The sequence below is a fragment of the Triticum aestivum genome, chromosome 1D, assembly GCF_018294505.1.
Source record: "Triticum aestivum cultivar Chinese Spring chromosome 1D, IWGSC CS RefSeq v2.1, whole genome shotgun sequence".
In the NCBI taxonomy this organism is placed as follows: Eukaryota; Viridiplantae; Streptophyta; class Magnoliopsida; order Poales; family Poaceae; genus Triticum; species Triticum aestivum.
This window is the reverse complement of record NC_057796.1, coordinates 246,722,280-246,866,458: the sequence shown is the minus strand read 5'-3', so window position 1 is coordinate 246,866,458 and position 144,179 is coordinate 246,722,280. Positions and strand designations below refer to the sequence as shown.

Genomic DNA, 144,179 nt, shown 5'->3' with positions numbered 1-144,179 from the left:
AATGTTTTTTAATATATACTTGTGTACAATGTATATTCAAATGTACCCCATCCATTCGAAAAGAATCGTAGTTTTACGATTTTCAAGAGTAAAGATTTGTGAAGTTTGACAAATCCTAAAAGTTTAATTCAAGAGAACCCAAAACGTTAATGCTTCTGCTCCCAAATATTGAACGAAGCGCCAAATAAGCCTCTTGGTCACCTGAAACCGCGTGAGACTAATGTTTGGTGGTAGGAAATTACTGTCCTGACTCTGGCACGTGTAGCCTATCGGCCCGATGTCCAAAGGTCTAAACCGGGGTAGGTTCGTAACTTCACCAAGACGCCAGTCTCAACCGCCTCCTAGAAGCTTTCATACACCGTGGGCACCTAAACACCCATGCACTCGGCCAAAATCTATCCCGCCCACCATTTGGGACACCTGAGATTACTGTCCTACCCCCAACCCGCAATATGTCCGAAATTTTAGATGGGGGCAAAGTTTGTAACTTTCCCCAAATTTCAAACAAGCGCGTCCCAAACTGAAACATTGTTCACCCTTAGTTCACCCCTCCCTCCATTTCCCCATTCATACTCCGTGGGCGCCAAAACGCCCTCTCCACCAGCCGCGAAACCCCAGCCTCCTCCGTCCGCCACCTCATCGCGCCCAATCCACCGCCGCCCTCCTCCATCACGCCGGAGCCAGTACCCCGACGTCGTCGTCGAACGCAACCGCAACCACAACGCCCTCAAGGACTTAGCAGTTGAAGCTGAGGCGGAGCTGCCTCCATGACGCCCACGCCGACGTGCGCCGTACCAGAACCACTTCGACCACGCCTTCCTGCACCTCACCGCTGCCACTCCACTGTTGCAACCGTCCACCGCACCGGAGCTGTTCCCGCTACGCCATTGTTCGCCGCCTCGGATCTGGTTCCCCGCCGCTGACAGACGGCCATGGCACCACACTCAACAACTTGGCCATGGGTTCGTCCAAGGTTCCACCGTCCTTCACAACTTCTCATTTCCAGCGAACCACAAGAAGATCGTTGGAAAAACAGAAGGAGGACACAACACTGCCAGCAGAAAGAGGTACTCCTCTAAGCTTATTCGTGCAAATCTTATGTCTCTGCTCACACCGTATTCATCCCATGAAAGAAACTAGTTGAGCGCTTCGTACTGCATCTTCTTCATGATACTAAATGCACAAGGTTTCCTCCCATTTACTATTTCACCTTTTCTAGAGGTCAGTAGCCCGCCTGGATTTTAATTCAGGGTCAGTCGAATCGCAATTAAAAGAAGCAGCACCCGCTTAGGCGTGCGGAGCACCAAGTCCGCCTGTTTGCCAGGGAAGTGGTGCATCAGTGTCTATCATAGGGGTGTGGGGCGCAGGAGCTACTTGTGCCCGATCTGGAGGTCGGCGGGGCTTGAAGGGATGGCCGGGGCAGTGCCAAGCACGACGGTGCGGTGAGGTCGAGGGGAGAGCGGACGCAGGGGACTGGGCCGGTGGTCGCTGGCGTTTCGAGGAAGATAGTAACACTGACAGGCTGGAGGTAGATGAAGGCGATCTGCTCATTCTTTGTACATCGGACGGTGCAGAAAAAATGGACTGACCTATTTGTTTTCAGTCGACTGTTATTTTCATAGGACCACACCTTGTGGTGTGCTGGAGGAGCATCTGCATTTCCCAGCCATCCCTGTGCTCATATTTCAAAATCCTAGAATCTAGTACTCCCTCCGTTTCTTTTTACTCCGCATATAAGATTTGATCAAAGTCAAACTACACAAAGTTTGACAAAATTTATATATAAAAATATGAACATCCACAATATTAAAACTATATAGTATGAAAATACATTTCGTGATGCATCTGATGATGTTGATTTAATATTGTCAATGTTTATATTTTTTAATATAAAGTTAGTCAAACTTTACAAAGCTTGACTCTGACCAAACCTTATATGCAGACCAAAAAGAAACGGAGGGAGTAATTTCGTGTGCCATGCATGTTGTAGAGCTATCATATGTCTCCCGTCATTTATTTCTCACTGACCTGCTATCTGCTACCTTTACACTGTACTACTTGTGCACACACTTCACCCATACTCACACTATTGTTTTTTTATGCATGGGTATTTCAGACTCTGACGCAGTGTTGATGAATACAAAAAAGAAAAGACAGAAGTCGCTCGAGTGTAATTCGAAGATAAGCACTAAGCGTCCCAACGCTCGAAAGGGTGTAGTGCCAGCAAATGGAGAGAGTAAACGTAGCTCTATTGTTGATGATCTCAATTGCCACACACAACCATCCCAGGTGCTTGCTTTAACTTCGCGCTGTCAAATTTGGTTGCATGTTGTATATGGTGTCTATCTTGTATTGCTTCCAATTTGGTTAAATTGCATCAGCTTACTTTACACATTATACCTTTGATAATGACATGCCCTCCTGTTTTTGATACATACTACATATGTCTATTAGCCATGTTCTTACATCAAACTAATGCTCTTTTGTATCCCTCATCAATCACTTATGATGAGACAGTCACCCGAGTGGATTACTGTGAGACGCGCTACTCGTTTAAAGAGTGCAGTGTGATCCTCCCCACATGATTCTCAAGAAACTGCAAGGCTAAATGAAGATAGTCAACGCAGCTCTCTAGTTGATGACCGCAATTCCCCCACACCACCATCGCAGGTGCTTGCTCTTACTTGACAGTGTGATATGTCGTTGCATGTTGCATATGGTGTCTACCTTGCAATGCTTCTAAGGGTAAATTGCATCTGCTTAGTTAACACATTATACCTGTGAATATGACATGTGTTCCTGTTTTTGGTACATATTACGTCTTTGTATTAACCATGTTCTTAATCAAACTACTTTTCTTTTGTATCCCTCATCAATCACTTCTGATGAGACACCGTCAAGTTGACAATGTAATATTGGTTGCATCTTGCATATCATTTCAAACAAGTATTGCCTCTAATTTGTTGAAGTGCCACTTATAATGAGACACATCTAACTTGGTAGAGTGATTTTGGTTGGATCTTTCATATGGTGTCTAGATTTGTTGAAATGCCTTCTGCTTAGCGTTCTTCGTACATATTCCATCCTCCTACAATGTGGTTGCCATACATAAAAGTTGTGTTCATCAGTATCATGCATCAACGAATATGGAAGTGCGAATTTCATTCCTTTTTCTTGTGTGTTTACTTGACAAGGCAAAATCTAAAAGGACGAAGGCACGGAATGATGGTGGTCCTCTGGAGCAACTGAAACAGATGATCTCTGCAGATTCTCCTGCTACTCCTACTGCAGTGCAAGTTCCAAATCTCATATCCCCTACCCCACAACCCCATGTGCTTGCTCTAACATGGCAGTGTGATATCTGGTTGCATGTTGCATATGGTGCCTAGCTTGTATTGCTCCAAATTTGTTAAATTGCATCTCCTTAGCTTACACATTATACATGTGAATATGACACGCCTTCCTGTTTTTGGTACATACTACATTTGCCTATTACACCATGTTCTTACATCAAAACACTGTTCTTGTGTATGCTGCATCTATCGCTTATGATGAGACAGTCACGCCCGTGGGTTAGTATGAGACGCGCTACTCTTATAAAGAGTGCAATTTCATCCTCTCCACATGATTCTCAAGAAACAGCAAGCCTAATTGAAGATATTGAATGTAGCTCTGTACTTGAAGACCGCACTTCCCCTACACCACCATCGCAGGTGCTTTCTCTAACTTCGCAGTGTGATATGTGGTTGCATGTTGCATACGGTGTCTAGCTTGTAATGCTTCTAATTAGGGTAAATTGCATCTGCTTAGTTTACACATTATACCTGTGAATATGACATGCCTTCCTATTTTTGGTACACACTACATCTATGTGTTAACCATGTTCTTACATGAAACTACCTCTCTTCTGTATCCTGCATCAATCAATTACGATGAGACACCTTTATTCATTGCATATTGCATATTATTTCTAGCCTATTGCAATGTATTGCTTCTAATTTGGTCAAATACATTTGTTAGGCCACCCTTTTAATTTGGCAGAGTGATATTGGTTTCATCTTTCATATGGTTTATAGCTTGCATTGCTTCTAACTAGTTCAAACACCTTGTGCTTAGTTTACACTTTATACATCATAAATGTCAATATGTCATGCCGTCCTGTTTTTCATACATATTCCATCCTCTCATCATGCGGCTGTCTTACATGAAAGTAGTGCTCGTCAGTATCATGCATCAATGAGTTCTGAAGAAAAAATTTTATTCCTTTTTCTTGTGGGTTTGACTTGACAAGGAAAAATCAAAAAAAGAGGAAGGAAAAGAGTAAGAAAGGCGATGATGGTGGTCCTCTGCAGCAACGTAAACTGAGCATCTGTATGGATTCTCCTTGTACTGCTAGTGCATTACAAGTTCCAAGTCTCCTCTTCCCTACTACACCATCCAAGGTGCTTGCTCTAACTTGGCAGTGTGATATCTGGTTGCATGTTGCATATGGTGTCTAGCTTGTATTGCTCCTCATTAGTGTAAACTGCATCTGCTTAGCTTACACATGATGCGTGTGAATATGACACGCTTTCCTGTTTTTGGTACATACTATATCTGTGTATCACACCATGTTCTTACATGAAACTACTCTTCGTGTGTATCCTGCGTCAGTCACATATGATGGGACACCATTAAGTTGGCACTGTGATATTGGTTTGCATCTTCAATATGATTTATAGCATGTAGTGCTTCTAGTTTGATGAACGCCACCTATGACAAGGCAGTTTTAACTTGGCAGAGTGATATTGATTGCACCTTCCATATGGTGTCTAGCTTGCAGTGCTTCTAATTTGTTGAAGTGCCTTCTGCTTAGTTACCACATCATAGGTGTGAATATGTCAAGCCGTCCAGTTTTTCGTACATATTCCATCCTCATATCATGACTTTGCCTTTCATCAAAGTAGTGTTCGTCAGTATCATGCATGAATGAGTTCTGAAGAGCGAATTTTATTCCTTTTTCTTGTCGGTTTGACCTCACAATGCAAAATCAATAAAGCGGAAGGAAATTGGTAAGGCATTGGATGATGGTGGTCCTTCCGAGCAACTGAAATGGAGGGTCTCTACAGATTCTACTCTGCCATCCTCCCAACAAGATTCGCAAGACAACGCAAGGCTAGACAGTCAACGTAGCTGTGTAGATGATGAGCACATCCCCCTACTCCACCATCACAGGTGCTTGCTCTAACTTGGCACTATTATATGTGGTTGCATGTTGCGTATGATTTCTAGCTTGTATTGCTTCTAACTTTGTTGAATTGCATCTTCTTACTTTACACATAATGCTTGTGAATATGACACGTGTTCCTGTTTCTAGAACATACGTGTAGATGATGAGCACATCTCCCCTACTCCACCATCACGGGTGCTTGCTCTAACTTGGAGCTGTTATATGTGGTTGCGTGTTCCATATGATGTCTAGTTTGTACTGCTTCTGATTTTGTTGAATTGCATCTACGTAGCTTAGAACTTATACCTGCAACGATCACTTACCCATAAGACACATTTAACTTGGGAGTGTGATGTAGGTTGCATCTTGCATTGTCTTCTAGCTTGTACTGCTTCTAATTTCTTGAAATGGCACTTACGACGAGACACTTTTTACCTTATAGAGTGATATTGGTTGCATGTTCATATGGTGCCTAGCTTTCATTTCTTCTAATTTTGTTCAAATGCCTTCTGCTTAATGTTTTTCATACATATTCCATCCTCCTATCGTACGTCTGAATATGCAATGTTGTCTTCTTTTTGTATATATTCCATCCTCCTATCCTGCGCTTGCCTTCCATCAAAGTAGTGTTCGTCTGTATCATGCATCAACCAGTTATGCAGAGATAATTTTATTCATCTTGTTTTGGTTTTGATTTCATAAGGCAATATCAGAAAATAGGAAGGAAAAGAGTAAGTTAAGGGATGTTGGTAGTCCTCCGGACCGACGCAAACAGAGACTCTCTAGATTTGCCACTGCTACTGCTAATGAAGTTGAAGTCCCAAGTCTACATGATGAGTTCATCTCCCGTAATCTACCATCGCAGGTGCTTGCTCTAAGTTGACAGTGTGATAATTGGTTTCATGTTTCATATGTTGTCTAGCCTGTATTTCTTCTATTTTGATTAAATTGCACCTGCTGAGTTTATATGTTATACATGTGCATATGACATGCCTTTCTATGTCTAGAATACACGGCATATATCAATCATACCATGTTCTTACATCAAAGTACTGTTGTTGTGTATCCCGCATCAGTCACTCATGATTGGACGCTTTTAACATGGCAGTTTGATAGTGGTTGCATCTTGCATTGATTTCTACATTGTACTGCTTCTAATTTTTCGAAATGCCACTTATGACAAGACACTTTTAACTAGGCAGAGTGATATTGGTTGCATCTTTCATATGGTGTCTAGCTCTCATTACTTCTATTTTTTTGAAAATCCTTATGCTTAGTTTACACATCGTAGCTGTGAATATGTCATGCCGTCCTGTTTTTCTTACATATTCCATCCGCATACGATTGTCTTACATCAAACTATTTCTTGTCTGTATCATGCATCAATGAGTTCTGAAGAGCGATTTTATTCTTTTGTGTTGTGGGTATGCCTTGACATGGCAAAGTCAAAAAAGAGCAAGGAAAAGAATATAGTAGGAATGGTGTTACTCGTCAGGTGAAACGGAAAAGGATCTGCCCTCGAGATTCTGCTGGTACTTATAGTGCTGTAGAAGGTCCAAGTCCACCGGCTAAATCTACAAATATAGTATCACCTGCTCCACCAGTTGCAGCATCCGCTTCAACTGTACCAGCATCTCAACGAATTACTCGTTCGTTTGCTCCGGAACTGGCCAGTTCCCAAGCTGCTTTCACACCTAACACTACTTACGAAGCACTGCTAACACAACATGACTTGGCAAGATCAGATGAACCCCATGAGCATCAACACCAAGACGGTACCTGACCGAGTCAAGTTGCAGTTGCATGCTCCTTTATATGTACTCTCATAGTTTGATGTGCACTAACACTTTCCATATTTGTTGTTGAACTAGCACCACGGCGCAAGCGGAAACAGACATCAGGTATAATGCTTGACAGATTAACAAAATCTAAAGGAGGAAGAATGGAGATCCATTTTGAGGCAGGTTTAAAAAGGCCACGTGGTGCTACAGAGTCAGGCAAGTTAGTATCAGAGGCAGCCATTGCCGTTAGGTGTCATGCATGTATCCTCCCAACGTGGATCCAGTACATGAATGAGAAAGACAATACCCAGTTTAACACCTTCCTTGACCATTTATCCGCAAGTAATGTTATTCATTGTAATTTGTAATATTATCTTGCTCTGTGCCATACTTTCTAGCTTCCTCCTAATAAGACTCACATTCTTTTTTTAACAGATGAGGTTCAAGTTGGATCCGAAAGATGATGCAACTAAACAAGCATGCACTCATGTTTCCAGTCTGCTCTGCGACAGTATCGGTACCACCTTAGAAAATCTTACTTTGAAGGCAAGACTAACAATGAAATCGCCCAAACATCTCTAGTGGAATAATTACAGATGAAGACTGGACAGCCCTTGTTAAACACTGAACTGATCCAAAGTATCAGGTAGGGTATATGTATTTGATCAGACCACATATTGAACTTGTATTTATGTATGTGCCTTACAAGTGTATCTTCTTCTAGGCTAACTGTTTGAAGAACAAGACCAACCGTTCTAAAGTGAAATTCCAACAGACAATAGGATCTCGTAGCTATATTGCACACTGCGAGGCTCTTGTAAATAGCTGCTACTTCCTTCTTTTTTCTGTGTCGTATTATCGTATATATATTGACTTGTTCCAAATACAGAGGAAAACCCGTGCGGACCAAAACGAACCTGAACCGAATGTAGTGCAAATCTTCATGGATTGCCACACTAGCAAGATGAAGGGCATGAGCACACCAGTTCAGGCCATTGTTGTAAGTCCTTACTCCTCCTGCCTTTGAACTGATTGGTACTGTGGTGTGTTCATTTAACTGCTTGGTTTGCAGCCAATGTCAGTTACTCTGTTCACTTTTATACATAGTTGTCTTAACGTATCATTTCACCTTACATGGTTTAAAAGAGATGAAGGATATTCTTTTGGTCTTGATCTGTAATCTAGTTGTGATTTTCACATGCGCACGCAATGATAGAATAGCATGTTTGTTTTATATCTATTTGCCCATGATATGAATGATGTCATACTATGTTCATCCTACTTTAAACCATGTCTCTTTATCCTTAGGTGTCAACGAATGTGAGGAAATAGACAATACAGTAGGCATGCTACATGGACATATGTTTCAAAAGTGATTTTATTATGTAGTTGGCACTACAATACATGCTAATGTATTACAGTAGTTCACCAAAATAAGTTATGTATAAACGTGAAACCTACTTTGTTTGTTTTTGTCTCGTTAGTAACTTATCTGGTACACTAATCTACAAGTTCAAACTTTCAGCAAGCTACCACAACCACAACCACCTGAAGGTGACGAGGCTAGCACATGCACAATGTCACCTCTTGCTGCAGTGCGTCAGTATCTCTCCACTAATAGTGCAAAAAGCACCTTCCTGCTTAATTCTGGGTTGGTTGTCAAGGTAACCTCGTCCAAATCGCCTACTGAACAAAATCTTCCAGCTACACAGAGTGATATATCAGTGCTCCAGACACAAGTCCAATCCCTAATGGACATTGTGTCGGAAACAAAAATAGTGGTTGACAAATGTCGTGAAGATATGAATGGTTTTGAGACCAGACTATCAAACATTTGCTTCGTTGTTCAATACCGATGGCGGAAAAATGGGAAGATCATACTGATCCATCAGATTCTATAGCCTGAAGCATAAGCACTCAGGTCAAATGATCTGTGCTTCTATACATCTGATGGTGCTTTTATCTGCAAGGACTGTAAATTTTATGCCAACATGCCTTTTGTTGTATGGTTAGAATTTATTTTGTTGTGATACAACATTTATGTCACGACCGGTTTTCCAATAAAGATATTTATTGAAAGACCGATCCCTTTTACGGACCAGTAGAGAAGAATTCCTTCTCACTGGTAGACATAATCTTGATCACAGGAGAAAAATACCAGGAGTACTGAATATAATACAAGGTTGAGCGGAGACTGCTCAACAATTTATTACAAGCGCGCTGATAAAACATAACGGCGGATAGGGTGGCATAACTACTAACTCACGATAGAAGTGGTGGTGGAAATATCACAGCGAAGTGGGTGATATGACTCCAGAAAAACTAACAGCTCTTCGAGCGTCGGAGTGAGGCTCAAGGAGACTTATTGTGGGTGGCGGAAGCGTATGTGATACAAGTGACCAATATCCAGGATCGCACGGGACTGACTGGGATTCCTCTAGGCGTCGGACTCACTATCAAACTCTTCATCCATGAGATCGCCTTCGTCAACATCTAGCCAAATCAACAAGCCAGGTGAGTACTATGAAAGTACTCGCAAGACAGTTCGGACATAAGATATAACAAATGTAAACATGATGCATATGAACAGATTAACAAGTGCACTCAGACATAGGGATAATAATGCGTGGGAAATAAAAGAGAAGTCGGGCGGTAGTCCTCCCGAAATCCCAAAATAATACTGAGGGCCAAACGAGTGTCTGATTGACTCCTCGAGAGGAAACAAAAAAAATAACAATGCCGCAGTCGGGCGTCAAGGCGACGCCACATAAAGGGCTTATCATAGAATATAAATAACAGTGCATGCCACAGTCGGACGTCTGAGCGACATCACATAAAGGGCTTATATCAAAAGTAAATAACATGAGTGCCACAGTAGGACGTCTAAGCGACATCACATAAAGGGCTTATATCAAAAGTAAATAACATGAGTGCCACAGTCGGACGTCTAGGCGACATCACATAAAGGGCTTATATTCTAAGTAAATAACAAGAGTGCCACAGTCGGACGTCTAAGCGACACCACATAAAGGGCTCATATTGAAAGTAAATGACAGACATGCCACAGTCGGACGTCTGAGCGACATCACATAAAGGGATTATATTCACAACTTAATAATTTAGTGGCTCATGAATTTAATATCACAACAAGGGAATATTCAGATATGAGATAAACGACAGGGTTAGTCCATCCACAGGAATAACGTTCAACCAAGTTTACTACTCAAGCTTGCTCACCGGGGATTTACCACGAGTACTGACATAGATATGGATATACTGGCCATGGTCCTTGACCATAGACACGATGACTCGGAAGGATTTGACTCTGCAGAGTTTTGTACTTTAACCACAGCCAACGGATTTCAGTAGTCACGGGGACTAGTTCCGTTTACGGTGTTTTAGGAGAAACACATCTAACCAGTACACACCCATTCAACATTCCGAAGCCAGGAATCACCCTCGGCAACGTTCAAGAAAAACCTTGTGACGGGGAGGCTACAACCTCGCGTAGCATGGGATCAAATTTATATAGGCGCGCTCTAAGGGGTGCCCCCCTCTCGGTCCCAACCGGAAACACCCATGCCCCCTGACCGGATGACTGGCTTTCATCCAGGGCCATGGAACCCTCATCCCGGCCCCTCTATTTGGTGTGTACACGGAAAGAGGTTAACAACTTACTAAACCATATTCTTGGCAGAAAACATGTGGCAGCACGGAAGGGGGAAGAACGATAACGTGACTCCGCCCACGTTAACATCGGAATTGATCGGATGACATAAGGCTGGCATAAAAGTTGATCCAAAAAATTTCCAAATAAATACTATAAAAAACTAGACAAAAATACAAGACTGACAGAAAAAGAATCACTCAAAATTCATCTTTTATTAAAAATTATAAGGGTTTTAGTCCAGGGACTAATCTGTGATGAAACAGAAAAGATCCAGGGACTTAACTGAGAAAACAGAAAACGGTTCGGAGTAAAAGACGTCAGCCCAAAGAGAAAACGTATTTGCCTGAAGGCGCCAAAAGAAAACGGTTCGAGAGAGAGAAACAGAAGAGAGGCTGACGGGGGTGGTCCACATGTCAGGTTTAAAAACCTCGCCGGCGCCCGAAGTCTGCGGCGGTCGCCGGCGTTGAACCACGGCGAGACAGGGAGATCGGAGGGTACCAAGAGGTTCAGCGTGTCCTTCCGTGTCGGTGGGTGGTGGACTTGGTCGACGGAGAGCACCACGTCGACGGCGACACTTTCTCCAGCGGACGGCGGCTCGGGCGATGGTGGAGAACTCCGGTGGGTGCTGGAGACTCCGAATTGAAGCGCGGGTCAGGAGAGTGGATGCAAAAGGAAGCTACTGGCAAGAGCTGAGAGGTAGAGGTGCACACACGGGAGCGAATCGAGCTGGATCCCGTGGCGGGTCACGGCGGCCGGAGTTGGGGAAGAAAGCTCCCTCGGGGCTCTTCCAGTGGCTAGGCGTGGTGTTGGAGGTGTGTAGAGGTGGTGTGGGTTCGAGTTTGAGCTCGGGGCCTCTATTTATAGGCGATCCGAGGGGGTGGCCGTGAACGGGAAATATCCGGCGAGCGATTACGGCGAGGCAGTGGTTGGGCAGGGGGTTTAGGTGGCCAGGCAGCATCAGTGAGAGTTACTGGTCCCGTTCCACTGCTAAACTTGGTCGGGCTTGGCGTAATGGCGCCGGTCCTCGACGGGGCGGCCGTACGGGCACGGCGGCGGCAGAGAGCGCGCTCCGCGCCTAGCGGTTCACGACGAGGGTGGCAGCGCGCACGGGGGAGTGGATGGCCACGCGGCGGCCTCCGGTGGCTTGGCCAGCGCTGGACGGCGCCGTCTACGCTGCGCCCCTCTCTGGCGGCCACAAAGCCGCCGCTGCCGTCGCTCACGGGGTGGCGCACCTCCTCCTGCTCATCGCCGACTCCCGCAACCTTCCAGGCGCTCGTGCGGCGCAGGGACAAGAGGGAGGGGACGGGGAGCAAGGCACCACCGCGGCACTGGCGACATCGACGTCGGGTTCTGAAGAAAACGACAGTGGATACTGAAACTGTTTATATGAATTTCTGAACATGACATTGACAGTGCTCTGTAGGTGTTCGACGAAATGATTTGGCAAGGAGAAAAAATTTCCTGGAGCTGGGACTTGGTGAGGTGACCTCTCAATGCACCCAGAGGCTGCCTGATTTTTCTCAGATTTTTAGGAGAAGAATTCAAATGAATTTCATCAAATTTGGCAAATCTGGTCCAAACTTGCAGCAAGTATAGTTTGAAATATTTGAACTGGAGACCAGTGGATCTTCATGGATCCTGGTTGAGGGCTCAAGGGACTAGCTAGGGAAATTGGTTTGGAGGCAAAACTCAAAGCAGAAAGAGTAGCTCCTTTGTAAACCTCCAAGGATCAAGATAGAAGGCAGAAATTGTTTTTGATGAGAATTAAATGGAAAAGAAATTATGGGGAGGTTCAAACTTCTGGATTTGAAGAGTAACTTGACACAAAGATGGGGAAAGGCTTATGGGGGTGGATTTCCACTTAGGTCATGGCAAGAGGGATTTTTGGAAAGGGAAAAAGGATCACTCAAATACCATAGGGCCATTTAAAAGGTTTTCAAAAGAAATTTTTCCAAGTGAAAAGCATTTTGGTTTTGAGTCCAAATAAAAAGGGAAAACCTCCAAGACCAAGAACCAAGTCTTGGGTGAATCCAAAACAAAACACTTGCCATAAAAAAAATTGAGAGGGAGAGTTCTTCAGAAGAAAAATTTAAATAACCTCCCTCAATTTAAATAAAAGTTTGAAAAAGCCAAATAAAATTTTGGGTGTCACAACACCTACCCCCTTAGGAAAATCTCGTCCTCGAGATTTCAGCTGATCCTCAAATAGATATGGATACTCTGCCTGATGAAAATCTTCTCTTTCCCAGGTAGCTTCATCCTCTGTGTGATTGCTCCACTGGACCTTGAAGAATTTAGTTGTTTTCTGACGGGTCCTCCGTTCAGACTCTTCCAATATCTTTACTGGCCATTCTCTGTAGGTGAGGTCTGGTTGCACATCAATGATTTCGTGAGATATATGCTTTTCCGGGTTGTTCACACATTTCCTCAACTGTGAGACGTGAAACGCGTCGTGGACATCTGACAACTCTTTGGGTAGGTCTAGTTGGTAGGCTACCGTGCCTCTTCGTGCAACTATACAGAATGGTCCAATGAATCTCGGGGCTAGCTTCCCCTTAAGTTTGAACCGTTGCAGGCCCCTCATAGGAGACACTCGTAGGTATACGAAATCACCGGGTTCAAAGCTAACCTCACGATGTTTTTGATCGTACTAGCTTTTCTGTCGGCTTTGGGCTGTCTTGAGTCTGTCCCTGATCTGTTTAACTTTCTCCTCGGCCTCCTTGAGCATGTCTGGGCCGAAGATACGACTGTCACCTGTCTCTGACCAATTTAGTCGGGTACGACACCTCCGTCCGTACAATGCTTCAAATGGTGCCATTTGTAAGCTGGCTTGGTAACTGTTGTTCTAAGCAAACTTGGCATACGGCAAACTTTCTTCCCAACTGGATCCGTAGGTGAGCACACAGGCTCTCAGCATGTCCTCTAGGATTTGGTTCACGCGTTCCGTTTGTCCATCAGTCTGAGGGTGGTACGCTGTACTGAAAGCTAGTTGCGTGCCCAGAGCTTGTTGTAAGTGATCCTAGAATTTAGAGACAAATTGAGTTCCTCGGTCAGATATTATAGTCTTTGGGACTCCATGCAAACAAACTATACGGGGGGAGATAAAGCTTGGCAAGTTTTTGAGTGGAGTAGGTCGTCTTCACGGGAATGAAATGTGCTACCTTGGTTAGCCTATCTGTGATGACCCATATGGCGTCATTTCCGCGTTGTGATCGAGGTAGTCCGACGATGAAGTCCATTCCCATTTCATCCCATTTCCACTCCGGTATCCTGTTTGGCTGGAGTAGCCCTGCTGGCTTTTGATGCTCGGCTTTTATGCGATGGCAAGAATCGCAACAAGCAATGAATGCGGCTATATCCCATTTCATACCGTGCCACCAAAATCTTTCCTGAATGTCTTTGTACATTTTGGTTCCTCCAGGGTGGATCGAGTATGGAGCGGTGTGGCTTTCGGTTAGGATTTGTTGCTTGAGTTCCTCAATGTTAGGTACGCAAAGTCTGTCCCCGTACCATAATATTCCTTCACTATCTGTGACAAACTCTGAAGCCTTGCCAAGGTTCATTTTCCTCTTTATACCCTCGATGCTGGGGTGCTCTTGCTGAGCCTTCTTAATTTGTTCCACTAGGGTGGGATGTATCTCCAGATTCGATAGGGTGCCCTCAGAGACTAACACCATGTTGAGTCTAGCGAACTCCTGATGAAACTCAGGCCTCAAGTTTTGTGGACTGTCGTTGTCCGGGTTGGGGTTCCGACTAAGAGCATCTACCACTACATTTGCTTTCCCTGGATGGTAGTGAATGCCGACATCATAGTCCTTGACCAATTCCAACCAGCGTCGTTGGCGTAAATTTAGCTCTGGCTGTGTGAAAATATATTTAAGGCTCTTATGGTCCATATATATTTCACAACGATTACCCAACAGAAAGTGCCTCCACTCCATGAGTGCATGGATGACCGCTGCTAGCTCCAAGTCATGAGTTGGATAATTTTCCTCATGTTTCCGCAGTTGCCTGGGGGCATACGCGACCACTTTGCCATCTTGCATCAGTACACATCCGAGGCCCTTCCGGGATGCGTCACAATACACTTCAAAACTCTTGTGTATGTCTGGCACAGTTAAGACCGGTGCGGTTGTTAGTTTCTTCTTGAGTTCCTGGAAGCTTTTCTCGCATGCTTCCGTCCATACAAATTTCTTGTCTTTCTTGAGCAACTGTGTCATTGGTTTTGCCATAGTGGAGAATCCTTCAATAAATCTTCTGTAATATCCGGCCATTCCTAGGAAACTCCGCACATCTGTCACGTTGGCTGGTGGTTTCCAGTCAAGTATGGCTTTGACTTTTTCTGGGTCTACGGCCACGCCTTCTTGGGTTAATATGTGGCCTAGGAAACCAAATTGCCTTAGCCAAAATTCACACTTGCTAAATTTGGCGTACAATTTATGTTTTCTTAATTCACCCAAAACAATTCTGAGATGCTCAGCATGCTCTTCTGGTGTCCTTGAATATACCAGAATATCGTCAATGAACACCACAACAAATTTGTCCATAAATTTCATAAACACTTTGTTCATGAGGTGGACGAAATATGCGGGGGCGTTTGTTAATCCAAACGGCATTACTGTGAAATCATATAATCCGTATCTGGAGGTAAATGTTGTCTTAGGGATATCTTCTGTCCGTACTTTCAATTGATGATATCCCGATCTCAAATCAATTTTTGAGAACACCTTGGCTTGTGCGAGCTGGTCAAACAAATCATTTATCCGTGGCATCTGATATTTGTTTTTGATGGTGACCATATTGAGAGCTCGATAGTCTATACACAGTCTCAGTGTCCCATCCTTTTTCTTGGTGAATAATACTGGCGAACCCCAAGGTGAGGAGCTGGCTCAAATAAAACCTTTGTCCAGTAATTCCTTTATCTGCTTCTTCAATTCTACCAATTCTGAGGGTGCCATTCTATAAGGTTTCTTATAGATGGGAGCGGTGCCAGGTGCTAGTTCAATGCTGAACTCTATCTCTCGGTCTGGTGGCATGCCTGGTAGTTCTTCAGGGAATACGTCGGGAAATTCGCACACCACTGGAACTTTTCTCAATTCTGAAATGTCCACTTTGTTCAGCTTTGGTTGCCGTGACCGTGGTCTTTCTTGAGCTGTAACCTTTATTGTCTTGCCGTGATGATGAGTGAGGATCATAATCTGATTGAAACAGTCAATAAATCCTTTGTTGGTGGTCAACCAGTCCATCCCTAGGATGACATCTAGTCCTTTATTTTCCAACACGATGAGATTAGCTTGGAACTTTAGTCCTTCGAACTCAATGATCACTCCTTGGCAGTAGCTCTAAGCGATCTTCTTATTTCCGGGGGACTTGATGATCATAGATTTTTCCAAGGGAAGTATCGGAAAACCATGTAGCAAAACAAAATTCTTCAAAATGAACGAATGGGAAGCTCCAGAATCAAACAAAAACGTGGCAGGTACTGTGTTGACAGGGAACGTACCGAGCACGATGTCTGGGGCATTCTGCGCTTCTTCCCTGGTTACATGGTTCAGGTGACCCTTCCTGTGATTGTTGTTGGGGTTGAAATTGTTGCGCTTGGGGGCTGGATTATTCCCACCATTGTTCGGCTTGGGGGCTGAGTTCCTTGGTTTTGGGCACTGTTTGGCATAGTGCCCTTCTTCACCACAAGCATAGCAAGTGACCCCTGGACGGTACGTGAAGTCCTTGTCCCTGGAATGAAACTGTCTGGTTGGCCTTAGGTCAGTAGTCGTGGATTTTCTTACTTCAGTCCTCTGAACCTCAGTCTTGCTTCGGTTGTTGCGAGCAAGAGTCGTCTTATCCCTCTTTCGCTTGCGGATATCCTCCAGACTACGGTGCTCATTCTCCAAGGTAATGGCCTTGTTAACCAGAGTTTTAAAATCCGGGAAAGTGTGTACGACCAGTTGGCATCTTAATGCTGGCGCCAGGCCGTCCAAAAACTTTTCCATCCTTTTGTTCTCAGTCATATGCTCATCGTAGGCATAACGAGATAGCGGGGTAAACTGACCGTTGTATTCTGTCACTGACATGCCTCTCTGCTTGAGGTCATCAAATTCTCTTTTCTTGATTTTTATGATGCTCCTGGGGATGTGTGCCCCACGAAAGCCTTCCTTGAACTCCTCCTAGGTGATGTTGTGTTCACTGGGATGCATGTGTAGGAAGTTTTCCCACCATGCTGCAGCTGCTCCAGTAAGGTAGTGGGGTGCATAAAGCACCTTCTCATGATCTGAACACTGAGCAATAATCAGCTTCCTTTCGATGTCACGAAGCCCATCATCGGCTTCAAGTGGCCTATCGGTGTGAGCAAATGTTGAAGGGCGTGTCTTCTGCAGTTCAGACAACTTGGAGTGCGGTTGATATGGCTCACGGTGATTCCCCATATTGATGACGTGATTCATCATTTCTTGGTGTTGTTGTTGGCTTTGTTCGAAGAGGCGGCATACTTGAGATAAGGCTGCTTCGCTGTCCTGTTGACTAGACTGTCCCTGAGTGAAGTTGTTGCTGGTCTGTGTTCCATAAACTTCTTCTGGTTGATTGGGCATGGAACGAGTCCACGGACGAGACATTTTCCACTCTGGGGTATTATTTTGCAAAACTCATGAGAAGAACTGTGCGGCACAAGGAAAAATCTAGCAAAAGCAAAAATTTAAAAGACCTCAAGATTTTTTTCAAGATAACATAAACGATTTCGCACGGAGGAGAACTGCTTAGCACATATCTTTCACGCAAAATGCAAACATACGATACAGCACTCAGGATGTGCGTACACATTCCTGACATGTTATTTAGACTAGCACACTCCTCCGGAATGCAACGCATACAACTACTACAAACTTAAGTACAAGAAACATAACAAACATGCAGACACAACGCGCGGCTACTCGGCACACTCAGTCGGAGATGGTGACGATGTCCTTCCCCTTGCCGAGGGTAAGACCCAGCGGTGCAGGGGACTCAACCTCCACCTCCTCCCTAGTAGGCTCCAGGCGCGTAGCACTGCGCTGAGGGGATGGCGCGGGTGCGACAGGCGGCAGTGCGGGTGCGGCAGGCGGTGTGGCTCTGACTGGAGTAGGAGCGATGACTCGGTCGAACTCCTCAGTGGTAGGCAGACGGCGATCAGTGGCCAGAATGGCAGGTGCATAAGATGCTGAGGACGAGACGAAAGTCAGAGGCGGTGCCATGTGAAGAAGCTCCTTCCAGCAGGCAGGACCGCCCCGAACTAAGTCCATCCGGGCAGTCACCAGATCGTCCACGAGGTTGTCGAAAGATTCCTCCAGAGCTTTGAGATACTCCACAACCATCTCGATGGCTTCATCTCGCTCTCCCCTATGGCAGGCGAATGCATAGTGACAAGTATATGGCACATGGCATGGGAGGTAGCGGTAGCGACGAGTCTTCATCATAGGAAGAATGTCCCGAAGGCGAGCTATCGCCTCACGGGCAGCCATCTGCATGGCATGCCTCTCCGTAGCCATGGCCCTTCCCGCAAAACGGAAGTGGCGAGACGCAGAACGTCCTCCCTTGAATTGCACCACGGCCTGGTGCATAGACACGTCGCCGCTGAGCTTGTGCTCGTAAAGCGTGAACTCCGGACGGGTCGCTGGCCCGATCGCGAGTTTGGTGATGGAGACGAGCAGTTTGACAAACCCCTTGGGCACGTTAGTGAACACTCGAGTCTCGCAGTTGCTGCCAGCCATCTACAAAAGTAGGCAAAAATTCGGAGTAGTCATGTCATAAATTTATGATAACCAACAGAAAATAGCTACATTTGCAAAATGTTGAAAAAGCACAAAAGACGCTAATAACCGATTAGCGATCGCACCTAGTGGCTTCCTACAGTCAGCCTGGCTCTGATACCAAGCTTGTCACGACCGGTTTTCCAATAAAGATATTTATTAAAAGACCGATCCCTTTTACGGACCAGTAGAGAAGAATTCCTTCTCACTGGTAGACATAATATTGATCACAGGAGAAAAATACCAGGAGTACTGAATATAATACAAGGTTGAGCGGAGACTGCTCAACAATTTATTACAAGCGCGCCGATAAAACATAACGGCAGATAGGGTGGCATAACTACTAACTCACGATAGAAGTCGTGGTGGAAATATCACAGCGAAGTGGGTGATATGACTCCAGAAAAACTAACAGCTCTTCGAGCGTCGGAGTGAGGCTCGAGGAGACTTATTGTGGGTGGCGGAAGCGTATGTGATACAAGTGACCAATATCCAGGATCGCACGGGACTGACTGGGATTCCTCTAGGCGTCGGACTCACTATCAAACTCTTCATCCATGAGATCGCCTTCGTCAACATCTGGCCAAATCAACAAGCCAGGTGAGTACTATGAAAGTACTCGCAAGACAGTTCGGACATAAGATATAACAAATGTAAACATGATGCATATGAATAGATTAACAAGTGCACTCAGACATAGGGATAATAATGCATGGGAAATAAAAGAGAAGTCGGGCGGTAGACCTCCCGAAATCCCAAAATAATACTGAGGGGCAAACGAGTGTCTTATTGACTCCTCGAGAGGAAACAAAAAAAATAACAATGCCGCAGTCGGGCGTCAAGGCGACGCCACATAAACGGCTTATCATAGAATATAAATAACAGTGCATGCCACAGTCGGACGTCTGAGAGACATCACATAAAGGGCTTATATCAAAAGTAAATAACATGAGTGCCACAGTCGGACGTCTAAGCAACATCACATAAAGGGCTTATATCAAAAGTACATAACATGAGTGCCACAGTCGGACGTCTAAGCGACATCACATAACGTTCAACCAAGTTTACTACTCAAGCTTGCTCACCGGGGATTTACCACGAGTACTGACATAGATATGGATATACTGGCCATGGTCCTTGACCATAGACACGATGACTCGGAAGGATTTGACTTTGTAGAGTTTTGTACTTTAACCACAGCCAACGGATTTCAGTAGGCACGGGGACTAGTTCCGTTTACGGTGTTTTAGGAGAAACACATCTAACCAGTACACACCCATTCAACATTCCGAAGCCAGGAATCACCCTCGGCAACGTTCAAGAAAAACCTTGAGACGGGGAGGCTACAACCTCGCGTAGCATGGGATCAAATTTATATACGCGCGCTCTAAGAGGTGCCCCCCTCTCGGTCCCAACCGGAAACACCCATGCCCCCTGACCGGATGACTGGCTTTAATCCAGGGCCATGGAACCCTCATCCCAGCCCCTCTATTTTGTGTGTACACGGAAAGAGGTTAACAACTTACTAAACCGTATTCTTGGCAGAAAACATGTGGCAGCACGGAAGGGGGAAGAACGATAACGTGACTCCGTCCACGTTAACGTCGGAATTTATCGGATGATGTAAGGCTGGCATGCTACAATAGTACCACCTTACTGCCCTTCATGTCACCACATGACTAGGCCATCTCTCATCAGAGATCACAGTAACTTCGGAACACACGGGTAGTTGCCTTACATGCAACGAGATACTCACCGATGCTCATATGCCATGCACAACCATTCAAGCAAACATGCAAAACACCTATCATATCAAAGGTTCAAACATGCTTGCCTGGTTCGGAGAAGTCGGAGTCTAGCTCGGCGAGGTTCGCGGCTCCGTCACCTCTTCCGGAACCTACGGTATAGCGAAAACGTATACTAAAGTGAAAATCAACGCGTGCATAAAAGTTGATCCAAATTTTTTCCAAATAAATACTATAAAAAACTAGACAAAAATACAAGACTGACAGAAAAAGAATCACTCAAAAATCATCTTTTATTAAAAAGTTATAAGGGTTTTAGTCCAGGGACAAATCTGTGATGAAACAGAAAAGATCCAGGGACTTAACTGAGAAAACAGAAAACGGTTCGGAGTAAAAGACGTCAGCCCAAAGAGAAAACGTACTTGCCCGAAGGCGCCAACAGAAAACGGTTCGAGAGAGAAACAGAAGAGAGGCTGACGGGGGTGGTCCACATGTCAGGTTTAAAAACCTCGCCGGCGCCCGAAGGCTGCGGTGGTCGCCGGCATTGAACCACGGCAAGACAGGGAGATCGGAGGGTACCAAGAGGTTCAGCATGTCCTTCCGTGTCGGTGGGTGGTGGACTTGGTCGTCGGAGAGCACCACGGTGACGGTGACACTTTCTCCGGCGGTCGGTGGCTCGGGCGATGGTGGAGAACTCCGGTGGGTGCTGCAGACTCCGAATTGAAGCGCGGGTCAGGAGAGTGGATGCATAAGGAAGCTACTGGCAAGAGCTGAGAGGTAGAGGTGCACGCACGGGAGCGAATCGAGCTGGATCCCATGGCGGGTCGCGGCGGCCGGAGTTGGGGAAGAAGGCTCCCTCGGGGCTCTTCCAGTGGCTAGGCGTGGTGTTGGAGGTGTGTAGAGGTGGTGTGGGTTCGAGTTTGAGCTCGGGGCCTCTATTTATAGGCGATACGAGGGGGTGGCCGTGAACGGGAAATCTCCGGCGAGCGATTACGGCGAGGCAGTGGTTGGGCAGGGGGTTTAGGTGGCCAGCCAGCATCAGTGAGAGTTACTGGTCCCGTTCCACTGCTAAACTTGGTCGGGCTTGGCGTAATGGCGCCGGTCCTCGACGGGGCGGCCGTACGGGCACGGCGGCGGCAGAGAGCGTGCTCCGCGCCTAGCGGTTCTCGACGAGGGTGGCAGCGTGCACGGGGGAGTGGATGGCCACGCGGCGGCCTCCGGTGGCTTGGGTGGCGCTGGACGGCACCGTCTATGCTGCGCCCCTCTCTGGCGGCCGCAAAGCCGCCGCTGCCGTCGCTCACGGGGTGGCGCACCTCCTCCTGCTCGTCGCCGACGCCCGCAACCTTCCAGGCGCTCGTGCGGCGCAGGGACAAGAGGGAGGGGACGGGGAGCAAGGCGCCACCGCGGCACTAGCGAGATCGACGTCGGGTTCTGAAGAAAATGACAGTGGATACTGAAACTGTTTATCTGAATTTCTGAGCATGACATTGACAGTGCTCTGCAGGTGTTCGACGAAATGATTTGGCCAGGAGAAAAAATTTCCTGGAGCTGGGACTTGGTGAGGTGACTTCTCAATGCACCCAGAGGCTGCCTGATTTTTCGCAGATTTTTAGGAGAAGAATTCAAATGAATTTCATCAAATTTGGCAAATCTGGTCCATACTTGCAGCAAGTATAGTTTGAAATATTTGAACTGGAGACCAGTGGATCTTCATGGATCCTGGTTGAGGGCTCAAGGGACTAGCTAGGGAAATTGGTTTGGAGGCAAAACTCAAAGCAGAAAGAGTAGCTCCTTTGTAAACCTCCAAGGATCAAGATAGAAGGCAGAAATTGTTTTTGATGAGAATTAAATGGAAAAGAAATTATGGGGAGGTTCAAACTGCTGGATTTGAAGAGTAACTTGACACAAAGATGGGGAAAGGCTTATGGGGGTGGATTTCCACTTAGGTCATGGCAAGAGGGATTTTTGGAAAGGGAAAAAGGATCACTCAAATACCATAGGGCCATTTAAAAGGTTTTCAAAAGAAATTTTTCCAAGTGAAAAGCATTTTGGTTTTGAGTCCAAATAAAAAGGGAAAACCTCCAAGACCAAGAACCAAGTCTTGGGTGAATCCAAAACAAAACACTTGCCATAAAAAATATTTTGAGAGGGAGAGTTCTTCAGAAGAAAAATTTAAATAACCTCCCTCAATTTAAATAAAATTTTGAAAAAGCCAAATAAAATTTTGGGTGTCACAATTTATGATGCTGCCAAAGGCTATAATAATTACGATGGTATTTTTGTATAGTGTAGGTTTATCTTAGTAATGTATTCGGCTGAAAGCTTCGTAGGAGCCCAACATGCCAACATTCGTCGGGCCCATTCCAATTGGGCTAAAAACGATTTTGGGCCAAAATTTGCATGTAGCCCACTAAAAATATCTGGGCCTAAATGAGCATAAGCTTTCAAAAAAATTTGGTAGGCCTGTGCCCATAGTGGGCCTTTAACAGGCCAAAATATAATTTGGGCCCTCAGTAATAATAGGCCGTTTACATGTGTAAATATCTCGAGCCCATAAAAAACATGGGCCTTTAATAGGCCGAAAGTAAGATTGGGCCCTGATTGTGCCAAATAACCCACTGGTCGGCCCATTTACAATGCAGATCGTCCACAGGCCGAAACTCAGATGGGTCATAAATGCGCCGACCTACTACACGGGCCTTTCACAGGCCGGAAGTTCGGTCGGGCTTGATTAGTGTCATTTTTACATAGGCCGTTAGCGGGCCCGATGTGGCGTTGGGCCACATATGGCCATGGATTTCGTCCAACGTTAACAAGCCGAACGTTACAACAGGCTGAAAGTGGCCCAAATCTGTAGTGGGCCTCTAACAGGCCGAAAGTTACAACAGGCCGAGAGTGGTCCAAATCTGTAGGGGCCTCTAACAGGCCGAATGTTAGACATGGCCGAATATGACCCATATCCTTCACGGTCGTTTATGGGCCGAAAGTTTCAATGGCCTATAAATGGGCCCAAATGAAGCAGGACCTTTAACAGGCCGGAAACACACCGGGCCGTAATTCGGCCCAAATTCTTAGCGGATTGTTAACGGGCCAGAAGTGACAATGGGCCACGATGATGACAAGTTTAGGACGGGCCGTTGACGGGTCAATTTGACACTAGCCGTACGGGCCTTAATTGAGAATGTTGGGCCTTTAGCTGGGCCGGCCCATTATGGTCTGCAATATCTTGTGGGCCTTTAGCTGGGCCGGCCCATTATGGCCCACTAAATCTTGTGGGCCTTTAGTTGGGACGGCCCATTATGGCCCGCTAAATCTTGTGGGCCTTTAGTTGGGCCGGCCCATTTAATCTTTATGGGCCACTTTTGGGCATGTCCATGTGTCAACGTATCATAGGCGCATCTCGTCCATTGGATGAGTGACACCTGTCCCAACGGTGAGCAAACACGTGTTTCCTCCAGCTAATTTGTATTTTACACATGGAAAATCCCCATTGGTCAGGGCTGTTAACGGGTTATCGGATCCAAAACCGGACCCGATAGCTTAACGGTGTTCCGTTACGGTGGATGCCACGTGTCGGTCACCCTTGACGAAAGCGCTTCTATGACGCGCGATTTATTGTCATGGAAGTGGACACTTCCGTGATAATAATTTTGGTAATGTCATGGAACACTTCTACGACAGCACATGTATGACTATCTTGATGTACATGCATGACAGAAAACGTGACCTACTGTGACAAACACGTAACATACAGAAATGTCTTTTTTTTGTAGTGATCTCTGTGCTTAAGTGACATCCCCGGATCGGTATGCTGACACACACAGTACTCGGGGATTTATAACAGAGTTCAATCACATGTAAAAAGAAACGTAAATACTATTACCTCAGTCCGTATAGCGGAAGTAACAACAAAGTTGTGGAGTCCCAACAACACCAACGACAAAGTTGAGTGTAGACATCGTAACCCTAACGTATCACTTACTCATTGTATGATTCCTGCAACATGTGACGTTGCAGCCATGTAGGTCAGTACATTGAATGTTCTGGCAATTTCACACCATAGAATAATAATGAGAAATGTCTATCTCTATATGCATATTTGGTTGGTGGTGGCTCTAGGTTTAATTTTGCATAAAGCTAATTTTTTCCTACAGCAAAGGAATAAATTTTATTTTACTACCAAGTTTATGCCATTATTGAGCAGGTTCCTCCAACTCAATCCAAAAATTACCAAATCATTAATAACCCAACAATTTCATTAAATAGAGTGATGAGATCAACCAATAATTCACTTCTAGATACTCAAGTTGTCCATAACTGGGGACACGGCTAATCATGATTAGTTTGTACACTCTGCAGAGGTTTGCGCACTTTTCCCCACAAGACTTGATATCCTCCATTGAATTCCTCGCACTGCCTGATGTTTGAGAACCGGATGATCGAGTCATAGTCTTTCCGAAGAGGTCCCCTTAACCGATAGATAGGCCAGTACACCTACAATTCCCCTACATCTGCTAGCCTATCATGGAAAGGTTTCCCACAACTTACTCAACTACGCTAGAGCCCATAATGGCTTGTGACTGCACATGGAAGTTTCTAGGCATGAAATATCGTATGATCCCTTTGAGCCTAGGTGGCATTCCATAGGATAATCACACGGGTACTCCGAGATTCCCTTGGCAAGCACTGGTTTCTCCAGGTGCCCGGGCAAGCCACTAGTTTCTCCAGGGTGCCCCAACCATTCCACACAGATGTGTGTTGATGTTGCCACCTTAAGTTACCCTTAATTATTATCTCTCGCAACTTGCATGAATCTCACATACCAATCCCCGTCTACGAGCATGGCTAAGCAATATATGACATCACGAAATAATCTCGGGGTGTTTCAAGGATCTTAGGTTCCTACCTCACGAACTACATAGCAAAGTGATAACCCACAAGTATAGGGGATCGCAGTAGTTTTCGAGGGTAGAGTATTCAACCCAAATTTATTGATTCGACACAAGGGGAGCCAGAGAATATTCTCAAGTATTAGTAGTTGAGTTGTCAATTCAAGCACACCTGGATAACTTAGTATCTGCAGCAAAGTATTTAGTATCAAAGTAATATGGAAGTAATGGTAACGATAGCAAAAGTAATATTTTTGGGTTTTGTAGTGATTGTAATAGTAGAAACAGAAAAGTAAATAAGCGGAGAACAATATGTGAAAAGCTCGTAGGCATTGGATCGGTGATGGAGAATTATGCCAGATGCGGTTCATCATGTAACAATCATAACATAGGGTGACACAGAACTAGCTCCAATTCATCAATGTAATGTAGGCATGTATTCCGAATATAGTCATACGTGCTTATGGAAAAGAACTTGCATGACATCTTTTGTCCTACCCTCCCGTGGCAGCGGGGTCCTAATGGAAACTAAGGGATATTAAGGCCTCCTTTTAATAGAGTACCGGACCAAAGCATTAACACATAGTGAATACATGAACTCCTCAAACTAAGGTCATCACCGGGAGTGGTACCGATTATTGTCACTTCGGGGTTGCCGGATCATAACACATAGTAGGTGACTATAGACTTGCAAGATAGGATCAAGAACTCACATATATTCATGAAAACATAATAGGTTCAGATCTGAAATCATGGCACTCGGGCCCTAGTGACAAGCATTAAGCATAGCAAAGTCATAGCAACATCAATCTCAGAACATAGTGGATACTAGGGATCAAACCCTAACAAAACTAACTCGATTACATGATAAATCTCATCCAACCCATCACCGTCCAGCAAGCCTATGATGGAATTACTCACGCACGGCGGTGAGCATCATGAAATTGGTGATGGAGGATGGTTGATGATGACGAGGGCAACGAATCCCCCTCTCCGGAGCCCCGAACGGACTCCAGATCAGCCCTCCCGAGAGGTTTTAGGGCTTGGCGGCGGCTCTGTAACGTAAAACACAATGAATCCTTCTCTCTTATTTTTTTCTCCCCGAAAGTGAATATATGGAGTTGGAGTTGAGGTCGGTGGAGCGTCAGGGGCCCGACGAGGCAGGGGGCGCGCCCAGGGGGGCAGGCGCGCCCCCACCCTCATGGACAAGGTGTGGGCCCCCTGACGTGGATTCTTCTTCCAGTATTTTAATATTTTCCAAAAATATGTTCTGTGGAGTTTCAGGTCATTCCGAGAACTTTTGTTTCTGCACATAAATAACACCATGGCAATTCTGCTGAAAACAGCGTCAGTCCGGGTTAGTTCCATTCAAATCATGCAAGTTAGAGTCCAAAACAAGGGCAAAAGTGTTTGGAAAAGTAGATACGACGGAGACGTATCAACTCCCCCAAGCTTAAACTTTGCTTGTCCTCAGACAATTCAGTTGATAAACTGAAAGTGATAAAGAAAAACTTTTACAAACTATGTTTGCTCTTGTTGTTGTAAATATGTAAAGCCAGCATTCAAGTTTTCAGCAAAGATTATAACTAACCATATTCGCAATAACTCTTAGGTCTCATGTTTACTCATATCAATGGCATAATCAACTAGCGAGCAATAATAATAAATCTCGGATGACAACACTTTCTACATAACAATCATGATATAATATAACAAGATGGTATCTCGCTAGCCCTTTCTAAGACCGCAAAACATAAATGCAGAGCACCTTAAAAGATCAAGGACTGACTAGAGATTGTAATTCATGGTAAAAGAGATCCAATCATAGTCATACCCAATATAAATTAATAGTGATGGATGCAAATGACAGCTGCGCTCTCCAGCTAGTGCTTTTTAATAAGAGGGTGATGACTCAACATGAAAGTAAATAGATAGGCCCTTCGCAGAGGGAAGCAGGGATTTGGAGGTGCCAGAGCTCGGTTTTGAAATAGAGATAAATAATATTTTGAGGGGCATACTTTCATTGTCAACATAACAACCAAGAGATGGCGATATCTTCCATGCTACACACATTATAGGCGGTTCCCAAACAGAATGGTAAAGTTTATACTCCCCCTCCACCAACAAGCATCAATCCATGGCTTGCTCGAAACAACGAGTGCCCCCAACTAGCAACAGTCCCAGGGGGAGTTTTGTTTGCAATTATTTTGACTTAGTTTGCATAAAGCATGGGACTGAGCATCTCGGTGACCAGCCATTTTCTCGTGAGTGAAGAGCGGAGTCCACTCCTCTTGAGAATAACCCGCCTAGCATGGAAGATACGGACAACCCTAGTTGATACATGAGCTATTCGAGCATCCAAAACAGAATTTCATTTGAAGGTTTGCAGTTTGGCACATATAAATTTACTTGGAACGGCAGGTAGATACCGCATATAGGAAGGTATAGTGGACTCATATGGTATAACTTTGGGGTTTAAGAGGTTGGTTGCACCAGCAGTATTCCCGCTTAGTACAAGTGAAGGCTAGCAAAAGACTGGGAAGCGACCAACTAGAGAGCGACAATAGTCATGAACATGCATTAAAATTAATAAACATTGAGTACAAGCATGAGTAGGATATAATCCACCATGAACATAAATATCGTGAAGGCTATGTTGATTTGTTTCAACTACATGCGTGAACATGTGACAAGTCGAGTCACTTAAATCATTCAAAGGAGCATACCACCCCACTATACCACATCACAACCATTTTAATAGCATGTTGGCACGCAAGGTAAACCATTATAACTCATAGCTAATCATGCATGGAACAAGCAACTATAATCTCTAGTTGTCATTGCAAACATGTTTATTCATAATAGGCTGAATCAGGAACGATGAACTAATCATATTTACAAAAACAAGAGAGGTCAAGTTCATACCAGCTTCTCTCATCTCAGCCAGTCCATCATAAATCGTCATAATTGCCTTTCACTTGCATGACCGAACGAAGTGAATAATAATAAGAGTGCACGTGCATTGGACTAAGCTGGAATCAACATTTAATTATGGTCGTCTCCTATCGACCCCCAAAGAAAAGAAAAGAAATAAAAACTATTTACACGGGAAAGCTCCCAACATGCAAAAGAAGAACGGGAAATCTTTTTGGGTTTTTCTTTTTGATTATAACTACTACAGCAAGAAAAGTAAACTAGATAAAAGCTACACTAATTTTTTTTGTTTTGCTTAAGGTTTATCAAACACACAAGAATAAAGCAAGAAAAAGGAAAATAAACTAGCATGGATATTACAGTGAAAGAGTATGAGCACCGACATATAGCAATGAGTGTGTGAACATAAATATAATGTCGGTGAGAAATACGTACTCCCCGAAGCTTAGGCTTTTGGCCTAAGTTGGTTTATTGCCATGGATGGCCTAGCGGATATCCATAGTTGTAGCTGGGGTCGTACTACGATGCAGCGGCTATCGCCTCCTGAGCTGCAGCGTGGCGGCGAGCTGCCTCCGCCCTCCTCTCGTACTCATCTGCCTCCTCTTTGGTAATAAAATGTCTTCCTTTTGCCTGATAATCAAAGAAGCTGGAGCAGGGAGAGTAATACGGACAGCACGACGTCTGTCAAAGATTAAGCGATACCGGAGAGGTGATTTATTCCTCTCGACAAACTGGTGGTGAACCATAGCATTAAAGTCTAAATAAGTAGGAGGCAATTCAATATCATCATTGCGCATGGTTACACCAAGAAAATCAGCTAAGTGGGTTGCATAAATTCCACCAAAGAAATCTCCATTAAATCTATTATGATGCAACCTATGTGCAACAATGGCTCCCAAATTATAAGATTTGTCTCCTAGCACAGCACTCCTAAGAATGCTGAGGTCGGGGACACACATATGACATGCTTCATCTTTACCATTTATGCACCTACCTATGAAGAGAGCAAAATAATGTATAGCAAGAAAATGAATGCTCCCAATGGTAGCTTGTGCTATATCTCTAGATTCCCCCGCAGTTATACTAGCAAGAAAATTTCTAAATTCAGATTTGCGAGGTTCACTAGCAATTCCCCTTTGTGGAAGTTTGCAAGCAGTGGTAAAATCCTCTAAGTCCATCGTATAAGATTTCTCATAAAGATCAAACAGGACTGTTGGAGAATTGCGTGAAGATGAAAATTCAAACCTTCTCACAAAGGAACTAGTGAGATAGTGGTACTGGCGGCATTTTTCCTCCTCGAAGCTCACAAGATCAGCGTTACGCAAATATGCATTAAATTCTTCCATGATTCCCGCTTGGTCCATAAAGTTTTCTGAATGCCATTCACAAGGCCGCACTGGAGTGTTCCTTGGTGGCTCATCGTCTGCATCACGCATTGCAAGCCTGGGTCCTTGCTTCCTTGAAGAACCACCTTGGTACATTTTCCTAAGCATATTTCTTCCTCTGAAAAATTTCTGAAATTTTTAGTAACTTCAAATAAAAGTGGACCAAGCTCAACAAAATTAATAGCAACTACTCCTACAAGTGCCTAGAGACTGTATCATGCATTAGAACTACTTGGAACCATATAAATTTGACATTTAAGCTCAAGAACATGGTTACCTAGGCAGCACAAATTTGCAATGAATAAAGCACCAGAACAAAATCTAATTGGACTAATGGAGGAGTCACATACCAAGGAACAATCCCCCCAAGCAGTTTCGTGAGAGGTGCTTTGAGCAAGGAGATCGAAAATCGCAGCAAAATGAGCTGGAAATTGTGCTTGAGCTGGATGGTGATTTTTTTGGGAGGAAGAAGAAGTGTGTGGGTGCAGGAATAAGTGGAGGGGAGCCACCATGGGCCCACGAGGCAGGGGGCGCGCCCTGTAGGGGCAGGCGCGCCCTGGACCCTCGTGGCCAGGTGCTTGCTCCCCCTGCTTTGTTCTCAGTGCCAGATATTCTCAAATATTCTACAAAAAACATATTCCATTTTCAGGGCATTTGGAGAACTTTTATTTTCGTGGTATTTTTATATTGCACGGATAAATCAGAAAACAGACAGAAAAATACTATTTTTACTTTATTTCAACTAAATAACAGAAAGTAGAGAGAGGGTACAGAAGGTTGTGCTTTCTAATTTCATCCATCTCATGCTCATCAAAAGGAATCCACTAACAAGGTTGATCAGGTCTTGTTAACAAACTCATTCCGAATAACATGGAACCGGAGAAATTTCGAATAACACTATGTTACCTCAACGGGGATATGCACATCCCCTATAATAAGAATATCATATTTCTTCCTGACAGTAGGAAGAGGAAATTCAAAACCTCCAAAAATAATCGATGGAATTTTTCCAAATGAGTTGATACTATGAACCTGAGGTTGTTTCATCGGAAAGTGTACCATATGCTCATTGCCATTAACATGAAAAGTGACATTGCCTTTATTGCAATCTATAACAGCCCCTGCAGTATTCAAAAAGGGTCTTCCAAGAATAATAGACATACTATCGTCCTCGGGAATATCAAGAATAACAAAGTCTGTTAAAATAGTAACGTTTGCAACCACAACAGGCACATCCTCACAAATACCGACAGGTATAGCGGTTGACTTATCATCCATTTGCAAAGATATTTCAGTAGGTGTCAACGTATTCAAATCAAGTCAACGATATAAAGAGAGAGGCATAACACTAACACCGGCTCCAAGATCACATAAAGCAGTTTTAACATAGTTTCTTTTAATGGAGCATGGTATAGTGGGTATTCCTGGATCTCCAAGTTTCTTTGGTATTCCACCCTTAAAAGTATAATTAGCAAGCATGGTGGAAATTTCAGCTTCTGGTATCTTTCTTTTATTAGTAACAATATCTTTCATATACTTAGCATAAGGATTCATTTTGAGCATATCAGTTAATCGCATACGCAAAAAGATAGGTCTAATCATCTCAGCAAAGCGCTCAAAATCCTCATCATCATTTTTCTTGGATGGTTTGGGAGGAAAAGGCATGGGTTTCTGAACCCAAGGTTCTCTTTCTTTACCGTGTTTCCTAGCAACAAAATCTCTCTTATCATAACGTTGATTCTTTGATTGTGGGTTATCAAGATCAACAACAGGTTCAATTTCTACTTCATTATCATTACTAGGTTGAGCATCATCATGAACATCATCATTAACATTATCATTAGGTTCATGTTCATTACCAGATTGTGTTTCAGTATCAGAAGTAGAAATGTCATTTGGATTCTCAGGTGGTTCAGCAATAGGTTCACTAGGAGCATGCAAAGTCCTATCATTTTTCTTTTTCTTCTTTTTAGAAGGACTAGGTGCATCAACATTATTTCTCTAAGAATCTTGCTCAATTCTCTTAGGATGGCCTTCAGGATACAAAGGTTCCTGAGTCATTTTACATGTTCTAGTAGCCACTCTAACAGCATAGTCATTATTCTTACTATTCAATTCATTGAGCAAATCATTTTGAGCTTTAAGTACTTGTTCTACTTGAGTGGTAACCATAGAAGCATGTTTAGTAATGAGTTTAAGTTCACCTTTAACTTTAGACATATAATCACCTAAGTGTTCAATCATATAAGCATTTTGTTTTAATTGTCTACCAAAATAAGCATTGAAATCTTCTTGCTTAACCATAAAGTTATCAAACTCATCCAAGCATTGGCTAGCAATTTTAGTAGGAGGGATTTCAGCTTTATCATATCTATAGAGAGAATTTACCTTTACTACCTGTGTCAGGTTATCAAGACCATGAGTTTCTTCAATAGGTGATGATTAAGATCATATGTTTCTTCAACATGCGGTAACATAAGACCATGTATTTCTTCAATAGGAGGTAAATTCTTAACATCTTCAGCTTTAATACCCTTTTCTTTCATAGATTTCTTTGCCTCTTGCATATCTTCAGGACGGAGAAATAGAACACCTCTCTTCTTCGGAGTTGGTTTAGGAAAAGGCTCAGGAAGTGTCCAATTATTTTCACTTGTCAACATATTATTCAATAGAATTTCATCTTCATCCGGTGTTCTTTCCCTGAAAACAGAACCAGCACAACTATCCAGGTAATCTCTGGAAGCATCGGTTAGTCCATTATAAAAGATATCAAGTATTTCATTTTTCTTAAGCGGATGATCAGGTAAAGCATTAAGTAATTGGAGAAGCCTCCCCCAAGCTTGTGGGAGACTCTCTTCTTCAATTTGCACAAAATTTTATATATCCCTTAAAGCAGCTTGTTTCTTATGAGCAGGGAAATATTTAGCAGAGAAGTAATAAATCATATCCTGTGGACTACACACACAACCAGGATCAAGAGAATTAAACCATATCTTAGCATCACCCTTCAATGAGAACGGAAATATTTTAAGGATATAAAGGTAGCGAGATTTCTCATCATTAGTGAACAGGGTGGCTATATCATTTAATTTAGTAAGATATGCCACAACAGTTTCAGATTCATAGCCATGAAAAGGATCAGATTCAACCAAAGTAATTATATCAGGATCAACAGAAAATTCATAATCCTTCTCAGTAACACAGATAGGTGAAGTAGCAAAAGCAGGGTCAGGTTTCATTCTAGCATTAAGAGATTGCTGCTTCCATTTAGCTAATAACCACTTGAGCTCGTATCTATCTTTGCAAGCTAAAATAGCTGTAGCAGCTTCTTTTTCCAAAACATAACCCTCAGGAACAACAGGCGATTCATATTTATTAGGGGAGAGTCTTCATCATCACTTTCATCAATGTTATCGGTTTCAATAATTTCATTCTCTCTAACCCTAGCAAGTTGTTCATCAAGAAATTCACCAAGTGGCACAGTAGTATCAAGCATAGAAGTAGTTTCATCATAAGTATCATGCATAGCAGAAGTGGCATCATCAATAACATGCGACAAATCAGAATGAATAGCAGAAACAGGTTTACGTGTCGCAAGCTTACTCAAAACAGAAGGTGAATCAAGTGCAGAGCTAGATGGCAGTTCCTTACCTCCCCTCGTAGTTGAGGGATAAATTCTTGTTTTCTCGTCTTTCAAGTTCCTCATAGTGACCAGCAGATATAAATCCCAAGTGACTCAAAGAATAGAGCTATGCTCCCCGGCAACGGCGCTAGAAAATAGTCTTGATAACCCATAAGTATAGGGGATCGCAACAGTTTTCGAGGGTAGAGTATTCAACCCAAATTTATTGATTCGACACAAGGGGAGCCAAAGAATATTCTCAAGTATTAGCAGTTGAGTTGTCAATTCAACCACACCTGGATAACTTAGTGTTTGCAGCAAAGTAATATGGAAGTAACGGTAACGATAGCAAAAGTAATATTTTTGGGTTTTGTAGTGATTCTAACAGTAGCAACGGAAAAGTAAATAAGCGGAGAACAATATGTGAAAAGCTCGTAGGCATTGGATCAGTGATGGAGAATTATGCTAGATGCGGTCCATCATGTAACAATCATAACATAGGGTGACACAGAACTAGCTCCAATTCATCAATGTAATGTAGGCATGTATTCCGAATATAGTCATACGTGCTTATGGAAAAGAACTTGCATGACATCTTTTGTCCTACCCTCCCGTGGCAGCGGGGTCCTAATGGAAACTAAGGGATATTAAGGCCTCCTTTTAATATAGTACCGGACCAAAGCATTAACACATAGTGAATACATGAACTCCTCAAACTAAGGTCATCACCGGGAGTGGTCCCGATTATTGTCACTTCGGGGTTGCCGGATCATAACACATAGTAGGTGACAATAGACTTGCAAGATAGGATCAAGAACTCACATATATTCATGAAAACATAAAAGGTTCAGATCTGAAATCATGGCACTCGGGCCCCAGTGACAAGCATTAAGCATAGCAAAGTCATAGCAACATCAATCTCAGAACATAGTGGATACTAGGGATCAAACCCTAACAAAACTAACTCGATTACATGATAAATCTCATCCAACCCATCATCATCCAGCAAGCCTACAATGGAATTACTCACGCACGGCGGTGAGCATCATGAAATTGGTGATGTAGGATGGTTGATGATGACGACGGCGACGAATCCCCCTCTCCGGAGCCCTGAACGGACTCTAGATCAGCCCTCTGGAGAGGTTTTAGGGCTTGGCGGCAGCTCCGTATCGTAAAACGCGATGAATCCTTCTCTCTTATTTTTTCTCCCCGAAAATGAATATATGGAGTTGGAGTTGAGGTCGCTGGTGCGTCAGGGGGCCCACGAGGCAGGGGGGCGCCCCCCACCCTCGTGGACAGGGTATGGGCGCCCTGACGTGGATTCTTCTTCCAGTATTTTTAATATTTTCCAAAAATATGTTCCGTGGAGTTTCAGGTCATTCCGAGAACTTTTGTTTCTGCACATAAATTAACACCATGGCAATTCTGCTGAAAACAGCGTCAGTCCGGGTTAGTTCCATTCAAATCATGCAAGTTAGAGTCCAAAACAAGGGCAAAAGTGTTTGGAAAAGGAGATACGACGGAGACGTATCACAAAGCCCAATTCTCAATCCTACTCATGCAAATTTGTAAGGGTGAACTAATGCATGGTAAAAACTGGGTATAGAAAAGTATGATCAAGGTGTGAACTTGCCTTGTACTGTTGATGAAGATTTTTCGCACTCATAAATTCTAGTAGTTCTACTCGTCACACTCCGATCAATCTATCGTAAGCAAGCAATTATTGGCACACATAGGCAATCACTCAAATATCCAAAAGAACGAAGAAAATACTTCGGAAAACATCAAAACCATCAAATAAAGCTTCTAGACAGTAATATATTTTTAACAGTATCAAAATTATGTGATTTTGATCTTAACATAAAATATATGTCAAGAGCTTCGATTTGTGAAAATAATCAATTAATTTGTAGTTATAAAACTCAAATTATAGCCGAAACAAGTTTGAATTCAAATCTATTTGAAACCAAATTTTAAAACTTTCAAAAATAATTTTAGTTTGGTTCTCCGGATAGATGAGATCATGACGAAGAATTTGGCGTTGGTTTCGTTGAATTTGGACAAATGGTTGAAAAGTTGTGAGTGTTAGAAAACCAGGGACTAAACTGAAAAGAAAAAAGTACAAATAGGTCCCTGGACACGTGACAGAAACTATCGGACGAACGTCCGCTACAGAAACCTACTAGATGAAAATGTTCGCTATAGAGGCTTAACTAGCGCAGGCGCATTAACAAAACGATACCGGTTCAAAAGACAAAAAAAAAACAAATCTAATCTAGTCCTAACCGTAGAAAGGTGATCGGACGAGCAGGGTAGCTCCGGTGGCATACCGCGGTGGTTGGGGTCGTCGGCGTCGAAGAAGACGGCGGCGGCGACTTCGGTGGTGTTCGGGGCGGCTTCTCTGGAGGTCCTCCGGCTAAGGCGAAACCACGGGGAGGTGCGGCACGACAAGGGGAAGGCGATGGCGGTGTCAGCGCTCAGCTGCGGCGTCAAAACGGCGCGGTGCGTGGCGGGGGAGCTCGGCAGATCTCGCAAACTCCGGCGAGTTTGCGCGGGCGTGGGGAGGCGAGGGCGACTGCGCTTCGAGGCGTGGAGGAGGGGTAATGCGAGGGAAGGTCCCCCGGACGGGCACGACGTCGGCCGACGAAGCGTACGCGCGGAGGAGTCCGACTCGGCTTGGGGAAGAAGAAGCTGACAGGTGGGGTCCACCTGTTGGTGGCTAGCGAAGCCGCGTCCGTGCGAGGGAGCGAGCGGGTGAGCGAGGCAGAGGCGATTCGGGCGTTGGCTGCGGCCCGGCGCTGGGCTGGGCTGGCCTGGCGGCTAGCCGGGCCGGCCCAGCTCGGCGGTTTCTCATTTTTTTAAACACAGACACAACAAAAGAAACCAAATGAAATAAAAATATAATATAGGCATATTATATATCAAAATTTTCAGAAAAAGATTTTCTAAAAAATGAACACATTTTTAGAGGCAAATAAATGCTACCAAAAATTAAATAAAGAAAACAGTGGTACTGGTTCATTTAAAAACCAAGTTAAAATATTTTAAAATACCAAAATGATTTCAAACTCATTTTTCTCCACTTTTCTACTGTAGGGAATCCTTTTACCCTATTTTCCATATATTTTATTTTTGGAGAAAAATAATTTGAATAAAAACCAAATGACTCCAAATTTAAAGTGGGTTTCAAAATAACTACAAACGGACTTTCAATTTGATTCTTTGAACCTCCAACTCTCTTTTTTAGCATTTGAAGAAGTCATTTTATCTTCTCTCATGAAACTCATTGAGTTGCATAAAGTTTCTGAATTTGGAATATTTCCAAATGGAATTCAAATCTTTTCAAAACCCTGTTCATTTATTTAAATGGAAGAAGTCATATCATCTTCACTCTATGGTTCTGTGATGAAATGAATTTTAATTCATGTAGATCATAAATGCAAGGTGAAAGTTTGGGAAAGTCATTTCATTTCCTCTCATTCAACTTTCAAAATGTTTCAAATTTCACTCAATTTCACACAACAAATCACACAAGCAATCATTATCACTTAATTAATATAACATTCCAAAATTTACAAGCAGGATCAGAGGTATCCGCTTTATTAGGGAGAATGCCCTCTGCAGTGGGTTATCAACCTACTCTCAGTACATAAGTGGGCTCTTTGGAAGAAAGAATTGCTTCTACTAAAAAGGGATCTATAACTTTGATTCAAGCAGTTTATGTACCTGCAAACGATTTGACCGACCCTGCCCCTGGCACAACATTTGCACATTTGGATGCTACTACCATACTTTCCAGAGGATTAGCTTCCAAGGGTATTTATCCAGTAGTAGATCCTTTAGGTTCAACCTCGACTATGTTACAGCCTCGGATCGTTGGCAACGAACATTATGAAACTGCGCAAAGAGTTAAGGAAACTTTACAATGTTACAAAGAACTTCAGGACATTATTGCAATTCTTGGCTTGGATGAATTATTAGAAGAGGATCGTTTAACTTTAGCAAGAGCAAGAAAAATTGAGCGTTTCTTATCACAACCATTTTTTGTGGCAGAAGTTTTTACTGGTTCTCCAGGAAAGTATGTTGCTCTTGCGGAAACTATTAGGGGATTTCAACTAATCCTTTCCAGAGAATTAGACGGCCTACCTGAGCAGGCTTTTTATTTGGTGGGTAACATCGATGAAGCTAGCACGAAAGCTATAACCTTAGAAGAGGAGAACAAATCGCAGAAATGAAATTAAAACTTTATGTAGTGACTCCTAAGCGAATTATTTGGGATTGTGAAGTGAAAGAAATCATTTTATCCACTAATAGTGTCCAAATTGGCGTATTACCAAACCACGCCCCCATTAACACAGCAGTAGATATGGGTCCTTTGAGAATATGCCTCCTCAACGACCAATGGTTACAATGGTTCTGTCGAGCGGTTTTGCGAGAATAGTTAATAATGAGATCATCATTTTAGGAAATGATGCAGAACTGGGTAGTGATATTGATCCGGAGGAAGCTCAAAAGGCACTTGAAATAGCCGAAGCTAACTTGAGTAAAGCTAAGGGTACGAAAGATTTGGTTGAAGCAAAACGAAGCTCTCAGTCGAGCTAGGATACAAATCGAGCCTGTCAATTGGATTCCCCCATCCAATTGAAGACAATCCAGTGGTTTATAGTTGATACAAAGAAAAAGGGAAGAGGGGTAGAAAAATTTATTAGATAGCGAAGCGAAGTAAGTCCAATGTTATCTAGTAATTTTTCTACCTACTTACCTACTATTGGATTTGAACCAATGACTCCCGCCGTATGAAAGCAATAATCTAACCACTAAGTTAAGTAGGCAATTTATCACCACAAAGGAAGACCCATTACTTCGATCTATTATATATTGAATCCATTTTCTAAGCAATACCGCTCTGTTATTGGTCTGTTATATACTAAATACTAAATAGATACAGATCAAAGGGGTATCCTCTGGCATTCGAAAATATTCATCTTGACAAGAAATTATCTATATGTTAAGATATCTCCGATGAAGGGCTATAGCTCAGTTTGGTAGAGCAACTCGTTTACACGCGTGCCAATGCTTTTCAAAGGAGCTTATTATGCAATGAACATAATCAATCTTATTGCAAAATGTCTTACTTCATATATTCGAGAGTATAGGAGAACAGTAGCTTGACAAACAGTTAGTTTAGTCTGATTCAGGTGCCAATTCAGGTGCCTAATCAAATAGAACCCTCATGGATTTGCTAGTGGATAAGGTAAATATCCATCCCACTAAATGCTAGGCGTAATGAGGATAAGGGCATCCAAAAAACTTCTTTTCGTTCTATGACCTTTAAGGTGTATGAAGTCTCATAGTTAACTCTTGCAGTGGAACGATAGAGCCTCCATTTCACTTAGGTTGATTTAATTTAGACCGGAGGCAGACCTAAGTCAAGGTAATCCTCCTTTGAAACACTTTGGTATTGCTCCTAGATAGAACATAATACAAAAAATCAATTAGAGCACAGGGAGCCATCTCATTTTCTTTCTGTAAAGAAAAACTATGGTGGACTGACTGATCTTTAAATCAGTTTATGAAAGAGCCCAATGCAAAAAAATGCATGTTGGGTCTTCGAAATAGTTCAAATCATTTCGATAGTAATCCGGTTGATCTGTTTTACCGAGAAGGTCTATGGTTCAAATCTGTATAGCCCTAATATGCCCTTTTTTAGATTATAGGATCTCTATCCTATGTTTTCTTTAGTTTAGTATAGTTTTAATTTTCTCATTAGTATTTGTTTATAGATTGGATAAGCGCCTGCGACATAGAATAGAGATAAAAGCATTACCAAAGGCTCCTTCATCGAAAATCAAAATCATACAAACAGGAAAATAAAAATGAATTTCTATCAAATCAATAGAAGAAAGGATCCTTTCCCTGATTTGAATCCTTTCCTCCTTCAAATAGGATATCTCTAGACTTCCCTATTATAACTGCAATGATTTTATCCATTTTGTGAATTCCTACTTTGTTTTAAGTATCACTACTGCAGGTTGCTGCTAACGCGACACTACGATGAGAGACCCTTTCACGAAACTGTGTGCAATGCACTAATCGCAAACGGGGATGTAAAAAACCGTCTAAAAGGTGCAAAACATTTGTGATGGAGGATGCATCAAACACGGTTCAGATTTGATTTGCATGTGCGATGCAGGGCATACGGTTCAGTTCAATGAACTATTTGTGATGACAAGGAACAAAAGAAACGGACAACCAGATGAAGGTGTGTGCGATATACATCATACGGTTCACTCGGATGAACTGTTTGTGATTAGGCAACACAAAAGAAATGGTCAGCCAGATGAAGGTGTGTGCGATATACGGCATGCCGTTCACTCGGATGAACTGTTTGCTTTGAGCCATGAGAACAGAAATGGTTCAATATAACAAGATGTGTGTGATACGCGGCAAACAGGTCTGTAATCAAAAATGTGTGCGAAGATCGATAATAACACAGACGATTGCTGCTAATAAGCCATGTGTGTTGTGGGCAAACACTTGGTGGTATACAATTGTCAGCGATTGATGAAATTATCACCGACGGGTTCCCTAGTATGGTCCGTGTGCGATGTCATTGCACACAGAACAACATCATATGTACTTATAACTTATAAGGACTTGATTCCATAAACAGATTGAAATCGAATTACATATGTGGCTAGTACACACATGACCTTTGCACGCACGAAAGTATGTTCCAAAATGCCTGGGAAACTCAAATAATGTATAAAAAGGCAAAACGAACCGTGAATAATTTCATATTTTTAGGACGACACTACTATATATAGTTGCATGTTGCCTTTGTAAAATAAATCAAGGCGGGAAGAGACAGCGTATGTCGTTTCACACACATAGGTGACAAGGTCCCTCAAGCTCCGGTTTGTAAGAAGTTTGTACCAAAACTTGTCCCAAATTGGACTAATTTTTTACCACAACATGTTGCTGCTATGTCATAACACCATGCCAAGTTTCATGATTTTGAGGCGAGTTTTGGATTTACAGTAATTTTATAACCAGGTTTCTCAATGTTTGCTGTCGAGTCGGCACCGCCCTGGATAGACTTTTTCCTCAGGGGTCCCAAATGATAAATCCAAATCTGTCACTACCATGCTACTTTTCTTATTAAGAATTACAACCCATTTGGTGTGCTAGCTAAGAATAAGTTTGTGGGTGCTGGTGGGCGCTAAGAACTTGCGGGTTCTGTAATGAACAAAGATCTCGAGTATCCTGCGAGAGTGATGTTCTTTCCCTATGTTGTGAATGCTTATAATATTTATGTCTTAATGAAAGAAATGTCAAGCCATTGGCCCAGTAGGAAAGAAAATATGTGTCAAAACCGAGTTGAAAAGGGAAACAATATCTAACTCCAGCTTACAAACTTTACAAAAGCACGAGGATTAATTGCTCATCAGGTTTAGCCAAAATCCAGATTGAACAGGACAATGACATCTAACTCAACCAAAGTTTTCGGCAATCACAATCAAATGGATCGGTCTGATCCATGAAATCAAGATCCTCGGCCAGAAATTCTACTGGTACATGATGACAAGCTGTTGTAAATAGAAGCCGAGCACGATCAGAAGCCCTTAGGTCCACCTAGAACTTCTTTTTATGTTGTTCAACACTTGCAGACTTCAGAAATTTCTTGTCGAAAAACTTAATCCTCACAGACAATAGTGCCCTCGCATTCAACATGAAGAATGTGAAAAAGCTAGTGTTTGCATTGTTGGATGCATATCCTTCTAGTGTTACTGTCTTCAAACGAACGTCATGAGATCTGAGAAAATCCCGGTGCTTCTTGAACCATCGATTGGTTATACCTTTTTCTCCATGTGTTAGTGCCTAAATAGAGATGAAGATTGAAAACAGTTAATGTCTAAAAATATTATGTTGAAAGAGGGATAGCTCAATGATTAATTATAGTACATTATATATGAGCTTTCAATGTGCGTGAAATCATCACCTTTATATACAAATTCTCCAGACATGGAAAGCATTGCAGCAAGCCAATAATCGTGTTCAGATCAAAACACCACATACTGATATGTAAGGTCTTGACAGAATCCACCACCATTGATAGGATGGACAAGCTCTTCATTGAGCATATAACATAATATTAGTACCAAAAGTGTACTCCAAGATGATACTTAACTTATGCGCACAAATGAAAAAGGCAGATTACAAAATTTTACATGAATAATATACAATACCTCAATACGTGTGGAGCCAAACACCATCTTGAACCATCTAAAAGGATCATGAATTGCACCCAAGGTCTCCAGTTTAGGCGTAGAGACTATAGTTATTTGCGAAGGTACTATACCAGAATCAAGGAGCAACCTTTGAAGTGAAGGGGCATCTTCGATGATGAGATCATGTCCAAAAAAACAAATTCCCATGCTTACAAGGTGGGGCGACTTTATTTTGAGACAACGGAATGAATTTCCATTACAAAAACAAGAAGCAAGCGCTCCAGGGCAGGGCAGCTGGAGTGGATGATGATGTGCAGTGCGGCCTCCGACAGATCAACCAACACAAGCGCAAGTTTTTTAGAAGTGGGAGTCGAAGCATTTGTACTAGATTGTCTGCTGGATGGCACCGGGCAAAGGTGGCGGTGTGGAGAGAGGAGGAAAACCACGTGATAGACATCGGTGGTGAGGGCATAGATACATCGGTTCGTGGTATGTTACATACATAGTCATGGTAGAACTCAAGCTGCTGGAGTTTATCGAATTGACGGGATGTCAGCCAGGCGGTCACCGTGCTGGGTATGTCCAGCAGGTAGCAAGCCGAGATGCAGATGCATTGAATGGAGTCCTCGTGGGAGGAGATGATGGCTCCGGGGAGTTCAGAATCATCATCGACAGATAGTTGATGACAGTCAAGATTAAGAGGCGCGGTGCGCCACAGAGTGCGCCACCGAGATGTGAGGACTTGTGTGCGGCAGCCATCCTTGGTGGGGAGAAGGGAGATGATCTCCCCATGGATTCCGTCCGGGAGATCGCTGATGCGGTCCGCCGGAGATTCTACTGGTTCCTCAGGTCCAGGGGGTGCTTCTGGCCGCACAGCCGGGTCCAAGATCTACATCCAGCGGCGGCGCTGGTCGGAGCCTCATCTGTGTACATACCAATCTGAAAGAAAAAATGGCATAACATGTAGGCCATTCGAAATCAATTCTCAAGATCAGGAAGAAAAAAGGCACAAACATATATTAGGACATTCAAAATCAATTCTCAAGATCTGGCCACAAATTATTAGCACGTAAGCTAACCCTAGTCGGATAATTAGCAAAAATCATTTGTACAGAACAAACAATTAATCACTAACTCTATACGGATAACATTCAAACAATCAATACACTACGTGCATCTAACATGTTTGCCGCACAAATGGGTATATAGATGACTAACCGATTTTCCGTCGGAGTCGCAGTTGTTGCCGGAGTTGCTGTTGACCTCCGGCTCCGGCTGGGGGGGGGGGCACGACGGCACCGACGAAGTGAAGGTCGTGCTGCTGCCCGCACGAGACCTCGTCGGCGGTGACGGAAACCTCTGTGGCCAGCTTCACGCGTTGTGCGGGTGCTTCACTAGCCCCGGCGTCGCCACTCCCTATGATGGTGCGCTTCGGCGGCATCATCATACACTCCAGAGTCCAGACGTTGGTGACCACTGTGGATCGGGGGTGCGGCCACCTATTATGGCCGGCGGCTCGAGTGCGCAATTAATACGAACAAGTGGGAGCGAGGTAGGATGCGGTCAACAGTTGTCTCGCCTCCCGGTGAGCCCGCGTGGCGGACGTCTGCCATTCCTACCATCATTTCACACAACTACTCGCACGCCTCCCGTTCAAAATGCAGGCCTCCCCGTCTGCCAGCACGGTGGACTGCTCGCATGCGTCCCGTCAACTCACGCGTGCTCGCACGGCACACGGGGTGTGTGGCAGCACGTATAATTTTTGGTTTATTTTCTGCTGCTTTACTGCTTCACTGAACCGTTTACGTTGAAGAGATGCACAAATCCTGCGTTGAACATCTCGCACGCTTCCCGATGAACCTGCGCACCAGACGAGCTTTGGATTTACTAGAATTTAAAAACCAGGTATCTCAACGTTTTGCCGGCAATCAACAACGCCCTGGTGTTTGAAATTCATTTCCATTTCTTGCATGGGACCTAAGCATGCACCCAAGGACAAAGATTTGATATATCAACCAAATTATATGCACTGGAGCATGTGCATGTAGTTCAAATTTGAATTATGCACATAAATGCATTCAAAACTCAGTTAAGGCATAAAAATGTCCAAACGAACCCCGAAAAATCACAAAAATTGACACAACACTCCTGTTGTTCTATGTTGACACGAGAAAAAATTTGAAAGCAATAAGAGGCAATGGATATCGTTTCGTCCCCAAAGGTGGGATGTTCCCTACCGAAACCATCATGCTTGTTGTGAGAAGCTCTGGTTTGTGAGAAGCATATACCCAAACCTGCCCCAAATGGGACAAAAAATTTACCACGGCATGTTGACGCCACTCCATATGACAGCATGCCAAGTTTCATGAATTTCAGACGAATTTTGGATTTACTAGAATTTAAAAACCAGGTATCTCAATGTTTGCGGCCGAGTGACGGTGGCAGGGTGTTTGACATTCATTCCCATTTCCTGCATGGGACCTAAGCATGCACCCAAGGACAAAAGATTTGATTTTTCAACCAATTTATATGCACTGGAGCATGTGCATGTAGTTCAAATTTGAATTATGCACATAAATGCATTGAAAACTCAGTTAATGCATAAAAATGTCCAAACGAACCCTGCATAATTCCAATTCTTATATGTCACACATATAGTTGCATGTTCACTGCAAATAAAAGGTCTAGCAATTCAAACATCGTCCATGGCCACTGTGACCCCATTATGTAATTCAAATCAAGACGAAAAACAAGTAGATCCCACATAGTTTATTATAACCAACCATGTGAGATGCAGCACAAAATATCTTGGAGCACCGTCGGAGTATAGTACGCATATGCCTTACGCGAGAAGGTGCGACGGCTACAATCCATAGCCCGCTCTGAATAAGGGACCGTGTCTGATGACACTTTGCGCACCAGTTTTTTTGCTGAAGCGATTCCAAATTTTCGGCTTCCGCGGAAATATCTACCTCACCGGCCCCTCCCCCTTACCAAAAGCCACATTTTCCTTTCCAAGTTGAATCCTTCACTCCTTGCTTGCAGTGTCGCCTCCTCGCCGGCGACCCTCCTTCACGCTGCTCGGCCTCGCCTATCCAGGAAGGTAATCCACACCCGACCCCCATCCTCCTCCTCCTCCCACATCACACATGCCCCGACAGCCGGCGCGAGCGCGACACCTTCCACCCAAATCACCGACCCCTCCACCAAATAAGCGCCGGCCTAATCCATGGTGCACGCAGTACAGATGAGGTCGCGATGGCTGCCATTCGTGCAGACCCCCAGATCTTGGAGGAGCACCTCGCCGTCGAGGCCACCATTGACGCCTCAGACACCGACGCTGCGACGTGGTTGGCTGCTTTAAACAGCAGTTTGTGGCGTTTTCTCGAGGCCACTGTCGGTGCCTTCGATGAAGACTACGAGGTGTTTTCTCAATGTGCGCGTGCTTACCTCATCTCGAGAGCCAGCAGGTTGGTGCCCGGCATGGCTCAGGCAACTCACCACTACAACGAGGGCACCCATGATGCGGAGGCCTCGCCCTCTTCCATGTCCAAGGAGCCAATCGTCATCGATATCTCCGACAATGAGGAGTAGCTTGTCTTATTAGCTCACTATAAGGACCAATGTTCAGTTTGCTAGCTACTGCCTTTCCTTCACACATTCTAGTGAATTGTGCTATCTACTTTTACCATGCAATCTTCTGCTATAGTGTATATGTTCTATATGTCGTGCAATGTGGTGTTCAGTTAACTTCTTGGTTCAATTCTGCAAATGTGATGTTCAATTCTTTAGGGTGCAATATTTCCAAGTTGTTAAGCATGCTTGGTTTGGTTAACTTTCTAATCTTCTATTACGAGTATGTTATATTGTGGAATGTGGTGCCAAGTTAACGTTTGGTTCATTTGTTGTGGTGTTTAGTTAACTGCTTGGTTCGATTCTGCAATGCGATGTTCAATTGTTGTGGCTGCATTCTGTTATTGTATACCATGTGAGAAATAAATCGAATTTGGCTATACTAAATACATGAGAAACAAATACAATTGCTATATTCCCAAGTTTTTAAGCATGCTTGGTTTGGTTAACTCTCTGATCTTCTATTAGGAGTATGTTATATTGTGCAATGTGGTGCTCAGTTAACGTTTGGTTCATTTGTTGTGGTGTTTAGTTAACTTCTTGGTTCAATTCTGCAATGCGATGTTCAATTGATGTGGCTGCATTCTCTTATTGTATACCATGTGAGGAATAAATCGAATTTGGTTGCACTTAATACATGAGAAACATATACAAGTGCTATATTTCCTAGTTCTTAATCATGCTTGGTTTGGATAAATGGGTTTTCCATGTGGCTTGAATTAATATGATGAATCTGCAATGTGCATATTTTTCATCAACATATTTTACTGATAGCATGCGAACCCTTACTTAACCTGATGAGTAACAACCTTATATGTGTTGCAGGGAAACAATGGGAAGCACTGAGGTTTACAAGATGGTACTAACTATTATACCTTGCCTTTTTTATTCCTTTGCCCCATTTCCAATATAGAGACGATATTTATGCACATCCTTGTTTTCAGGGTTCACAGATGATTACCTCTCAAACCACCTCTGTGGTTAGGAGGCGAGGAAATTTTTCATACAACACCCATAGTTCTATATTGAAGTGTTCCTGAAGAGGTCGAAGGATGGACGGTCAACCATCCACAGGCACTGGCCTAAAGTTGCAAAGACCTTCAACATGAATGAAGGCTCAATATTCGCCTTCCGCTTCAGCAGTTTTCCAGATGAGATGCATCGCTCTATGTACCGTATATGATGCTAATTTCGAAAGGATCTAGATGTTGCATGTGAAACTTGCTGCTAGTGCAGTTGTATAATGGGGTAGCTGAGTGCTGAAGCTATATCATGTTGTACTCCGATGTATTTCAATTATGAAATCCTGCTTCCTTAATATGGAAATGGAATATATTATGTGCTTAATATGAATGTCAATTAGAATAATAAATGGATTATCAATAATAGGGCAATTAGCCCGCTAATTGGCCAATTAGCTTGCTAATTGGGTTTTCCAATTGCAAACGGTTAATGCGAAAACACCGTGGGCGATGACCTCAGGCAACGCACACAGTTTCTAGGAATAAACCGTGTTGGATCATTGAACAATCACACACGACATTCTCTTGAAAACTGTTTGCGTTACGCCACCTTGCGCAAATGTTTTCCTTGGAGTGACTCTGTGGGATGTATATACGAACGGAAACGTTTAGCGGTGACTGGCTGTGTGGGATATACTTACGACCGAAAATGATTTCGCCTGTATAATTGTATTTTCTTGAGCACTACTGTACGTATTTCTGTATTTGAGGGCTCGCCGGTCGCACACGACCTCATTTTGCCGAGCGTGTATGCCAGGAGGGCATATCCCCAACGGTTTCTGGGTCGTGTGGGAAGGACCCCCCCCCTATCGCGCACACTCACTTGGCGACGGTTCCGAATGCCGTCGCGGAAAGGGGTTAAAAACCGTTTGTTTAGCACTGACGCGTACCAGTGTATATTTATTACTTTGTTTATAGATACATTATGTAAATTGATCAAATTTAAATAGAAAAAATAAAGTAAAGAGTAAATAAGAAAACATAATATTCTGTCTCATAGTTCTAAAATAGAGTTCTTTATTTTTATTTTATAGTATTACTTCTCATGAATTATACTGCATATATTAGTCCTACTATCTTAATTAGGATCTAATTTAGTAGTATTCTTATTTTTATTTAATAGTCTCTTATTATTTTATTATTAAATATTAAATAAAGGATAGAGCTATTCTTTTTTCTAGAGATTCTAGGGAAAGCGAGACAAAGTGAAACGAGAAAGTTTTCTTTATATAAGAATTAGATCCACATACACCATATCTAAATAGAATGGAAATCCAAAAGAAAGGGAGTTGGGATTCCATTGGATGAATCTTTAAAGAAGATGCAGCACAGAGGAAACAAAGGCTAAACTACGCGCTTTTGTTTGAACAAGAAGATTCTTGTTTCACTGAGGAAAAGAGAGAAGTTCTGGATAAATAGACAATGCTGAATTGAATTGACTAATTTAAGTTCCGCCTATTCCACATTAATGGGAATACATTATGTTTCTGCTTCACGAATATGATATTTTTTGGACATTTCTAATAATAGCAAGCCTTATTCCTATTTTTGCATTTTCGATTTTAGGACTTTTAGCCCCGGATAGTGAAGGACCAGAGAAGCTTTCTAGTTAGGAATCGGGTATAGAACCCATGGGAGGGGCTTGGGTACAATTCCGAATACGCTATTATATGTTTGCGCTTGTTTTTGTTGCTTTTGATGTGGAAACCTTCTTTCTATACCCTTGGGCAATGAGTTTCGACGTATTGGGTGTATCCGTTTTTATCGAATCTTTGATTTTCATGCTTATCTTAGTTGTTGGTTTAGTTTATGCATGGCGAAAAGGAGCCTTGGAATTCTCTTAACTGAATATTTAGAAAAAAAAGAAGGAAAAGATTCTATTGAGACAGTTATGAATTTGATTGAGTTTCCCTTTCTTGACCAAACAAGTTCCAATTCTGTTATTTCAACTACACCAAATGATCTTTCGAATTGGTCAAGAATCTCCAGATTATGGCCCCTTCTATACGGTACCAGTTGTTGTTTCATTGAATTTGCTTCATTAATAGGCTCACGATTCGACTTTGATCATTATGGATTGGTACCAAGATCAAGTCCTAGGCAAGCAGACCTAATTTTAACAGCCGGTACAGTAACAATGAAAATGGCTCCCTCTTTAGTGAGATTATACGAGCAAATGCCTGAACCAAAGTAAGTCATTGCTATGGGAGCTTGTACTATTACAGGGGGGATGTTCAGTACAGATTCCTATAGTACTGTTCGGGGAGTTGATAAGTTAATTCCTATGGATGTCTACTTGCCGGGCTGCCCACCTAAACCGGAGGCAGTTATAGATGCCCTAACAAAACTTCGTAAGAAGATATCGCGAGAAATAGTTGAGGATCGACCTCTATCTCAAAATAAAAGAAGATGTTTTACTACCAGTCACAAGCTTTATGTTAGGCGCAGTACTCATACAAGAACTTATGAGCAAGAATTGCTCTATCAATCACCATCTACATTAGATATATCTTCTGAAACTTTTTTCAAATCCAAAAGTTCAGTACCTTCCTACAAATTAGTGAATTAGGAGGGGGGCTATTTTGTGTAGAAGAGTAAAAAGCAGGGCAATCTTTCAAACTTGCATCCTAAATGTGAAATATTTATACAAAGAGGGAGACATGAAGGCAATGCAACAGTGTTGGTTATCTATTTGGCTAGTCAAACATGAGGTGGTTCATAGATCTTTGGGCTTTGATCATCGAGGAATAGAGACTTTACAAATAAAAGCACGGGATTGGGATTCCATTGCTGTCATTTTATGTGTATATGGTTACAATTATTTACGCTCCCAATGTGCTTATGATATAGCACCCGGTCGATCTTTAGCTAGCGTCTATCATCTTACGAGAATACAATATGGTATATATAATCCAGAAGAAGTCTGCATAAAAGTCTTTGCCCAAAAGGATAATCCTAGAATTCCGTCTATCTTCTGGATTTGGAGAAGTGCCGATTTTCAAGAACGCGAATCTTATGATATGGTGGGAATCTCTTATGTTAATCATCCACGCCTTAAACGTATCCTAATGCCTGAAAGTTGGATAGGCTGGCCCTTACATAAGGATTATATAACCCCCAATTTTTATGAAATACAAGATGCTCATTGAATGATAAGAAATTCATGCTCACTTATACAAGACAACTCCAGATTTTATTCAAGTCAAGGCATATTTTTAGGTTCTTTAACTAGGTGAAACAAAATACCTATTTATAATTAATTCTTAATTATACCAAAGCATTCTAGATAGACTGAGAAAAAAGGGTTTCATTTGGATTTCCGTATTTTGAAAATCGCATATTAATTTCCTTCATATGAACAGAAAAATAGCTTGACTCAAAGAAGTTCTCTACCAGGAACTTTGTACCGCGCACATTACTTAGCACAACTAGGAAAATAAGATAAGATAAAGATAAGCAAGACTAAAAAAATATTCGCCGGAATAGCGGAATACAAAATTAAGAAACGCAAAAAAATAAAGGGGAATCTCACCCCCTTCTTTATCATAAAGAAAATATATATTTTAAAACTTCTTTAAAAAGAAAAAGAAGTGCCTCTATATTTATATTATAGATTTATCCACTTAGATGAATAAATATTATTAATGAATATGTATCACAATCCATCTCGAGGTATTTGGATCAATACCTATTCGGTGGATCTTTTTTTTTCTCTGCCAGGAACCAGATTTGAACTGGTGACATGAGGATTTTCAGTACTCTGCTCTACCAACTGAGCTATCCTGACCTTTTCTTTTGCATCATCCTAGTAGAGTATTTGTACCTATGTTAATTAAAAGGACTAAAAATTAATTAAAGTATTTCGAATTTAAAATTTGGAAATGGGGGGGGGGGGGTAGTCCTATGCATTATGCATGGTTTACTTAAATAAAACTTAAAAATAGAGTGAATAACCAACATTTCTTGCCGATACTCTAATAAAAAAGAAATCTATTCAATGAATAGGATAAGATCCATTGAGTTCTCTTCGCATTCCTTTGTGAAAGATTAGAATAAGAAAGATAATGAATCTTAAACCCATTCATAAAAAGAAAAAAAGAGGATAAATAATAATAATATAGTATAGTTAGGGAATAAAAGAGTATTTGGGGATAGAGGGACTTGAACCCTCAACACTTATAAAGTCGATGGATTTTCCTTTAGCTAGAAATTTCATTGTTGTCAGTATTGACAAATAGAATGGGACTCTCTCTTTGTCCTCGTCTGATTAATCCACTTTTTTAAATATCTCGAAAACTTTGAATTTTAATTGAAGAATTTAATTATTCAATATTCGAATGGAGTGGATTCACAATAATGAAAAAAATATTGTGATATGATTTTTGTCTTTCATAATCATTATCATTTCTAATTTCATTTTTTAAAAAGATAAAGAACCTATATTATAATTATAATATAATATGAGTTCTACGATTAATTGTTTTCTATGTCAGTATCTATACGTGTTTATTACATGTATAAGGTATAAAACCCCTCTTTCTCTAATTTAGAATTAGAAGGAATTCCACTAACAACACAACGTAATTAACTCGATTCGTTAGAACAACTTCCATTGAGTCTCTGCACCTATCCTTTCCCTTTGTATTCTAGTTCGAGAACCCCTTGTTTTCTCAAAACACAGATTTGGCTCAGGATTGCCCTTTTTAGTTCTAGGGTTTCTCTGAATTTGGAAGTTACCACTTAGCAAGTTTCCATACCAAGTCTCAATACAATCAAGTCCGTAGCGTCTACCAATTTCTCCATATCCTCATTTCCCTGTTCTTTGAGACCAGGATTCCTTCTGTAATTTCATCCATCACTTAGTTTTTTTGGATCATTGAGTTCATCACTCAACGTAGTCTAGCAGTTCAGTTCGACTCTATTTGAGAGACCTTGCTTGCTTATTGCAATTCAGAATTGAATTGATTCTATCCTTGATGTATTTGCAATTCAATCCAAATCAATGTATCCAAAAGTTTTTATCTCCCCCACCTCCCGTCCTACTTTTTTATAGTATTCAAAATTATACTATAATGCTTGATATTTATTCTTCATTTTCTAATCAGAATTAGCAATTTTATTTACTCTGGATCTATGTTCCGCTTAGTGAAATATTAATCATCAAATTATTAACAAATAATAAAGTCTATAATGATCGAATGAAAATACCAATAAATTCTATAATTTTATTTTTAATATCCTATAGTTAAGCATATCAAGCTAACTTTATGTTTATGAAGTTTTAGTATTTTTTACTTTTATAAGTATAGCTTCAAATATAGAATTAGTTAATAGCTAAGATTAATAACTAATATCTGAGATTTTACGGATTTCCTATACTATACCTATTTCTATTTGTTACACTATTTCCGTTATGTAAGCCCACTTAGCTCAGAGGTTAGAGCATCGCATTTGTAATGTGAGGGTCATCGGTTCAAATCCGATAGTTGGCTTTTTCTTCTCTATCGATGTTCTACGAATAGGAATCTCTTTTTTCCGAATTAAATGGCCATGATCTTTTATGTTTTTTACCTTACAATTTTGCTAGATACAAAACAATAAAATAAATAATATATATACAAAAAATAAAGATTTTAATGAAATTCCATGTTGGGGTACTTTAGTTGATTTCACTCTGTTTACCTTGTAGTTTAATTCAGTCTTAATTTTGATGTATTATGTAATGTAAATACAATGAAATTAATTTTGTAAAATGAAATTTCAGTAAAATAAAAAAGGAGTCTTCATGTCCCGTTATCGAGGACCTCGTTTAAAAAAAATTCCGTCTGGGAGCTTTACCAGGACTCACTAGAAAAACACCTAAATCAAGAAGTAATCTTAAAAAAATTCAATTCTGGGGAAAAGGAGCAATATCGTATTCGTCTTCAAGAAAAACAGAAATTGTGTTTTCATTATGGTCTGACAGAACGACAATTACTTAGATTTGTACATATCGCTGGAAAAGCAAAAAGGTCAACACGCCAGGTTTTACTACAATTACTTGAAATGTGTTTGGATAATATCCTTTTTCGATTGGGTATGGCTTCAAACATTCCTGGGGCCCGCCAATTAGTAAACCATAGACATCTTTTAGTTAATGGTCATATAGTCAATATACCAAGTTTTCGTTGCAAACCCCGAGATATTATTACTACGAAACATAAACAAAGATCAAAAGGCCTGGTTCAAAATTATATTGCTCCATCGGACCTAGGGAAATTGCCAAAGCATTTGGCGATTGACACGTTGGAATATAAAGGACTAGTAAATAAAATCCTAAATAGGAAGTGGGTCGGTCTCAAAATAAATGAGTTGTTAGTTGTAGAATATTACTCTCGTCAGACTTGAACTTAAGGAAAAAAGGAAAGGTTCATAGAATTTTCTTCCACTTCCCCTTTCCCCGAACTAAATCTCCCTAAGACCTTTACCATTAATTCATATTTTCCCATCAACTAGCTAAAATTGATTGACCCTATGATTAGGATCCTTTTTTTATTTTTTCCTCTATGTGTCTTTTTCATACCACAGTAATATGCTATAGAGAATTTCTAATTTCTATTACATCAAAATAAGATAATATAGGATATTATATTATTGTTGGAAAAAAATTGTTATTTGATTTGATACATTGTGATCCTTAACGTTGATGAACTAAGAAAAACAGAAAGAGAGGGATTCGAACCCTCGGTAAACAAAATTCTACATAGCAGTTCCAATGCTACGCCTTGAACCGCTCGGCCATCTCTCCTACATAACTTATTATGGAAAATAAACTGAGTGAATAGCGAGTTTTCTTATTCCTACAGTACTGGTACAACCACAACCACTCGGGGGTTCCATAGTTCTATTGGAAAAATTCCTTTTCATCTAAGTGGAAGGATACATGATTCTTTTTTACTAGAAATTGCGCTTGCTATAAAATAAAAGTTTTAATTTGGGTTTTCCCGCAACTAAAGAAAAAGAAAATGGAAGAATTCTTCTTATTGCATAATAAAATAAAGACACCTTAGAATTCGGTTTGCATAAGATGCGCTACACCATACTATCGAAATCAAAAATAGGGTATGAGACAATCAATAACTTTGAAAACATGAAATAGTTGATAACATAAGTTATTGTTCAGAAATAGGAAAGTGGAATGAAATCCAGTCTTAGTCAAATATTTCATATCTCTTCATGTCCAAACAGAAGGAAAAGGATACAATTTGAGCTGAGCAGAAAATCCATATCTCTCTTATCCATTCAAAGCATATGGATTTAGAGTAAAGCATATGGATCAATCTATTTATAATTATAAGAATCGAATGTGTTTGTTTTTATGTTATTTTGTGAAGGAATGAAAACAATTCTATAGAATGGGTTGGGAATTATGCCTAAATCTCGTGTAAATGGAAAATTCATTGATAAGACCTCCTCAATTTAGGCAATATTTTATTGTGAATAATTCCGACAACCTCAGGAGAAAAAGGCATTTACTTATTATGGAGATGGTGTGATCTTACTCTTTTTTTTGCTTGTTCTAGCCCTACCTATACCTCAGTCTTACGGAAAAGAGAAGGGGTTGGCATAGAGAGAACCAAATTTGTAAAGCGAACAAACCCACGCTTCGGGAAGGTGAGGCGAACTAACAATTCCTTCCGTCGTGTATCCTCGATTAGCAAACAAACCCACGCTTCAATTGTAGATTTGAGTATTGAGCAAAAGGTTACACCTACAGGATATGGTATGGTATGGATGACATGTCAATCCTACTCTATTAGTATCCGTAGGTAGCATAGGGGAGAAAAGCACTACACCTAGAAATAGGAATCAACAAGAGAAAAACTTTGTTAGAAATTACCCCTTTCCTGTTCGGTATCAGGGCTGGGAAGAATGGTTGGGATAACAAACAACCATCAGGTTTGTACTTTGGATACCCCTATAACCATCAAAGATCATTGAAGTAGCTAATACCTATAAATAGGAGGCGTTGAGAACAAGGAAATTATTGGAGCTAGTGGTTTCCTCTAGCATTAATAGAATTCATTGGTGTTAAGAAAAACCTCTTGTGGGAAGGTTGGTAGAGATTTCTTGGAAAAATACCAGCCCCTTTCGGTTCATAATGAGACAGGACTAATTCTATTTTGATTCTATAGATTATTTCACTTAGTACTATTATGTACAGAAGGGAGGAGCCGTATGAGATGAAAACCTCATGTATGGTTTTGGAACTGAGATTTTTTGAATAGAATGAACGACCGGAACGGATGTTGCCTCAATCCGAAGGAAATTATGCGGAAGCTTTGCAAAATTATTATGAAGCTACGCGACTAGAAATCGATCCCTATGATCGAAATTATATACTCTATAACATAGGCCTTATACACACAAGCAATGGAGAACATACAAAGGCTTTGGAATATTATTTCCGGGCACTAGAACGAAACCCCTTCTTACCGCAAGCTTTTAATAATATGGCCGTGATCTGTCATTACGCGCGACTATCTCCACTATAGAAAAAAAAGAGGATCAAATTTTCTAGTAAATACTAGAAAAAAGGGCTTTCTACATAGGGATCATAAAAACAACGATTTTTCCCTATCAGTTGTAGGAAGGAAGGACACTTCACGAGAGTCAAAAAACAAAGAAAGTATGGCCTACACTACTACTCTATGGATAAAGTTTCTCAAATTGATAGAGAAAGCACCGTAAAGATCAATTAGTGAGCGACTGGGTCGATACAACTGGAAAAATGCTTACTTATCCCATGATATGGGGCAAAATTTAGGAATCCGCTTATGTAATAGAGCTGATCCACTAAGGGATTAAGCAGCGGTGTTGTATCAGATCCCAAAGATAGTTATTTCTTTTTTCTTTCTTATGTAAAAAAGTCTTTTTTCAAGGATTTTATAGAGATTTCATATATGAAACAGGGATAGTTACCTTTTAGAAAATTTGAACGAAGGCTCTATATCTATCTATGCTTCATTCTTCTGAAGGTGGGAAAAAATATCAAACTGATTATTGTAAAAATTAGGGTTTGAAACTTAGGTAATTAATTTCTTCTGCTTAACCCAAGAACAAATTGGATCAATTTTTGATAAATCGAATTCAGTTAAGATAGCGGAAATTCAGATAGCAATTTCTGAGCCGTATGAGGTAATAAACTCTCAAGTACAGGTCTAAGGGAAGGAACTACCTATTCCGACCGAGGAGAACATGCCATTCTATAGGGTGATTCAGGAATTGTGGAAGCTTGGTTTGATCAAGCTGCTGAATATTGGAAACGAGCTATAGCGCTTACTCCGGTAAATTATATTGAAGCACATAACTGGTTGAAGATTACGAAGCGCTTTGAATTTGAATAAGACCATGCTCCTTCTTTTTCATAAAATGGGTGGTTTGGTTGTTGACCCATTAATCAAATAAATTAGGTCGTAAGATCGAATCAAGAATTTCATTATATCCATTTCTTATACCTTCTATTTTATATGATATTTCATGAGAATAAACCATAGGGATAGGGTCTAGAATAGAAGTAATAAAGTGAATAAAAAGAAGGGGCAATCAAAATATTGCTAATATATTAGGACCATCTTATTAATAATTCTAATGAGTTATCTTGCAATTTAGAATCAAATAAAAAACCCTATATTATGCTCAAGGAAAGTAGATATAGATAGGAGCTTATGCCCTCAAAAAAACACTAGTTTCTTAAATTAAAAATAAAAAAGATTTTTTTTCTTACATCGAGAAATATTTGTTTTTCAAGATAAACAATGTCCGTTAGGCACCTAATCTTTATGTCATAATAGACCCGAACACTTGCCTTGGATTGACTTCAATATATAATTGCTCCAGTGAATAACTAAAAAAATAGAAGGATGGTAGATAGTAAAGAACATAACTAATCACAATATCTATCTTTCAAAATCTATCTTTCAAAATCTATATCTTTCAAAGATTCGCTAAAAAGACAGTTGCGGGTCTCTTTGTATGTCTTGTCCAGAAAGAGGAGGACTTAATGATTATTCGTTCGCCGGAACCAGAAGTAAAAATTGTTGTGGATAGGGATCCTGTAAAAACATCTTTTGAGGAATGGGCCAGACCCGGCCATTTCTCAAGAACACTAGCTAAGGGCCTTGATACTACCACTTGGATCAGGAACCTACATGCTAATGCTCACGATTTCGATAATCATACTGGTGATTTGGAGGAGATTTCTCGAAATGTCTTTAGTGCTCGTTTCGGGCAACTTTCCTTTATCTTTCTTTGGTTGAGTGGCATGTACTTTCATGGCGCCCATTTTTTCAATTTTGAAGCATGCCTAAGTGATCCTACTCACATTGGACCCAGTGCTCAGGTAGTTTGGCCTATAGTAGGGCAATAAATATTGAATGGTTATGTAGGTGGGGGTTTCCGAGGAATCCAAATAACCTATGGTTTTTTCAGCTTTGGCGAGCATCTGGAATAACTAGTGAATTACAACTCTATTGTACTGCAATTGGTGCATTGATTTTTGCATCGTTAATGATTTTTGCTTGTTGGTTCCATTATCACAAAGCCGCTCCCAAATTGGCCTGGTTCCAAGATGTAGAACCCATGTTGAATCACCACTTAGCGGGATTATTAGGACTTGGGTCTCTTTCTTGGGCGGGGCACCAAATTCATGTATCTTTACCAATTAACCAATTTCTTGACGCTGGGGTGGATCCTAAAGAGATACCACTTCCTCATGAATTTATCCTGAATCGGGACCTTTTGGCTCAACTTTATCCTAGTTTTACCGAAGGAGCAACCCCCCGTTTCACTTTAAATTGGTCCAAATATGCAGAATTTCTGACTTTTCGCGGAGGACTAGATCCAGTAACCGGTGGTCTCTGGCTGACCGATATTGTGCACCATCGTTTAGCTATTGCTATGCTTTTCCTAATCGCATGTCATATGTATAGGACCAATTGGGGTATTGGCCATGGACTTAAAGATATTTTGGAGGCTCACAAAGGCCATTAGGGTCTTTACGAAATCTTAACAACGTCGTGGCATGCTCAATTATCTCTTAACCTAGCTATGCTAGGCTCTACAACCATTGTTGTAGCTCATCATATGTATTCTATGCCTCCCTATCCATACCTAGCTACTGACTATGGTACACAACTTTCCTTGTTCACACACCACATGTGGATTGGCGGATTTCTAATAGTCGGTGTTGCCGCACATGCAACAATTTTTATGGTAAGAGACTATGATCCAACTACTCGATACAACGATCTATTAGATCACGTCCTTAGACACCGCAACGCAATCATATCCCATCTTAACTGGGTATGTATATTTCTAGGTTTTCACAGTTTTGGCTTGTACATTCATAATAATACCATGAGTGCTATAGGCCATCCACAAGATATGTTTTCGGATATTGCCATACAATTAGAACCTATCTTTTCTCAATGGGTACAAAATATCCATGCTACTGCGCCTGGCGTAACAGCTCCTGGTGCAACAACAAGTACTAGCTTAACGTGGGGAGGCGGCGAGTTAGTAGTAGTAGGTGGCAAAGTGGCTTTGTTACCTATTCCATTAGGAACCACAGATTTTTTTAGTCCATCACATTCATGCATTTACCATACATGTGACTGTATTAATACTTTTGAAAGGTATTCTATTTTCTCGGAGTTCCCGTTTGATACCCGATAAAGTAAATCTAGGTTTTCACTTTCCTTGCGATGGGCCTGGACGAGGGGGAACATGTCAAGTATCCGCCTGGGATCATGTTTTCTTAGGTTTATTCTGAAAGTACAATGCAATTTCGGTAGTAATTTTCCATTTCAGTTGGAAAATGTAGTCGGATGTTTGGGGTACTATAAGTGATCAAGGGGCGGTAACTCATATTACAGGGGGGGAACTTTGCATAGAGTTCCATTACGATTAATGGGTGGCTTCAAGATTTCTTGTGGGCACAGGCATCACAAGTCATTCAGTCTTATGGTTCTTCATTATCTGCATATGGTATTTTTTTTCTTAGGTACTCATTTTATCTGGGCCTTCAGTTTAACGTTTTTATTCAGCGGCCGTGGTTATTGGCAAGAACTCATTGAATCTATCGTTTGGGCTCATAACAAATTAAAAGTTGCTCCTGCTACTCAACCTAGAGCCTTGAGCATTATACAAGGACGCGATGTAGGAGTAACCCATTACCTTCTGGGTGGAATTGCCACGACATGGGCATTCTTCTTAGCAAGAATTATTGCAGTAGGATAGTGGCTAGGAGGATTTGAAAGGCATTATGGAATTAAGATTTCCCAGGTTTAGCCAAGACTTAGCTCAGGACCCCACTACCCGTCGTATTTGGTTTGGTATTGCTACCGCACATGATTTTGAAAGTCATGATGATATTACTGAGGAATGTCTTTATCAGAACATTTTTGCTTCTCACTTTGGGCAATTAGCAATAATCTTTCTATGGACGTCCGGAAATCTGTTTCATGTAGCTTGGCAAGGAAATTTTGAATCATGGATACAAGATCCTTTACACGTAAGACCTATTGCTCATGCGATTTGGGATCCTCATTTTGGTCAACCCGCTGTGGAAGCCTTTACTCGAGGAGGTGTTGCTGGTCCAGTGAATATTGCTTATTCTAGAGTTTATCAGTGGTGGTGTACAATAGGATTACACACCAATGAGGATCTTTATACTAGAGCTCTTTTTCTATTATTTCTTTCTACGATGTCCTTAATAGCAGGTTCGTTACATCTACAACCCAAATGGAAACCAAGCCTTTCGTGGTTCAAAAACGCGGAATCTCGTCTCAATCATCATTTGTCAGGACTTTTCGGGGTAAGTTCTTTGGCTTGGACAGGACATTTAGTTCATGTTGCTATTCCCGCATCCAGGGGGAGTATGTTTGATGGAATAATTTCTTAGATGTATTACCCTATCCCCAGGGGTTGGGACCCCTTTTGACAGGTCAATGGAATCTGTATGCCCAAAAGTCTGATTCGAGTAATCATTTATATGGTACCGCTCAAGGAGTGGGAACTGCCATTCTAACTCTTCTTGGGGGATTCCATCCACAAACACAAAGTATGTGGTTGACCGATATGGCTCACCATGATTTAGCTATTGCATTTATTTTTCTCATTGCCGGTCACATGTATCGAAATAAGTTCGGAATTGGGCACAGTATTAAAGATCTTTCAGAAGCGCATACTCCTCCGGGGGGTCGATTAGGGCGTGGGCAGAAGGGACATTATGACACAATCAACAATTCGATTCATTATCAGTTAGGTCTTGCTCCAGCTTCTTTAGGGGCTATTACTTCCTTAGTAGCTCAACATATGTACTCTTTACCTCCTTATGCATTCACAGCACAAGACTTTACTACTCAAGCTGCTTTATATACTCATCACCAATATATTGCAGGGTTCATCATGATAGGGGCTTTTGCTCATGGAGCTATTTTTTATTAGGGATTACAATCCGGAACAGAATGAGGATAATGTATTGGCAAGAATGTTAGACCATAAAGAAGCTATCATGTCTAATTTAAGTTGGGCTAGCCTCTTTCTAGGATTCCATACCTTGGGCCTTTATGTTCATAACGACGTCATGCTTGCTTTTGGTACTCCAGAAAAGAAAATCTTGATCGAACCTGTATTTGCCCAATGGATACAATCTGCTCATGGCAATACGACATATGGGTTCGATATAATCTTATCTTCAACGAATGGCCCCACTTTCAATGCGGGTCGAAGACTATGGTTGCCCGGATGGTTGAATGCTGTTAATGAGAATAGTAATTTGCTTTTCCTAACAATAGGACCCGGGGATTTCTTGGTTCATCATGCTATTGCTCTAGGTTTGCATACAACTACATTGATTTTAGTAAAGGGCGCTTTAGATGCACGCGGTTCCAAATTAATGCCGGATAAAAAGGATTTTGGATATAGTTTTCCTTGTGACGGCCCAGGGCGCGGCGGTACTTGTGATATTTCTGCTTGGGACACATTTTATTTGGCAGTTTTATGGATGTTAAATACCACTAGGTGGGTTACTTTTTATTGGCATTGGAAACATATCACATTATGTGTGACGCCCGGATATTTAAGCTACAGTAATTCTCTAGTAATGATGCCACGTCACTTCGATTATTGTTGCTAATCTCGCGTTAGTTCGAAACCGATTCTAATTCAAATCCAAAAATCATGCAAACAATAAAAGTTTTCAAATATTAAAACTAAAATGTTTGGAGTGAACCAAATATTGCATAGATAATTATGGTGGAGGAACCACACCTTTATAATGTGTTTAAATGCACTATAATAAATAAAACAGCGGCAAAACAATTATTTAAATACTTTTTAAATATTAAATAATTACAAAACTATTTTAGTTTGGGTTGAAAATTAATGTGGCAGTGACATAATTGGTGACATGAATTTAGGTGCCACTTTGGTATAATTTTGAAACTATAATAAATAGGAACTAAAATAAATGAAAAGAAAAGAAAAAAGAAAAACAAAACGAGAAAAAAGGTAAAAGAGGACAAAGCCCCCCTCCCCCCGGGCCTCGGCCCAACCACATGTCAGGCCGGCCTATCCCCTCTCCCTCTTAACCGCCTAGTGGCGAACCCCATGCACCGACACCCCCACAACCCCCACTCCGCCTCGCTCTCTCCCCCCGATCTGGATCGAGATCGGGGGCACGACCCGGCGCCAACCGCCCTCGCCGGAGCCACCTCGTCGCCCGGAGCCGTCATCCATCGCCGCGCGTCGTCCCTGTCCTCCTCCCCAAAGGATCCACCGAGCCTCGCCGCCCTCTTCCCACGAACGTACGGTGAGGCCCCCGGCCTCTCCTCTCTCCCTTGCATGCAACGGCGCTGTCGGCGCCCACAGGACCTCACCGCGCCCACCGCTGCTCGCTGCTCCGGCCGGCCCACGTTGGCCTCGACCCGCACAGCCTTGCCACTCGCCACCGGTCGCCTGCCATGCCCCGTGACCTCCTGTGCGCGTCCGCACCTGCCGTGGCCGGCTGTGCCGGCAGCCGCGCCCTGCCTGTTGAGCCCGCGGCTGCTCCCGCCTGCGGTGCTCCCCGCCTCTGCTGCTCCTTCCCACCGCACCCGCGAGCGCCTGCCCGAACGTGGCCTCATGCCACTGCCTGACGGTGCTTCCCCCATCGTGCCCGCACCCAGCCACCTGAGGCCACGCCCCTGCGAGCCATCGCCGCTGCTTGTCGTTGCTCGTCTGTTGCCGCCTATTGCTACTGCTGCTTAGCACTGCTGCTTCGCCTGTCATGGCTGCCTGCTGTGCTGCAATCTCCCGCTAGATGCTACTATGCACTTGCCGCTGCTACTGCTGACCCTCTTGTCGCTGCTACCCATCGATTCTTCTACTGCCATAGCTGCTGCTGCTGTTGGTTGAGGCCGCTGGCACATTCAGGCCTCCTGTGCCATGTATGGCCATGGCCTTGTGCCTTTGTGCATGTCCATGTGGTGGCAGGCCTGTTAGTTTAGTTTATGTGGACTACTAATTAGTGATTAGGTATAACCAGATGACATGTGGACCCATTTCATTTAAAAGCATGTTTAGAAATATCTAAGTCAATGACATGTAGCCCCCACCTAATCTGTTAAATTAATTAAACTGTTAATTTACACTCTCTCAGCTGGGTCCCACCAGTCCATGTTGACCCAGTCAACTATTGAATGGATTATTGACTTTGACCCTGACCCCACTTGTCATACAGTGTGGCTGGTACTGCACTATGTGGCAAAAGTACTTACTGATTAAATTTGGAATATGAATAAATCCATAAATTCAATAAAACTTTGAACAATAATATAAAATAATTCATAACTCGGGTGAGAATACTTTTTACATGAAAGTTCCTCAGAACGACGAGACGAATACTAATATGCAGCCCATTCGTCCGCCACACATCCTTAGCATAGCAAACACGCAACTTTCCCCCTCCGGTTCATCTGTCCGAAAAGGTGAAACACCGAGGATACTTTCCCGAATGTTTCCCCCCTTCGCCGGTATCACCTCCTACTGCATTAGGTCACCTCTAGCACCACGTATTGCCATGTTACGCTTTGTGATGCTTTGATTGCTCTATTATTTATTGTGTTCCCCCTCTGTTACTTCTTTGCGGTAGACCCTGAGGCTACTGACGACCCCCAGTTCGACTACGGTGTTGACGACCCGTCCTTCTTGCCACAGCAACCAGGCAAGCCCACCCCCCCTTGATCACCAGATATCGCCTATTCCTTCTCTCTACTGCTTGCATTAGAGTAGTGTATACTGCTTTTGCTTAATCCTATTCTGCTGCATAGCCTGTCATTGTTGCTACAGTTGTTACCCTTACCTACAATCCTAAATGCTTAGTATAGGATGCTAGTATTCCATCTGTGGCCTTACATTCTTGTCCGTATGCCATGGTATACTACCGAGCCGTGATCACTCGGGAGGTGATCACGGGTATATACTTACATACATATTATATGATACTTGTGGTGACTAAAGTCGGGTTGGCTCGTAGAGTACCCGCAAGTGATTCCGATATGGGGGCTGAAAGGACAGGTGGCTCCATCCCGGTAGAGGTGGGCCTAGGTTCTCGACGGCCCCCGGCTGTTACTTTGTGGCGGAGCGACAGGGCAGGTTGAGACCACCTAGTCGAGAGGTGGGCCTGGCCCTGGTCGGCGTCCGCGGTTACTTTTAAAACAACACGCTTAACAAGATCTTGGTATTTGATCTGAGTCTGGCCACTGGCCTATACGCACTAACAAACTACGCGGGAACAGTTATGGGCACTCGACGTCGTGGTATCAGCCGAAGCCTTCTTGACATCAGCAACTGAGCGGCGCGCGCTGGGTTGGACCGCGTAACGCAACTTCCTTTCTTAATGGAGGTTGCTAGGTCTGCTCACCGGCCGCGTACGCAACGTGCATGTGTGCAATGGGTGATGGGCCCAGACCCCTGCGCGCATAGGATTTAGACCGGCGTGTTGACCTCTCTGTTGTGCCTAGGTGGGGCTGTGACTTGTTGATCTTCTGAGGCCGGGCATGACCCAGGAAAGTGTGTCCGGCCAAAGGGGATCGAGCGTGTTGGGTAATGTGGTGCACCCCTGCAGGGAAGTTTATCTATTCGAATAGTCATGATCCGTGGTAAAAGGACGACCTGGAGTTGTACCTTGACCTAATGACAACTAGAACTAGATACTTAAAAAAACACACCCTTCCAAGTGTCAGATATAAACCCGGTGATCGCTTTCACACACGGCGACAAGGGGAGGATCGCCGGGTAGGATTATGCTATGCGATGATACTTGGTGAACCTACCATCTACTCTCTTCTACATGCTACAAGATGGAAGCTGCCAGAAGCATAGTCTTCGACACGATTAGCTATCCCCCTGTTATTCTGGCATTCTACAGTTCAGTCCACTGATATTGCCCCTTTACACAGATACCCATGCATATGTAGTGTAGATCCTTGATTGCGAGTACTTTGGATGAGTACTCACGATTCCTTTTCTCCCCCTTTTGCCCTTTTCCTTTCTTCTCGGTTGTCGCAACCAGATGCTGGAGCCCAGGAGCCAAACGTTACTATCGACGGTGACTCCTACTACACCGCAGGTGCCTACTACTACGTGCAGGCTGCTGACAACGACCAGGAGTAGTTTAGGAGGATCCCAGGCAGGAGGCCTGCACCTCTTTTGATCTGTATCCCAGTTTGTGCTAGCCATCTTATGGCAACGTGTTTAACTTATGTATGTACTCATATATTGTTGCTTCCGCTGACTCGTCTATGATCGAGCACTTGTATTCGAGTCCTCGAGGTCCCTGGCTTGTATTATGATGCTTGTATGACTTATTTTATTTTTAGAGTTGTGTTGTGATATCTTCCCGTGAGTCCCTGATCATGATCGTACACGTTTGCGTGTATGATTAGTGTACGATTGAATCGGGGGCGTCACAAGTTGGTATCAGAGTCGACTGCATGTAGGAATCCCCCTTCCAACTCCTGGGCCGAAGTTGATTCTAGTAATTCCAAAACTTTTTACTAACATAGCTGTGCGGCTTACGGCCCCACGTCGCCATTGGGTGGTATTAGGATCTTTTAGTCCCCGTCTATACTCTGGGATTCTGACCTCTCTTCTATTCGGGTTAAATGGTTTTGCTAACTCTAACTCTAGGTTCGCGTAAATACTTTCTACCGGAGAGCCCCTTCATTCCAGATGATGGCCTGCTTCACCAGAAGATTCCTAAGATACTCTACGACGTTCTCGCGAGACTTTGTGACATTGCTTTTGCAATTCCCTTCCATCTATAAACCCCTACGGATGACCACGTACACTTGTCATTCATACAATCACTCCCCGATGATCTTATTATTGCAAGATGCCCTAAAATACTCTCTCTTGTGTGGAGAATACTTTGTGCTTACTGCCTTGCAATTCTTTGCCACATGAGTAACCCTATGGATAATTCCTCACACTTGCCGAGTATCCTCTCATCCCCAGTTGTTCATGTGTTTCACAATGGTCTTCGAAAATCATTCGATCTTCCGAAAATCCTCAACAACCTATTGCTCTTGAAATTCTTGCTTCCTTGCATTCTGGACAATCCAATAAGTCTGGTAATCTTATTGGCATCCTTTGTCATTATCATTTTGAGTCCGCTGATTTAATATGTTGCGAATGCCCGCAATCCTCAATCAGGTCCTAGAATTTATCCTTCCAGCTCAGGCGTCATTTTAAAGATGAGTTGGATCTCGACCAATCATATGGCTATCGATTTTACCCCTAAGCCTACTCAACTTATCCATCATTAATCAGAGCGTTTGCTTCTGATCCCATGAATTGGAAATCGTAATTCATTTGCATTGGAGCCTTGAATTAGCCAGTTGTTTCTATAATCCAATGCCTTTGCATTGTTACTTCCTCTGCTTGTGTGCCGATGCTCACATCAGCTCCGTTATGGACCGTCAGATCCTTTGTTGAATTTTCATCCGACAGTGTCCTTGGTATACAAAAACCTCGAGTTCTTTCCCTGATACATAATGCCATTGATAAATCCTATTCTCTGAATTGGTCAACCATGCTCTGCTCTCGAGCTGGTAATATTTACTCTTGAAGCTTGTGGTATATGTTTATAAAATGCCCCGACGGGTTGAACCTATGCCTTCCTTAATTCGTGTGAACCCGAAAGTTTTCACGGGTCATACTCCTCTGGTAATTCACCAGTTAGGTTTTCACACTCAAATCATTTTAATACAACAGTGAATGAATGGTTATGCATTGGAGAAGTAGGAGTCGACCTTGAACTTTGCTCTCATGCCCATGGACATGATGCTGATCTTTTCATGGAAGCTTCTCTTATAATTAATTATTCCCTTGGTATAAGTTCATCTTATATCTAGGATAGGGTCTTTTGCAATCATGGTTCTGGCCATATTGATACCCTTGATTCTTTACCTCGGGCAAGTTAAGGTACTTGTATTCTGCAGATCAATACCCCTGTCCAACCTTTGTTCTGTCCTACTTTCGAGTTTACCCCTTGGTATCTCGAGGATATCATCCTATTTCCCTACCACTTTTGAACTTTTGGTGAAGTAGTACCCTTTTCATGTCATAGTCACTACACGGGTTCTGGGTTGTCGTCAATCGAGAACACCCCGTAGTGAATCGAATCAACACTGTGATTCAGTACTCCTAGTACTTTGTTGTTGGGAAGTTTAATAATCCTTCAAGTCATTCCTAGCCTGATCGAGTATATCATTATCGTGCTAAATTTTTAACTGTGCTATCTGGTCCTTCTCCCCGTAGAAAAATTTGCGACGATAGCTAAGCTTACGTCGATCTTCCTCGTCATACCCTTTCACATTAAACAACAAGCTTGATTTCGAGTTTGTGTCGTAACCGTGGTTCCAATAACCTCTTACTTCATCATTCCTTTGACTTGGTGTCATCGCTGATCGATTACATCTTCATGAAATATCTCGAAAAAATTTGTCGTGATCATCATCAACATTCGGAGCTCTTCTAGGATATTAATTGAATTCATGATGAGAAGGACCATCCTTACCCTCAATGATTTGTGTTATCATCGACCACTTTATTGCCTTCCCTCCGGCACAAACTTGATCATGTTATGGAGCTCCTTGCTATCTAGTTTATGTTATGTTCCACCTTGGGTTATTATCATCTATTATATCAAGGATGTTGTGATAATTGCTCCACCTCTTAAATAATTCTTGCTATTATGATTCTTCACACCATCACCATTGTTTCTTGGTCCCGTTGTTGATTCTAACCGGGACACCAACAAGTGAATGGTGCTGCTTGGATTCTATACTTCTAGCGACCCTATTGCTTTGAAGTTGTGGTCGACCGTTTGTTCTTAGACTATTGGTTATAGAATCACCATTCTAACTTTGATCGTGCTACCTAAGCCCATATTTTGGGTGCACCTTTCAACAAATGTTTAATTGTGTATGTTTTCCTCGGTCATACATCATTATATCGTTTGATATGACAAATGTTATCTCCTTGTTCACATAAGTGTGGAAATCCATCTTTCGAAAATCTCAATGAATTGTCGCTGAGTCAATCAGCCACCTCCTCACCTCACCTCTCCTTGATTTAATGATGAACTCTTGTTTCAGAACTCGCTTCCATAGTTCAATTCCCGAGAATCTTACAATGTCATCTCGACAATTTGTATTGCACCTTTCTTCTCAGGCATCCTGAGTCTGAGTTATCCTAACACAAATCAGATCTGAATCTCGGTCAGATATGATGGTTGGAACATATTTCCAAGAGTTATAACAATGGTCTTTATGTGACCCGGTAAGGTGATGTCGTGCCTAGCACACCTGGCCGGAGGCCCTATTGTTATAGTTTCCTTTTCAGCAAGGTTACCCATTCTTCCATGGGGAAACTGTAAGACTTATTCTACAAGTTGTTCCCGATGAATCCTTCTTGTATCCAAAGTCCGACCTTTGCTTGAAGACCATGTCAATGCTATCTCGAAGCATGTCTGTGGTACTCCGATTTTCAACAAGGACATTTGAAGCCCAATGCTAAATGTTTCTTGGTCAATTATCCTAACACTGTTGCATGGGTAATGTCTTGAAATTTCTCTCCCCTTACCTAAAGGGTTTTCTACTATATATCCTGCCAAGGATATCATGCTCTGCTTATCATTGGGAAGGATATACCCCTGAAGTATGTGTTTAAACACATTTTCCTTTCCATTGTTCTGTTTAATCTGATAATCATATTTTCCTTTCCATTGTTTGGTTTAACCTTTCTTGTGATCTATATGATCTAAGTAGTAATATTCTCCTGCTTATGTAAACACCTCGGTGTACAATTCTGTCAGCAAGACCCTGTTACTATTGTTGATGACATTTCGGTAACCGCCGATGGACGAGAACTTTGCCTATTGGTCCGCCTCGTTCAACGAGCAGGAAGATGGTTCTCTTCGTCCCTCGCCCTTGGTACCAACATTGTTGCCAACATAACTGACAGGCCACCCTCTGACATGTCTTGCTATCATGACCGTGTAAGATGTCAATGGCCTTCGTACTTTTAACCACATGGTGGGCCCATAACCCATAGTTCCACAGGATCGAAACCTGACTCTCTTGTACACCCATGTTGCCAAAGTTATTCCTAGAGCTTGAGTTCATATGTAGTTCATGGGCCACCTGCCTAGTGATCTATTCTGGTATCAGACGCAATAATTATTCCCATTGCTCTGAACCCCTTTCACATTTCGTATCAGGCAACGAACGATTGCCTATGCGCTTGAAATTTCTACTTTGCACCTTCTTACTTTGCTCTTGATAATTTCTTAAGTTTGAATTCGAGAGTTACTTTTCACCACCTTCCTCGAAGTTATCGACCAGATAGTCAACCTTGCAGTGGTCTGTTCTCCCGGAATACCCCCCCATTTTTTATTCTTTCGTAAGTACGATGGAGTTCCTGAAGAAAGGATGTCGACTTCGTCATGATGACCTGAAGCAGAGAAATGAAGGCATCAATGTAATGGATCGGCCGCTTCAAGAAGAGCAACCAAGATCGAGTACGCTCATTAGAATTTCGTAACCAAATCGCTTCCCCGCACTTCCCCTCTTAAATCTCGGGACGAGATTTCTTGTAGTGGAGGAGAATTGTGACGCATGGATATTTAAGCTGCAGTAATTCTCTGCTAATGATGCCACGTCACTTCCATTACTGTTGCTAATCTCGCGTTAGTTCGAAACCGATTCTAATTCAAATCCAAAAATCATGCAAACAATAAAAGTTTTCAAATATTAAAACTAAAATGTTCGGAGTGAACCAAATATTGCATAGATAATTATGGTGGACAAACCACACCTTTATAATGTGTTTAAATGCACTATAATAAATAAAACAACGGCAAAACAATTATTTAAATACTTTTTAAATATTAAATAATTACAAAACTATTTTAGTTTGGGTTGAAAATTAATGTGGCAGTGGCATAATTGGTAACATCAATTTAGGTGCCACTTTGGTATAATTTTGAAACTATAATAAATAGGAACTAAAATAAATAAAAAGAAAGAAAAAGAAAAACAAAACGAGAAAAAGGTAAAAGAGGGCAAAGTCCTCCTCCCCCCGGGCCTCGGCCCAGCCACATTCCAGGCCGGCCTATCCCCTCTCCCTTAACCCATGGTGCCGAACCCTATCCACCGACACCCCCACAACCCCCACTCCGCCTCGCTCTCTCCCCCCCGATCTGGATCGAGATCGGGGGCACGACCCGGCACCAACCCCCATCGCCGGAGCCACCTCGTCGCTCGGAGCCGTCATCCATCGCCGCGCGTCGTCCCCGTCCTCCTCCCCAAAGGCTCGTTGCCCTCTTCCCACGAACTACGGTGAGGCCCCCGGCCTCTCCTCTCTCTCTCTCTCTCGCACGCAACGGCGCTGTCCGCGCCCAGAGGACCTCACCGCGCCCACCGCCGCTCGGTGCTCTGGCCGGCCCGCGTTGGCCTCGACCCGCACAGCCTTGCCACTCACCACCTGTCGCCCGCTATGCCCCATGACCTCCTGTGCGCGTCCGCACCTGCCGCGACCGGCTGTGCCGGCAGCCGCGCCCTGCCTGCCGAGCCCGCGGCCACCGCGTTGCCGCTGCTCCCGCCTGCGGTGCTTTCCCGCCTCTGCTGCTTCTTCACACCGCACCCGCAAGCGCCTGACCAAACGTGGCCTCGCGGCATTGCCTGACGCTGCTTGCCCCGTCGTGCCCGCGCCCAGCCACCCGAGGCCACGCCCCTGCGAGCCATCGCCGCTGCTCCTCTGTTGCCGCCTATTGCTACTGCTGCTTAGTGTTGCTGCTTCGGCTGCCGCGGTTGCCTGCTGTGCTGCTGCTCCCGCTAGATGCTGCTATGCACTTGCAACTGCTACTACTGACCCTCTTGTCGCTGCTACCCATCGATTCTTCTACTTCCATAGCTGCTGTTGTTCGTTGAGGCCGCTGGCACATTCTGTGTCGTGTGTGGCCATGGCCTTGTGCCTTTATGAATGGCCATGTGGTGGCAGCCTGTTAGTTTAGTTTATGTAGACTACTAATTAGTGATTAGGTATAGCTAGATGACATGTGGACCCATTTCATTTGAAAGTATGTTTAAAAATATCTAAGTATATAACATATGACCCCCACCTAATATGTCAAATTAATTGAAGTGTTAATTTACACTCTCTCTATGGCAGGTGGGTCCCACCAGCCAGTTTGACCAGTCAAAGTTGACCCAGTCAACTATTGAATGGACTATTGACTTTGACCCTAACCCCACCTGTCATACACTATGGCTGGCACTGCACTATGTGGCAAAAGTACTTACTGATTAAATTTGGAATATGAATAAATCCATAAATTGAATAAAACATTGAAAAATAATATAAAATAATTCATAACATGGATGAGAATACTTTGTACATGAAAGTTTCTCACAACGACGAGACGAATACGAATACGTAGCCCATTCGTCCGCCACACATCCTCGACATAGCAAACACGCAACTTTCCCCCTCCGGTTCATCTGTCCGAAAACGTGAAACACCGGGGATACTTTCTCGGATGTTTCCCCCCGTCGCCGGTATCACCTCCTACTGCGTTAGGTCACCTCTAGCACCGCGTATTTCCATGTTACGCTTTGTGATGCTTTGATTGCTCTGTTATTTATTGTGTTTCCCCTCCGTTACTTCTTTCTGGTAGACCCCGAGGCTGTCGACGACCCCCAGTTCGACTACGGTGTTGATGACCCGTCCTTCTTCCCAGAGCAACCAGGCAAGCCCCCCCCTTGATCACCAGATATCGCCTATTCCTTCTCTCTACTGCTTGCATTAGAGTAGTGTAGCATGTTACTGCGTTTGGTTAATCCTATTCTGCTGCATAGCCTGTCATTGTTGCTATACTTGTTACCCTTACCTGCAATCCAAAATGCCTAGTATAGGATGCTAGTATTCCATCTGCGGCCCTACATTCTTGTCCGTCTACCATGATATACTACCGGGCCGTGATCACACGGGAGGTGATCATAGGTATATACTTACATACATATTATATGATACATGTGGTGACTAAAGTCGGGTCGGCTCATAGAGTAACCGGAAGTGATTCCGAAGTGGGGGCTGAAAGGACAGGTGGCTCCATCCCTGTAGAGGTGGACCTGGGTTCCCGACGGCCCCCGGCTGTTACTTTGTGGCGGAGCGACAGGGCAGGTTGAGACCACCTAGTTGAGAGGTGGGCCTGGCCCTGGTCGGCGTCCGCGGTTACTTTAAAATAACATGCTTAACGAGATCTTGGTATTTGATCTGAGTCTGGCCACTGGCCTATACGCACTAAACAACTATGCGGGAACAGTTATGGGCACTCGACGTCGTGGTATCAGCCGAAGCCCTCTTGATGCCAGCGACAGAACGGCGCGCGCCGGGTTGGACCGCGTAACGCAACTTCCTTTTTAATGGAGCTTGCTAGGTCTGCTCACCGGCCGCGTGTGCAACGTGCAGGTGTACAATGGGCGATGGGCCCAGACCCATGCGCGCATAGGATTTAGACCGGCATGCTGACCTCTCTGTTGTGCCTAGGTAGGGCTGCGACGTGTTGATCTTCCGAGGCCGGGCATGACCCAGGAAAGTGTGTCCGGCCAAAGGGGATCGAGTGTGTTGGGTAATGTGGTGCACCCCTGCAGGGAAGTTTATCTATTCGAATAGCCGTGATCCGTGGTAAAAGGATGACCCGGAGTTGTACCTTGACCTTATGACAACTAGAACCGGATACTTAATAAAACACACCTTTCCAAGTGCCAGATATAACCCGGTGATCGCTCTCACATAGGGCGCCGGGTAGGATTATGCTATGCGATGATACTTGGTGAACCTACCATCTACTCTCTTCTACATGCTACAAGATGGAGGCTGCCAGAAGCGTAGTCTTCGACAGGATTAGCAATCCCCTGTTATTCTGGCATTCTGCAGTTCAGTCCACCGATATTGCCCCTTTACACAGATACCCATGCATATGTAGTGTAGATCCTTGATTGCGAGTACTTTGGATGAGTACTCACGGTTGCTTTTCTCCCCCTTTTGCCCTTTTCCTTTCTTCTTGGTTGTCGCAACCAGATGCTGGAGCCCAGGAGCCAGACGTTACCGTCGACGGTGACTCCTACTACACCGCAGGTGGCTACTACTACGTGCAGGCTGCTGACAACGACCAGGAGTAGTTTAGGAGGATCCCAGGCAGGAGGCCTGTGCCTCTTTCGATCTGTATCCTAGTTTGTGCTAGCCATCTTATGGCAACTTGTTTAACTTATGTCTGTACTCAGATATTGTTGCTTCCGCTGACTCGTCTATGATCGAGCACTTGTATTCGAGCCCTCGAGGCCCCTGGCTTGTATTATGATGCTTGTATGACTTATTTTATTTTTAGAGTTGTGTTGTGATATCTTCCCGTGAGTCCCTGATCTTGATCGTACACGTTTGCATGTATGATTAGTGTACGATTGAATCGGGGGCGTCACATTATGGCAGGGCACTGTTTCACAATTTAATGAATCCTCCATTTATTTGATGGAATTGTTAAGAGATTACCTATGGTTAAACTCTTCACAACTTATCAACGGATATAGTCCTTTTGGAATGAATAGTTTATCGGTATGGGTGTGGATGTTCTTATTTGGACATCTTGTTTGGGCTACTCGATTTATGTTCTTAATTTCCTGGCAGGAATTAATTGAGACTTTAGCATGGGCTCATGAACTCACACCTTTAGCTAATTTAATTCGCTGGAGAGATAAGCCCGTGGATCTTTCCATTGTGCAAGCAAGATTGGTTGGATTAGCTCACTTTTCCATGGGTTATATATTCACTTATGCAACTTTCTTGATTGCCTCAACATCAGGCAAGTTTGGTTAATTTAGTTTGTCTTTTTTGTACTGTATCAGCACCTAGTTCATTACTCTTGATAGAGAGGGAGGATCTGCCTTTTTAGATTTCTTTTTTATTTATTTTTCCATCTACGATTAGAACCTATACTTGGTAATAATAGCAACAACACATTATGGCAAAAAAAATTTTATTCAGGGAGAAGAAGCGGCAGAAATTAGAACATAAATATCATTTGATTCGTCAATCTTTAAAAAAAGATAAGAAGCAAAGTTTCTCCCTTGAGTTTGAGTGAAAAAACGAAAATATGAGAAAAATTGCAATCCCTACCGCGTAATAGTGCACCTACATGCCTTCATCGACATTGTTTTTTGACCGGAAGACCTAGAGCTAACTATCGACATTTTGGGCTATCCGTACACGTACTTCGAGAAATGGTTTGTGAATGTTTGTTACCAGGTGCAACAAGATCCAGTTGGTAAGGATAAAATACCCTTTCGTATTTGTATGGATTTCTGGAAGTGATAATCATAGAGGAGCCCTCTTTCCATTCTGTATAAATGGACTATTCTATTTGTATAGATATTGGTAGAGGGGCGTATTGACAGGGCAGTTTGGTAGCTCATAAGGCTCATAACCTTGGGGTTGTGGGTTCGATTCCCACTACCGGCTCCATACTCCTTCTTTATGATATATGCATGCATGATATAATATATACATCATGCATTTGTATCTGGATTTTTTTATTTCCTAAAAGAGTTTTGGTCTAACAGTTTATCTCGGAAGAAGAAAAATAATAAAAGAAAGAATAAAATATGAAAGAAAAGCGTCCATTGTCTAATGGATAGGACAGAGGTCTTCTAAACGTTTGGTATAGGTTCAAATCCTATTGGGCGCAATCTTATTTCTATCTATTCTTTAAATAACTATACTAAACTAAATATAACTATACTAAACTAAAAACAAAGAATTTTTTTTGCATGACTCAAATGAAAAACCATTCTCAACGATTCCTATTCTACTAACAAGAGTAGACATGCAAAATTTATTTGTTACTGAAGAGAAAACCGTTCCAGCTGTTCCTGAATAGCTTCCTTAGAAAGGATTTCCGCTTGCTCGGTGAATGTCTTGCTAGAAGATAGAATTTCTTGGAATTGAGGTTTAGTATCTTTTAGATGTTTATGTAACTCATCCAGAAATTTATTTACCTGTTCAATTTCTAACGAATCAAGATATCCTCTTGTTCTGGTATAAACAGTAGCTATCTGCCCTTCCACTGGGAGAGGATTTGCCTGGGATTGTTTAAGCAATTCCCTTAATTGTCGACCCCTTGTCAATTGATTCTGACTTGTTTTATCGAGTGCAGAGGCGAATTGTGCAAAGGCTTGTAACTCTGCGAATTGAGCTAGTTCCAATTTTGATTTGCCAGCTAGTTGTTTCGTTGCTTTGATTTGAGCCGCGGATCCTACTCTGGAAACAGAAATACCCACATTAATAGCGGGTCGAATTTCGGCATTGAATAGATCTGCAGATAACAATATTTGTCCATCTGTAATGGACATTACATTATTAGGATTATAGGCGGAAATGTCTGAAGATTGAGTCTCAACTATTGCTAAAGCGGTTGCATACTTCCTTCGCCTAAAACAGAATTTAGTTTACACTACAAGAAATATGTCAACTTGTGACCTTGACTATTGGTCACTGAAAGGTCATTGTTTTTCATTTGCGACCTTTTTGTGACCAAAAACAGAAGGTCAAAAGCTGGCGGTCGTAAACTGAAATTAACGACCTTCTCTGTGAGAAGGTCGTAGACGTTTATGACCAAAACAGAAGGTCGTTGAACCCATGACCTTTTGTTTTGGTCACTTGCTGTCTGCCCAGGCCACGTCGGATCCGACTTGGCAATCTAACGTGGCAAAATTGCCACCAATTGAAAAGGACACTGACAAGATTCAGCCCGGTCCGATTCGGTGTTCTACATGGGCCGAGCCCAACAATTCAGCCTTTTTTATATATTTTTTCTTGTAAGTTGCACGGGCCAAGCCCATTTCAGCCTTCTATTTATTTCTGGGTCGGGGCCTTTTAACATTGTTTGGGCCATTATATTTTGGAGCTGGTCCCACTTGTCATCTTCTCACACATTGGGCCCACTTGACAGAGAATTCAAAAATGCTCAGATTATTTTCATAAGTGGATCCCACAAGTCAGGTTTCCATTCCACACGTTTTCAAATCACATACATAATGAATATTTCAAACGAAACAGTACAAATGTAGTTCATCAAATAACACTAATTAAGTCTACTACAATCTTTACATAGTTATTACAACCCAGATATGCCTACTATTACAATATTACAGTATTTACATTCTATTACAATCAAACGGAATCTTTGCTGAGTAGAGCTATATGGTTTCGAACTTCAGATTTTGTAGACCTCGAGCTCCTGAACACAAAGACAAACATCATTAGAGATTAGAGTGTACACATGCTAGGACTAGCATTTGTTAAAAATAACTAATAATCACATGATGAAGTCCTAGAATGAAATTTCAGTAGTGACCAGATCTAGATCTATAGGAAACAGAACAGCCATGACAAAATCCTAACCAGAATGCATTTAATAAAAATGGATTGAATCTTGTTACTATAGTGCAAGCTAACGACATGGGTTCCATCAGGCACTGATCAACTACTCAAAACCATTCCGTGCTTTGCAAAAAAATAATACATGAATCTCACTAACAGGAGCACTAAGCGATTAATAGAAGAAGTAATCAGCAGATGACACAATAAAAAGTGGAGGATTTATCTATCTCCCTATGGAAGAGATCTAAATCAGGGTATGTAAATGGTTCATCATCAGCTAGTAACAGGTAGATGTGAGTTTGTAGCCATACCGACATGGTTGGTTGCAATCTTGACATCCTTTGAGGGAGAAAGGTGTTGCCATCACCCCTGCATTGTTGCTGCCAGAAAAGCACCATGTAATCAGGGGGTGTGGTGAGCCATTAAGTACATTTCAACAGATGTGAGAGCGAGCAGGAATGAAAGGACTAGATGTAAATAGACGAGGTTTGTGCTATCCAGTTGTTATACAAGGACTCTCATACATACAGAATGAACTCTTACAAATCAATTACCCTTACATGAAACTGTCCATTCCTATAACATCCTACAAACTAGTAACTGTCCTCAAACCTGAATTAAACCCACAAAATATATAAGCCCAGCTGCAATTGATAACTACAAGCCTACATCAGCTCAAAGTGGCAGTAGCTAAAACACAAGCATTGTTCAAAGACAAACCACAACAATCATCAGTACTAGATTAAACTCAATGCTATCTTCATATTAACTAATCTAGTGTTAAGTTGCTTCCAATCTTCCAAAATCTAATTAGCATCCATGTGTAATTTGGTCAGTATGAAGAAGAACAGGACTAATGAAGACACACAGAAGCAGACCTTCATGCCGTCCTCAATCTTGGCGACCTGGGACTGGATGCTGGCGACGGTCTCCTAGAGTGGGGCATTGACAGGGTAGTTGCCCTCGTCCAACACGAATCTGCAACAATCCAGTACAGTTGAAGATTGTACGCTATGGGCAGATAAAAATGTAAGCAACGGTACTGGCCACATGCAGATTGAGGGACCTGGTGAGGTAGATGTCTATGCGGACGCCGTCGACGATGACGGTGTCGGGATACGTCCAGGCAACGAGGAGGGGTCGGGTCAAGCAGCAGCCATCGGGGACGCGGCTATCTCCAGCTTTGATGAGAGCCCGTCAGGAAGGAGGGAGAGTCGGGACGCGGATGTCTCGGCACGGTGTAGAGCCTGGAGGAGCGGTAGCAAATGAAGCACTATAAATAGCCAGTACATGTGTATCTGCTAATAAGTAATCAGACCACTACACAAGACATAGCAAGCCCCGATTCCTATAACACCAAGCCAGAAACATAAACCACAGTAGTTAAATGGAGATATATGAGCTCAAGCAGTGCATAATTCTAGGATAACATCTCCCATGGCTATATGCATAACACCGACAAAACAGCAGCAGCACAAACAGTAGTATAGAAACTTAAAACAGTAACATCCCCTACATAGTAGTAATCAAGGAATTAATTGACAGTTGGTAGAGGAAAACAAAATCACAAACACTACTGGTAGTAGCACGTGCATCAGTTTTTGACTGAACAGAAGATTACTTATATTCAAATAACACAAACTAAGAACTAAGATTACTTTGTTGTAACTCTTGAGCTCTGTGTCACTTTATGCCAGGTGTAATGTGACATCACAATACCACCAAACTATTCAGCAATAAGAGCATACACCTACAGGAAAGTAGAGCAGAATTCATTGCTAATCTGCATGACTGAAACTGCTCCAATTTTTTGTTTTAATATGTATACAGCACATAATCATTGACCACAAAGCATGCACCCACAGCAAAACAGGGGAGCAATTCAGTTCTAGATCAGATCTTAGACAAGTGATACTGGTCAATTGGTTCAATCAAGAGCAACAATACATATTTCCCTAAACCTAAAATTGCCATAGTGTGTAAATCATGCCACTTGTCAAAGCAGAACACCACAATCACAAGTCCAAGGCCACCACGAAGGCAGAAGCACAGCCGGCCGTGGCTGCGGCAGAGTTCGTCGCCTCCGTCCCATCGGCTGCCTTGCCGACCTGAATAAAATAAGCAATCAACCGGATGGCAACTAGTTAGCATTTGCATTATCAGCATAAATATTTCATAAACACCACATGAAAAATTGAATATCAAACAAAATGAGATATATTGTAAGCCTGAGACGAATCATGTATTCCTGGCTTTCTTCTAGTAAAGTAGTAAATGATAGGTTGCAGGTGTAATCCAACTAGGTAGACCGATCTTCGGGGTTGCTGACTTGCACAAAGAGGACGAGGAGGGGAGAGAGAGAAAGAGAGCTACCTTCCATTGCATGGCATCCGTCAAGGTCAGAGCCCTCCTCTCCCGCAGCTTCTACATCGGCCAAGAACGTCCTCCTCTCCGGCATGTCCATTGCCCTGCAGCCTCTCCATGGCCTGGCCCCTTCCTTCAAGAGCCTCTGCATGCACAACACACATCAGTTCGGGGGAAGAAGGAAGAAGCAGAGGAGGGAGAGAAGGCACTCACGCGTCAGATGATTTGCCGGCTTCGGGCGGCGGTGGAGGTTGGACGCCGTGGCTCCTCCCCTGCCTGTGTGTTCTTTGTGGTGGGCAAGGAAGCAAGGGAAGACTCCCCCTCTGCCGGAGGAGTTCCTCTGCTGGTCGCCGCAGCCCGACCACGGCGGTGGCGAAGAACATCGCCGTCGCTGGGGGAGGAAGACGTCCTAGTCGCCATTTTCGTCCCTTCGAGGTGGCTGTCCAGGAGGCATCGGCGACGGCTGTGTGGGAGGGATTGGGAGCCGCGACGGCGTGGGTTGTGGATGCGGTTGGGGGCGTGCTAGATCTGATCTGGGACGGGGAAGAGGCTCGCCATGGCCGCCGGAGACAGAGCTCCCTCCTTTTTTTCTTCTCTTGTGATGAGTGGAGGGGAGGGGAGGGTGTAGATGGATGCAGACCGGCGGCGAGGGGAGAGGTGGGTGGCGGAGGCGAGGGGAGAGGTGGAGTAGTGGAGAGGTGTGCGGCGGAAGGAAGGGGAGGACGGGGCGGCAGTGGACGGATCTGGATCGGGGGAGAGGAGTGGGGTGGGGAGGGATCTGGATCGGCTAGGGTTCACGCGCGTGTGTGAGAGAGAGAGGCTGTAGTGGGTTGGATGGATGGATGGATGGATTGATGTATGGATGGATGGATGTTTGCCACGTCATCGATCCATGCCACAACGGATTCCACCAATCAGAATTCAGCTTATGTTTCTCTTATAGTTTCTATCCTCTTATTTAGGGCAAACATTCAACATATTAACCACGAATAGTTAGTTAAAATGAATGAATATTGTGCACATGTGTGTATCTTGTGATGACAAACAATGTTTATATGGGGAGTTTTCATTTTCTTTGGACGGAAAATCAATTTTCCATTTTTTGAATGCCCAAAATGAGTTTTTTTTGTGAAGTATCTACCATATGTTTGTTGAAAAATTGGATCAAATCGATTTTATAAAATATTAGAACATATTTAATGCATAATTGACCAAATAGTTGGGTGTCAAAAATTTCGAGCCACCTCTGGTGAAAAACACAAATTCCCGCCGATTCAGCATGAAGCGGGTCAAATTTGATCTGCAGCTACCTCGTAGTTTTCTCTTTATTTTTTTCAAAAATCATTTCTAGGTACATAAGTATCTATTTAATCAGAGAAACATCAAAAGTTTTCCAAAATTCAAACACTAGCTAGGAACGGTCATTCCTGCCGTTTTGACCGCATTTTGAAACGGGCATAAAAAATTCAAAAAATTCAAAAAATTGGAAAACCTTCGCATTGTGTCATTACATGTGCCCAAGTTACCAGGAAAAATAATAAACTTGTAATACGATAATTATTTTAAAAAAGTGTTATAAAAAAAGAGCTATCATGTGTGAAGATTCATGGCTTTCAAGTCAAATGATCAATCTTATAGCCACATTCATGGCATAGTTTGTTCAAATGATCTCATATTGTGCACAAGGGTGCATCTTGGATTGTCAAACAATGTTGCCTAAGGAAGTTTTCATTTTCTTTGGACGAAAAAACCATTTTCCATTTTTCGAGTGCCCAAAAGGAGGTTTTTTTGTGAAGGACCTCCTAAATAATTGTTGCAAAATTGGACCAAATCAATTTTCTAAAATACTAGGACATATTTAATGCACAATTGACAAAATGTTGGGTGTAAAAAGTTTTGATCCACGTCTCGTGAAAAAGACAAATTTCCGCCTATTCAGTTGGAAGTGGGTCAAATTTGAACTGCAGCTGCCTCATAGTTTGCTATTTATTTTTTCCAAAAATCATTTCTAGGTACATAAGTATCTATTTAATCAGAGAAACTCCAAAAAAATTCCAAGATTCAACCACTAGCTAGGAACGGTCATTCCCGCCGTTTTGACCGCATTTTGAAACGGGCATAGAAATTTCAAAAAAACTCAAAAAATTGGGAAACCTTCGCATTGTGTCATTATATGTGGCCAAGTTCCCAGGAAAAATAACAAACTTGTAATACGGCAATTAATTTAAAAAAGTGTTCTCACAAATGAGCTATCACGTGTGGAGATCAATGGCTTTCAAGCCAAATGATCAATCTTATGGCCACATTCATGGCATAGTTTGTTAAAATGATCTCATATTGTGCACAAGGGTGCATATTGGAATGGCAAACATTGTTGCCTAAGGAAGTTTTCATTTTCTTTGGACGAAAAATCAATTTTCCATTTTTCGAGTGCCCAAAATAAGTTTTTTTGTGAAGGACCTATAATATATTTGTTGCAAAATTGGACCAAATCAATTTACTAAAATACTAGGACATATTTAATGCACAATTGACAAAATGGTTGGGTGTAAAAAGTTTTGATCCACCTCTCGTGAAAAAGACAAATTTCCGCCGATTTAGTTGGAAGCGGGTCAAATTTGAACTGCAGCTGCCTCATAGTTTGCTATTTATTTTTATGAAAGATCATTTCTAGGTACATAAGTATCTATTTAATCAAAGAAACCCCAAAAAAATTCCAAGATTCAACCACTAGCTAGGAACGGTCATTCCCGCCGTTTTGACCGCAGTTTGAAACGGGCATAAAAAATTCAAAAAAATCAAAAAATTGGGAAACCTTCGCATTGTGTCATTATATGTGGCCAAGTTCCCAGGAAAAATAAAAAACTTGTAATATGACAATTATTTTAAAAAAGTGTTCTCAGAAACGAGCTATCACGTGTGGAGATCAATGGCTTTGAAGCCAAATGATCAATCTTATGGCCACATTCATGGCATAGTTTGTTCAAATGATCTCATATTGTGCACAAGGGTGCATATTGGAATGGCAAACATTGTTGCCTAAGGAAGGTTTCATTTTCTTTGGACAAAAAACCATTTTCCATTTTTCAAGTGCCCAAAAGGAGGTTTTTTGTGAAGGACCTCCCAAATAATTGTTGCAAAATTGGACCAAATCAATTTTCTAAAATACTAGGACATATTTAATGCACAATTGACAAAATAGTTGGGTGTAAAAAGTTTTGATCCACCTCTCGTGAAAAAGACAAATTTCCGCCGATTCAGGTGGAAGCGGGTCAAATTTGAACTGCAGCTGCCTCATAGTTTGCTATTTATTTTTTCCAAAAATAATTTCTAGTTAGATAAGTACCTATTTAATCATAAATACATGGTTTGGTGGCGATACGTCGAGGTTTGGGCGGTGGCCGAGGGCCCCAACTCTAGAGCGCATAAACTCGCATGCCCGCCGCGTGGTCACCGCGTGACCGTGGCGTTGCCATGTGTTCTGGACGGCCTAGGCATGTCTAGTGGGTTGGGCACTCCCCAGGTAGGTGCTAGGAATAAAATTATAACATAATATTCTCACGAGGAGACCGATCGATGCTCAAACATGAATTAGCAGCCAAGTGTTTGATTAGTGGTACGGGAAATGTACATGGCTGATGGGCGTGAGTTTTGGCTGAGGATGATCAGTTACTAAGAAGACCGTCTTCACAAAATTTCAGCTCAAAAGGAGGAGCCTAGGTGGTACTTGTTTTGCAAAGTACCACACTGGACATAAATACGAATGTTGAAGCTGGGCTCAAAATAATGAATGGATTGAGCTGGCATTTGGTGGAGGATGGTTATTTGGGCATAGGAAAGCACTGTAGAAAATTGATACTATTTGTACATGCCAAAGTGGTACTTCTTTCACAAAGTGCTGCTCGGAACAGAATAGGAAAATGAATATTGTTGAATTATTTTTGAACTAGGCAAGGAAGGTTTTTGACATATTTGATGAAGATATGATCCAAACAACATATGAGAATTTTTTGGGAATTTTTGGAATAACAGAAATATAGGTTGCTTCACAACCTAGGGCAAAAATTGACACATGGACATGACACATAGCCAAAACTGATGATATGGCGCCTAGTCATCGCAACCCACCACAATTTACAAGGCTATGACCATCTATATTGGTTGTTAACAACTAGAAATAAGGCAGCGGACTAGCGCTGTTTGCTTTATGACCATTTCGTGTAAGGAAATTCTGACCTTTCTGACCAAAATGGTCGCAATGGTTTAGGGTTTGGAGCCCTCCAAACAGCTTTTGACCAATTGGTCTGAAATGGTCATAGATCTATGACCAATTCTTCCAGGGTCACTGACAGAAGGTCACTAGTTGACATATTTCTTGTAGTGTTAGCGGCTCTTTCTAAAAGGCTTGAATGCAAATAAAAAACATCCCCTGGATAAGCCTCACGGCCGGGAGGTCTTCTTAATAGAAGGGACATTTGGCGGTAAGCTTGTGCCTATTTGGAGAGATCATCATAAATTATTAAAGTATGTCGTTCGCGGTACATAAAATACTCAGCCAGGGATGCTCCCGTATAAGGAGCGAGGTATTGTAATGTAGCAGGTGAATTCGCCATTTCAGCTACTACAATAGTGTATTCCATGGCCCACTCCTCATGGAAAGTAGTTACTACTTGAGCAACGGAGGATGCTCTTTGACCGAGAGCTACATAAACACATATTACACCTTGCCCTTTTTGATTGAGAATTGTATCTGTGGCTACTGCTGTTGTGTCAGCCTGCCTGTCCCCAATAATTAACTCTCGCTGACCGTGCCCTATAGGGATCATCGAATCGATAGCAATAAGCCCTGTTTGAAGAGGTTCCTATATAGAACGCCTGGAAATTACACTTGGAGCAGGAGATTCAATTAAGCGAGATTCAGAAGCTATAATTTCGCCTTTCCCATCAATAGGTTTAGCCAGAGCATTTACGACATGACCCAAGTAAGCCTCACTCACGGACATCTGAGCAATTCTTCCTGTTGCTTTTACAAAACTTACCTCTTGTATCATCAACCCATCGCCCATTAATAGAATCCCAACATTTTTGGATTCCAAATTCAGAGCAATACCCCTAGTACCGTCTGCAAATTCGACTAATTCACCTGACATTATTTCACCAAGACCTATAATACAAGCAATCCCATGCCCCACTTGAACTACGCGACTTATATACTCAATCCCTACTTTCCTATTATATTGCTCAATACGTTCGCGGAGAATTTATGAATTTCGTCAACTCGAAGGGTTGCCATTAGTGTTTCTTGACTCTTTTTTGGTAAGCAAGGGGAAAAATAATGCCTAAATTCTAAAAGAAAGTAGAAGTTCAAGGCCTAATTAATTTAATTATCGCTTCCATTCCAGGACCTGAGAATGCCAATATTAGCACGAATCGTACAGAAATGTAACTCGGTATTCAAACAACTATTCAGAGTTCCTAGAGCTCCTTGTACGACCTGTTGGAAAACCCGCTGTCGGACCTGATTCATTGCCCTTTGTTTTTCAAAATAAAGGGTTTCATTTTTAGACTTTTCCAATTGTTCCAAACTAATAGAAGTAGCATTAATCAAATTTGCTTTTTCTCATTCTATCTCTAAGTATCCATTCATTCGATACTCATCCACTTCTAGTTCAACTTTCTATAATCGAATCCGATCTTTTTAAAGTTGCTGAATGGTCCCTCTACGCAATTCTTTTGAATTTCGAATAGTACTCAAGATCCTCTGTTTTCGATTATCTAATAAATCTTTTAATGTAAGTAGATTATTTTGTAAGTTTACAACTTTTATGATCTCTTCCCGAACCAAACATGAATCTTTCGATTCATTTGGCTCTCATGCTCCTTTTTTATTTTTTATATATCTATTTCCATATCTTTTTTTTAAGTAATGAGACTATCCTCTATCTTCTTTTTTATGTTTATATTTCAATATACCGAAACCCATAAAAGACTAAATAAATATTAAGAGGACTCTGCTGGGGAACGTAGTATTTCAAAAAAAAATCCTACGATCACGCAAGATCTATCTAGGAGAAGCATAGCAAAGAGTGGGGAGTGTGTGTCCACGTACCCTCGTAGACCGTAAGCGGAAGCATTTAGTAACGCGGTTGATTTAGTCGAACGTCTTCGTGATCCAACCGATCCAAGTACCGAATGTACGACACCTCCGTGTTCAGCACACGTTCAGCTCAATGACGTCCCTCGATCTCTTGATCCAGTTGAGGACGAGGGAGAGTTCCGTCAGCACGACGGCGTGGTGATGGTGATGATGAAGTTACCGGCACAGGGCTTCGCCTAAGTACTACGACGATATGACCGAGGTGTGTAACTGTGGAGGGGGGCACCGCACAAGGTTAAGAGAAACTTGTGTGTTCTAGGGATGCCCCCTTTCCCCCGTGTATAAAGGAGGGGAGGGGGAGCCCGGCAGGCCCTGTAGGGCGCGCCAGGAGGAGGGAGTCCTACTAGGACTCCAAGTCCTAGTAGGATTCCACCTAGAGGAAAGGGGAAAGAAGGAAGGAAGAGGGGGAAGGGAAGGAAAGGGGGGCGCCGCCCCCTTCCCCTAGCTAGTCCAATTTGGACCCAGGGGGCGCGGCCAGCCCCTTGTGGCCCTTCCTCTCTTCCCACTAAGGCCCATCAAGGCCCATTAGTTCCCCGAGGGGTTCCGATAACCCTTCGGCACTACGATAATTATCCGGTACCTCTCGGAACTCATCCGTTGTCCGAATAACATCGTCCAATATATCAATCTTTATTTCTCGACCATTTCGAGACACCTTGTCATGTCCGTGATCTCATCCGGGACTCCGAACAATCTTCGGTCATCAAATCACATAACTCATTATAAAAATCATCATCGAACGTTAAGCGTGCGGACCCTACGGGTTCGAGAACTATGTAGACATGACTGAGACACATCTCTGGTGAATAACCAATAGAGGAACCTAGATGCTCATATTGACTCCTACATATTCTATGAAGATCTTTATCGGTCAAACCACATAACAACATACGTTGTTCCCCTTGTCATTGGTATGTTACTTGCCCGAGATTCAATTGTCGGTATCATCATACCTAGTTAAATCTCGTTACCGGCAAGTCTCTTTACTCGTTCCGTAATGCATCATCCTGCAACTAACTCATTAATCACATTGCTTGCAAGGCTTATAGTGATGAGCATTACCGAGAGGGCCCAGAGATACCTCTCCGAAATACGGAGTGACAAATCCTAACCTCGATCTACGCCAACTCAACAAACACCATCGGAGACACCTGTAGAGCATCTTTATAATCACCCAGTTACGTTGTGACGTTTGATAGCACACAAGGTGTTCCTCAGGTATTCGGGAGTTGCATAATCTCATAGTCAAAGTAACATGTATAAGTCATGAAGAAAGCAATAGCAATAAAACTAAACGATCATATATGCTAAGCTAACGGATGGGTCTTGTTCATTCTGTAATGATGTGACCCCGTTCATCAAATGACAACACATGTCTATGGTTAGGAAACTTAACCATCTTTGATTAACGAGCTAGTCTAGTAGAGGCATACAAGGGACACTCTGTTTGTCTATGTATCGAAACATGTACTAAGTTTTGGTTAATACAATTCTAGCATGAATAATAAACATTTATCATGATATAAGGAAATATAAATAACAACTTTATTATTGCCTCTAGGGTATATTTCCTTCAGTCTCCCACATGCACTAGAGTCAATATTCTAGATTACATAGTAATGATTCTAACACCCATGGAGTCTTGGTGCTGATCATGTTTTGCTCGTGAGAGAGGCTTAGTCAACGGGTCTGCAGCATTTAGATCCGTATGTATCTTGCAAATCTCTATGTCTCCCTCCTTGACTTGATCGCGGATGGAATTGAAGCGTCTCTTGATGTGTTTAGTTCTCTTGTGAAATATGGATTCCTTTGCCAAGGCAATTGCTCCAGTATTGTCACAAAAGATTTTCATTGGACCCGATGCACTAGGTATGACACCTAGATTGGATATGAACTCCTTCATTTGCTGCTTCCGAAACAGCTATGTACTCTGCTTCACACGTAGATCCTGCCACGACGCTCTGCTTGGAACTGCACCAACTGACAGCTCCACCATTCAATATAAATACGTATCCGGTTTGTTACTTAGAGTCATCCGGATCAGTGTCGAAGCTTGCATCGACGTAACCTTTTACGACGAGCTCTTTGTCACCTCCATAAACGAGAAACATATCCTTAGTCCTTTTCAGGTATTTCAGGATGTTCTTGACCGCAGTCCAGTGATCCACTCCTGGATTACTTTGGTACCTCCCTGCTAAACTAATAGCAAGGCACACATCAGGTCTGGTACAAAACATTGCATACATGATACACTACAAAAAAAAGACACATCCGTGACATTTGGGCCGAACGAATTTCTTTTCTGTCATCCTTATGACACTTCTATGACGATAATTGTTGCAAAACACGGTATCATCATAGATGTGGTGGGGTCCTACTTCTATGGAAAGAATCATGAAAGAAAATGGGCTTTTTGTCCTGGGCGGGCCAGAGACGTAGCTGCATGACATTATTTGGGCCGTCCATGATGGAAAAAATCATGGTAGAAGCGAGGGCAAGGAAAATATCGGGGGAGTTCCCGGTTACGGTGGGTGGTCGGGGGCCGAGCGATGCGCGTTTCTCTCATACGTACGCGCGTGTGTGCGAGGTGTTGGGCTCTGACTGAACCCAAGTGAGGCATTGGGCTCTAACTGAACCCGAGTGATTGCACTGCAGGCTACGCATTACTGAACCCGAGTGATCGATCGATCCCTTGCTGTTAACTGAACCCGAGTGATTCATTCGCTACTGTTGCCAACTGAAGCGGATCGATGCTGCCTCTGGATGAAAAGTGAGCGTTGTTGGGGGTTTGGACGAACAGTTCCTGGTGGGGGGTTGGATGAACAGGACCCCGTGGTAGTAGAGGCTGTTGCCGCTGGATGAACAGTACCCCGATCGATCGATCCAGTTGGGGGGTGGATGAACATGACCCCGTGGAGGGGTGGATGAAGAGGACCCCGTGGAGGGCTAGATGAATAGGACGACCCCGTGGAGGACTGGTTGAACAGTAACCAATGGAGGGCTGGATGAACAGTAGCCCGTGGTGGAGTGGTTGAACAGGACCCTGTGGAGAGGGCCAGTTGAACAGTAGCCGGTGGAGGAGCGCGCGGTGGAGGCTGGATGAATAGGAGCCCGTGGGTGAATAGTCGCAGGTGGAGGCTGGAGGAGGTCGATGATGGATGAACAGTAGCACGTGGATGCTGGAGGAGGTCGACGGTGGAGATGAACAGTATCCCATGGAGTCCCATTTTGCAGTACGCCACAACCCTCCTGATGAACAGGACCCCCGTTTCGACCGTAGCGCTCCAACACAAGTCTGTTTCCTCCGTTTTGTGGTACGCCACACCCCTCTCGATCAACAGGACCCCGTTTTGACCGTAGGAGGTCCGAGAGAATTCTGTTTCCTCCGTTTTGCGGTACGCTAGACCCCTCCCGATGAATAGGATCCCGTTTCGACCGTGGCCAGTCGAACACAAGGCCGTTTCCTCCGTTCTGCGGTACGCCATGCCTCGTTTCCATCGGCTGTTCCGTCCAAGCCGGTTGGCTCCCGATGAACAGCACGCGTTCCGTTGCCTCCCGATGAACATGACGCATTCCGTTGCCCCCCATGAACATGATGATGATGCAGTTCCTCCGTTCCGACCCAGCCATGTACACGAGCCATGGCCGTACGTATGCGCGAGTAGGCGTTCGAGACCCCGCCCGTATGTACGTACGTGGTCGTATTTACTTTCTTGCACCGTGGCCGCTGTACGTACGTGTACATGCTACATGCGCGCCTCTAATACGACATGTGCGCGCCTCTACTACGACACATGCCCTTCCTTACACGGTTCATCGCTGCAGCCTGCAGACAGACCGATGGTATGTACGTACACGTTCGCGACCAGAATGACAATGCTACGTACGCTTCGACCAGGCGGGTCTCGACTGTCAGGCACTTCCTTGCGTGCGAAGATGTAGCTGGTGGGTCCCAGCAGTCAGGGGGGCGAATCATTTTTTTGCCCGTAATATGGACGCACTTCCTTGTGTGCGAAGATGTAGCTGGTGGGTCCCAACAGTCAGGGGGAACGTTTTTTTCGCAAAATACGATGGCCTGTCCGGTGGGTCCCTGCTGTCAGGTGGAGGAATCATTGTTTTGCGCGTAATAAGGAGGCATTTCCTTGTGTGCAGCCATGGACCCAGCTGTCAGCCTCTCCACGTACACTCCATGTCCGATGGATGTCGTTCCTTGACCACGTTGACCACGCCGCGCCAAGAGCACCAGGGCGGTGGACGACGGTACGGCCTATAACTGTCACATGATGAATATCATCCAACAAGTCACCAATCCAATGCCTATGAACTTTTCATTATTGTTACTGCTAAGTTACCGTTGCTATCATCACTGTTACACTTGCTACAAAATTACTGCTATCACTGTTACTATTACTATTGTTGTTGTCACTACTCTCAAAACTATCAAACTACTTTGCTACTGATCACTTTGCTGCAGATAATTAATCCCCAGGTGTGGTTGAATTGACAACTCAGCCGCTAATACCTTCAAATATTCTTTGGCTCCCCTTGTGTCGAATCTATAAATTTGGGTTGAATACTCTACCCTCAAAAACTATTGCGACCCCCTATACTTGTGGGTTATCAAGACCTTTTTCTGGTGCCGTTGCCAGGGAGCATAGCTATATTTGTTGAGTCACTTGGGATTATTATCATATTATCACTATATATGAAGAATCTGAAGGATCCAAAGACTAAGATATTTCCCTCAAGGACGAGGGGAGGTAAGGAACTGACATCTAGTTTTGCTTTAGATTCACGTTCTGTTATTAATAAACTTGCAACGCCACCACATGCTATTAATTCTAATATGTCGCAAGTTATTGATGATGCTACTTCTACTATGAATGATGCTTATGATGATGCTAGTACCTTGCTTGATAATGATGATGTGCCACTTGGTGAATTTCTTGATAAACAAATTGCTAGAGTTATACAACATGATGTTGTTGAATCTGATGATGAGCTTGAAACTGAATCTCTTGAAACACCTACTAGAACTAGCCTTCCTAGATATGAATTGCCTAAGGTACCGGAAGGTTATGTTATGAGTGAAGAAGCAACTAGAGATATTCTTGCTTGCAATGTTAGAGATGATCTAGAGAAATTACTACACAAGTATAAAGAAAAATCTCAGAATGCTAGAATGAAATGTGATCCTAAGTTTGCTACTTCACCTATCTTTATTGATGACAAGGATTATGAATTCTTTGTTGACCCAGAGTTAATTACTCTGGTTGAATCTGACCCTTTCCATGGTTATGAAACTGAAACTGTTGTGGTACATCTTACTAAGTTGAATGATATAGCCACCCTTTTTACTCATGATGAGAAAACTCATTATTACTTTATTCTCAAATTATTTCCTTTCTCATTAAAGGGTGATGCTAAAGCTTGGTACGTTGCTCATGGTTGTGTGCGTAGTCCCCAGGATATGATTTATTACTTCTCTGAAAAATATTTTCCTGCTCATATGAAACAAGTTGCCTTACAGGAAATATTTAAATTTGCTCAAACTAAAGAAGAGAGTCTCCCACAAGCTTGGGGGAGTATTTGCCAGTTACTTAATGCTTTGCCTGATCATCCTCTTAAGAAAAATGAAATACTTGATATCTGCTATAATGGACTAACCGATGCTTCTAGGGACTTCCTAGATAGTTGTGCTGGTTGTGTTTTCAGGGAACGAAGTATTGGACAAGCTGAAGAATTATAGAAGAACATATTGAAAAATTATGATGATTGGACTATTCCCGAACCACCGCCCAAACCCACTCCGAAGAAGAGGGGTATATTATATCTTAGTCCTGAAGATATGTAAGAGGCAAAGAAATCTATGAAGGAAAAAGGTATTAAAGCTGAGGATGTTAAAAATTTACCTCCTATTGAAGAAATACATGGGCTTAATACACCACCAATGCCTAAGGTGGTAGAGGTAAATTCTCTTATGAAGTTCAATGATAGTAATAATCCTCACAATATGCATCCTAGTCAATGCCTTTATGAGTTTGAAAACTACATAAGAAAACAAGATCACTTCAATGCAAATGTTCTGAAACAATTGAAATACAATTCTGATATGATTGCTCGCTTGAGTGACTTGTTATTTAGAATATCAAATGATGTTAGAGGTGTTGGAAAACATGCTTCTATGGTTGAAACTCAGTTAGAACAAGTTGCTAAATCTCAAAAAGAATCGCTTGATGAAATGAATCATAATATGAATGACTTTGTTGTCAGAGTTGCAACTAGAGGAGGTAAAGTGACTCAGGAACCACTTTATCCTGAGGGACACCCAAAAAGAATTGACAGGATTCACAAAGAGCCAACACTAGTGCACCTAGTTCTTCTAGGAAGAAAAAGAAAAAGAATGATAGGACTTTGCACACCTCTAGAAAACCTGAAATAGAAAACCTCCTGATAATGAAAATGAAGTTTCTATCTATGATGCTGAAACTCAATCTGGTAATGAACAATCACCTAATGATAATGAAAAAGATAATGATGAGGTTCATGAAGACTCTCAACCAACCAATGATAAAGAACCAGACAATGATGTTGAGATAGAACCACCAGTTGATCTTGATAACCCAGAACCTAAAAATAAAAGATATGACAAAAGAGACTTTGTTGCTAGAAAACACGGTAAAGAAAGAGAACCGTGGGTTCAAAAATCTATCCCTTTTCCACCCAAGTCAACTAAAAAGAATGATGATGAAGAATTTGAACGCTTTGCTGAAATGCTGAGGCTAGTCTTTTTGCGTACTCGCTTGACTGATATCTTGAAAATGCCTCCTTATGCAAAGTATATGAAAGACATCATCACTAATAAGAGAAAAATACCGGAAGATGAAATCTCCACTACGCTTGCTAATTACACTTTAAAAGATGGAGTACCCAAAAAAACATGGAGATCCGAGAATACCAACTATACCTTGCTCTATCAAAAAGAATTATGTGAAAACTACTTTGTGTGATTTAGGAGCTGGTGTTAGTGTTATGCCTTTCTCTTTGTATAAAAGACTTGATTTGAATAAACTCACACCTACTAAAATATCTTTGCAAATGGCTAACAAATCAACGGCCATACCTATCGGTATCTGTGAGGATGTGCCCGTTGTTGTTGCTAATGTTACTATTTTGACTGACTATGTTATACTTGAGATGCCCGAGGACGACAACATGTCGATTATCCTTGGTAGACCCTTCTTGAATACTGTAGGGGCTATTATTGATTGCAATGAAAGCAAGGTCACTTTACATATTAATGTCAATGAGCATACAATGCACTTTCCGAAGAAACAATTCCAAGTGAATGGTATTAATGTTATTGAAAAATCTCCAACAATCACTATTAGAAGTTTTCAAATACCTTTACCTACTGTCAAAAAGAAATATGAGATACTTATTGTTGGGAAATGCATATCCCCATTGACGTAACTTAGTGATCTACGAAAGTTCTTCGGTTTCATGCTAATCGAAAGTGGTTGTTAATAAGACTTGATCAACCTTATTAATGGATCATTTTTGAACGGTATGAAGTTGATGAATTTAGTAAGCACTACTTTCTGTCCCTACCTTTTGTTTTATGTTTTTACTAGTTAAATAAAATAAAATGCCATGGTTCGTCTGTTTTCTGAATTTCCCGTGCAATAAAAATGACCTAAAAAATAGAAGTTCTCAGAATGCCCTGAAAATTTTACACGATTGTTTTCTGTATATTTGAGAATTTTTGGTGCAATAAACATTAGAGGGAGGTGCACCAGGTGGGCACAACCCACCTGAGCACGCCAGCACCCCCAGGCGTGCCCTGGTGGGTTGTGGTCCCCACGTGGGCCCCCTCACTTACCTCTTCATCCCACATCATCACTTACCTCCAGAAAAAAATCCGGCTTTGCTCTCTCTCCCGTGTTCTTGAGCTCAAACCCGCGGATTTCGATCTCTTTGCTCGAAGCTCCGTTTCTGAAACTGTTCCGGGGGCTTGTTGATTGGTATGTTACTCCACCATTTGTCCAATTAGTTTTTGTTTTAGTGGCTTATACTTTGAATAATTAGCTACTCTTGGTGCTCCTGTAGATGTGCTTGCATGTTAAATTGTTAGTGTTCTAAGTAGTTCGAATGCTTGCTATGGCCTCTATGTATCCCTATGAGTAGTTTCTATCAATCTTACAAAGTTTTGTTGGCATATTTTTGTCACTCCAAATTTTTTATTTTTCAGAAAATTGTACACGGACATGAATATCTTCAGGAAGTTTGGCTCTAAGAAGAACTCCAAGGGTGTTATTGGGGAGTCTTTTGACACTGATCTCCACCCTCGAAGGTTGGCGGAGGTACGGGCGTGCGAAGGCCCACACACCCCGTTCCTGCAAGAGGCTGGAATTCTTGAGGAGTACATGCATATATTGCTAATGCTGGCCTCACCGACTTCATCGCTAATGAGTGTGAGCAGCACCAAATCCTCACAAACATCTTTGTTCAAAGCTTTACTTTCTTGCCTAGAAATAATCCTCCTGAATTGAGATTTGATTTATGTGCTGAAAACCATCAGATACCACTTACTGAGTTTTGTGACATATGCATGATCTCGTCTGATGGGAGCTTGGCTCAGCCCAGGCCGGCCGAGTTTGAGGCCTTTTATCGCACTCTGACAGTGGGTGATGAGAGAGGAGTGTCAGCCATCACTGCCGCTGGCTTACATTTTCCCGATGTTCGTTACTTCGCACTTTCTATTGCCAAATGCTTGCTTGCTAGGGAGAAGGTGGGTGCACTTAGTTCACCAGACCTTGCTGTTTTACGTCGTGCATTAGAGGGCGATAACACTTATAGCTTGGGAGCTATTGTGGCTCGTCGCCTCCATCTTAATAAATCTTAGGGCAAAATACATGGTGGGATTTATGCTACTCGTTTGGCGGCTCACTTCGAGGTTTATATACGCCCTCATGATTTCCCTCTTACCACAGCTTACCTAGACCGTGCAGCCATGGATCACCACCATTTCACTGATATTGAATCCCCTCACATCCCTATTCCGTATAACCTGCTTTTTACTGTGAGGACTCATGATGTTATTCCATTGTCTGCTCCTGCTTTGTTTGATTCTATTGCCAGGGGCGGATATAGGATTATGCCTGCAGATATCATCGCCTATCGGAACACTCAGGCTGCTGAGGAGGCAGCACAGGAGGAGCCTCCACAGTGGGATCAGTGGATGCCCGCTCCTCAGGATCCCTACTACCCTCCAGGCTACTGATTGACTACCAAGTTAGGCCAAAAGCCTAAGCTTGGGGGAGTACGTGTTCTCACCAACATTATATTCATGTTCACATATCATTCTATTTATCGGTGTTCACACTTTTTCATTGTATCATCCATCCTTAGATTTATTTTCTTGCTTTCTTCTTGTGTGTTTGAAAAACTTTAGAAAAAACCAAAAAAAAATTAGTTGTAGCTAGTTTACTTTCTATGCATGCTTAGTAGTAGTACTAAAAAGAAAATCCAAAAAGATTTCCTTGTTCTTCTTTTGCTTGTTGGGAGCTTTCCCGTGTAAACAGTTTTTCTCGTTTTCCCCCCTTTATTTGCTTGCTAAAGAAAACCAAAAAACTCCAAAAATATTTCAGTGTGTTTCTCTGAATGTCTTCTCTTTTTATTCGAGTCTTACCTGGGGGAAGACCACGATGAAAAGTTGAGTGGCTCTCATATGAATACTTGTTAAACTAATAAAGAACCCATTTTACCTTGTCTTCTCCTGTTGAATAAAATGTTTGCACTTTCCAGCTTAGTCCATGGCACTCTTGCACTATTATTATTTTCATATCATTCGGTCGTGCAAGTGAAAGGCGATAATGACGACATTCGATGAACTGGCTGTGGCAAAGAGAAACTGGTATGAACTCGACTTGTCCTGTCTGTGTAAATATGTTTAACCTACCATCCATGATTCAGCCCGTTGTGATTAAACATGTTTGCAATGACAATTAGAGATTATAGTTTCTCATGCCATGCATAAGTAGCTGGGAGTTAATAATGATTTATCTTGGATATCAACATAGCGTTAAAATGATTGTGATGTAGTATGATGATATGGTATCCTTCTCTGAATGTTCAAGTGGCTTGACTTGGTACATGTTCATGCATGTAGTTGAATCAAAACCAACATAGCCTCTATAATGTTTATGTTCATGGAGTTCATATCCTACTCATGCTAGTGTCCAATGTTACTTACGCATAATGCATGTTTATGATCGTTGTTTCTCTCTAGCTGGCCGCTTCTCAATCTAAATTGCTAGCCTTCGCCTGTACTAAGTGGTGATTCTGCTTGTATATCAAAAACCTTGAACCAAAATTTATTCCAGATGAGTCCACCATACCTACCTATACGCGATATTACCCTGCCGTCCTAAGTAAATTTGCATGTGCCACCTCTAAAAACTTCTAAAAAATTATCCGTTTTGTGTGCCTGGATCGTTCATGGAATGACACGAGGTGGTCGATATCTTCCATGCTAAGCGGGTTATTCTCAGGTCGAGTGTTTATTCACTCGCCATCGCACGAGAAAATGGGCGGTAATAGGGATTCCCACTCCCAAACTAAAAAATGCAAATAATTAAACAAAACTCCGCCGGGACTTATGTTGGTATGGACGGCACCCGTTGTTTTGGACAAGCCATGGAGTGTGATTTATGGTGGAGGGGGAGTAAACCTTTACTTTTATCGCTTGGGAACCGCCACTAGCGTGCTTAGCATGGAAGATGTTGATCACTGATGGTCGTGAAGTGAATAAGAAGGGTGCATGTCTCAAAATTTCATTTATCTCTATTTTAAAAATTGAGCCCTGGCACCTCTGCAAATCACTGCTTCCCTCTGCGAGGGGACTTTCTATTTACTTTTATGTTGTGTCATCACCTTCTAAAAGAACAAGCGCCATAAACTAAGTAGAGCACAGCTGTCATGATTTATGCATTGTGTGTAGCTAATGTTGGGTGCATCATGAATGGATCTTTTCTACCATGAATTACAATGTTTAGTCGCTTCTTGAACTTTGGAGGTGCTCTGCATTTATGTTTTGCGGTCTCGGAAACGGCTAGCTAGATACCACTATTGTCATATTATATCATGGTTGTTTTGACAACGTGTTGCTGTTTGAGATATCTTATTATTGCTCGCTAGCTGATTATGTCATTTATATGAATCATTATAATCTTTAAGTGTTATTGTTGACATGGTTAGTTATAATGTTGGCTAAAAACCTGGGTGCTGTTTAAGCTTATTTATGCAAACAAGAGCAAAAGAGTTCGTAAAAGTTTCTCTTTCTCACTTTCAGTTTATCAACTAAATTGCTTGAGGAGAAGCAAAGGTTTAAGCTTGGGGGAGTTGATACGTCTCCAAAGTATCTAATTTTTCTCATGCTTGTCCTCTTGTTTTGGACTCTAATTTGCATGATTTGAATGAAACTAACCCCGGACTGACGCTGTTTTCAGCAGAACTACCATGGTGTTGTTTTTGTGCAGAAATAAAAGATCTCAGAATGGAACAAAACTTTGTGAGGAATTTTTATATCAATAATAAGAATTACTTGAGCCAAGATGCACCAGAGAGGGGCCCCGGGGTGGGCACAACCCACCATGGCGCCCCCCTCTCCTGGCACGCCCAGGTGGGTTGTACCCACCTGGTGGCCCCGCTGACCCTGAAACCAACGCTATAAATTCCTTTTTTTGGAGAAAAAATCAGGGAGAAAGAATTATCACGATCCACGAGATGGAGCCGCCGCCAAGCCCTGTTCTTCCTCGGGAGGGCAGACATGGAGTCCGTTTGGGGCTCCGGAGAGGGGGATCTCCATTCTTCCTCATCACTAACCCTTCTCCATCACCAATTCCATGATGCTCCCCACCGGGAGTGAGTAATTCCTTCGTAGGCTCGCTGGTCGGTGAGGAGTTGGATGAGATTCATCATGTAATTGAGTTAGTTTTGTTAGGGCTTGATCCCTAGTATCCACTATGTTCTTAGATTGATGTTGCTATGACTTTGCCATGCTTAATGCTTGACACCTTGGGCCTGCGTGCCATGATTTCAGATCTGAACCATTTATGAATTCATCATTATATCCATGTTCTAGATCCGATCTTGCAAGTTATAGTCACCTACTACGTGTTATGATCTGGCAACCTGGGAGAGACAACAACCCGGCCCACTCCCGGTGATGACCGTAGTTTGATGAGTTCATGTATTCACTATGTGTTAATGCTTTGTTCCGGTTCTCTATTAAAAGGAGGCCTTAATATCCCTTAGTTTCCAATACGGACCCTCCTGCCACGGGAGGGTAGGACAAAAGATGTCATGCAAGTTCTTTTAATAAAGCATGTATGACTATTTACGGAATACATGCCTACAATATATCGATGAACTGGAGCTAGTGCCGTATCGCCCTAGGTTATAACTGTCACATGATGAATATCATCCATCAAGTCACCAATCCAATGCCTATGAACTTTTCATTATTGTTACTGCTAAGTTACCGCTGCTCTCATCATTGTTACACTTGCTACAAAATTACTGCTATCACTGTTCCTGTTGCTGCTGTCACTACTATCAAAACTATCAAACTACTTTGCTACTGATCACTTTGCTGCAGATAATTAATCCCTGGGTGTGGTTGAATTGACAACTCAGCTGCTAATACCTTCAAATATTCTTTGGCTCCCCTTGTGTCGAATCTATAAATTTGGGTTGAATACTCTACCCTCAAAACTGTTGCGATCCCCTATACTTGTGGGTTATCACAGGGCATTATGGATGGATGAACTATTTCCTCTCTTGTAAAAAAATTATTCCCTCTCTGTGTATATTGAAATAGATGGACTATTTCGATGGTGTGCATGTCTTTGGAACAAGTAGTAGCGTGGGTCCGCTTGACTATAAGGAACTATTTATCTGCCTAGATTTCTCTACTACTCCTTCCAGTGATCGGTATGCAATGCATATGTCCGTAGACATGACAGCTTGTCCATGGAAGTTCAACTATGGCGACCATCACGTTTCATCCACTGCCACTCGCGATTCCCACGGCACCACGTCCCCTGACGTGCGCCTCAACCCTCTCGGCCGCACCGCCCCTCTACCTTTGTGTGCATGACATGTGGGCCAACTGAAATGCGGCGAGCATCAAGTTTCTACCACAGCCACACACGATTCCCACGTCGCTGCTCGAACCCATGACACCACACGTCCCCTGACCTGCGGCTCACCCCTCTTGGCCCCACTGCCCCTCTTCCTTCGGGAGCATTACATGTGGACCAGCCACCTATCGGGTCCACATGTTATTGACTCAAAGGCAGGTGTAGTAAGGCGTTGAAGCTCAGTCCCGAGGGCCCCGAGAGGTAAATGTAACTCCCGCGCCAGGCCTTGTGGTGCTACCAACGATTTAATGGACATTGTAATCTCAACATGTGATGGGGAGCTCTAAATTTGAATTTGAAAATTATAAAACGAAAAAATCAAAACAAATAAGCTGGGAGAGAGGGATTATACCGTAGGATGTGTCCCATACGAAACAAGTCCCCTGGTTTGTCACCGCGAAGATGTGGTTAGAAAGGAGCACAGCATTTTCATACTCGTACGGCAACAAATTGGCCGCAGACAGCATCGTCCACCTTTGACCGCCATGTGCAAGGTTCGTGCTATCTTCTTCAATCTCACCGTGGTTCCATCGTACCAATTCAGGCGGTGGCCCGTTGCATGGCTGATCCCAGTGTTGGACAAAGGTTCTACGGGAACGGTGTCACCGTTGTAAATGTTGTGCAAATTGATGTTGGTACCCTCCCGTACATATGCAAGCCAATCTCCACTCGCACAGAACCTAACCTGTGATATAGTGGGCAGGGGGAGAATTAGGAAATGGACACGGAAGTACTCTTTAGAATGAATTTAGTACGTGATCAAACTCATCTTACCTTCTCATCGGACAAAATCCGAATGCCCCTCAACGTCGGCATCTCAAGGGGCGTCAACTTGCAACTACAGCCATGCCGCGCTGGAGAGACCCCCAAGGAAACATCCTTGTGTGTTGCACAGAACATCAAGATGCATTTGTATGAGTAGTTTATCTTGTGAGAGAAAAGGATGAAGGAGGGAAGGCCTTATTTGCAAATGTGGAGAGGGGTGTGGGTATTTTTTTGCAAAACTGCCATAGTTTCCTTCCTATCCATCAGATATAAATCGGATGGCCTATACTGCAGGATGGCAGGCACACCATCATCAACAACTCTATTTTTTTATAAGAGTAGAGTAGATATAGAGATAGAGACTACTACTACCAATGTGCTGGCCCGTGCGTTGCAATGGATCCAAAGTAGTAGAATAATACTTGTTCACGGGCTTGAAATATAAACACTCTAGTTTTGATATACATATATATTAATAGTAAATCGTGCTTCACTCAAAATATATTCCTCAGGCTGTTTTGCTGGTTTGAAGATAACAGGTTTTAAAACAATTGGAGCTGTTTTTTTACATTTTGTAGCTTGGCACGGCATCCAGTGCACCTAAGCGTCTGAAAAAAAATTGAGTTTGGGTCGGTGGCACGCCCTACGGCAATATGCCCATGCATTGCAGGGAACATCAAGATGCATTTTTTACAAAACACCTGTTGTGATTGACCCTTGCAGGAGTAATCCCATGCGTAAAAACTAATCATATGTCCAGAATTTTATCGGAAAAATGGTATCTTTGGAACAAGTTTTCTCTACTACTGCTCCTTGCAGTGAGCAGTATGAAATGCATGTGTCAGCAGACATGACAGCTTGTCCATGGAAGTTGAACCACAGCGACCATCACGTTTCTTGTTTCTACCACTGCCACACCCACACGTGATTCCCACGACGCCGCTCCAACCCATGACACGATGTCCCCCGACGTGCGCCTCATCCCTCTCGGCCCCACCGCTCCTCTGCCTTTGTGTGCATGACATGCGGGCAAGCTGAACTGCAGCGACCATCAACTTTCTACCATAGCCACACCCGATTGGACGCGGTTTGCCTGCTCCGCTCCTGTGCTCCGATCCGTACGCCTGCACCATCGAATTTTCATCCAGCGGCAGTGACACATTTCGTCCCGGGCATCAATCCTCATCTGGAGTACTTATGTACTATAGGTAATACCCGCCAGTGTGGCCATCTACGCCTCGTAACGCCTCGACGCCCAGCTGTGGCACCCTCGCCACGGCCACACCACCACCGGCCGGTTCATCTCGAACGAGTGAGTAGCGAACCACGCCACCACCATGAAAATGACATGTGGGCCAACCACATTTAAGGTCCGCATGTCATTGACTCATAGGTCGGTGCACTAAGGCATTGAAGCTTGGTCCCATGGGCCCCGAGAGGGAAATGTAACTCCTACGGCAGGCCTTGTGGTGCTCCCGAAGTACGAGCTCATGCCAAATCCGGAATTTGTTTCTTGCTACTACCAACTAGTAAGGTACATGTGCATTGCACGCATGAGATTTGGTAACCAAATCTCTACTCTTTTCTGGCGGATAGGAAGGAAACTATGGCAATTTTGCAAAAAGGTACCCACACACCTCACATATTTTCATATAAGGCCTTCCCTCATTCATCCTTTTCTCTCACAACATAAACTAGTATATAAAAAACAGAGTTCATGATGATGGTGTGCCTGCCATCCTACAATATAGGACATCCGATTTATATCTGACGAATAGGAAGGAAACTATGGCAATTTTGCAAAAAGATACCCACACCCCTCTCCACGTTTGTGGCCTTCTCTTGTTCATCCTTTTCTCCCACAACATAAACTACTCATATAAATGCATCTTGATTTTCCGTGCAACGCATGGGCATCTTGCTAGTTATGTATAAATAACACTCTATCAACGAGCCCCATCAAACACCAAATTTCTTGGCTTCCATGCTACAGCTAGATCTTCCCCCCATTTCTGTTTTCCAACCCGGTGGCGGGCGGGGTGCGGTTTGCCAATAGTCGGTTTGCTCAATAGTGGTCCCACATGAAAGTGAAAATGCTAGGCAACATGCCTTCCCTAGCTATGTGGCGTGCCAGATTCCCGGGCGTTTGGGGGTGCGACGCGAACGCGGCAGGCCTTTTTCTTTTACTGGCAATATGCCCGTGCGTTGTGAAGGATCCAAAGTAGTAGAATAGTAGTACTTGTTCACAAACTTGCAAGAAATCACTCTTGTTTTGATATACTCCTAATTTATTACTTTTCACTCAAAATATATTTCTCAGGTTGGTTTGATGAGGTGAGGAAGGGATGTGGTTGCTTTCAAGATAATAAGGGGTTTTCTGCAAATTGGAGCAGAGAAGTGGGCTATTGTTGCAAAAATGCCACAACTTACCTCACAGCCGTTAGATGCAAATCTAATGGTCAGAAACGACGGATGGCAGACAGACCACCATCACCAACTGAGTCTTTTATAGGAGTAGGAGTAGAGAAAAATGTATAAATTGTATCATTTGGTTCTGCTCCTTGGCACGATCGATAGATAGAAATAACGATTGGAAACGCTAGGGCGGGGCTATTTCTGCCAGATAAGCAAGGTACGTAGTAGCTAGGTTGGCGCATCGTTGCTTTGGTCACATGCAGTCTGACATGTTCTAGTGTTTCTAGCAAGACGCCTGTGCGTTGCATGAAGTTGATGGAAAAGGTAAGCACAACTTATAAATTGATGGATGGAGTACTAGTTACAGTGATGCATATAATTAAGCAAAGGGATCACACATGCCGGTATTGACTGGAACGAGAATGCAATAGCACAATAAGAATTAAGGCCACGATGATGCGATCGCAGTGGTGGTTACAGGAGGCAAGAAGAAAGATGCATCCATCAACATACGACCTCCTCCTCCTAAACTTAGTGCGTCGGGCCACCGACCGACGGCTAAGGAGCGGCGGCTTTTGTGGTGAGGTCAAGGTGCTTCTCAGCAAAGGCATCCAAGGCTTCCAACCGTTTGAGGAAGGCCAACGTAGTAGCGTCCTCAATGGCCTTGTAGATACCTATGTACATGATTTGCTCGTCCATGTGGATGTGTAGGTTGACGAATTCTTGCAGGGCGAGGCGCCTCACGGCGAGCGCGACCTCCATGTGGACATTCTTCGTGGCGTCGGTGGGCAGTCGCAGGGCCACCAGTGCTTGAAAGAGGTTCTGGCCATGGAGGCCGATTAGGGTGGCAGGAAATGAGGAGCCCGGGCGCGCGGGCTTGTCGGATCACGGGTTCCGGCAAAACCCTCAAGGTTCGAACACTGGGGTGCGCACGAAGATCTCCCCCTACCGATCCACGTCCTAGCTTCGCTAAGATCTCAAGGCCTAACTCGACGAACTTGCAACACAAGGGACACAAGATTTATACTGGTTTGGGCCACCGTTGTGGTGTAATACCCTACTCTAGTGTGGTGGTGATGGATTGCCTCTCGGGCTAAGGATGAACAGTACATGGGGAAGAACAACCTCCTGAGGTCGAGGTGTTCTTGTGCTTGTGTGGTTGAGGATGATCTGAATTAGTTCGAGCCCCCCCCTATTGTGGTGGCTAATCCTATTTATATAGGCCCTGGTCCTCTCCCCAAATATTGAGCAGGAAGGGAGCCAACAACGGCCAATTTGAAAGGGGACAGCTAGTACAGCTTATCCTGACAAAAGCAGTCTTCGCCTGCAAAAGGCTCTGGTGGTGACGCCGCCTTGGGCTCCATGGTGACCTCCGTCTTGCCATCTTGCTGGTCTTGGTCTCATTGCACTGATATGGAAACCTTTGCTTGATGCCTCGGTACTCCGCGCCTGCGCTTGCCTCCTTAGCACCAAAGAGGAAACAAGGACACTGTGCGCGCTAGCGCCCGCCTGGTCTCGGTCGTTATGGCTCACGTCATGGGAACCTCGCGAGGTTTGCCCTGCCTTGATCTCTACGCCCCTCGCGAGCCAGCCTGGTGAGGCCGCTCCTGAGGAGGTCTTTTGTCGTCCGCCTCACGAGGGTCTTGAATGTCTTGTCGATGAGGATGGGCCATATGGGCCCGCTCGCAGAGCCACGCCATGGGCCGCAGGCAGGCAAGTCTGGGGACCCCCGTTCCCAGAACGCCGACAGTAGCCCCGGGCCCAAGGTGCGCTCGGCCCTGGCTTCGAGGCGAAGCCAAATGTCAAGTGCGGAGCGCCGCGGGCCCCAATAGCCTGCGGCCTTGGTTGACGCGTGGCGGTTGATTGGACGTGGGCGTGCCCCCGAGTGACGACAGCTACGTGCCCCCGAGCTCTCGCCGCACCCGGAGCAAGGCTGCAGCATCCAGCCGTCGCTGATCTGGATGGGGTTGGCGCCGACCTCCCATGGCCCACTGTTGATGATGTCGTCGGCCGCAGGAGCGTGTAGATAGGATTCCCCCTAGATCTTGTCTTTTGTTCCTTGCGAGGGATCAAGGAGTACCACGTGGGGGCGTGTAAAGGGTCTGTAATGTCTTTTGTTGATATTATCCTTATTATGAAAGTTTGCGAACACACGTCCTGTTTAGGCTCGGTCTCCCCTTTCCAACCTCGCGACGACTTGTTGCTCTACGCTAACAGGTCCCGGTCCCCAGGCAAGCTACAGCCATCGCTGCTATGCCAGGTCGCGTGCCGTGGTCAAGGCCAGGAGGTGAGCGGCCCGAGGTCCAGTAAGAGCTCCTGAGGCGCGATGCTCAGGAGGTCCCCTTTAGTGCTCAAGCAGCCGTGGTAAGGTAAGAAAGGGAGGCGACGTTGCCACAACAGGGCTGCGGCGAGCGTGACCCCTAGGCTCTAACGGTCAGCCGATCTGGGCACGAGACTTAACTTGACGGTCCGGGGTCGACTCCTCGCGATACGCCAGGTTCGTGCGTAGGCGTCCGCAGCGTAGCTAGGTCAGCCCCATACGAGCCCCCCCCTCTTCTCCACGCTCTCCTTCGTGCTCTACGTCCTTAGGTCCCAGCCCTCGAGCGAGCTCAGCCGCAGCTGGTATGCCAGGTCGCGTGCCGTGGTCAAGGCCAGGGGTGAGGGCTGGAGAGCCAGTAAGAGCTCCTGAGTCACGATGCTCAGGAGCCCCCCTTTTAATGCGCAAGCGGATTGCATGGGAGAAGAGGGAGCTCACGGTGCCACCTGCTGTCACCCTCGTGAGATTCCTGCAAGCCAGCACAAGGAGAAACACAGCTTGCCACTGTGGTTGCCGGTCTGCCGTCGGTTGCTCCGCGAAGAGATGAAGGCACTGAGGGTCTGGTGAGGTGACGTGCGCGGGGCGTGCCGCGAGTCAGAGCTCGACCGCTCAGGTTTGTCGACGTTGCAGGGACGGACCCGAGCACAAGCGTCGTGCCAGCGTGAGTGGCCCCCGTGGCGGGTGAGAATTAGGCAGGTGATAGTCATGGGTAGATTAAGCATGGAAAGCATACTGGCTTAAGTAAACGCAGGGAAGATACATGCCACTGGGTCAGGCCCGAGCGGCTTGGGGATGATGCAGCCCGAGGGGCGCCCCCAGCAAGGTAAGCTAAAGACATGAAAAGGGATACATGCCACAGGGACGGACCCATGTGGCATGGGAATGACGCAGCCTGGGGGGTGCTCCCAGCTAAATGAACTTGGAAAATGTCACCTGGTTCTGTTGATGAAGGGATGTTGGGGCAGCTGAAGGTACACAGCGAAGGGGTCTCTCCTCATGAGCCACTGGGGTCCTGAGCCTCGGGAGGCTCTGGGGGTCCATGCGGTTCCTTGAGGACCGTCTCCATATTTGTCAAGACGGCGTGGTGCCAGGCCTCCTGAGCTGCCAGGGCGCGCCGCAAGTTGCGCTGATAGGCGGACGCCACGCTCAGCAGGCCAAAAGGCATGCGAACGTAGCTGTGCGGTGGGCCCTCGCAGCGTCCCATGCGCGAAGGCTAGAAGGGCCCCTGAGATGCGGCCCTGTTGAGCCCTGGGACCTCGATGCAGACGCGCAGCCCGGCATCCTCGCCTGGATGGGGAGCTGCGCCTGGTGAGCGGCGGCCGCCGCACATGTCCCTTGCGTCTTGCAGTTCCTAAGTGGTCTTGGTGATGAACTCCTGAGCGGTGGGCGCTCCTCGCCCTGGGTTCTCCTAAGGGAAACGTGTCGTGAAGCATGCCTCCAAGTGGTGCCCGAGCGCCTCCCTCGTGATGTTGGCAAGGTCTGAGGTCCTCCAGAAGAGAGCCCCCGAGCCCTGCCCGAGAAGGGCGCCAGGCGTGCTTTCCTATGCGATGGAGGGAGGCGCCCCAGGCGCGGGCGCCGATCCTGACGTGGCTCCGCTTGAGGCGCCGCTCCCCTGAGGTCCTGCGCGGAGTAGCTGCTTCTTCTTCTTGGGGATGGCCTCAGGAAGGCACTCGCCCTTGCTGTCGGGGTCGTCAATTGCTGCAGCTTGGAAGGCACGCTCGAGGGAGCACACCACATCTCTTTCTTCGCACGGGACTGTGATGATTCCGCCGCTTCCTGGCATCTTGAGGACATTGTAGCCGTGGTGGGTCACCGCCATGAACTTGGCCAGGGCTGGGTACCCGAGGATCGCATTATATGGCAGGCGGATGTGGGCGACGTCGAAGTCGATGAGCTCGGTACGGTAGTTGTCGCGCTGTCCGAAGGTGACGGGAACGCGGACCGGCCCGATCGGGGTAGTGGAGCCGTCGGCCACTCCTGAGAAAGGCTTGGTGGGCTGAAGCTTGTCATACGACACTTGGAGGTTGTCGACCATGTCGACGGACAGTACGTTGAGCCCCGCGCCGCCATCAATGAGGGTCTTGGTGACTTTCACATTGCTGATGACTTGTGAACAAAGCATCGGGAGGGCGCCAGCGGTAGCCGCGCACTTGAGCTGATCTGCTGAGCTGAACGTGATGGCGCACTTGGACCATCTGAGCGAGCGTGTGGCCTCGAGCTTGGGGAGGATTGCATTCACTTCACGAGCAAACTGTTTGAAGATACGCTGCGAGGCTGGGGCTTGAGTTCCGCCCAAGATGCAGGCGATAGCACGCGGCTCCTAGAAGCCCCCAGCCCCCTCGTCTTGGTGGTGGTCGTCATTCCTTCTTGGTGGTGGCGGTAGTGGAGGAAGACCGGCGTTGCCCTGAGGAAGATCCTCACGAGGCTGATCCCTCCAGGCGCCCTCGTGAAGGGTATCATGCCAGCGGTCCTCACGAGGCCGGTCGCGCCACTCCTGGCGCGGGCCACGGTCATCCCAGCGTCCGCCACCACGTCCTCCTCCTCGGTCGTAGCCCCGGTCGTTGCGCTCGGGGCGTCGACCGAAGCGCCCTTCTCGAATGGCTCTGAGCTCCTGACAGTCGCTGGTGTTGTGGTTGTGCAGGTTGTGGAAGGCGCAGAACGGTCGGCTGCTCTTGGATGACTCGGGCAGGTCCCTGCCGCACTTGGTGTCCGGCTCCTCCGCGAGCACGGCCGCTCCCTTGCGCTTCACATCCTTGGCCTTGGCCTTCTTCTCCTCCGGGTCCGCAGCCGGGAGCTCGAGGAGGGAGAGGCGCCCCTCCTCAGCTCTTGCGCACTTGGTCGCCAGGTTGAACAGCTCCAGCGACCTGCACAGCTCCTCGTGGATGGCGAGCTCCTCCATCTTGTCGTTGTGGACGCCATCAGAGAACGCGGAGATGATGGCCTCATCCGTCACCTTGGGGATCTTGAGGTGGACGTTGTTGAAGCGCTGGATGTACTTCTAGAGGGTCTCTCCTGGTTGTTGCTTGACATGACGCAGGTCACCCGTGGCCGTTGAGTGGTCGCGAGTGCCCTGGAAGTTGGCAACGAAACGGTCGCGCATCTCGTTCCAGGAGGAGATCGAGCCTGGAGGTAGGTTCAGGAGCCAGGAGCGGGCACCATCCTTGAGAGCCATGGGGAACCAGTTCGGCATGACTTTCTCGTCGCCGTTGGCCGCCTCGATGCTCACCTCGTAGAGCTGCAGGAACTCCGTGGGGTCGGGGGTGCCGTCGTAGCGAGGAGGCAGATCCGGCTTGAACCTGCCCGGCCAGGCGACGCTACGCAGCTCAGGGGTGAAGGCACGGCAGCCTGCTGTGGTCCCCGGGACTCTGTGCTGGTGGGGAACTTGTCCTTGATGGGGTCTGCGCACCACCAACGCAGGAGGCACGCGGTCTTGCCGTGGCGGCGCAGGGAGCGCGGGGGCGTCTTCTCGTGGCCGAGGGACTTCTTGGCAGCTTGTTTCTTCTTGCGCGGGCGCCGGACACTACAGGTCGCGCCGTGGGGCCGCACGCCTTGGCGCCAAGACTCCGTCTTGGGGCAGAGGTGGTGGAGGCGCTCCATGGGCTACGCCGCCCGCGGCTGGCGGAGGGTGAGGCAGCATGAGGGATGGCGCAGGGGAGCCCCCTGCGGCGCTGACAAGCTCAGTGATGTGGTCGAGCCAGTCCTCGTAGAGGTCGTCGATGGGGCGGTAGCGCAGGAGCTCGCGCGCCATGCATAGCGCGGCCTGCGCGTCCACGGGAGCGCGACGAGCGTGCCATGACGAACCGGCCGGGGTCAGCGATGGAGTGGTGGTGCGGCCGTCCCACCGCACCGAGGGGTGCAGCGAGGATGCTTGTTGCTCGTCCCCCCAGGCCGGTGGCAGCGTTGGCGGCAGGCGACGGAGAACGACGGGGTGGCCCGCCGACGGGACCCGTCTGAGCAATGCGGGCGGCGAGGGCAGCCCGGCGCTCAGCGCGAGCGCGGCGTGCGTCCGCCATGGATGCGACGAAGCGATGGGACGTGGATCAACGGAAGGAAGACTCCGGCGCACCCCTACCTGGTGCACCAAGTGTCGGATCACGGGTTCCGGCAAAACCCTCAAGGTTCAAACACTGGGGTGCGCACGAAGATCTCCCCCTACCGATCCACGTCCTAGCTTCGCTAAGATCTCAAGGGCTAACTCGACGAACTTGCAACACAAGGGACACGAGATATATACTGGTTTAGGCCACCGTTGTGGTGTAATACCCTACTCCAGTGTGGTGGTGGTGGATTGCCTCTCGGGCTGAGGATGAGCAGTACAAGGGGAAGAACAGCCTCCTGAGGTCGAGGTGTTCTTGTGCTTGTGTGGTTGAGGATGATCTGAATCAGGTCGAGCCCTCCCCCCTACTATGGTGGCTAATCCTATTTATATAGGCCCTGGTCCTCTCCCCAAATATTGAGCGGGAAGGGAACGGCCAATTTGAAAGGGGATAGCTAGTACAGCTTATCCTGACAAAAGCAGTCTTCGCCTGCAAAAGGCTCAGGTGGTGACGCCGCCTTGGGCTCCATGGTGACCTCCGTCTTGCCGTCCTTCTGGTCTTGGTCTCGTCGCACTGATATGGAAACCTTTGCTTGACGCCTCGGTACTCCACGGCTGCGCTTGCCTCCTTAGCACCAAAGAGGAAACAAGGACACTATGCGCGCTGGCGCCCGCCTGGTCTCGGTCGTCACGGCTCACGTCACGAGAACCTCGCGAGGTTTGCCCTGCCTTAATCTCTCCACCCCTCACAAGCCAGCCTGGTGAGGGCGCTGCTGAGGAGGTCTTGTGTCGTCCGCCTCGCGAGACTTGGCCCCTCGCGAGGGTCTTGAATGTCTTGTCGACGAGGATGGGTCGTACGGGCCCGCTCGCAGAGCCACGCCGTGGGCCGCAGGCAGGCAAGTCTAGGGACCCCCGTTCCCAGAACGCTGACAGGGCTGGAGGAGTACGGCGATGTCGTCCCCGAGCTTCTTGAGGACGGTGAACTTGTTGGTGGTGGCAACGATCATATGGTCCAACTGATAGTCGTAATTGGCGTCGACGGCGGCCATCCACCAGCCGGTCGTGAACACCATCTGGAGACGATCCTCGGTGCCATGCCGCAGGCCGGCGTCGTGGACCATCTGGCACAGCCGCTGGCCGCTCGCGCGCATCGCCACCATGGGTCTGGAGTGAGCACTTTTGCGCTTAGTGTAGGTGCTTAGGCAAATGCTTAGGTGCGTACGATGTGGTAGATGCATTGGAATGGAGGGTGATACGTCTCCAACGTATCTATAATTTTTTATTGTTCCATGCTATTATATTATCTGTTATGGAGGTTTAATGGGCTTTAATATGCACTTTTATATTTTTTTTGGGACTAACCTATTAACCGAAAGCCCAATGCAAATTGCTGTTTTTTTGCCTATTTCAGTGTTTCGTAGAAAAGGAATATCAAGCGGTACGAAACCTTCACGAGGATCATTTTTGAAACAAACGCAATCCAGGAGACTTGGAGTGGACGTCAAGGAAGCAACGAGGCGGCCACGAGGCAGGAGGGTGCGCCTAGGGGGGTAGGCGCATCCCCCACCCTCGTGGGCCCCTCGTAGCTCCACCGACCTACTTCTTTCGCCTATATATACTCTTATACCCTGAAAACATCCAGGGGAGCCACGAAACCACTTTTCCACTGCCGCAACCTTCTGTACACCTGAGATCCCATCTTGGGGCCTTTTCCGGCGCTCTGCCGAGGGGAAATCGATTACGAAGGGCTTCTACATCAACACCATAGCCTCTCCGATGATGTGTGAGTAGTTTACCACAGACCTTCGGGCCCATAGTTATTAGCTAGATGGCTTCTTCTCTCTCTTTAGATCTCAATACAAAGTTCTCCTCGATGTGCTTGGAGATCTATTCGATGTAATACTTTTTGCGGTGTGTTTGCCGAGATCCGATGAATTGAGGGTTTATGATCAAGTTTATCTATGAACAATATTTGGTTCTTCTTTGAATTCTTATATGCATGATTTCATATCTCTCCAAGTCTCTTCGAATTATCGGTTCTTATGAACTTAATACTCTAGATGCATGCTGGATAGCGGTCGATGTGTGGAGTAATAGTAGTACATGCAGAATCATTTCGGTCTACTTGACACGGACATGATGCCTATATACATGATCATGCCTAGATATTCCCATAACTATGCGCTTTTCTATCAATTGATCGGCAGTAATTTGTTCACCAACTGTAGTATATGCTATCATGAGAGAAGCCACTAGTGAAACCTATGCCCCCCCGGGTCTACTTCCCATCATATAAGTTTCCGCTCTATTTTATTTTGCAATCTTTACTTTCCAATCTATACAACAAAAATACCAAAAATATTTATCTTATTATGTTTATCAGATCTCACTTTTGCAAGTGGCCGTGAAGGGATTGACAACCCCTTTATCGTGTTGGTTGCAAGGTTCTTAATTGCTTGTGCATGTACTAGCACTACAAAAAAAAGACACATCCATGACATTTTGGGCCGAACGAAATTTTTTTCTGTCATACTTATGACACTTCTATGACGATAATTGTGACAAAACCCGGTATCATCATAGATGTGGTGGGCTCCTACTTCTATGACAAAAAATCATGACAGAAAATGGGCTTTTCGTCCTGGGCGGGCCAGAGACGCAGCTGCATGACATTCTTTGGGCCGTCCATGACGGAAAAAACTATGGTAGAAGCGAGGGTGAGGCAAATATCGGGGTGTTCCCAGTTACGGTGGGTGGTCGGGGCCGAGCGATGCGCGTTTCACTCATACACGCACGCGCGTGGGTGCGAGGCGTTGGGCTCTAACTGAACCCGAGCGATTGCACTGCAGGCTACGTGTTACTGAACCCGAGCGACCGATCGATGGCTGTTAACTGAACCCGAACGAGCGATTCCTTTGCTACTGCTGCTAACTGAAGCCGGTCGATGCTGCCTCTGGATGAATAGTGAGCGTTGCTGGGGGGGTTTGGATGAACAGTTCCCCGTGGGGGTGGATGAACAGGACCCCGTGGTGTTGCCTCTGCATGAACAGGACCCCGATCGATCGAGCCGGTTGAGGCTGGATGAACAGGACCCCGTGGAGGGCTGGATGAACAGGACCACCCCGTGGAGGGCTGGATGAACAGTAGACAGTGGATGGCTGGATGAACAGTAGCCCGTGGAGGGGTGGTTGAACAGGAGCCCATGGAGAGGGCTGGTTGAACAGTAGCCGATGGAGTAGCGTGCAGTGGAGGCTGGATGAACAGGAGCCCGTGGATGAACAGTCGCAGGTGGACGCTGGAGGAGGTCGACGGTGGATGAACAGTAGCCCGTGGAGGCTGGAGGGGGTCGACGGTGGAGATGAACAGTATCCCGTGGAGTCCCGTTTTGCGGTACGCCACACCCCTCCCGATGAACAGGACCCCCGTTTCGACCGTAGCGCTCCAACACAAGTCCGTTTCCTCCGTTTTGCGGTACGCCACACGCCTCCCGATCAACAAGACCCCCGTTTCGACCGTAGGAGATCCGTTTCCTCCATTTTGCGGTATTCCAGACCCCTCCCGATGAACAGGATCCCGTTATGAACATGGCCGGTCGAACACAAGGCCGTTTCCTCCGTTCTGCGGTACTCCAGGCCTCGTTTCCATCGGCTGTTCCGTCCAAGCCGTCCCGATGAACACGACGACACATTCCATTCCAACCCAGCCGGTTGGCTCCCCATGAACATGACGACGAGTAGGCGTTCGAGACCCCGCACGTATGTATGTACGTGGCCATATTTTCTTTCTTGCACACTGGCCATTGTATGTACGTGTACATGCTACGTGCGCGCCTCTACATCGACCAGTATGTACGTACACGTTCGTGACCAGAATGACAACGCTACGTACTCTTCGACCAGGTGGGTCCCGACTGTCATGCACTTCCTTGCGTGCGAAGATGTAGCTGGTGGGTCCCAGCAGTCAGGGGGCGAATCATTTTTTTTTGCCCGTAATATGGACGCACTTCCTTGCGTGCGAAGATGTAGTTGGTGGGTCCCAACAGTCAGGGGGAAATGTTTTTTTCACGAAATACGGTGACCCGTCCGGTGGGTCCCCGCTGTCAGGTGGAGGAATAATTATTTTGCGCGTAATAAGGAGGCACTTCTTAGCTGCGGCCGTGGACCCAGCTGTCAGCCTCTCCACGTACAGTCCACGTCCGATGGAAGCTGTTCCTTGACCATGTTGACCACGCTGCGCCGAGAGCACCAGGGCGGTGGACGGCGGCGAGGCCTAGGAAAGAGACGACGCGGAGCCGGGGAAGACGTGGCAGTGGATGCCCACGCGTAGAGGAGTGTGAGGGTTCACTGGTTCGCTGCGACGTGAGGCTGTCGTCGCCGCAGAATAACAGGGGGTGTGGTTGAGTAGAGGGATGGCCTGGCCAGAGGTGGGAGTACTGGGGGGCGGTGAGGCCTCCGCCGCATCGCAGCCGGCCATGGGAGGCAGGAGCACGAGGCACGACCGGAGCTGGTTTGGGCGGCTGGAGCAACAAGACCAGAGGTTGAAGAAGCACTACGGCCGTTGGATGGACATCGTACGGTCACTGGATCTAGAATCGTGCACATTGACTAAGTTGACAAAGCCCTCCGTCCCCGCCAACTTAGTAGGCCCACAAGTCAGCCTGCCACTTTAATGGGTCCTAGCTAGCAAGGGGAGTATTCATTTTTTTGTGCGTAATAAGGAGGCACTTCTTTGCGTGCGAAGATATAGCTGGTGGGTCCGAGCTGTCAGCGGCGGTAACGTCTTTTCGCAAAATACAATGGCCCTTTCCGTGGGTCCCAGATGTCAGGTGGAGGAATCATTATTTTGCGCGTAATAAGGAGGCATTTCCTTGCGTGTGGCCGTGGACCCAGCTGTCAGCCTCTCCACGTACAATCCACTTCAGATGCATGTCGGTTGTTGACCATGTTGACCAAGCCGCGCCGAGAGCACCAGGGCAGTGGATGACGGCGAGGCCTAGGAAGGGAACGACACGGAGGCAGGGAAGACTCAGTAGTTGTTTCCCACGCGGAGGGGAGTACGACTGTACGAGGGTTTACTGGTTCGTCTACCGTCGCCGGAGAATTACAGCAGGTGTGGGTGAGTAGAGGGATGGCTAGGCCAGCGATGGGAGTACGGTGGGGCGGTGAGGCCTGCGCGGCAGCACAGCCGGCCGCGGGGAGGAGGGAGCAGGCAGTCCCGCCGGCGCTTGTTTGAGCGGCTGGAGCAGGAAGAGCAGAGATTGAAGAAGCACGACGGTCGTTGGATGGACATCCAACAGTCACTGCTTGTGCGTCAACCTTTTTTTAGGAAAGCCTCAAATTTGTGGAAAACAGCATACAGCCCATTTGCCATTATTTCTAATAATTTACAGCCCATTTGCTAATTCTTAAGGTTTTTTTGGAGCCCATATTCTTTTTGTTAGCATTACAGCCCATATTGTGGCAACGGTTAAAAAATTGTACGAAATTTTGCATATTTCGGTGCGGTCCGAACTATTTTTAATCCCGAAATTTTGAGTCACATTCAAACTGATTTTAAAAATAAATGTATATCAATATAAAATCCAACAAATTGTCCACTCATAAAAATCAATGCAATTTAAAATCTCGAAATGAAAAAAAAAAGAAATTTGAAACTAATTGCCGATTTGATGTGTTTTAAAAATGTACAACTCATTTCTCATTGCTGATAGGCCATTTTCTCGGCCAGCCGAATGAAGCTCTCCTCGTCTTGAAAGATTTGCAGCCCAACACGCCTGGCAAATCACAAAAAAACTGGGATTTGGCCGTGCACCCAGCTGTGGCCATGGACCCAGCTGTCAGCCTCTCCACGTACAGTACTCTTCTGATGGAAGTCGGTCGTTGACCACATTGACCACGCCGCACCGAGAGCACCAAGGTGGTGGACAATGGCGAGGCCTAGGAAGGGGACGACGCGGAGCCGGGTAAGACGCGGTAGTGGATGCCCACGCGGAGAGGAGTACGAGGGTTCACTGGTTCGGCTGCGGTGTGAGGCTGTCATCACCGCAGAATAACAGGGGGTGTGGGTGAGTAGAGGGATGCCCTGGCCAGCGGTGGGAGTAGTAGGGGGTGGGGAGGCCTCCGCGGCATCACAGCCGGCCATGGGAGGCAGGAGCACATGGCACGACGGGCGCTGGTTAGGGTGGCTGGAGCAAGAAGACCAGAGGTTGAAGAAGCACTATGGCCGTTGGATGAACATCGTACGGTAACTGGAGCTAGAATCATTCATATTGACTAAGTTGAGAAAGCCCTCCGTCCCCGTCAACTTGGTAGGCCCACAAGTCAGCCTCCCACTATGCTGGATTCCAGCTGGCAGGGGGAGTATTCATTTTTTTTTGTGCGTAATAAGCAGGCACTTCCTTCCATGCCAAGATAGCTGGTGGGTCCGACCTGTCAACACACGTACGGAGCAGCGACGTCTCCTCCTTCTTGATCCAGCAAGGGGGAAGGAGAGGTTGATGGAGATCTAGCAGCATGACGGCGTGGTGGTGGAAGTAGCGGGGATCCCGGCAGGGCTTCGCCAAGCGCAAGCGGGAGGGAGAGGTGTTGCAGGGGGAGAGGGAGGCGCCAGGGGCTGTGGTGCTGCTGCCCTCCCTCCCCCCACTATATATAGGGACCCCTGGGGGGGCGCCGGCCCTGGGAGATCAGATCTCCAAGGGGGGGCTGCGGCCAAGGGGGAAGGGGGGGTGGCTTCCCCCCCAAGCCAAGTGGGGCGCCCCCCCAGGCGCAGGGGGAGGCCCAAGGGGGGCGCCCCAGCCCACTAAGGGCTGGTCCCCTTCCCACTTCAGCCCATGGGGCCCTCCGGGATAGGTGGCCCCACCCGGTGGACCCCCGGGACCCTTCCGGTGGTCCCGGTACAATACCGATAACCCCCGAAACTTTCCCGGTGGCCGAAACTGGACTTCCCATAAATAATTCTTCACCTCCGGACCATTCCGGAACTCCTCGTGACGTCCGGGATCTCATCCGGGACTCCGAACAACTTTCGGGTTTCCGCATACTAATATCTCTACAACCCTAGCGTCACCGAACCTTAAGTGTGTAGACCCTATGGGTTCGGTAGACATGCAGACATGACCGAGACGCCTCTCCGGTCAATAACCAACAGCGGGATCTGGATACCCATGTTGGCTCCCACATGTTCCATGATGATCTCATCGGATGAACCACGATGTCGAGGATTCAATCAATCCCGTATACAATTCCCTTTGTCAATCGGTACGTTACTTGCCCGAGATTCGATCGTCGGTATCCCAATACCTTGTTCAATCTCGTTACCGGCAAGTCACTTTACTCGTACCGTAATGCATGATCCCATGGCTAACTCCTTAGTCACATTGAGCTCATTATGATGATGCATTACCGAGTGGGCCCAGAGATACCTCTCCGTCATACAGAGTGACAAATCCCAGTCTCGATCCGTGCCAACCCAACAGACACTTTCACAGATACCCATAGTGTACCTTTATAGTCACCCAGTTACGTTGTGACGTTTGGTACACCCAAAGCACTCCTACGGTATCCGGGAGTTACACGATCTCATGGTCTAAGGAAAAGATACTTGACATTGGAAAAGCTCTAGCAAACAAACTACACGATCTTTTATGCTATGCTTAGGATTGGGTCTTGTCCATCACATCATTCTCCTAATGATGTGATCCCGTTATCAATGACATCCAATGTCCATAGTCAGGAAACCATGACTATCTGTTGATCAACGAGCTAGTCAACTAGAGGCTTACTAGGGACACGTTGTGGTCTATGTATTCACACATGTATTACGATTTCCGGATAACACAATTATAGCATGAACAATAGACAATTATCATGAACAAAGAAATATAATAATAACCATTTATTATTGCCTCTAGGGCATATTTCCAACAGTCTCCCACTTGCACTAGAGTCAATAATCTAGTTACATTGTGATGAATCGAACACCCATTGCGTCCTGGTGTTGATCATGTTTTGCCCTAGGGAGAGGTTTAGTCAACGGATCTGCTACATTCAGGTCCGTATGTACTTTACAAATATCTATGTCTCCATTTTGAACACTTTCCCGAATGGAGTTGAAGCGTCGCTTGATATGCCTGGTCTTCCTGTGAAACCTGGGCTCCTTCGCAAGGGCAATAGCTCCAGTGTTGTCACAAAAGAGAGTCATCGGGCTCGACGCATTGGGAATCACCCGTAGGTCGGTAATGAACTCCTTCATCCAGACTGCTTCCTGTGCTGCCTCCGAGGCCGCCATGTACTCCGCTTCACATGTAGATCCCGCCACGACGCTTTGCTTGCAACTGCACCAGCTTACTGCTCCTCCATTCAAAATATACACGTATCCGGTTTGTGACTTCGAGTCATCCAGATCTGTGTCGAAGCTAGCGTCGACGTAACCCTTTACGACGAGCTCTTCGTCACCTACATAAACGAGAAACATATCCTTAGTCCTCTTCAGGTACTTCAGGATATTCTTGACCGCTGTCCAGTGTTCCATGCCGGGATTACTTTGGTACCTTCCTAGCAAACTTACCGCAAGGTTTACATCAGGTCTGGTACACAACATGGCATACATAATAGACCCTATGGCCGAGGCATAGGGGATGACACTCATCTTTTCTCTATCTTCTGCCGTGGTCGGGCATTGAGCCGTGCTCAATTGCACACCTTGCAATACAGGCAAGAACCCCTTCTTGGACTGATCCATATTGAACTTGTTCAATATCTTGTCAAGGTATGTACTCTGTGAAAGACCAATGAGGCGTCTTGATCTATCTCTATAGATCTTGATGCCTAATATATAAGCAGCTTCTCCAAGGTCCTTCATTGAAAAACACTTATTCAAATAGGCCTTTATACTTTCCAAGAATTCTATATCATTTCCCATCAATAATATGTCATCCACATATAATATGAGAAATGCTACAGAGCTCCCACTCACTTTCTTGTAAACACAGGCTTCTCCATAAGTCTGTGTAAACCCAAACGCTTTGATCATCTCATCAAAGCGAATGTTCCAACTCCGAGATGTTTGCACCAGCCCATAGATTGAGCGCTGGAGCTTGCATACTTTGTTAGCATTCTTAGGATCGACAAAACCTTCCGGCTGCATCATATACAACTCTTCCTTAAGGAAGCCGTTAAGGAATGCCGTTTTGACGTCCATTTGCCATATCCCATAATCATAGAATGCGGCAATTGCTAACATGATTCGGACGGACTTCAGCTTCGCTACGGGTGAGAAAGTCTCATCGTAGTCAACCCCTTGAACTTGTCGATAACCCTTAGCGACAAGTCGAGCCTTATAGATGGTCACATTACCATCCGCGTCTGTCTTCTTCTTAAAGATCCATTTATTTTCTATGGCTCGCCGATCATCGGGCAAGTCCGTCAAAGTCCATACTTCGTTTTCATACATGGATCCTATCTCGGATTTCATGGCTTCTAGCCATTTGTCGGAATCTGGGCCCGCCATTGCTTCTTCATAGTTCGAAGGTTCACCGTTGTCTAACAACATGATTTCCAGGACAGGGTTGCCGTACCACTCTGGTGCGGAACGTGTCCTTGTGGACCTACGAAGTTCAGCAGTAACTTGATCCGAAGCTTCATGATCATCATCATTAACTTCCTCCCCAGTCGGTGTAGGCACCACAGGAACATCTTCCCGCGCTGCGCTACTCTCCGGTTCGGAAGGGGTGACTATCACCTCATCAAGTTCCACTTTCCTCCCACTCAATTCTTTCGAGAGAAACTCTTTCTCCGGAAAGGACCCGTTCTTGGCAACAAAGATCTTGCCTTCGGATCTTAGGTAGAAGGTATACCCAATGGTTTCCTTAGGGTATCCTATGAAGATGCATTTCTCCGACTTGGGTTCGAGCTTTTCAGGTTGAAGTTTCTTGACATAAGCATCGCATCCCCAAACTTTTAGAAACGACAGCTTAGGTTTCTTCCCAAACCATAATTCATACGGTGTCGTCTCAACGGATTTCGACGGTGCCCTATTTAAAGTGAATGCGGCAGTCTCTAAAGCATAACCCCAAAATGAGAGCGGTAAATCGGTAAGAGACATCATAGATCGCACCATATCCAATAGAGTGCGATTACGACGTTCGGACACACCGTTTCGCTGAGGTGTTCCAGGCGGCGTGAGTTGTGAAACGATTCCACATTTCCTTAAGTGCGCACCAAATTCGTGACTTAAATATTCTCCACCATGATCTGACTATATATGGTGCTATGCTACTCTGCAAGTAATGAAACTGACATATCCAACGTTCGCTTCTTCTCTTCTCTACTTACTCTGCCTGGCATCAGAAGCTCTGGCCGCAGCAACCATGTCCGCTGGCTGCTCGTCCACCTACTCTTCAGCAGGCAACAACCAAATATGCGCCAAGCCACTGTTGGGGATTGTAGCAGAATTTTAAAAATTTCCTACGCATCACCAAGATCCATCTATGGAGTATACTAGCAACGAGGGGAAAGGAGTGCATCTACATACCCTTGTAGATCGCGAGCGGAAGCGTTCAAGTGAACGGGGTTGATGGAGTCGTACTCGCCGTGATCCAAATCACCGATGACCGAGTGCCGAACGGACGGCACCTCCGCGTTCAACACACGTACGGAGCAGCGACGTCTCCTCCTTCTTGATCCAGCAAGGGGGAAGGAGAGGTTGATGGAGATCTAGCAGCATGACGGCGTGGTGGTGGAAGTAGCGGGGATCCCGGCAGGGCTTCGCCAAGCTCAAGCGGGAGGGAGAGGTGTTGCAGGGGGAGAGGGACGCGCCAGGGGCTGTGGCGCTGCTGCCCTCCCTCCCCCCACTATATATAGGGACCCCTGGGGGGGCGCCGGCCCTGGGAGATCAGATCTCCAAGGGGGGGTGGCGGCCAAGGGGGAAGGGGGGTGTCTTCCCCCCAAGCCAAGTGGGGCGCCCCCACCCCTAGGGTTTCCATCCCTAGGCGCAGGGGGAGGCCCAAGGGGGGATCCCCAGCCCACTAAGGGCTGGTCCCATTCCCACTTCAGCCCATGGGGCCCTCCGGGATAGGTGGCCCCACCCGGTGGACCCCCGGGACCCTTCCGGTGGTCCCGGTACAATACCGATAACCCCCGAAACTTTCCCGGTGGCCGAAACTGGACTTCCCATAAATAATTCTTCACCTCCGCACCATTCCGGAACTCCTCGTGACGTCCGGGATCTCATCCGGGACTCCTAACAACTTTCGGGTTTCCGCATACTAATATCTCTACAACCCTAGCGTCACCGAACCTTAAGTATGTAGACCCTACGGGTTCGGGAGACATGCAGACATGACCGAGACGCCTCTCCGGTCAATAACCAACGGCGGGATCTGGATACCCATGTTGGATCCCACATGTTCCACGATGATCTCATCGGATGAACCACGATGTCGAGGATTCAATCAATCCCGTATACAATTCCTTTTGTCAATCGGTACGTTACTTGCCCGAGATTCGATCGTCGGTATCCCAATACCTTGTTCAATCTCGTTACCGGCAAGTCACTTTACTCATACCGTAATGCATGATCCCGTGGCTAACTCCTTAGTCACATTGAGCTCATTATGATGATGCATTACCGAGTGGGCCCAGAGATACATCTCCGTCATACGGAGTGACAAATCCCAGTCTCGATCCGTGCCAACCCAACAGACACTTTCAGAGATACCCATAGTGTACCTTTATAGTCACCCAGTTACGTCGTGACGTTTGGTACACCCAAAGCACTCCTACGGTATCCGGGAGTTACATGATCTCATGGTCTAAGGAAAAGATACTTGACATTGGAAAAGCTCTAGCAAACGAACTACACGATCTTTTATGCTATGCTTAGGATTGGGTCTTGTCCATCACATCATTCTCCTAATGATGTGATCCCATTATGAATGACATCCAATGTCCATAGTCAGGAAACCATGACTATCTGTTGATCAACGAGCTAGTCAACTAGAGGCTTACTAGGGACACGTTGTGGTCTATGTATTCACACATGTATTACGATTTCCGGATAGCACAATTATAGCATGAACAATACACAATTATCATGAACAAAGAAATATAATAATAACCATTTATTATTGCCTTAGGGCATATTTCCAACAGTCACCACCCGTACCATCACCTGTGGGTGTCATCACACCCCCGCCGTCACGCGCACCGCGGCCGGTTGCTCATCGCAACCCGCTGCCGTTGGTGTGGTGCCACTGCTGCAAATCACGCAGAGTCATTTGCCGCGTCTCAACCACAATCCTCAACCCTGGCCAAGTCTTCTACAAATGCCCGAATCATGGGGTAATAATATGTTTAAGTGTTGTTCTGCTGCTTTCAGTTGCTGATTTTTTTAATAGTTTGGTTGATGATCTTCCAAGTTGACTCGTGCAGAAAAGGGAAGATTCGTGTGATTTGTATTTCTGGGAAGTTGCTGATGTGGGGGAGTGCAACTATGCTGATTATTTGGTTAGCCGAGGAATCCCAATACCAGCAAGTTGGGGTGTTGGACAAGTAACTGAAGGAACGGCAGAAGAGGAAGATGCAGAGCAGAAGGTTAAAGATGCAGTTCCTTTGATCATGGCCAAGCAATAGCTGCTGAACGACCTTGACAGTAATGAGGAGATGAAAGAGCTTGTGAAGATAATGGGCAAAATCGATGTGCTCTATAGGATGATTGTCTCTTTATTTGAAGTGTATGTAGCACTTGTGATGTATTCAGTGGCTATGACATGAGCACTTTGCTGAAACTAGTAATGAATGAAACTTGTGTAGCAGGCTGGGCGTAGTGTTGTGAACATCTAATGATTTCTATTAACGGAAATCAGGGGGTATCCCCTTTCGATCATAAATAAATAAATAGCAGAGGCCCTTTTGGTAATAAATAAATAAGTTAGCAGAGGCCCTGTCGGGTCAGCTTTCTTCTCATTCGAAGACGTCGAGCAAATTGCAGTCCAACAGCAAACTATGTCATCAAATTCAAGTTTCAGAGCCAAATATGAGTACAACTAAACAACAACGTCATCATGTTTTAGTCGTCATACAATCACCAAACACAAATCAGCATACATAACAAGTGATGTTCTCACAGGAAAATACTAAACCACATGTTCATCAGGTTTCAGTTGTCATAGCAAACACAATTTCACATAGTAGATAAAAAAATCTTCTGACAGGCAAATACGACAAAAGCAATGTAATCATCATCCGCAGCAGCAGCGTCAACATCTTTGCCATGTGTATCAGTCTGAATCGTAATTCCCCATGGTGTCATCTTCTTCTTTGTCCTCAACGTCCTCAAACGTTGGCTTCTTCTTGATCAACTCTTGTATGACCACAGCACGACAGGCAATGTTTTCGCCGGCATCATTGACGTGATGGTTCTCAAAGATATTAGGAACATCTGTGTTATCTTGTACATCAGGAGCAGTGTAAGCATCATCTTGTTGTGCAACTTCATTAAACGAATTCCTCTGCTCAAACCTTTGCAATACTCTCCAGTCATCGCTACGTGCAAATGTGTCTTCCAAGAAAAATATCTGTGTTGCTTGATTTGCCAAAATAAAAGGCTCGTTGGTCTGGTACGCCGCCTTGATATTGATGGATTTGAAATAATCATCAGCTCTGGGTTTTGCGATCCAGGAAAACAGGTTATACCAACGACAGCACAATAGAACCACACACCGATGATCCTCGAAACTGGAGATATACTACAACTCAACAATGTCTGTTATGTTAGCATACATTTCAGTTGTCTCTTTATCATACGTATCCGTGCTCATGATGGCACTATTTTGTGTCTTCCTGCCTTCGTCTCGTGCAAGGGTGTTGTAGCGCACATCTCCAACAACGCAAGATTCATAATGTCTTACCCGAGTATCAGGACCCATTGCTAGTGAGTAAAGGGCATCATCAACTGCCTGCCCATCCTCCCGCATCTTCTTAACCTATGGTTAGAAAATAGACAGGCTGGTCATCTTATGTACTCAATATATTAAAAAAAATGACAGTGCAATTCAAAAGCTTACATGGCTCTTGAACCATTTCGCAAATCCTGCCATAACCAGTTTGTCAATGTTTCTTGGATTTTGCGGCAGTAACTCCTTTTTGTAGATGCTTCACAACATAGTGATCGCGTCAAACATCTAAATATATAAGAATGTGCTGCAAGTTTAGTAGATTACGACGTATAAGCTGCAGTACTTAGCACTTACTTGATATAAGGTAGTATCTCAGGACAGTTATTCAACACATACCAAACCATTTTGTCCAAATCTTTAGGTTTGTCCTCTTGTCGACTCTTCCCTATAACTCGAACAGAATAATCGAAAACATTGAGCCCGGGATTGTCTTCATCCACCTGTTTGCTAAGCTGATCAGCTATTTCAATGTATTTTGAGCTGAATGCCAACACTTCTGTAGCAATGTAGGCCTCTGCAATGGAACCCTCGGGTCTAGCTCTATTCCTAACATAGCCCTTGAAAGTGCCTAGCCGCCTTTCAATAGGGTACATCCAGCCATACTTTACTGGACCTCTAAGTAGTGCCTCATCAGGTAGATGAACAGCCAAATGCACCATCACATCAAAGAAGGCTGGAGGATATATCTTCTCAAGGTCGCATAGGATAGTTGGTATCTTGTCTCTAAGACGCTCCAAAGCATCTATCCTGATATTTCTACTGCAGAGTTCCCTGAAGAATTGTCCCAACCCTGCAACTGCTCTATATAATTCAGGGCGGCCCAATCCTCTAAGGATAACAGGTAAAACCCTTTGAAGTAGGACGTGGAAGTCATGAGTTTTCAACCCTTGTACCTTGTTTCCATCTACACTGACTCTCCTTTCAGGGTTGGAAGCAAATCCATGTGGGAATCTCACACGTGACAGGACCTCGCGGAATTCTTTTCTTTTTACCTTGTCCAAGACGTACACAACTGGTGCCATATCCCGTGGTTTACCTTCATCTTGCACCTGCAAATCCTGTCTGATACCCAGGTGTGTCAAATCAATCCTAGATTTTAAGGTATCTTTCATCTTGCCTTCAATATTAAGAAGTGTGCCGATAATGTTGTCACATATATTTTTCTCGATGTGCATCACATCAAGATTATGCCGCAGATCCAAATCTTTCCAATACTTCAAGTCCCACAAAGTGGACCTGCGGGTAAACAATAATCTCTCTTCTGCCCTGCCACACTTCCTTTTCCCGCTACCATTACCAGGATGGTTTCCTGGTGTAATATGCCTGACCTTCTCTAATTCCACTTGCAACTCATCGACGATGAGCCTCTTTGGCGCATCACGGTTTTCATGCTTTGCATTGAACACATGTCTTCGGTATTTTCTAGGATGCGGCTTGTCCTTGGCAAGGAAACGACGGTGTCCAATGTAACAGATCTTGCTATGTATTGCGTATGACAGCGGATTCCTGTCATAGCGAACACATGCATTGTAACCATGTGTCGTTCACCCTGACATAGTGCCCAAAGCCGGATAATCATGGATGCACCAAATTATAACAGCATGCAGAAAGAAATCAGATGGTGGGCTGCTATATAGGTCTCGAGTGAGAACACCCCTCCATAGCTGTTGATGTTCCTCCACAAGAGGCTCCATGAACAAATCAAAATCCTTTCCAGGACTTTTTGGACCTGGGATGAGCAAGGCCATCATATAGTTTGATTCTTTTGTGTAGACATTTGGAGGCATGTTGTAAGGGATAACAAGCATTGGCCACATGCTATATGTGGCGCTCTGGTGGCCAAATGGTTTAAATCCATCTGAAGCTAAGCCAAGTCTAATGTTTCCCGGGTCAGCAGCAAACTTTTCGTGTTTCTGATTGAAGATTTTCCACTCACTACCATGTGATGGATGGCTCATTACATTCTGATCTTTGTACTCCTAGTTCCTGGAATGCCACTGTACATCCTCTCTTGTTTCAGCATCATGAAACAACCTCTGCAATCTTGGTATAATTGGAAAATGTCTCAGAACATTATGAGGAAAGCTCTTCACAGCATCGCCATCTTTCCATCTTGATGATTTGCATTTTGGGCATTCACTTAAGTTGGCATAATCCTTCCAGAGCAGAACACAATTATTCTTACAAACATGGATCATATCATATCCAATTCCACCTGCACGAAGGAAATTCTTCATTTTATTGTAGGTGTGTGGCAGCTCAGACGCATCTGGGAAAGCTTTGCGGAAATCAGCCAACATCACATCAAATGATTTGTTGGTCATCTGCTCAGATGGCTTCACCTGAAGAAAGGTGACCATAGCTGAGAATACTGACAGCTTATTTCCTGGGGTGACAGCCACGTTGCATTGTTCCAACATGCGGGCCCACCATTTTTTCTGCAGGTGAAAGTTCACGGAATGCACGAGCATTTTGTAGCATTGTTTCAATGTTGGTCAAACTCACTGGCTCCGCCACCACCTCCTCCTCCTCTTCCACCTGAGCATCACGCAAATCAAGATGGTGGTCTGTTGCTTCCACGTAGTCAATAACATTGACGTTCACAGCTTCACCATGATGAACCCACCTAGTATATGTGACCGACGTCCCATAGAAGTGTAGATGATTTTGCATAGTTGACTGGGGTCTTGTAACTGAATTCATACAACTGCTACACGGGCAGAGCACATCTAATTTCGGACCACCGTACTCAGCTCTTATAAAGTTCATGAAGTTTTCAACCCCCTCGACATATGCAGCGGAGAATCTTCGAGCATAAGTTATCCAAGTCCTGTCCATCTGTTAGACATACAAATTAGTTCTTCTACTAGATATTACAGGAAAAACATATATGTTTTTTATGAAGTCCGAAAAAAATACCTAGGTCGATGTCTAAAGCTATGGCAAGATATTTGGACGAGCAGATCTAAGTAATGAAGTATATGTAAAGCTAATTCAACAAACATATTTGAGTGCTAAATTATGGCAGGCTATTTCAGCAGTCAATGAGCCCGAGCACACAGCCATCAAACTATCGAAGGCCATCACAGTAGTCAATGGGTGGGGGGGGACGATTTTCACGCGGTGGGCGGGGGGGAGTTTGGCGCATGGTCAGTTTCTCCAAGTGCAGTCCCATGTGTCAGTGAAGAGGCAAGCCGAGGTACATTCCGTTTGCCTGAGCCGTGTGCAGGACCGAACATGTGTGGGGTGCAATGCGACCGCGACAGGGGTGCTGTGAGTGTACCGCCTTTTTTCCTATTAAACTAGGTGCTTCGCCCCCTAAAAAATACTTGTTGCTTCGTGCGATCCATCGATACTACTACTAGTAATCCAGTAATCCCGACTAAAACGGCGCGGCTGGGTCTTTTCCCACGCGATATGCTGGGAGGTTGGCTTAGTTAGGATTTTTAGGACGAGTAATGCTACACCTACATAATACCAGTTACATAATTAACGTAATGTGAAACGTGTGAGCTGTTGATTGTAGATTGGGGGGAGGGAGGGGCCGACCACCATGAAAATTAGGGGAGGAGAGAGAGAGGCAATTTACGTTAACCCTTTCGTAAGTTCCCGTAGATGTGGAAAGATGTGAAATGCATGAATGTGTAGTGGACGTACTATTGGAGTGCCTAAGATAAATTGTGTATGTATAGACCCTATGTGTTTATTTTACTTCGCATGTTAGCTTTGTCTTGGTTCAATAAAAAGTAGAGTAGGTGATGATGGCGTGCCTGTCATCCTGCAATATAGGCGGTCCGATCTATATCTAACGGATAGGAAGGAAACTATGACAACTTACCCGCACTCCTCTCCACATTTGCAGATAAGGCCTTCCCTCGTTCATCCTTTTCTCCCACAAGATTTTGATCTTCCGTGCAACGCACGGGCATCTTGCTAGTACTCCTACAATATACTATATTATTGTGAAAGTTCATATACACCGGCCGAGATTAATGCAAACACGGCAGATTTTCATTACATTTCGACCTTTTATAGGACAGAAAAAAAGAAACCCGACCTTAAACCTATTCTACGGCGGCGACCGACGTTCTCCATCTGCGATCTCCATGTACGGGGGCGGGGTTCAAGACCCATGAAGTGAAGGTGCGGTCTCCGGCGAGGAAAAGCAGAGCACGGGAGACGGACCGGCCAGTTGGCACACCATGCCCTGCCACCTCCCATGCCCTACTCATCCTTAGAGGAGTCCCTGACCTCGGCGGTGCCGGACGTTGGATGGCGGCAAGTAGGACGCATGGCTGACGGTGCTCCCGTCGTCGGCCGCCAGCGTGGCCACCGCTTGTGCGGTCACGTCCGCGTTCAGCGACCTCGAGCTTCATCCCCGAAGACAAGCTCTCCCGCAGAGTGTTCGCGCTTGCGGTCATGGCGGATGTGGTGCCAGGTAGGAGGACGATGCGCTACGGTGTGGAGGTTAGATGGGCGTTGCCGCTTTAAGTAGCGCATTCCGGTGAGGCCAAGTGTCCTAGTGCGTTATTAAGTCGCCGGAGTTGGTTCCTCGGGCACCGAGCCTCTTAACGACGGCATACGGACAGACGGCATGAATGCGGGCAGCTGGCGCCGGCTGAGAACGCACCGCGCGACGACGCGAGGGACGACGGTTTTTGATGTGCTAGGGTAGTCAGCTGCGGTCGTGGCAACGTTGGAGATGCCCTTTGCTCACATGCGATCGACGCATGTCATTGAAAAAGCAAGACGACCTGGCATGGTCTCAGGTCCTGAGGATGCAGTTGGCCGCGCTACACCACTCCGCGGACGCGTCCCGGCGCCCCGTGCATCCTTGACGAGCTGGGTGTTGGGGTGTGTTTGGATTGTGGCCAAAGTGCACCTTACCAAAATTTTGGTCATGACCCAAAGATTGGTCTTTGTTTCGATGATTGCCATTTTTTTGGCATGCCAATGAACTCTAGCCAACTCTAGTTCATTTTTCTTGCCAATGTCGGCCAAATCATCGGCAACCAAAACCTCAACCAAAATTTTGGCTACCCAATGCTTTGATGGGGCAACCTTGGGCATAAACCAAACATACTGTTGGTCGTGCCACAACACTAACGCCACCCTCGGCACATTGAAACCGACCATGTCTAGCGACGATGAGTGTGTCGCTCACCGCGGTCGCCGTGTCCAGAGGCGGTGCTGGAGCTGCGCCATGTTGTTGGCCCCCACGACCCACATGAACGGTTGTCGGTGGCGAGGAGGTCGTGGGCCAGCTCCTCCATTGGACTAGTCTGCGCTACGTCGTCCCGACAGGTGTGCCCCACATGTCGGTTTCCCTATTTTCCCGGCCATATTCGAGCATCAGTGCTCCGCATTGCGCATTAGGCCTTTCACTATGTAGGCCAAGCGAGACAACTTATTGTTCATTTGAGCCGTTCAAGTATAATCATGTGGCGTTTGCTTATTTCTCATTCCTCTCCAACCCTCCTCTCCATCGATCATGTCGCCCTCCGGTCGAGTCCGTCCTCCCGCATGCCTCATTTGAACATTCCGCCGAGTATCATTCGCATGTGGGCCTACACCATGCTTGTATTTCCAATGTTTTGTAATTTGTCCGACATGCATACAAACAAACGGTTAGTTTAAAGCTTCACTTTGCCTCCACTACGTGTCGCTTCGCGTCTTAGTTTTGACATCCCATTCGGTTCATGCCCCGACACATGTTGATGAGATTGATTGATGTTCAGATTTCAATTGCGTGTCGTGCCAGGAGATAAAGGTTTGGTCTGTTTCTATGATAGAAATGACCCGCGGGGGGGGGGGTCTGTGGGGATCAGAGGGAGTATATTGTACGTTCATAAGCCAAGCGAATGTATTGTACCCACCCTAGTCCTCTTTCAATCAATCTCCGGACCCTGAGATGAAATCGAGAGAGAACGAGTGGGGGCACGTGTGATACCTAAGGCGGATTCAAAATTTTGAACCGGTGATCATGGCATCTGTTGAGGATATAACCATTAGAGTCACCCGCCCAGGAGGGGCCGGGTTACGTTATAATGATCATCATGTGAAGCCCAGTACCAAGCTAGAGGATGGCGGATCAATAGTGGGCTTAAGACCCGGAGGCAGCTTAAGGCCCGTAGTGATAAACCGCCGTTATGGCAAGACTTGTAATGTAAGGCAAGAGTAGTTAAGAGTCCGAGCCGGATACTGTTATAAGCCAGCCGGGACTCTGAGAGCCGCGGGGCGTCAACCTCTCTATATAAAGGGACGACCCGGCGGCGGTTCAGGAGGAGAGACAACAGATCGAGAGCCGGGCATAGCGATCAAGCTCCCTGGTCCTCGAAACCCCTAGTAATACCACCTCAACTGGACGTAGGCTTTTACCTTCACCGTAAGGGGCCGAAGCAGTATAAACCTCATGTTCCTTGTCCTGTTTAACCCCTTTAAGCTTCCTAGCTGTGATGGCTCCACGACTAAGTCCTTGCACGAGGACATCTGCCGTGACAATTCCACGACAGTTGGCGCCCACCATGGGCCAGCGCACGGTGGATTTGAGTTCTTGAAGGGCAGCTTCGAAGGGCTCAAGGGATACGCTGTGGGCCGGATGACCAAGAGTCGTCGCGGCAAGCTCCATTGAGTACGGGTACCGGGTCCCCTTCGGCAGAATCCATGTCTTTATTGGCAAGATTGGTGAGCCGGGCCCTGAGCCGGACCTCTGCGCCGATCTCATCAAGACGGCTGAACGTGCACGAGCCGCCCGGACTTTGCCTGCCTTGAAGCGTGCTTTCGTGGGATGCATCCATGGAGAGCTCTCAGAAGGATCTGGATCTGGTGATGAGACGGACGCTCGCTCTGACGGCGAGTCATCCACAGAGGAGACCGATTCGTTATTCCAACTTCAAGATGGCAGGCTCAGGGGTTGTTCCGATGGCAACAGTATTCCGGACCCCTTTGAGCCGCCGAGCCGGGTTGGAATCTTCATGGCTGGCGCACACCCTGTTCAAAACCCCACCGCCGGGGCAGGAAGCCCTGTGCCCTCGCCGGATCAGGTGCTGATGGATCTGACAGACGAGATGACGGTCCTGGTAACCACTACGGTCGCCCCGGCGGATCAAGCTCAGCATGACGTGGAGGTGGCACGGTTAAAGCTCGATCTAGCAAAAGCCAAGGAGTATCTGGCGGCGGAAGGGATCAGGATGGCTGCAGAGAGGGCGGCTCTCGACGCCCAGACTCAGCTGGTTCAGGCGCAGTCTTTCCGGCTCACGATGGATCAGAACGCGTCCAATGAGATCATGAGAAGGAGGCATCAAAAGGCCCAATCTCGACTCCCTTCGGTTTACGATCCTCGAAACCTCTTCAACACGCCTGGTGCAGGGCTCAGTAACCCGCCAGAGATCACGGCGCCCGGAGCTGGAACGCCAATTCAGCCCCAAGTGATGGGGCCTCCCCAGGTGAACACTACCCCGCCTCAGTACGTGCCAATACCACCGGGTCATTATGCCAACCCGTTGGAAAACATGGACGCCGCGGCGGCACGACTGGCGGCTCTCCCAATCGATGGCGACTCTCCAACGGCGGTCGAAACCCGCCGGGTCAGAGAGCTCCTTCAGACAGCTCTGGCGCAACAGGAGGCATATTCTTATAGCCGGGACAGGATTCATTCAACCCCTCGTCCAGGCCGGAGCCCGAGTTATAGCAGGCACATGGTCTCAGCGACCGGCTCAAGCAATGTCCGACGCCGTGACTTGCCTCCTGGCCACGGCCCGGTTCATAATGAAGCTTTTAACACGGTGGACCAAGACAGAGCAGGGCAAGAGGCGGAGCGGGCGGCTCAGTTGATGGCTTACCAGCCACTCCCGGCTTATCCGACGGCTTCCATCGACGCGGGTATACCTACGAGGACCGGAGGTGTTTCTTGTCTGGTGCCAGCTCTCCGTAATGAACGTCTGCCCAAGGATTTCAAGGGGCCTAGGAAGGTACCTAATTACACGGCTGATTTACAACCCGGAGCATGGATCGAGAGTTACGAGATGGCTATGGAGTTGCTGGAGGTCAGCGAAGCGGCAATGGCCAAGTACTTCACCATGATGTTAGATGGGACTGCCCGCACTTGGTTGAAAGGACTGCCACCGAACTCTATCGGATCTTGGGCTGAACTAAAAGCCCGGTTCATCCAAAACTTCAAAGATACCTGTAGGCAGCCTATGTCAATTGTGGATTTGACCAACTGTAAGCAGAAGGAGGGTGAGTCTACAACCCATTGGGTTTGCCGGGTCAAAGAGATAATACATTCATCTGATAAGATGGATGCCGGCTCTGCAGTCTTAATGTTAGAGCAGAATTGTCGTTTTATGCCCCTGAAGATGAAGCTCGGGTGGCTCAAGCGCGATTGCAATGATATGGGTACGCTGATGGCGGCTCTGGTCAAGTACGCCGACTCTGATAGTACCAAGGATCCCGTGTCGGATGATGAAAGGACAGGGAAGGGAAAACGGAATGGCAATGGCAAGGGCCCCCAGCATAACCCGGCGAACCAGGGAGGTAATAAGTGTAAGGCTGATGGCAGTATGGAGTTTGTGGCCAACACCAGTTCACAAGGTAACAACCACCGGCGTAAGGGGAGACCACCTCCCCGTGCCGGCGGGTCAGGCCCGACGCTTGAGCAGTTGTTGAATGAGCCTTGTCCAAGGCATGGCTCTAGGGAAAAGCCGGCCACTCATCTATGGAAGGACTGCGCAATCATGAAGGCCTTTAAGAATTCCAATGCTTTCAATGGAAATAATGGCCCGGGCGGCGGCTTAGGCGCCGGCGGCTTTCATGGCCCGGGCGGCGTCTCAAATTCCAATCCTCAGAATGTTCAAGGGGGCTTTAATCAGCAGTCCGGCCAGGGTCATCAGCAGCAGCAGGGGGGATACCAGACCAATCCAAAGCAGCTCAATGGTGGACAGTATCATGTGTTTACCACCAGTCTGTGCAAGTAAGATCAGAAGCTTCATAAAAGGGTTGTGAATGCTGTTGAGCCGGCGGTTCCACGCTATTTAAGATGGTCTAAGCAGCCTATTGTGTGGAGTAGGGAAGATCACCCTCCCCGGGTTGATAATCCGGGTCACCTGGCCCTGGTGGTGGCTCCTCAGGTGGGGGGATATAAATTCACTAAAGTGCTCATGGACGGAGGTAGCAGCATCAACATCCTCTATTATGAGACCTTCCGTCGTATGGGGTTGATTGATAAGAACCTCAGCCAGTCCAATACTGTTTTCCATGGTGTGGTGCCTGGTAAGTCGGCATATCCAGTTGGTAAGATCGAGCTGGAAGTGGCCTTTGGAGATGAGTACAACTACAGGGCGGAAAAATTAACCTTTGAGGTGGTTAAGATAAGAAGTCCGTATCATGCTTTATTTGGGCGGCCGGCTTACGCCAAGTTCATGGCACGGTCGTGTTATGTGTACTTGCAGCTCAAGATGCCGGGTCACAATGGGACCATTACGGTTCATGGCAGCCGAAAGATAGCCTTGGAATGTGAGGAAGGTGACGTGGCTTACGCGGAATCTGTTTGTGCCACAGAGGAGTTGAAGTTTTACAAGGACAATGTTGACCCGGCAGACATGACGTCTTTGAAAAGGCCAACCACAGAGCATGAGCCGGTAATGAAATTTAAATCAGCTGATGAGACTAAACTTGTTGACTTTGTTCCAGGTGACTCATCTCAGCAGTTCAGCATCAGTGCCAATCTGGATCCGAAATAGGAAGGCGCGCTCATCGAGTTCATCCGTGAGAACAGGGACATCTTTGCATGGAAACCTTCTGACATGCTGGGTGTACCTAGAGAACTCGCTGAGCACACTCTCAATATTGATCCGAAATTTAAGCCGGTTAGGCAATTCCTCCGGCGGTTTAATGAGGAAAGGCAGAAAGCCATTGGTGAGGAGGTGGCCCGGCTCTTGGCGGCCGGGTTTATTGTTGAAGTTTTTCATCCAGAATGGTTAGCTAACCCGGTGCTTGTCCTCAAGAAGAACGGCACCTAGCGGATGTGTGTGGACTACACGGATTTAAACAAAGCTTGTCCGGCTGATCCTTTTGCTCTCCCCCGTATTGATCAAATTATTGATGCTACGGCGGGTTGTGAGCGCTTAAGTTTTTTGGATGCTTATTCTGGATACCATCAGATTAAAATGGCAGTTAAGGACCAGGAGAAGACGGCGTTCATTACTCCCTTTGGAGCCTTCTGTTATGTGTCTATGCCCTTTGGGCTTAAGAGTGCACAGGCGACTTACCAGCGTTGCGTGCAGAATTGTCTTCATAACCAAATTGGGCATAATGTTCATGCCTATGTGGATGATATAGTGGTTAAATCCAGGGAGAAGGAGTCCTTGATAGATGATCTGAAAGAGACCTTTGATAATCTCCGGGTCTACAAGATGATGCTTAACCCGGCCAAGTATGTTTTTGGTGTTCCTGGAGGCAAGCTCTTGGATTTTCTGGTTTCTCACAGAGGTATTGAGGCTAACCCGGAAAAGATCAAGGCAATCACCTCTTTGGCTAAGCCGGCGTGCATAAACGACGTCCAACGTCTGGCGGGTCGCATTGCTGCTTTGAGCCGGTTTATAAGCCGCTTGGGTGAAAAGGCCATGCCGCTGTACCAGATGATGAAGAAAACAGATGACTTTATTTGGAATGATGCTGCTGATGCTGCTTTTGAGGATTTGAAAAGATAGCTGGCTGAGCCCCCAGTCCTTGCTGCTCCTGTTGACAAGGAGCCTTTATTGCTGTATGTAGCTGCTAACACACGAGCCGTCAGTGTGGCTGTGGTGGTGGAACGTAAGGAGATGGGTAAGGAGTATCCGGTTCAGCGGCCGGTTTACTATGTCAGCGAAGTACTCATTGAGTCCAAACAACGGTATCCACATTGGCAGAAGCTTGTTTATGGGGTATTCATGGCAAGCCGGATGCTTAAGCATTATTTCCAGGGTCACCCTATCACTGTGGTTAGTTCTGTTCCCTAGGAGATATCATCCAAAACAGAGAAGCCACAGGAAGAGTTGCTAAGTGGGCTATGGAACTTGGGCCTCATGGTCTGAAGTACGTACCACGCACTGCTATCAAGTCTGAAGAGAAACCGGATAATACATACTGGACTATTCACTTCGACGGGTCTAGGCAATTGGAAGGCTCGGGGGCTGGAGTTGTGTTAACTTCCCCTCGAGGTGACAAGTTTTGCTATGTGCTACGGTTGATGTTTCATTGTGCTAACAATGCAGCTGAGTACGAGGCCTTGCTCCATGGTCTTCGGATGGCTAAGGAGATGAGCTTGAGCCGGGTAAGGTTCTTTGGCGACTCAGATTTAGTGGCCCAACAAGTGTCAGGCAAGTGGGATTCCAGGGACCCTCTCATGGCGGCTTATCGCCGTGAAGTTGAGGCCATTGCTGGACATTTTCAGGGTTACCAAGTAGAGCACATCGATCGCAGGAAGAACGAGGTGGCTGATGCATTAAGCCGGCTGGTCTCTCAGCGAAAGCCGGTGCCGCCTAATACTTTCTTGGACATTTTGCATAACCCTTCTATCAAGTTGCCTACAGAGGAAGACTTGGCTGTTCCTGACCCGGAGGCACAGTTGGTGGTGGCTCTCCACATTACCCCAGACTAGACAGTACCATACTTGGCTTACATGACCCGGGGAGAATTGCCTGAGGATGATACTTTGGCCAGAAAAATAACCCGGCGGTCTAAGTAAATGATAATTATCAATGGTGAGCTGCATCGTCGCAGTGTCAGTGGAACTTTCCAGCGTTGTGTTTCCCCTGAGGAAGGTCAAGAAATTTTACGTGAAATTCACGAGGGGGGTTGTGGCCATCATGCCGGTTCAAAGTCCCTTGTGGCCAAGGCTTTTCGTCATGGTTTTTATTGGCTGACGGCTCATGCTGATGCAGAGGATTTGGTCAGTAAATGTGACGGTTGCCAGAGGTTCTCGCGACGGGCTCATGTGCCGGCTCAGGAATTGAGGATGATTCCAGTCACTTGGCCGTTTGCGGTCTGGGGGCTTGATATGGTTGGGCCTTTTAAAAGATCCAAGGATAAGAAGACCCACCTCTTGGTGGCAGTCAACAAGTTCACAAAATGGGTTGAAGCAGAGCCAGTTAGTAAGTGTGATGCAGCCACAGCGGTTCAGTTCATGAAGAGGGTGATATTTCGCTTTGGTTTTCCACATAGCATTATAACTGACAATGGTACCAATCTGTCTAAAGGCGCCATGGAGGAGTTTTTTCAACGGGAGCATATTCGGCTTGATGTCTCATCAGTGGCTCACCCTCAATCCAATGGTCAAGCTGAGAGAGCCAATCAGGAAATCTTGAAAGGCATCAAGCCCCGGCTTTTGGTCCCTTTGCAACGGACGCCGGGTTATTGGGTGGAGGAGTTACCCTCCGTGTTATGGAGCATCAATACTACTCCTAACAGGTCTACGGGTTACACGCCTTTTTTCATGGTTTATGGAGCGGAGGCGGTCCTCCCTAGCGACATCCGTCATGACTCGCCTCGAGTGGCGGCTTAGGTTGAGGCGGATAATGAGCGGGCGCGCCAAGATGCTCTTGACTTGTTGGATGAACAGCGTGATGTGGCAGCGGCTCGCTCGGCGATTTACCAACAAGACCTGTGCCGCTATCACAGCCGCCGGGTTAAGTCCAGAGTCTTCCAGGAAGGTGATCTGGTGCTCCGGCTCATCCAAGATCAAACAGATGCACACAAGTTATCCCCGCCTTGGGAAGGGCCCTTTGTGGTCAGCAAGAACTTGCACAACGGGTCATACTACCTTATCGATGTCCGGGAGCACAAAGATTCACGTAAGTCGGAGGAAGAGACCCGTCGGCCGTGGAACATAGCTCAGCTTCGGCCTTATTACACTTGAGCCACCGGCTCTCATAATGTACATATTTCTACAACCATGTATATATTATGATAAATAATAAAGAAGGACCTCTGTCCTTTTCTCCTCCAAAGGTAAATGTGTTATTGTTATTTCTATTACAACAGTACATGGTCACTTGGAGGTTGATCCGGCTTACGATCGTATTCGAATCTCGCCGTTAACAATATGATCACTTGGGGGCTTCCTGTTCAAACATAGGTCATATTCGAACCAAAGCGAACATAGCTGTCGATACCCACTTGATTGGCAAATTGCCGAGCTCATTGGGGAGTTTTTCTTGATCATATTTGAATCATAGCTCAACCCCCTTTGGGAACCGACGTGGATCATATTAGAATCAGCGTCGTTAAACAACTCTCAAGGTCATTTGGGGGCTTCCTGTTCAAACATAGGTCGTATTCGAACCAAAGAGAACATAGCTGTCGGTACCCTCTTGATCGGCAACGCCAAAGCCACTGGGGGCTATATGATCACATTCGAATCTTAGCTTAACCCCTTTGGGACGGTTCTCTGGTCCTATTCGAATCAGAAGCCCCTAAGTTTTGATCTTTTGGTTTGCAACAAGTTGTTTTGATCATATCAACAGTGTGCAAGGGCGGTTCTTACTCCGCCGGCTTAACTTTGATTAACAATGTTGATAGCACACAATAAGCAGTATCGATGCTGGTGAACCGGAGTTGAGTTCTCAACCTCATTCTTTGGGTTACATAAACCGGAAGTATACTTGAAGGCTTGTAAGTATGCTATTATGGTTACCTCGAGGATATATTTGAGGGCCGGTCTTTGGTGACTTTGGTTCATATTCCAGGTTATATGTAAAGTATATGACTCTCAGTGCGGTAAGCGCCCAGAGACTTGTGATTTGTTTTCTATGCAGGATAATTAAAGACAGCTTTTTCACTTAAAGAATGTAGATGATCGAACATAACCCGGAGGAATATAAAGGAGCAGCTTCAATGGAGTTGAGCATTCTACACGTGCACGATGGCACGACAAAATTAAGTGTTTGTCCTACTCTATTACAGGACTCCCCAAGTCCAAAAGGTGAGGCATTGTTTTTAAGGTGTAACCATGAGCCGCCTAAGAAATCAAGGTGCTTGTCGGGTTGAAGCTCCCGGCTCATCCCTCTCCGCTCCTCCGGCTGTTTCCATGACCTGGAAGGTTGATGATTTCCAGTCCATGCCGCTCAAAGCTTCAAATTGATCCTCGTCATCAATTAACCCGGCCGGGTCAACTTCTGGAGCGAAGGTATGCTTACGAGTCGGAGGGATCAGGCTGATTGCTTCATAGCGTTCAGTGGGGATCCTCTGATTTTCCGCGTCATAGCCCGGCTGATATTTGGTAAGGTCGGTGTCATTCCCAATCAAGGTGGCCACCGGGCGCACGCTCTTCACACAGGCGGCAAAGTCTTTCTGGTCAAAGGGGGTGCCGTGTTCCTTCAGGCTGGGGTATCCAAGAGCGATGTCGGCCGGGTCTAGCTCCGGTAGAAACGCCTTGGCCCGGCTCCGAGCAGCTATAGCTCCGGCTCTTGCAGAAGCCCGTCTCAGCTCTTGGAAGCATTGAGGAAGTACGGCAAGCCGCCTGAGTACGTCTGCCAGCTGAGTGGGAACCTCATTGGACAGAGCCACAACGGCTAAAGCACGTTGTGACCCGGTGTAGAGTTGCTCCACCAAGGTGTAAACCGCCTTCAGCTTGGTCAACACGTTCTGGTTCAGATTGGAGCTTCTGGGACCTGCATAATAACGTCAGGTGAGCTGATGGCAACGATGGGACTTATGAGACATGAAGAATGTAAACTTGTTAAAAGCTTACAAAATAACTTACCGAAGATTGCGGAGACCATCTGTGACACATGGTGTTTTAAGCTGGAGAGTTCGGCGATTCTTTCAGTAAGGGCAGCCTCCGCTTGTTTGGCCCGGCTGGGCAAGGCAGTCTTCTCGTCGGCCCAAGTTTTTCTTTCTATTTCAAATTTTTTCTTCAGTTTTTCTTGTGCAGCAACACTGAACTCAAACTTGGCATTGGCCTTCCGGGTCTCAGTTTCCTGAGTATTCAGGTGGTTCTTCAGCTCAGAGATTTCCGATTCAAATTTCTTGCAGGCAGCCTGTACAAATTCCGGGTTACAGTTTGAGTGGTTATCATGCAACATTAAAGTCCCAACACTTTGCAAGCAAAGACACTTGGCACTTGGGGGCTAATGTATGCTGAAGGATTCTATTTATAAGTGCCGGTTCATGAAGGTAAGTCGGAAGTTAAGTCTACAACATATTCTATCATAAGTAATAGACTTGGGGGCTAGCATGGTAAGGATGACTATGGAGTAAGCAAGAGAGTTGTACCTCAGATTTTTGTTGTATCTGCTTCATCATGTCAATCTCCAGGTCCCGGCTGTTGTGCACTTGACCAATATAACCAGAAACAATGTCTCCAATGTTCAAGTTAGCATAGTCCGTGATATCCAGTCTGGCCCTGCGGCGCTCCAGCAGTTCTTCTTTAGCAGAGCATCTGGCCAGCACAGTGGGTCTTCCCGGCTCAACATATTCGGTCCGGGTAATCACCACATCCGGGTCATCGGCCGGTTGAGCTGAGCTGGGGATCTCCGGGTTGTCAGAACTCTCCATGGCTTGTTGTTCAGTTGGAGCGGTGGTTTCTGCAGCTGGTGCAGACGGCGGCTCAGAAGCAGAGGCGTTGGGTTCAGTCAAGACCAGTTCTTCGGCCGGGTGACTTTTCTTTGCCCTCTTGCTGAGTTTTGCTTGTGCGCTGAAAGTCAAAAGGTTAGTGCAAAAACATGAGTAAGATAAGCACAAAATAAGATGATCATCATTACCCGGGTGCAGTCTTGAAAGCCGGCAAGTTAGATTGCATGGAGTCACCGGAGGAAGGTGAAGTTTCCTGATAGTTTGAATCAGAAGAATTGAATGGTTGGCGAGTGATGCCCGCCAAAGGATGAAAAGGATAAAAGTTGGAGATAACCTCGGCCCGGCACTTCCTTGATGCTTCAGGTAAGCCGGAGGAGAGGTCTGCATCCTTGCTGGCCCGGGTTTGCCTCGGGCTCTCTTGAATCTGTTGCTTCAAAAGAAATTGAGGATCTTGATAAGCTAAAGTATGGGAAAATCTTACTTTCCGGGTTACTCTTTGGACTTTCAGCCTTGGCAAGGGGTCCGAGTCGGAGGAAAGTATAGTTACCTCTTCAATCACCGGGTTACTCGCTCCGGTGTCCTCCTGCTGATAATCAATGTCAATAAGGTGGTTAAGAACAAACAAAAAACAAGAGAAGAGCATAAGAATGAAGGGTTACCTCTGACTCAGAGGTGTCATCCAGCTGAAGCAGGTCTGAGGCGCTAGGCTTACTCCCCTTCTTGCGGGGAGCGGCTCTCCTGGTGGCTTTCTTAACCTTCCTGGCTTTTTTAGCAGCCTCATGATCATACTTGACCTTCCAGAACTTATCATTAGCCTGAAAAATACAACAAAGGTTTCTTGAGGTTAAGATGAAAATTGTTAAAATGGAAAGTGAGGTGCTCAGATCAGTAGCTTACCGCCGGAGCCGGGTTAGCTTTGCAGAAGGGACTTAAGCCTGTCCTCCCGCAGTCTGCTAAGATCTCGTTCAGAAAGGACTTAGTCATGTCGTCAACGATGTCCTCAGGTAGGTCGTTGGGGCTCTGCCACAGAGGATCATCCTTCCGGCCCGTGTAATCACACATTAAGCCGGGGCGGCGGCTCAAGGGAATCACCCGCCAAGCAATCCAGACCCGGACCAGATCAACACCATTAAGGCCGTTTCCCAGAAGAGATTTAATCTTGTTGATGGTGGGGATAAGCGGTTGTCGCTCAGGTTGAGATAATTTGTCTGGCAGGGGGTGATTTGACTCCAGACGCAGGGCGCGAAAGCCGGGCAGAGGGTTTTCATCAGCCGGAGAAGTATCCTGGCAATAGAACCATGTCTGGTTCCAGTCCTTTGGGTGGCTTGGCGGCTCAGCATAAGGAAAGAGGCAATCTCTCCGTCGTTGGATTGAAATTCCGCCAAGTTCCAAGCTAGGCCCGTTGGCACACTCGTTCTGGCGGTTCAGATAAAATAGCTCCCTAAAGAGCAGTAGGCTGGGCTCTTCTCCGAGATATACCTCACAGAACACTTGAAAGTTACAAATATTCGACGCGGAATTGGGTCCAATGTCTTGAGGTCGCAGATCGAAAAAGTTCAGAACATCTCTGAAGAATCTTCAGCCAGGAGGAGCAAAGCCCCGGCTCATGTGATCAGCAAATATAACAACCTCTCTGTCTCTTGGTTGAGGTCTTTCTTCAGACGGGTCAGGGGCACGATAGGACATGACCTCCTTCTTAGGCAGGTAACCCGTCTTCACAAAGTCATCTAAAGTATTATCAGTAACATTGGATCTCACCCAGTTGCACATAATGGGTGCCTTGGGAGCCTTGGGCGGCATGGTGAAAGACGAAAGCCTATGACAAAAGAAAATGTCCGGTTCAAATATAAGCCGGAGGAAGATTTCAGTTCAGTATTCAAGATGGCGGCTTATGAAGGGGCCTAATGATATATGGCTAAGTGTGTCGGGTTATCTAAGCCCATGTGGATATTATAAGTAATTCAAGTTGTTTAAAACCCTATCATGAATAAGACAAAAATTTCACAGCGCATGGCCTCTTTCAAGCCGGAGATATGAGCCGCCATGGTTAACAGATGCAGGTTTTTGTCTAAGTGTTGTACAAACAGGTTTCACGGGTTCCAGGGACTATTTTGGATCAAACGATCGTCCAGAAAGAAAAAAATTCTAGACCTAGAAAGCTGATACAGAGAAGTTCATGAGCTAAGAACGAGGTCTTTCTGCGGACAAAAGGGATCTACTAGCATAAAAATGGGTGCGAAACCACTACCGCAGGAGTTCTACCCTGTTTTCCGGATCAAGAGGGTCGCGGTGGAAGAACTGTGAAGAACTCGAGATGAACTACAAAGAACAGGGGAAGAACGACAGAACCCTAATGCGAATCTACTGTATGGAGTGGCGAGGACTTACCGGCGCAGATGAGATGCGGAGGTTGCCGCCGTTTCTCTGGACCGGCTCAGGGTGATGCAGCGGCCGAGGTTGACGAAGACCAGGGGCGCGACGGTTCAAATCAATCTGGGGCCTAATGTTGAGGATATAACCATTAGAGTCACCCGCCCAGGAGGGGCCGGGTTACGTTATAATGATCATCACGTGAAGCCCAGTACCAGGCTAGAGGATGGCGGATCAATAGTGGGCTTAAGACCCGGAGGCGGCTTAAGGCCCGTAGTGATAAACCGCCGTAATGGCAAGACTTGTAATGTAAGGCAAGAGTAGTTAAGAGTCCAAGCCGGATACTATTATAAGCCGGCCGGGACTCTGAGAGCCGCGGGGCGTCAACCTCTCTATATAAAGGGACGACCCGGCGGCGGTTCAGGAGGAGAGACAACAGATCGAGAGCCGGGCATAGCGATCAAGCTCCCTGGTCATCGAAACCCCTAGTAATACCACCTCAACTGGACGTAGGCTTTTACCTTCACCATAAGGGGCCGAACCAGTATAACCCTCGTGTTCCTTGTCTCGTTTAACCCCTTTAAGCTTCCTAGCTGCGATGGCTCCACGACTAAGTCCTTGCACGAGGACATCTGCCGTGACAATTCCACGACAGCATCCGCAAATCATATATAAAGGGTATTCAATGTTCGCTTCGTTTTTGAACGTACAATATACTCCCTCCTATCCTTTCTAGTTTACATATAAGTTTTATGTGTAGTCAAAGTATCTCTACCTTGATCAAAAAAGTATCAACATTCAACAACGGCCAATCAATATTGTTAGATTCGTACGTTCTCCTAGATTTGTACTCGAGATGGTTTCCAATTTGTTTTCAACCACGTGAATGTGCTTGTTCTCGCGCATGCTCTTCCTACTGGGATTCCGCCACGTATAGACAGTCCAATAGTAACTTTTTTAAGATCCCTGTCCAATAGTACTAGTGGAGTACTGACAACATCTGTACTAGAGTATGCAGTGCTCATAGTAGTACTCCCTCCTTCCATTTATATAGGGCCTGTGTGGAGGAGAGAGATGTGAAAAAGTAAGGAAAGTGAGCTCTCATGCAAGAGCCTAGCTATATACGTATTCCTAGTTAAATACAATAAATATGAAGAAAGAGATGGAGAGGAGATGGAAAAAAGTACTAATACAATAGCCAACCTTATAATTTTTTTTGCGGGAAATAGCCAACCTTATAGCCCACACTACTGTATGAGTGCATATAATAGATGATGGCTATAGATGACATGGCAGTTCCTTATAACCATCGACTGGCTATATTATTAACCATGCTCTAATGTGTTTTTCAAAACCGCATTTGACTATTGACAAGATTAATAGTACATGAGATGTATAATGTGAAAATTATATCATTGGAAGCTCCTTTCACATACGAATTTGACCGTATGCTTTGTGTAAGTTGCATGTCATATATTATTACTCTAACATTTGGTAAAAGTTAGCCTCGAAAAACGCATTAGGCCCTGTATAGTAAATGGAAGGAGGGAGTAGTCGTGGAAATGGATCCTCTGACATAGGTATCCCTGCCTTACCCTCCCTTTCGGTCACTTACTAGCGGACCCCATGCTTGCTAGGCCCCGCATGTCAGTTACTCAATGGGTTCGGCCATGTCAGGGGATCCTCATCCGTAGTATACTCCCTCCATTTTTATTTACTCCGCATAAAATGAAGGGAGTGGTAGTATAAATGACGCGGGCGGGGGAGCGGGAGGGATGTCGGTTTGCTCTCAACTGAGGTCCCACAAGCGAGCGAAAAAGAAAGACAAAGCGCGTTCCATTCGGTGAGCGACGTGGAGGGTCCAGCATGCCGGGTTGCAACGCGAACGCGACAAGAGTGATGTACAGTCAAAACCGATTGACCGGTCGTCATCGGAACCACTATTAACACCAGAACCTTCGCTGCTCGGGCTACGCCAGCCACTGCCCTAAAACCACACCTAATCTCCAGCCCCTTCCCCCACCTTTCGATCCCCTAGCCCGCATCAAGCGTCCCCTAGTTCGCCGGAAAGCCATGGTACGCCGCAAGATCATGTACTACAAGATGCTGACACCGGAGCCCCGCGCAGAAATCACAGTGGCGGTCGGCGCCACAAACCTCTGTTCCTAAGCTCGCTTTGCGGCGGGCCAATCCTCGAGTTCTCTGGAGCCAAGCTACGAGGAGGAGGAAGCTGATCCAATGTTCATGGCGGAGGTCGCGGCGCAGAAGGCCCCCGATGGGTATGAGACAATGGACGTCGACTTCGGGCCGGCGTCCGAGTCCCCCATGGTGCAGGCGGACCAGCGGTTCAACCTGGCGATACTAAAGGAGGACCGGGAGGTAGAGGCTCAGCTCTACGCGGAGCGTGCGCATGCCGCTGCCATCGAGGCTCTTCTGCAGGCGGAACCGGATGTCATGGATGTGAACCGGGTGGCGGAGGCTCAACTTGAGGCGGAGCGCGCGGATGCCGCTGCCATCGAGGCCCTCCTGCATGCGGAACCGGACGTCCTGGACTCGAACCGGGCGGCAGAGGCTCAACTCGATGAGGAGCGCACGGATGCCGCTCTCATCAAGGCCCTCCTGCAGGCAGAACCGGATGTCCTGGAATTGAACCGGCCGGCGGAGGCTCGACTCGACGTGGAGCGCGTGTCACGACCGGATTTTGGGATATAAATTCCCAGAAAAACGGCCTGTGTGCTCACCAGCCCCAGGATTACTGTTAGCTGATGAGGCACCAACTTGATACAAGAATATCCAAGCAAGCACAAAAATATGTAGTACAAGACCATTTAGGCCTAGGAGTACAACAATCGGTTTCTAATGGTTGAGGGCGGAAGCGGTTGGGTACATCTGCGTCTATGGGACTCCATTTCCCACAAGAACAGCTGACCAGGATAACGCCTATCTTCGCGAGGCTGCAAACGTCAACACGTAGGCTCCGAGGTTGTCACCGCGTGGCTCGCCTCCGAGCGAGAAATCTGGCCAAGACAATAGCCAGGGACAAGCCAGTGAGTACGTTTGAATGTACTCGCAAACATTAGGAACACGGGTATAATATATCAAACATGCTCCGAGTTAAGCTAGATAAAACACACATCTGCCACGAAATATATGAAAGGTCATGATGCACACATATGGTTAAATTATACCAAAATAAAATACTGGGTGCCAAGCGAGTGTCTGAATGACTCCTCGAGCGGAAAATGCAGAAATAATAATACTGGTGCCAAACGAGTGTCTGAATGACTCCTCGAGCGGAAAATGCAGAAATAATAATACTGGTGCCAAACGAGTGTCTGAATGACTCCTCGAGCGGAAAATGCAGAAATAATAATACTGGTGCCAAACGAGTGTCTGAATGACTCCTCGAGCGGAAAATGCAGAAATAAAAATAATGCCGCAGTCGGGCGTCTGAGCGACACCACATAAAGGGCTTATAAGAAAAATAATTACAGTGAATATCCAGGAGGTAGGACCATCCCAGGGATACTCAATAATATACATAATATAAATGGTTAGTCCAAAATATAATAAAGATCACAATCCATACGTGTCATAGTCATAAACAAAATTTAGTACAGTCGTTTCTCCATCCGAAAAACCGATAATTTAGTCAGGCCGTATCTCCATCCGAATACCGTTACAGAGTTCTAGATGAATCATTCTCCATCCGAACACCGTTACAAGACTCAACTCAGACTGTGGTTTCTACTCAAGAACATGACTATCTGACAGGATGTATCCTCTGCAGAGGGAGTACCATTTTCCACGAGTAACGGGTTTACTTAGTCCCTCTGGACTAATTCCGTCTACGGTCTTTTGATTGAAAACACGCCCGACCTGCACACACCAACTTAACTCACCAGTGCCTGGAATCACCCACGACACCTGCCAAGCAAAACTCTAAGTGGGGAGGCTACAACCTCGACGTAGCATGGGATCACAAAATTTATACCGCGCGCAAACTGGGGGAAGCTATCCCCTTCGGCTACAACCGAAACACCCATGCCCCCGGACCGAATGACAGGCTTTAATCCGTGGCCACGGGACCTTCATCACGGCCTCTCTGTACGGTGTGTGCTTTGGACAGGGGTTGACAACCTACTGAACCATACCCTATCGCTGCAGGGACAAGTGGTGGTACCGACAAAGAAGGAAGCTATTGATCAAGACTTGGTCTACCACCGACTCAGGTGGTCCAGGCACCCACCAAACACATCACCACTAGTGAAATAAATCATCACTCCTCGAGCCTCACCAAGCTATGCCAGGCATACTCGTCTCGACGAGGGATTAGGGACGAGCTCGTGTCTACCCAAGACCACGACTCTCCCGGCTTCCTACCGGTGTGCAAGAGAAACTCACGAGGATGACCCAAATCACTAGTGTATCCACCTGCTGACCACAAAACAACTCCAAAGTGCACTTATGCACGAGACTATATCGGCACATAAACTATCACACACTCCAAGTCAAAAGGTGTTCTGATCACATCCAAACACCACAACAGAATATTATGCCAGAGTTCAGAAATGCTTGCCTTCAAAAGTATGCAAAGGATGCACTTATTGGAAGCTTTCCTTTCCCTCCAAAAATCCTGTTTTGCAAAATACACAAATACAAATATTTCAAACACAGTACCAAAACTTGTCTCAAATATTTTTGAAATAAATCCTAAAATAAACTAGATGAAATTTGAGAGAGGTAGGAAAAAGAATCAACTCATTTGGAGTTTTATTTTAAAAGTTATAGCCAGTCAAAGTTTGGTCAACTCTGTTTTTAAAATAAAACCAGAAAAAGGAAAACGCTTCGAGGGAAATACGCTTACGCAGCAGGGAAAACGCATTCGGGGTTTTGCGCCTTCACTTAACCAGAGAGAGGGCGGACGTGCGGGTCACTGACAGTGGGTCCAGAGGGCCCACTAGTCAGGTTTGACTGGTCTCCCTCTCCCTCCTTTCTCTGTGCCCGAACGGTGGCGAGGCTCCGGCGATTGCCGGCGACGAACGGCGGCTCCTCGAGGGCATCCAAGGGCGGGGATGGAACGGCCGGACCGAGGCAGTCCTCTGGGTGGTCGTTGGGTCGGCGGAGATGGAAGGAATCGCCGGCGGCGAGCTCCGCGGCGGAGGAAAGCTACGGTGGTGAAGTGACTTTCATGCTCTGGTGGTCTCCGATCGAGCTTGGGCAGCTGGGCAGCTCCGCAAGGCTACGGGGAGGATCTTGGTGGCGCTGGATTGGCGAATGGGTGGCCGGTTGCGACGAATCGCGCCGGGGCTTAGCGGCGGCCGAGCTGGCCGGAGTTGGGGAGGGCGGTCCTCTCCGGTCAATCTACTGCTAGGGGAGCTCTACGGGGTGGTTCTGAGGTCGCGTGAGTGCTCGGAGGGGCTCGGGGACCCTTTATATAGCGTGGCGAGGCTGGACCGTGGCGGTAGAAGATAGGATCGCCGGCGACAGCCGTTGCTGTAGTTGCAGGGCATCTTGGCGGCGACGAACGCGTTCCGATGAGTGGGAGGATAAGCACGGCCTGTGCTCTGAGGCAGCTGTCGTGCGCTGGTGGCTTGGGCGGCGCCGTCCGCGGCGGAATCCGCTGCCAACGCCGGCGTGCCGCCAAGGGCGCGGCCACCGGTGCAGCAGGACGCCAGAGGGATCATGGAGCAGGGGGGCGGCTAGTGCGCGGCTCAGCGATGCAGAGGGAGCCAGGGTCGGGTCGCGTCGAGCGCGGCAGTGCGGCGTGTCGGCGTAGTGCGCGCGCGTGCAAAACATGCGCTCTGGGCGCGCCCAGAGGACTCACGGCACCTGCTCGACGAAATGCCAGCGCGCTCTAGAGCTCGAGGGTGGAGCTGGCACTGCACAGGATGGAGGTAGGGGTAGCAAGGCATTCAGTGGACAAGGTGGATAGGTCAGGGGTTCAAGTCCACCATGCAAACCAGATAGCTTGCCAAAAATGACTGTGCACACCAGGTGTTCGACAGAATGCTAGATGCACTTAGGCAACTCTTGGAGTGGCCAAAATCTCCAGATCAGTGTCTCTCTAGATGCAGGAGATGATGGCAAGGTTAGTTTGGCAAAGACAGAAAGTTGATA

At 45.4% G+C, this 144,179-nt stretch overlaps 3 non-coding genes and 4 pseudogenes across 3 annotated transcripts; 4 read left to right on the top strand and 3 right to left on the bottom strand.

Annotated features, from left to right (window-relative positions):
- Nucleotides 1–36,582: 36,582 nt before the first annotated feature.
- On the top strand, nt 36,583–37,248 carry LOC123167977 (ATP synthase subunit beta, chloroplastic-like; annotated as a pseudogene).
- Nucleotides 37,249–49,613: 12,365 nt separating this feature from the next.
- Nucleotides 49,614–49,686, bottom strand: TRNAF-GAA (transfer RNA phenylalanine (anticodon GAA)). Its single transcript has one exon. It is a non-coding gene; the product is annotated as a tRNA-Phe (tRNA).
- Nucleotides 49,687–51,318: 1,632 nt separating this feature from the next.
- On the top strand, nt 51,319–51,391 carry TRNAT-UGU (transfer RNA threonine (anticodon UGU)). The gene has a single exon. It is a non-coding gene; the product is annotated as a tRNA-Thr (tRNA).
- Nucleotides 51,392–52,599: 1,208 nt separating this feature from the next.
- TRNAS-GGA (transfer RNA serine (anticodon GGA)) lies at nt 52,600–52,686 on the bottom strand. The gene has a single exon. It is a non-coding gene; the product is annotated as a tRNA-Ser (tRNA).
- A 621-nt stretch (nt 52,687–53,307) lies between these two features.
- LOC123167971 (photosystem I assembly protein Ycf3-like) lies at nt 53,308–55,420 on the top strand (annotated as a pseudogene).
- A 2,783-nt stretch (nt 55,421–58,203) lies between these two features.
- On the top strand, nt 58,204–72,437 carry LOC123158734 (photosystem I P700 chlorophyll a apoprotein A2-like; annotated as a pseudogene).
- A 9,272-nt stretch (nt 72,438–81,709) lies between these two features.
- On the bottom strand, nt 81,710–82,456 carry LOC123181252 (ATP synthase subunit alpha, chloroplastic-like; annotated as a pseudogene).
- Nucleotides 82,457–144,179: the final 61,723 nt, after the last annotated feature.